Source organism: Oncorhynchus kisutch, linkage group LG3, assembly GCF_002021735.2.
Source record: "Oncorhynchus kisutch isolate 150728-3 linkage group LG3, Okis_V2, whole genome shotgun sequence".
Classification (NCBI taxonomy): Eukaryota; Metazoa; Chordata; class Actinopteri; order Salmoniformes; family Salmonidae; genus Oncorhynchus; species Oncorhynchus kisutch.
Genome location: NC_034176.2, coordinates 8,784,579 through 8,906,474, shown reverse-complemented (window position 1 = coordinate 8,906,474; position 121,896 = coordinate 8,784,579). Strand labels below are relative to the sequence as shown.

Genomic DNA, 121,896 nt, shown 5'->3' with positions numbered 1-121,896 from the left:
TCTTGTTCTTACCCTCTCAAGGGACGCGATTTTACTGGCTGTCACACTCTCCGTACAATCAGCACGAACCCCTCGAGATGTAGCGCTCAACTGTGCATCCCACTTGTAAAGCCATTGTGAATATTTTCCATCATTTGCGCCTTAATTACTGGTATTAATTTAGTGACCCGGCAGGGGTTTAACTATGCCGCGTTCATGTACCAGTCGGAACTACTTAACTTGGAAATGTCAGACTTGCTAACTGGTTGTAGTTATACACGTGCTGCGTTCAAATCAGCAAGTCGGACATTTCCGAGTTTTCTATTTGCGACTAGCACGTGAATGCGGCATTATTCTTGCTGACTTCATAACGGTGTTTCTTCCGGGATCACCGTCATCACTCCGCTACGGAGGTGTCCTTACTGGCAGCTAATTGTTAATCTGTATTTAAACGGACCTAATTTAATACAATTCACGACTGGAGTAGTATTGCACATCTGAAATATGAAAGGAATGAAACCGCACCTCATTCTGTTGCTGCTCTTCGCGTCTTTGCTTTGTGCAGAGACGGCCAGAAGCCGGAAAGATTCCACCAACCAGAATAGTTTCAGAAGGGCGGCTAACGGATTCTACCAAATGTTAAGCAATATTTTTGGAGAGGACAACATCAGAGGTCTTTACAAGGTTAGTAATGATTGATCAGCAAACCAAGTGTTCCTTCCAATTTAAGCTAATGTTATTATATGACAAGAGGTGTCCAAAGAAATGGTGGTAGTAGCTAACGGGCAGGTAGAGAGCTTGCTAACCAAGGGCGCCTAGACATTAAATGCATAAATGGTTGCCATTTTGAAAATAGTCTAGCTAGCAAGATAAGATGGACAAGCCAATAAGTAATATATTTAGAGATCTCATTTTTATGTGGCACGACACATTTTCATGAATATTTATAGATAGAAGCAACTAACGCTTTGAATCCTGACCAGACACAGACTTCATGCACCTGACCTAGCCTCAGAGAGGAATGGGGAATACCTAGTCCGTTGTACAACTGAATGCATCTTCCGCATTTAACCCAACCCCTCTGAATCGGAGCGGTGAGGGGAGCTGCCTTAATCGATATCCACGTGATCGGGAAACGTGGGTTCACTTCCTTGCTCAGGCGCAGAACGACAGATTTTTACCTTGTCAGCTCGGGGATTCGATTCAACAACCTTACGGTTACTGACCCAACGCTGTGTCTCGGTTTCGGCCACTCATCTGCCTTGGCAACATTTCAGTGTTCTCTTGGAATCGCATCTTAAAAAAAATAAAAAAATTAAAGCCTATTTGAGTTGTCCATGTTGAAATTCGAGATGATCTAACTTTATGCATATTCATGAGGCTAGCATAGCGTCTCACTCTCAATTGAATACCGGTGGTTGACGTCACATTTTATATCTATATATCACACACACACTAGTTGACTGGTGGGGGGAGCTGTGTTGAAGCCAGTTGATACTTCCCCCGCTGTTATTTTATTTTGGAATCTATAGAAATGCATTTATTTATGTCTGCATTCGTTTTTGCCTCCTGTATTCTATTTCAGACACCTTTTAATATATACTTTAAAATTACATTATGTTAGCGAGACATAAAAATTAAAAGTTTTGTAAACAATTTCCTTAAAGTATATATATTTTGAGATTATTAATGTTTACTGTCCCCACTCCACCAAAAAAACAAAACTATTTCATACATATAATTTTATTATTGAAACATTTAATTGAAATACTGTAGAATTCATTGGGGAGTGCCAACTGGTGGCTTGAAAGCCTCTCATTGGCCAATACATAGCATCAGCAATTCAGTGTTTATATACATCATTGGTTGAGACACAACATGCTCTTGAATACAGGGTGGGTGTCATTTCAATCATAGACATAGAATGGACCTATCCCTCATCTATCTATGAATTCTATGTCTATGATTGAAATGACACTCACCCTGTATTCAAGAGCATGTTGTGTCTCAACTGATTGTGGGTGCAACAGATAGATAGATAGATAGATAGATAGATAGAATGGACCTATCCCTCATCTATCTATCTATCTATCTATCTATCTATCTATCTATCTATCTATCTATCTATCTATCTATCTATCTATCTATCTATCTATCTATCTATCTATCTATCTATCTATCTATCTATCTATCTATCTATCTATCTATCTATCTATCTATCTATCTATCTATCTATCTATCTATCTATCTATCTATCTATCTATCTATCTATCTATCTATCTATCTATCTATCTATCTATCTATCTATCTATCTATCTATCTATCTATCTATCTATCTATCTATCTATCTATCTATCTATCTATCTATCTATCTATCTATCTATCTATCTATCTATCTATCTATCTATCTATCTATCTATCTATCTATCTATCTATCTATCTATCTATCTATCTATCTATCTATCTATCTATCTATCTATCTATCTATCTATCTATCTATCTATCTATCTATCTATCTATCTATCTATCTATCTATCTATCTATCTATCTATCTATCTATCTATCTATCTATCTATCTATCTATCTATCTATCTATCTATCTATCTATCTATCTATCTATCTATCTATCTATCTATCTATCTATCTATCTATCTATCTATCTATCTATCTATCTATCTATCTATCTATCTATCTATCTATCTATCTATCTATCTATCTATCTATCTATCTATCTATCTATCTATCTATCTATCTATCTATCTATCTATCTATCTATCTATCTATCTATCTATCTATCTATCTATCTATCTATCTATCTATCTATCTATCTATCTATCTATCTATCTATCTATCTGTTGCACCCACAATCAGTTGAGACACAACATGCTCTTGAATACAGGGTGAGTGTCATTTCAATCCATAGAAATATAATTCATAGAATGGACCTATCCCTTTAGACCACTGCAGTTTAACTGGTACACCATTTTAAATTGAACGTACATTTGAACTTGTAATTACTACCACAAAGATGAATGCCGGTCCACCCACCGTCGAATGTCAACTTAAATCTTCGTCTTTTCTGTCATCTATATTTCTATGGATTTGATTGTATAATTTAAAACAGATATGTCCATTCAGGTCAACATTCTCTGATGTGCACACCAACTATCTTTGTGGTATCATTTCAAAGTTTACATTTGAATTTATATTTTCATTTTAGTTCGGGCTGTGAAGATATCAGTATCACAATTTTTTTTCCCATGGATAAAATGAAACCACAAAGCAAAATCTTTGGTCCTTTTATAAACCTGCTGTATGCAAAATAATGTGTGCTATATCTTGGAAATAAATACAATTGAATCTAGATGAAAACATAATGAAACAGCCTAAAGAAGTAAAATTATTTTTGTTTAATTGCCACGACACTATCAAGCATCCTGATTAGAGGTCGCCCGAATAATCGGCAGGGCCGATTTGATTAGGACCGATTTCCAAGTTTTCATAATAATCAGCAATTTTGGACGCCGATTACATTGCACTCCATGAGGAGACTGCGTGGCAGCCTGACCACCTGTTATGCGAGAGCAGCAAGGAGGTGAGGTAAGTTGCTAGCTAGCATTAAACTTACCTTATAAAAACATAATCAATCTGAACATAATCACTAGTTAACTACACATGGTTGATGCTATTACTAGATTAACTAGCTTGTCCTGCGTTGCAAATAATCAATGTGGTGCCTGTTAATTTATCATCGAATCACATCCTACTTCGCCAAACGGATGATGATTTAACACATGTATTCGTGAAAAAAACACTGTCGTTGCACCAATGCACCTAACCATGAACATCAATGCCTTTCTTAAAATCAATACACAAGTATACATTTTTAAACCTGCATATTTAGTTAAAATAAATTCATATTAGCAGGCAATATTAACTAGGTAAATTGTGTCACTTCTCTTGCGTTCTGAGCAAGCAGAGTCAGGGTATATGCAGCAGTTTGGGCCGCTGGCTCGTTGCAAACTGTGTGAAGACCATTTCTTCCTAACAAAGACCGTATTTAATTTGCCAGAATTATACATAATTATGACATTATATTGAAGGTTGTGCAATGTAACAGCAATATTTAGACTTAGGGATGCCACCCGTTCGATAAAATACAGAACGGTTTTACTTATTTCACTAAAAGAATAAACATTTTGTTTTCGAAATGATCGTTTCAGGATTTGACTATATTAATGACCTAAGGCTCATATTTCTGTGTGTTTATTATATTATAATTAAGTCTAGGATTTGATAGAGCAGTCTGAGTGGGCGGTGGTAGGCAGCAGCAGGCTCGTAAGCATTCATTCAAACAGCACTTTCCTGCGTTTGCCAGCAGCTCTTCGCAATGCTTGAAGCACAGGGCTGTTTATGACTTCAAGCCTATCAACTCCCAAGATTAGGCTCGCAATACTATAGTGCCTCTAAGGACATCCAATAGTCAAAGGTATATGAAATACATATGGTATAGAGAGATATAGTCCTATAATTCCTATAATAACTACAACCTAAAACTTCTTACGTGGGAATATTGAAGACTCGTGTTAAAAGGAACCACCAGCTTTCATATGTTCTCATGTTCTGAGCAAGGAACTTAAACATTAGCTTTCTTACATGGCACATATTGCACTTTTACTTTCTTCTCCAACACTGTGTTTTTTCATTATTTAAACCAAATTGAACATGTTTCATTATTTATTTGAGGCTAAATTGATTTTATTGATGTATTATATTAAGTTAAAATAAGTGTTCATTCAGTATTGTTGTAATTGCCATTATTACGAATAAATAAACACAGAAAATCGGCCGATTAATCGGTATCTGCTTTTTTTTTGGTCCTCTAATAATCTGTATCTGTATCTGCGTTGAAAAATCATAATCGGTCAACCTCTAGTCCTTATTTTAGTACATTTATCTGCAAAAACATAATATCCAAAACGACTTACTATCACGCGCGCGTCCATTTTACATATGGATAATCCCAGGAATCGAACCCACTACCCTCTGACATTACAAGCGCCATGCTCTACCAACCGAGCTACAGAGGACCACGTGTCACACCCACCCTGTGTTCAAGAGAATGTTGTGTCTCAAACGATGGGGCGCAACACAGAGACCTTAAATGATATAAAATAGGGCCTTAACTACAACTTGCTAAAGGTAAAAGGTCAAAAGAAAATCTATAAAATTATCCAGAAATATCTTTTTGGGACAACCCTGTTTTTAAACTTTCAAATGATATAAATCTCAACCATTTATATTTTCCAGAGATGAAGACATGGAGGTCTCATGTTATGGTGGGGTATGCAAAATGAGTCAACTTTAAGCACCTCTTCAGTGTTTTGGCATTCAGTTCCAAAAAGTACATTTTACAACGCGCAAATACGTATGGAAGGTTTAGTTCAAATCAAAAGGGGTGCTGTCAGGAAGTGATTGAAGTCAAATGGATTTCCCCAAAATGTCACCTCTTTGTTTACAGTTCTTCTCCAAGACGACGGAACGCTTTGTCCATGGTGTCGACTCTTTCCTGGACACTGTTTGGAAGATGTGGACAGATCTGTTGGATGTGATGGGCATTGATGGTAAGTGGATTTTTATTTAGTGGGTGTGTTCGATGTCGGGACATGTCTGTGATATGTTGTAAATGATGACTGTGCCTGGGAAGTTTGACTATTGTCCTCTGTTATCCATGTACTGTCGCTCATTCTTTCCTCTCTCCCCAGCCTCCAACCTGAGCCACTACTTCAGCCCAACGTCTTTGACAAACTCCCCGGCTCGTGCCCTGCTCCTAGTGGCTGCTGTGTTGGTGGCTTACTGGTTCCTCTCCCTGTTTCTGGGGGGATTCTTCTACCTGCTGCACATCGTATTTGGTCGCTTCTTCTGGCTGGCCCGAGTTACACTGTTTGCCCTCTCTTGCCTGTATATCTTGCAGAAGTTTGAGGGGGACCCCGAGCGGGCTGTGCTCCCTCTCTGCTTCGTAATGGCTGTGTACTTCATGACGGGGCCTGTGGGGGCGTACTGGCGTAGAGGTGGGGGTACTGCCTCTCTGGAGGAGAAGATCAATCACCTGGACACCCAGATCCGCTTGCTCAACATCCGGCTGAGCAGGGTCATCGACAGCCTGGAGCGCGCCGGGGAGAAGTAGAGCTGACCCCACACACCCACCGCTGACAACAGCTGTATCCATAGGGTGGCTGGAGGTTTGGGTGTATAAGGGCAGGGAGATCTAAGCAGATCGATGCTTTCTGTTATGAGAAAGATCTTGTTTTTTAGTGTTTTTTATTTGTATTTTTATCCTGACCTGTTGATATTTTGTTATATTGTTTAACAACTGCTGATGGTTGCTCTTTTTGGAAATTGTGTTCAATGAAAAAATGGGATGGATGTTTGTTTTGGGTATGTGATGGTGTCATAGCGGGACCAGACACAACTGTAAGTATTTCATCCCAGTTAGCTCAGTAGTTAGTAGACCAATGGCAGTTTTACTTATTGCATTTTTTCCGTCCTGACACTGAGATGTATAGTCAAAAATAATGTCACCATTCCATTGTAGCAGTAGGTCATTCCTGGCGTATTTCAGGACCTCTCTTTCTATATAATGGACATACTGTGTGTGTGTGTGTGTGTGTGTGTGTGTGCAAGCGTGTGCGTTTCATGCATGTGAATCATTGGAAAAGCACTGGGAAAAAAGTTAAGACTGGCGAAACCTGGGCAGGCATGAAAATCTCAGGGAGACATTTTTAAAAAAGAATATCAAGAACAATTATGTGAATATACCCCACATCAATATCAACTTAACCCTTTACACTCATGGGAATTGACCTATATGGAATAGGGCTGAATTGGTAGCAATTGAAAGGGAACAGTTTGGAGATTAGGGGAAAATGATTAAGACAAGTTGAGGACACAATAGTTCACAAGACTGAATCCAAACATTACACTGTTGATTTTATGTGCATTTTACATTGACTGTACTTTTCACCCCATTTGTTGATAACGAAATCTGAAAATACTCTGGATACATTCAGTAACATGATGAGAATATTCCTGGATAAAAATGAAAAAAAAGGTATTTTGACCAGGGAAACGGATCATATTTTTGGTGCACATAGAAAAGAGTCATGAGTGTATTCAGGTGTGTGTTCTTCAGCGATATTTTGCTTCACAATAGACAAACAGGCTCATTTTGTTCAAAACAGCCCAGGGTATGACGCCATGTCATCTTGTAACTATACATCAAACAAAGTGATCATAAACGGTGACACTGTATATATTAGTTTTATGATATGGAAATGTGAAGTGCACATTTGGACTCGCAGGTGTTTGGCTTGTATCACATCAGTGGTATTTATTCTAATCCTCAATGTCTCATCTTTGAAAATAAATAGAGTCCTCTTAATTTACAGCATTTCCCTCAGACAACAGAAAAGGCAGAAGTTGCCAAATTAGTGGGAGGGATGGTGACCACTTCTTGTCGCTTGAGGTGCTCAAGTTCAGAACATCTGTCAGTCAAAACCCATACAGAGCTGTGAAGCGCAGAGCCTGAGCTATGATGTCATATATAACATGTTACTGTACAGACACTGAGCTATGATGTCATTTATAGCATGTTACTCTACAGTCACTGAGCTATGATGTCATTTATAACATGTTACTGTAGTCACTGAGCTATGATGTCATTTATAGCATGTTACTCTACAGTCACTGAGCTATGATGTCATTTATAACATGTTACTCTACAGTCACTGAGCTATGATGTCATTTATAGCATGTTACTGTACAGCAACTGAGCTATGATGTCATTTATAGCATGCTACTCTACAGTCACTGAGCTATGATGTCATTTATAGCATGTTACTGTAGTCACTGAGCTATGATGTCATTTATAGCATGTTACTCTACAGCCACTGCGTTCCAATTTAGGCGTTTATCAGTGCCCAAATCTGTCATTTTCAACCCGTATTATAGGTGCGAGTGTAAAGGCCTACTATGTTACAGTGACACTGATTTTGTTGCACAGCCGTGTTTGAATCGTGGCCAGCCATCTGCAGAAGGATGGAAGGTCTACCTTTTATACTCGGGCTCATCATCCACATTGAGATAAGGGTGTTAATGGTAGAAATACCATAATAAAGTATAGTTATAATGGAAGCGTATTAGTAATTCCCATAAAAACATAATTATATTTGCCGTGTGACAAGTCCTCCCTGTTTCAGTGGATGGCACATTATGCATGCCTAGACTATATCTGTATTTGTTGTGAATTTGGATGCACTTTTTGGTCATTCCTGCTTTGCATCATTGTACATCGCAAAGTGTACGTTTTTATAGGGCCATAGTGTGTGATTTCTTAAAAGGGAATTTTATCATTTAACTCTATAATCTACTTTTGTGCTACATTTGATTGTGTTTTCATTAGAATATATATAGTCCCATAGAAGTCCATTTTGTTGGGCGGGTGTTCAGTAAGTGGTTTGGTTTAGTTGGTGCCAGTTCAAATGTTGTCATTGGCTACCATACCATCTCTCCAGCCCCACCCCTCCAGAAGTGAACTTGTCTACACAAATGTAGTTTTGATTATGTACTGTATAGCGTATGTGCTATTCTATAGCAAAATGTTACAATGTTGTATTTGTTAAGTCAGTATTTTAACATTGTAAACGTTGGAAATATTTAAGAATTTAATGAGTATTAAATGTGTATTGATTTGTAAAATAGGTCATCTTGGATCATTTTGTACTGATTCATGTACTGTAGAGACAACCATGTATTTTCCAGCCAACACACATCATGCTGTCATCCATAGGTTCATCACAGCAGAGGGTAGACTTGAGTATTTGCGACAACTGTAAGATGTAGTCTGCTGCTGAGTTGTCATACAAATCCTCAATAATAGAATTCTCAGCATTTGATCTTTATTTCAGGTTTGAGAAAGGACTAGGCCCAATATTGAATGATGGTGTATGAGGTCCCAACTCCTTATACATTCTCTGTCTCTTTCTGTCTCTCTGTCTCTCTCACTGTCTCTTTCTCTCTCTCTCTCTGTCTCTCTCTCTGTCTCTCTCTTTCTCTCTCTTTCTCTCTCTTTCTCTCTCTGCATCTCTCTCTCTGTCTCTCTCTTTTGCTCTCTGTCTCGTGCTCTCTGTCTCTCTTTTGCTCTCTGTCTCGCGCTCTCTGTCTCTCTCTTTTGCTCTCTGTCTCGTGCTCTCTGTCTCTCTCTTTTGCTCTCTGTCTCGTGCTCTCTGTCTATCTCTTTTGCTCTCTGTCTCGTGCTCTCTGTCTCTCTCTTTTGCTCTCTGTCTCTCTCTTTTGCTCTCTGTCTCACGCTCTCTGTCTCTCTCTTTTGCTCTCTGTCTCGCGCTCTGTCTCTCTCTTTTGCTCTCTGTCTCGCGCTCTCTCTCTCTTTTGCTCTCTGTCTCGCGCTCTCTCTCTCTCTTTTGCTCTCTGTCTCGTGCTCTCTGTCTCTCTCTTTTGCTCTCTGTCTCGTGCTCTCTGTCTCTCTCTTTTGCTCTCTGTCTCATGCTCTCTGTCTCTCTCTTTTGCTCTCTGTCTCTCTCTTTTGCTCTCTGTCTCGCGCTCTCTGTCTCTCTCTTTTGCTCTCTGTCTCGCGCTCTCTGTCTCTCTCTTTTGCTCTCTGTCTCGCGCTCTCTCTCTCTCTTTTGCTCTCTCTCTCTCTCTCTCTCTCTCTCTCTCTCTCTCTGTCTCATGCTGTCTGTCTCTCTCTCATGCCTCTTTGGCCTTGACACTGCAGCAGATTTAGTCAGATCTTTATTATCCATCACCTTGATGATGTTGACACAGTAAAATGGCAGCAGAATGTCTAGACTTTATGAAATTTAAATCTCTCACTGAGTAGAGTAATAACTATAAGAGTCAATAAGACCCATATTCATTCCAACTGAACATCCGTTCTTTTCTGTCTATGTAGTCCCCACATGTGCTGTGCCAAAATGAACGTTATTCGTCTTTCTGTTTGAAACACTTAGTCTTATGAAACTTGAGTATATTTCCCTGTAGTTCTTTAGCATTTCCTTATGTGTTCATATCTTGTTTTTCTACCTCCTGTTTTCCTTTGTGGGGATGTTCTTCTACCCTACTGCCTGCTGTTGAACCGTGTCATGTATTGAAAAGTGTTGTGGAAATGAGTCTTCGAGAGGAGTCATTTTGAAGTGAAATTGAGGTCCCAAGATTTGAATAAATCAACTTTATCACCACATTAAGGCTTGACTGTTTGCTTTGCACAAAGTCAAAAACAAAGGCAATTCAATATATAATTTGAGTGACGTGACCACTTCTCTTCACTCTCTTTGTGTTTTGCGTAATGAATGCTGAATAACTAGAAGGGTTTGGTTTCCACACAAGTGTAGCTGATTGTAAAGTACAGACATAAAAAGTAAAGAGACATCTTGCACATCACATCATTGCTCAAAATTGGCAGTGGCTATCTTTCAAGTGATGTAATTGTGATGTGGACACAGGAGTACACTCACTCACTCCCGGCAATTGTGGCCTTGACAATGACCTTAAGGCCACTGTTACAGGAGCCTTTTCCAAACTTTTACTTTGGCTCTCCCTTCGTTCATATTTCAGCCAGTCCCACCAAACCTGCCGTTTTTGGCAGGTGGAACAAGTCTTTCCCAAGCCATGTACAAAGCTCTTTCCCAATTGCTGCACTTCAAGCCAGCTTGTTTGTCTTCTCACTGCATAGGCTGAGTGTACTCCAATGCTTCCCGCAGTTGTGTCAAGTTGGCTGGATGTCCTTTGGGTGGTGGGCCATTCTTGATACACACGGGAAAAACACAGCAGTGTTGCAGTTCTTGACACACTCAAAACGGTGCGCCTGGCACCTACTACCATACCCCATTCAAAGGCACTTAAATTCACCCTCTGAATGGCACACATACAAAATACATGTCTCAAGGCTTAAAAATCCTTCTTTAACCTGTCTCCTCCCCTTCATTTACATTGATGGAAGTGGATTTAACAAGTGACATCAATAAGGGATCATAGCTTTCACCTGGATTCACCTGGTCAGTCTATGTCATGGAAAGAACAGGTGTTCCTAATGTTTTGTCTTACTCAGTGTATCATAAGCATGTTGGTACAGATGGCATTGATGCCCTCAACCTATTTATTCAAATCTATAGGCTAATTAGGCTTGACTTACTTACTCATCAGTGAATCAAGGTCTATTCTTTCATTAGGCTGAGTTGTTCATTCCTGCTTTATTTGTGCTATTATTTAGGATTTCTCATATCCAAGGAATGCTTCCATACACTAATGGTCATGCAAACAGATGGACAGTGGGCTTACATTTTTCTGGCCTCACCAACACGAGTATTAGTGAGTCAAAAACATACCAATTTATGAATTGCTCTCTTAGTGCAATCTGCAATATATAGTGCTCTTGAATGGTCATTTCAATTCATAATCTATACCCATTGCTGAAGAATATAATTTATAAATTCCCAATGAGCTTTACAACGGTCTCAAGTGTCATAAGCAAGCAAATGCCTTTAAAAACAAATCATTTATAGGTTCAATGTAATGGAACTGTCATGTTGATTGAAGTCCTGGACTGTCAGTCCTTGTGTTCATAATTCTGTCAATTTGGCGGAATTCCCCTAAGCTTTGTATCAAACCAAGTGGTGGGGTTGCTGTACGACTGGAAAACAAATGAAGGATTGTGTCTTTAACTGTAACAATTGAGTGATATCTACACATCCTGTTAGAGGAAGCTGGTGATGAGATAACACTTTTCATGTGTATTAACTAGTTCACTCACTCACTGTTAAAAATGGAATAGTATCAAACACTGTATGCTAATATTAACAATCAAGAACATGAGATATGTGCTAAATAAAAGTGTTCAGTGCTACTTTTACTGTAGTCGATGAACAGGGCACGAGTACAGCATCTACTGTACAAGGTGCTGGGATCTTTTATTGTGGGTTTCACAATCTGATATAAACAAAAGTTTGAACTATTTCACAGTTTTTATTACTTGGGTAGAAGGTGGCAATGGATGTTATCTGACCTGCACTGGGCTTTATGTTGCTGGTCCATCAACCTGCTACACAGGTCTCAGTTCTAAGTCCAGGGCGTAGTGCGTTTTCCTCTACTCGTAATCACACCATGACCTGGACCAGAGCTATAATATGGCATGTTGCGTTAGACACACTGATCTACAGGCTCCCTCTCATTGATCTTTCACAACACAAGTTCTCACTCTCTTTTCACTTGCATCATCGCTCCGATCCATAATCAGACTTTGATTTGGCATTCAAGAGTAATGAAAATCCATCCACTCAGCTCTTTTTTTTTTGGTAAGCTGGACTGCTGCTTTAGAAATAATTATCTAGGTGTTTCAAAACTCTTTGCTTTTCAAAACGATTTTCTCTTTCACTGTGAAACAACAAAGCATATTTGTCTACCTCATGCTGCAGCAGTCAGAGTATCAAGAAAAACAGTGAAATTATTTATTGAATGTAAGCATTTGATATAGTTTATTTTCTGAAAATAAACAACTGATCTTCTCTTTCACGGTTCTGGACAGTGAAAGTGACTGAGGAGGGGCATGACATATAGCAATTTGATTGGGAACACCTCTAAAACGCTCTCTAGTTCTGAGAGATGTATTGGTGAATCCCCTCATTCGAGAGCTGTCACTGATCAAGATTGTATATTTCATTGGACATCAGTGCCGCCAGTCAACACGGTCGACCCACTCTTTTGCATACGACGTGTCTCGGCTGATGTGGAGCCAGTTTTTATTCGACCAATCAGGTTGCAGACAAACTGGTGGCGTGCCCCCGCGTGATATTATTCCGCTTGAACGTTCTGACCCCCAAAGATCACAGTCTTTTACATGTATTTTGATCAAACATATTTTGTACCTTGAACATATTATGCAATTGCAACCATTCTACAAAGTTAACAGCGTATTGTCATGATTTTATAGAAAAGTGTGCTTGTTTGTATTTAAAAATAAATTTACCAAAGAAATATTCATAACAATGGACAACACCCGTTTATGCCCCAAGTGCATGTTTTTTTGTGAAAGAGATGAGGCTGAGGTGGGACAGTTTAAACAGGACTTGAACCAAACTCGATGGTCAGGGGTCCGCACAATACCATCTGTGCCAAAAAGGTCCAGACCTATTGGCAGAGGCCTCAGTGCACATGCCACGCATGCATTTTGCTCTCTCAAAAAACAGCCTGCCATTAAAATCCCTTAGGTCAATAATTCTCAGTAGGTCAATAATTCTGATGAGAAACGACAGGTACACCCGTCCCTTGCCACCAGTGATTGAGGGAAAGTACTTTTGTAATGCAATTTACTCGGTTTTTTTTTTACAGTTTGTATGTAATAATCATGCACAATTCGAGGATATTGGTTAGATATCACACTGGTTTAACACTAAATTGATTTATTATGGAAGAAATAGATTGCGTCTTTAAGCGGAAGGATACTTTGTGTTATTGTGACAGCCGCGTCACCTCACGGTGGGAGGGATCTTTACTGGCTTTATCCTTGCAGCTTGTCCGCATGGAATGACAGTCCAATCTGGCCTTCTGTCTCATAGTCATTCTTGGAAGTGTGCTGCCTGTTTTAGCTACAGTAGCTGGCTTGCTATAAAGGACGACAGACTCATTTTTTTTAACGGAGGCGACAACAAAGCAACAACAATGTCAAAAGACACCGAACGTATGAGCGAGAAGATAATGGAGTCGAAGGTATTATGGTACCCAGACTCAAAGAAGAACACACAGATGGACAGATTCAGGACACAGGTGAACAGAGACTTTGGGCTTAATCTAGGTGAGTGACCCGCCGAGGGAGTAGCTTTTCAGACAGGGGACAGTCATGCTAGTCACCTCTAATTTAACGTTATACATTCGGTACCAATCGATTCATTTTTCTAGGGAGAATCAACACACTGCATCATTAGCAAATGTAGCTGTGTGCATATTTTATAATATTGCTATATGCTAGCCTAAGTACTGTAGTTGCCCCACGATGGAGCTGTCATAATTTCCAATCGTTTTTCAACCATACATGTTTTTCCCATAGGGAATTTTAGAAACACTGTTTCGTGTAGGTTTACCGTGGCGTGTTTTGATAACCATGTAAATGTCTCTCGGAGAAGTTGACTTATCAATATATCCTGCTCAGCTGTATTCACTCTCAGATTCGAAAATGCTAATTAGCGTCAAAGTAGGCGGCATACAAAACAACAAATCCCTGCAAGCTATCTTTAGCCGACACCTTTGCTAACAGGTATTGTGTCAATTTAAAACTTGCACAAGACCGCTTTCAGAATTGTCCATTTAAAAAAGACTTTATTAATGACTAATTAGTTAATCCAGAAATTCTGACTTTCGGCTCGATTCGGCACTCGTCCAAAGCATGGCATTTGTAGTTCTTTATGATAGCCACATTAGCAGTTTAACATCTCATTTTGTGGGGGTGTGGTGAATATATTGACGTTACCTTGTCCTAGAGAGATTGACAGTTATCAAAACATCACGCCAGGGTAAAGCCTACCATACCTTATTTTAAGTGTTTTTAAAATCCCCTATGGGGAAAATTGAATAGTGGAAAATCGATTTGAACCATTTCCTTGTATGACCGCTAGGTTTTATGGGTATTATGAAACACACTGTGGTTCTCTATAGTTATTGAACCAAGCATGCCATGACAATGGTATATTCTGAATCAGGGGAGGATGGCGAACAATCAACACTTTTTTTTATTTTTTATTGTGACTTATATTTTTCAGATTTAAATCTGTAAAAATGTTGTTTTGCTTGATTGGTTCAATAGTTATTGACGAGGGAACTGAATATCCAAATATAAAACTAACTTTACCTAGGTGCAAACCAAACCATATACAAAATAGGGTAAACGGTACGTTCCTGTAGTTATTTTTGTCTAAAATGTGTAGCAGCTGGAGGACAAACCTCATGATTGATCTCTCTGATGTCATTCCCCCTTGCAGCCAACTACAATGACCTGTACCAGTGGTCTGTGGAGAGCTACCCTGAGTTCTGGGCTGAGGTGTGGCGTTTCTGTGGGGTAGTAAGCTCCAGGATGTATGAGGAGGTGTGTCTACCCACTGTTTCCTGCTCTCTTATGTACATAACACCTAAATGCCAACCCTAATCTCTATAGTAGTGCACTTCTTTTGACCATGGTCTATAGGGCTCTGACAGCTGTTTGGGACACAGACATTGCCTTTTTCATTGTGCTTTTTCATCCATCTAGTGCAGTAACACCTTCTACAATGTGATTTCTCACAATTTGCGTCATTATGATTAGGTAGAGTTTATAAAGTTCTTTGAGGGGTCCAATCGATTGATCTATTCAGTCAGTTACTTATCGGTACCCTTGTGCTTAGAGCAGAGCAGCATTCCATTGTAGTCGTTATTCCCTTACCCCAGGTTTGAACCATGTAGAACATTAGCCATTTCCCCTCTTCCTCAGGTGGTGGATATCTCCAAGAGGATATCGGACGTCCCAGAGTGGTTCAAAGGAAGCCGCATGAACTATGCTGAGAACCTGCTAAAGCACAAAGACCAGGACAAGGTGGCCCTCTATGCTGCTAGTAAGTACGGCTGAGGCAATTCAGTCAATTTATAAGGCTTTTTCTCCTTCATTTTTATTGGTCAATTTCCAAGATCCCATTCATCTGCAGTTGAGTAAATGTCCTAAATCAGCACCAGCACCCTGTGCTTCCAGACATGTTTTTATACTACAATTATTGTGCTTGAAAAATATATATTTCTAGCTAGTGTGTCAACTATGAAATAAAGGGTCATAATGATATTCTAATGGCCATTATAATTCTAGCTTAATTCCTGCTGGGGCCACGCAGACTGTACATTTCTTTGGATAAAAATGTCTGCTGAATGGCATATCTTACACATATAGATACTTTTCTGAAGCACTGAGATTATTCCAAAGGTCACCTTGCATGTCTTGACAACCCCGTCCAAAATAGTACCTGTAATTGTGCTGTTTTATTTCCCCCAATAAGTTCTCCTAATTCAACATGTTTTTGGCTGACGACGGGTCGATACGGTATGCAGGGCAGTGTGATTTGATTAGGAGCCACAGGGTTTTCAGGCTCCTGCTCGCTCCTTGGGTTTTTAATATCCTGATGGGTATCCTCTTGTTATCATTCGATGCGGTCTCCACCCCACCCACCGCCCACCTCCTGTAAGTTAATTAGGAGAGGAGCGCTATTACTCAGGTGGCAGTGCACTACTGCTTAATGTGTCCTGTATCGGCCCTGTAGGTCAGAGCAGGGTCCTGTATCGGCCCTGTAGGTCAGAGCAGGGTCCTGTATCGGCCCTGTAGGTCAGAGCAGGGTCCTGTATCGGCCCTGTATCTGTTATTACTTGGATAGCTTTGCATACACTAACTATAGCCCTATTCTCTGTAATTTGGTCTGATCAAGCATGGGACTAGTATTACAAGAGAACGTTGGTTATGTATTTATTACCCCAGAATGTCCATTATTCCAGAGGACGATTCAGCCTGGAGTTGTTATTACCAAACTGACCCACTGTAATTCACATTCATTTATTTATTTTTTCATTGAATTGACAGTTATGACTGAAGCCTGGAGATTTGTAATCTAGACATGAAGATATTTCACTATGTCTAGGTGATTAACAGGCAACTCTGATCACTCCAGTTTGGCTCCCAACGTTCTAGAACCATACCAAAACATCCTCGGAATAGTGTCGCCACAATGTCTGGATTGAGGAAGTTTAATCATTAGGATAGTTTAGTGCTCTGCAGTACAAGACTTCCTAAATGGCCCCATGCCTGTAGATGCATTTTAGCTGCTTTGCGATGTATTAACAACAAGGGTTGCGATAAATAGGCGCAATGGTTTTTATACGGACTCATTTGGCGATGTTCAATTCATTGGCGCACAACCTATAAGCACAAGCATTCACTGAAACGCTCTTCATATATTGGCTATACGCAGCACTTTTATTTATTTATTTTTTTACCCCCTTTTTCTCCCCAATTTCGTGGTATCCAATTGTTAGTAGTTACTGTCTTGTCTCGTCTCTACAACTTCCGTACGGGCTCGGGAGAGACTAAGGTCGAAAGCCATGCATCCTCCGAAACACGACCCAACCAAGCCGCACTGCTTCTTAACACAGCGCGCGTCCAACCCGGAAGCCAGCCGCACCAATGTGTCGGAGGAAACACCGTACACCTAGCGACCTGGTCAGCGTGCACTGTGCCCGGCCCGCCACAGGAGTCGCTAGTGCGCGATGAGACGACAAGGATATCCCTACCGGCCAAACCCTCCCTAACCCGGACGACGCTAGGCCGATTGTGCGTCGCCCCATGGACCTCCCCTTTGTGGCCGGCTGCGACAGAGCCTGGGCTTAAACCCAGAGTCTCTGGTGGCACTGCACTTTGTTTTTAAACTCCATTTATCAAATCAACTTACTGTTTTTTTCTTTCTTGCTGAAACTACGATAAACACCTGTCAAACATTTCTCTCAAAACACATGGATGTCGATTCGCACGGGATTTAACTTACGGATGTGCTGATTTGTGGTCATGCACCTAGGTTATGTAATTGTCTCCACCAGAAAATCTAATCCAGTGCGAATAGGGCTTTAGTTTCTGTCTACCTCTCATTTTCTCTCACGGTCTCTCTCTCCCTCCTCTCTCTCTCTCTAAGCCGAGGAAAATGACGAGATCACCAAGGTGACTTTCGGGGAGCTGAGGCGCGATGTGGCGCTGTTCGCCGCCGCCATGAGGAAGATGGGTGTCGGGACAGGCGACAGAGTTGTAGGTGAGTCACCATGTAGCATTACCACCAAACCACTACACTCACAAAGGTCAAGAGGAGAGGCTCTCTGTCTGACGACAGTGTGACAGTCCAGCTAGAAACATGCACACCACACCACAAATCACCCCGACTTTTCGTCAAGTACTAGGCTCTGCATCTGAAATGGCTCCCTACACCGAGTGCACTACTTTTGACCGACCAGGGTCCATAGGGAGAGTCCTACCATAATCTCCCCTTCTCCCTCACTCTGGGCCCCCTGCACGGAGCTTGTCAGACCTTCTCTTCTGCAATTGGTCAAGGAACACCCCAGCCTGCTTCATCCTGACCTGTGATTGGTGCAGATTTTAACCCCCCCCCCCCCCCCCCGCTGGCCTCTGTCTATATAGAGGCCTTTGTTGGCATGGGGTAACTGCAGCAAATTCTAAATGGCCCTATTCATCCATCCCTACTCCCCACCATAGTAGAACGCTGTAATATAACGCAGGCAGTCTAACATGTTTCACCCGACTAGTCCTACTTGAAGAGCTAGTTTACTTTGATTTGATCCAAAGCAATATGTTTTGGTACTTGACTTGAACCCAGTATCCTGGTGTGGCAGCAATATGTTTTGGTATGGGACTCAAACCCAGTGTCCTGGTTTGGCAACAATATGTTTTGGTATGGGACTCAAACCCAGTATCCTGGCGTGGCAGCAATATGTTTTGGTATGGGACTCAAACCCAGTGTCCTGGCGTGGCAGCAATATGTTTTGGCATGGGACTCAAACCCAGTGTCCTGGTTTGGCAGCAATATGTTTTGGCATGGGACTCAAACCCAGTGTCCTGGTTTGGCAACAATATGTTTTGGTATGGGACTCAAACCCAGTGTCCTGGCGTGGCAGCAATATGTTTTGGCATGGGACTCAAACCCAGTATCCTGGCGTGGCAAGCCCCATGCTGTACCAACTGAGGCAGACCGGACCATCTTCCCTCTTCACAAGACACTAGTATTTATTAAAGACGCTGCTTCCTGGAGTAGTACTTTTATTCAGTTAATCTGTGCTGCATACACAAGAATACACACACCCCCACTGGCGTACCGGACGCCCCTGCAAGGCGGGGGGGGGCTCAAGCTCTAGGGGCCTGTCATGCACTTGTCATCGACATACATTTTTTTTTTTTTTTTTTTTTTTAATAAATCATTTTGACACCAACACTCAAAGTCATTCACAAACCTTTTTTTAATTTCCATATGTACCAGAAAACTAAGGGTTTATTTTTTGGGGGGGGCTTCAGGAATGTGACTGATCAAAGTAAAGGGAAATGGGTGAACAAATGCCGTGGTCAAGGCTACGAAGGCGCCAGTGTTCAAAAGCTCATATCAGACCGAGAGCCTAATGGAAGGGAGGTGTGCTTCAAAATAGCCCTTTTACATAGACAAAACGAGAGGGACAACCACTGACCGAGAGCTTTTTAACAGACAGAATTAAGGAAAAAAGAGACGCGCAGAGAAACAGCCAGGAGGACTTCTCAAGTTTACCTTAATTGCAGCATATTTGTGTCGGCTTTTAGCCAGACAACCTGCTGAGTTCAACTATAAATAGAGGACAACTCAAATCATGCAGGGTCAGGTAGGCTACATAGGGGCGGCAGGGTAGCCTAGTGGTTAGAGCGTTGGACTAGTAACCGGAAGGTTGCAAGTTCAAACCCGCGAGCTGACACGGTACAAATCTGTCGTTTTGCCCCAGAACAGGCAGTTAACACACTGTTCCTAGGCAGTCATTGAAAATATGAATTTGTTCTTAACTGACTTGCCTAGTTAAATAAAGGTAAAAAAAAATATAGGACAGTTTATGTATACAGTTGAAGTTGGAAGTTTACATACACCTTAGCCAAATACATTTAAAATCTGTTTTTCACAGTTCCTGACATTTAATCCTAGTAAAAGTTAGGATCACCACTTTATTTTAAGAATGTGAAATGTCAGAATAATAGGACAGAGTGATTTATTTCAGCTTTTATTTATTTCGTCACATTCCCAGTGGGTCAGAAGTTTACGTACTTGCAATTAGTATTTGGTAGCATTGCCTTTAAATTGTTTAACTTGGGTCGAATGTTTCGGGTAGCCTTCCACAAGCTTCCCACAATAAGTTGGGTGAATTTTGGCCCATTCCTCCTGACAGAGCTGGTGTAACTGAGTCAGGTTTGTAGGCCTCCTTGCTCGCACACGCTTTTTCAGGTCTGCCCACACATTTTCTATGGGATTGAGGTCAGGGCTTTGTGATGGCCACTCGAATACCTTGACTATGTTGTCCGTAAGCCATTTTGGAAGTATGCTTGGAGTCATTGTCCATTTGGAAGACCCATTTGCGACCAAGCTTTACTGATGTCTTGATGTTGCTTCAATATAGCCACATCATATTTCGTTCCTCATGATGCCATCTATTTGGTGGAGTGCATCAGTCCCTCGTGCAGCAAAGCAACCCCACAACATGATGCTGCCACCCCTGTGCTTCACGGTTGGGATGGTGTTCTTCGGCCTGCAAGCCTCCCCTTTTCCTCCAACATAACGATGGTCATTATGGCCAAACAGTTCTATTTGTTTCATCAAACCAGAGGACATTTCTCCAAAAAGTACGATCTTTGTCCCCATGTTCAGTTGCAAAACGGAGTCTGGCTTTTTTTTTTATGGCGGTTTTGGAGCAGTGGCTTTTTCCTTGCTGAGTGGCCTTTCATTTTACTGTGGATATAGATACTTTTGTATTACAGCACGCACACAGAGATACACCTGGTATTACAGAACGCACTCATATATCACCAATTAGTGTATGGGCAGTTTCACCACATAACAAGGCAAGATGACCGACATGGGCTAGTCTGCTAGTTCTATGGTAGCTTCAGTAGGAGAGCTGAACAAACCTTTTGAATCACAGGAAAAAGACCAACGACTGACTTATATTATTATTTTTAGAGATGGACTCTCCCTGCTGTTCTGTATTGTCATTTTGGGTTTTCAATTTGTGCATAATAGTCTTCAATCATGTTTTCAAATTGTCCGGTGCAAACCTAAAGATGGCGGAAGCAGAATATCATAACATTCCTCAACCTGTAGGTGTACTGTATCTGCACAGTGTATGGTAAACCATAATTGGTGATATATGTGTGTGTTCTGTAATACTAGGTGTATCTGTGTGTCTACGTGCTGTAATACTAGGTGTATCTCTGTGTGGGTGTGTGCGTGCTGTAATACTAGGTGTATCTCTGTGTGCGTTCTGTAATGCTAGGTGTGTGTGTGTGTGTGTGTGCTACGTGTCCTTGTCCCACTCTGTTTGATAAAGTGTGGACTTCCTTTTCAGTGTGGGGGGAGAGAAATATAACCACTCAGCAGATGAAACCAGTCAAGGTTTATGGCTGCAGTCAAAACACACCTCCATCTATCCTTCTAGAAATGAACCCTTCAGCTGCAGACTGCTGGTTCTCACTGTTCTCTCCTTCATTTAACCTTGTGTGTATTACATAGAAATGTCATTCTAGTTCTGTGGTGTGCTGTTTGACCTATGTCCGTCTATTAATATCACATGTAAACTGCAGATCAATTCATTTGGTAAGAGAAACATGAATACATGTATTGCTGAGTAAGTTTCAGTTAAATGTGTTTCTCTCAGAAGCTTCTGGAAGATGTAAACTCAGCAAAAATTAAAAGAAGAAACGTCCTCTTACTGTCAACTGCGTTTTATTTTCAGCAAACTTAACATGTGTAAATATTTGTATGGACATAACAAGATTGACCAACTGAGACATAAACTGGACAAATTCCACAGACATGTGACTAACAGAAAGGGACACATTATTCCATGAACAAAGAGGCGGGGGGTCAAAAGTAACAGTCAGTATCTTGTGTGGCTGCAATGTACTGCAGTGTATCTCCTCATTGACTGTACCAGATTTGCCAGTTCTTGCTGTGAGATGTTACTCCACTCTTCCACCAAGGCACCTGCAAGTTCCTGGACATTTCTTGGGGGGGAATGGCCCTAGCCCTCACCCTCCGATCCTACAGGTCCCAGATGTGCTAAATGGGATTGAGATCCGGGTTCTTCGCTGGCCAAGGCAGAACACTGACATTACGGTCTTGCAGGAAATCATGCACATAACGAGCAGTATGGCTGGTGGCATTGTCATGCTGGAGGGTCATGTCAGGATGAGCCTGCAGGAAGGGTACCACATGAGGGAGGAGGATGTCTTCTCTGTAACGCACAGCGTTGAGATTGCCTGCATTGACAACAAGCTCCGTCTGATGCTGCGACACACGGACCATGACGGACCCTCCACCTCCAAATTGATCCCGCTCCAAAACCGTGACTCGTCAGTGAAGAGCACTTTTTGCCAGTCCTGTCTGGTCCAGAAATGGTGGGTTTGTGCCCATAGGTGACGTTGTTGCCGGTGATGTCTGGTGAGGACCTTTCCTACAACAGGCCTACAAGCCCTCAGTCCAGCCTCTCTCAGCCTATTGCGGACAGTCTGAGCACTGATGGAGGGATTGTGCGTTCCTGGTGTAACTCAGTCAATTGTTGCCATCCTGTACCTGTCCCGCAGGTGTGATGTTCGGATGTACTGATCCTGTGCAGGTGTTGTTACACGTGGTCTGCCACTGTGAGGATGATCAGCTGTCCGTCCTGTCTCCCTGTTGCGCTGTTTTAGGCATCTCACAGTACAGACATTGCAATGTATTGCCCTGGCCACATCTGCAGTCCTTATGCCTCCTTGCATCATGCCTAAGGCACGTTCACGCAGATGAGCAGGGACCCTGGGCATCTTTCTTTTGGTGTTTTTCAGTAGAAAGGACTCTTAGTGTCCTAAGTTTTCATAACTGTGACCTTAATTGCCTACCGTCTGTAAGCTGTTAGTGTCTTAACGAGCGTTCCACAGGTGCATGTTCAGTCATTGTTTATGGTTCATTGTTCATTAGTTGTTTATAGTTCATTGAACAAGCATGGGAAAGTGTTTAAACCCTTTACAATGATCTGTGAAGTTATTTGGCTTTTTACAAATGATCTTTGAAAGACCAGGGTTCTGAAAAAATGACCAGGCCTATATCTAAACCGTTTGATCAATGCCCCAACCAAGAAATACCTACAACATGCTTTTCTGTTGAAGACCAACCAATCTCTGCTTGACTATCTCCCGGGCCTTCCTCATTGTTCAGACTGATACTGTATCCTCTTAGCACTTCCTTATTACCCGAGGCTCATTAACATGGTTGTACACACAACTGTATCATAGTCAGTTTCTCTCTACCACACTAGTTCCATCTAGTTTGTGAATGGAGGAAGTAGGTTACTCGATATAATTGTGGTGTTGGTTACATATTGTGTTTTTTAAATTTTATTTTTAGGATCACCATAAGCTATTGCTAGCGGCAGCTAGTCTTAATGGAGTCCAGTGTTGTAGGCTACATTAATTGGGCCAGTGGGTCCTGGTCCCGGGGACCCAAAGGGGTGCATAGTTCTTTATTTTTTTCACACCTGATTTCAAATAATCAAAGGGTTGGTGATAAGTTGATTAATGTGTTAGTACGAGGACTAAAATAACAATGAGTTCTTTGCGTCCCAGGAACAGGATTGCGAGAGTCTGACAGCCTATAGGTGTGGCTCTTGCTGTTGAAGGTTTCCACCGAGTGCAAGGTGTGTGTGTGTGTGTGTGTGTGTGTCACAACTCTACAGACAGTCGTGAAGGCTTCTACTTTATATTTTTTATTTTTTTAATTTAAAGCTTGGATTGTGTCCTTTCTCCCTACCCCCTCTGTGTGCCTCTAAACCAGTTAGGGGATTACCTGATCACCAGGATATCAGGTCAGCCCGTTTGCCACACTGACTACCTGGATTAACCTACCTGAGACACACACACGCTCATACCGGTTACCTGATTTATCAGACACTCTTACTGTAAGGCGCTAGGTAAAACTACACGGCACAGTTCATGGAAGTCCATTTTTGTTTTTCAATATATCAGCTATCGGCTAAATCAGTCCTAGTAATGAAGAACCGACAAGTGCAGAACACACAATAGCCAGCGAAAAGTGTGATTTGTGACAGGGTTATGGTTGCAGGCCGATGCTTGACATTGCTGGCATACTTGTTTTGCCACTTAAACAGGCTGCTGTTCACCTAAGTTAGCGTATGCTTCCCAGACAGCATTTTATTTTAGGTTTGTTTTGGTGTTTGGCAGGTGTTTTTTTTGTGGGGCTGTTTGAGCAAAAAAAAAATCCGGAGGCAAGCTGACGTTCGGTAACCGAACGTACTTGTACATTAAACACTTTTTTTTTTTCTCCCCAATTTCGTGATATCCAATTGGTAGTTAGTCTTGTCCCATTGCTGCAAATCCGTACGGACACGGGAGAGGCGAAAGTCGAGAGCTTGCATGCGGCCGGCCCGCCACAGGAGTCGCTAGAGCGCGATGGAACAAGGACATCCCAGCCGGGTCTGTAGTGACGCCTCTTGCACAGTGATGCACTGCCTTAGACCGCTGCTCCACTCGGAAGGCCCGTCGACGCCCCTTTGTCGGTGATTGGTCGACTGTAGGGAATCTTCAATCAAGTCTTTGTTTCTGCAAAAATGTATGTTTATGATGGATTTCTTGAGTTATCTTAGATTGATTTTGACTTTTGAAGAAGTGTTAGTGGGTACGCTGTTGATACGGTGTCTCAAGAGGGACAAATGAGTAATATTGCATTTTTTCCCCCTTTTTTTTCAAGCAGAGGTGTTTTAGGGAGTATGAGAGACACGGACTTGCACTTCACCTAGCCCAGTTCTGCTAGGAGCAAACTGAACCTATGTATGTGGACACCTTCTTTAGGCAGCGTACATATCACTGCTGATACCTGACCCCTGACCTGAGGCAGCACTCAAGCTGCTGGAGCTGTGTAGGACTCAACTAGGGCTTGCGTCCCAAATGGCACCCTATCCCTTACAGAGCGCTGGTCAAAAGTAGTGCACTATATAGGGGAAAGGGGTCCAAAGTAGTGCACTCTAGCTATCTGATTTTCACTCTTAATGGTTTCTTCCGGGGATGACTACCTATTCCTAGAATGAACGCCCCACAGGGTTATACGCTTTATTTTCCTGCTCTCTGTTCCACGACCTGTCCTTTTATCCTGCTCTCTGTTCCACGACCTGTCCTTTTATCCTGCTCTCTGTTCCACGACCTGTCCTTTTATCCTGCTCTCTGTTCCACGACCTGACCTTTTATCCTCCTCTCTGTTCCACGACCTGTCCTTAATCCAGTTCCATATGCTGCTGGTTTCTCTCCACCCTATGAAATTAGATTTGTGTCCTGGTGAGTCACAAGTAACAAGGGAGATGGCGTCCTGACTGAGAGGATTCATGAGTTATCGTAACATTGATCATTTGAATGCCCTCCACAATAAACCATCTCTTTCCTCTCTCCTTTCTCTCCTCTCTCTGTCGCTCTCTCAGGCTATCTACCCAATGGGATCCATGCGGTGGAGGCCATGTTGGCTGCGGCCAGCATCGGGGCCATCTGGTCGTCCACATCTGTGGACTTTGGAGTCAACGTAAGGATGACCTCGACTGCATTCCCCGTCCAGTCCACCACGACGCCCTGTTCCCCGTCCAGTCCACCACGACGCCCTGTTCCCCGTCCAGTCCACCACGACGCCCTGTTCCCCGTCCAGTCCACCACGACGCCCTGTTCCCCGTCCAGTCCACCACGACGCCCTGTTCCCCGTCCAGTCCACCACGACGCCCTGTTCCCCGTCCAGTCCACCACGACGCCCTGTTCCCCGTCCAGCCCACCACGACGCCCTGTTCCCCGTCCAGCCCACCACGACGCCCTGTTCCCCGTCCAGCCCACCACGACGCCCTGTTCCCCGTCCAGCCCACCACGACGCCCTGTTCCCCGTCCAGCCCACCACGACGCCCTGTTCCCCGTCCAGCCCACCACGACGCCCTGTTCCCCGTCCAGCCCACCACGACGCCCTGTTCCCCGTCCAGCCCACCACGACGCCCTGTTCCCCGTCCAGCCCACCACGACGCCCTGTTCCCCGTCCAGCCCACCACGACGCCCTGTTCCCCGTCCAGTCCACCACTTTTGACCACGGGGAAGTGAGGGAGAGGGTATGAGAGGGTCTAGGTCAGCAGTCCTGGTTAATGGGCAGGTGAGGGAGAGGGTATAAGAGGGTCTAGGTCAGCAGTCCTGGTTAATGGGCAGGTGAGGGAGAGGGTATAAGAGGGTCTAGGTCAGCAGTCCTGGTTAATGGGCAGATGAGGGTTTCCTCTAATTTAGGAATAGTAATGACTCCTGGGGGGGAGGGGTGTTAGTTAGCTCTGTTATGGCCCCTAGTTGGATATACAGTACTTTTGGGACTCTCTGTGTGATCTTTTACTGCCCCCTTGTGGCGAAAACAGTATTTCAACACCAAGCAGTGTAGCACATCAGCATCGTCAAAATGCACGTTCGATATGGCTTGTATGTAAAACTAAAGAGAAAGTCTTGTCTATTTGTAGTGTTTCACTGCCGTTTCGGATGATTTGGATCACAGTTCCCTAGCTGACTTGTGTGGAATAGGAATTTCCAGGTGAACAAGGAAGAGCACTTGTTGATAATATCAAGAAGAAATTACTAGTTTGCAAACAGGGAGAACAATATCCCAGACAGGAGCAGAGAATGTCTGGTTGGCCTTCTCTGAGGAGAACATATTTAAATCTTATTTCAAAGTAGGTTAAGCTAGTTTACTTTAAAAAATATATATATATTTAAACTCTTAATGCTTTGTGGAGAACAGTAAAAATGGCCCCAGTCATTATCACATTGGTTGCTGTAGCTTCGTTCACCTCAGGCGATCTACAAACACACAGCCTATTAGCTATATGATTAGCCGCTACCCATTAACTCCGCACCAGGATTAAAAACTATAATTGAATAAGTTCACAGGGATCTGTTTGCAGAAAGTTGTTTTTTAAAAGCATTTTCTTTACAAAACTTTTTTTCTATTTCTACAGCTAATATTTCTGCACATTTTGCCATAGATGATAATATTAACATGGCATAAGCTGAGTGAGAGTGACTAACTAAATCTGTGGGGGCACCCTGGAGGTCAGGGGGCACCCAGTGCCTGGTTTTGAATTTTTCCATGATAGCTGGTCAAATTAGCTGGTCAAATTAGTCTAGCCAAATTAGTCTAGCCAATCTACATTTAAAAAAAATATATATATTTTATATATATATATATATATATATATATATATATATATATATATATATATATATATATATATATATATATATATATATATATATATATATATATATATATATATATATATATATAATTTTTTTTACTAACATGGTCTAATTGGGGTGACTTTTCTTTGAGTGACAGTGGGGAAATACTTATGCACCTTGTGTATTCTAACTGTCAACAGGAAGTTGAAAACCAGACTTATTTCCTCATGTATCTACGGCCCAGTTGGTACTGTATGTATGCTCCGTGCTCTAGAAACCCTTTGACTAATGTCCATACTGAGGACCACATTAAACTCAGTGTTACTGTAGTGTCCATACTGAGGACCACATTAATCTCTGTGTGACTGTAGTGTCCATACTGAGGACCACATTAAACTCAGTGTTACTGTAAAGTCCACATTAGAAACCAGTGTAATCAATGTCATCCTCTGGGGTTCTTTTTTAATTTTACGTTTAACTGTATGAATAGTTTTTCCCAAAAATGTATCCATTGTCTCTGTGCTCTCTCCGTCTCTCTCTGTCTCTGTGCTCTCTCCGTCTCAGGGTGTGTTGGACAGGTTCTCTCAGATCCAGCCAAAACTCATCTTCTCAGTTGCAGCGGTGGTGTACAACGGCAAACAGCACGACCACATGGAGAAACTACACAGTGTGGCCAAAGGTAGTGCAATGCCTTGTTTCTGGGTCCTTTGTGTGGTTTGTTAGTATTGGGGTGTATAATGTCACTACCACGGTCTGTTCATAGGACTGCCCGATCTCCAGAAGGTGGTTGTCATTCCCTACGTACGAAGCAAACAAGACACTGATCTTTCCAGGATCCCTAATAGGTGTGTATTTCTGACTGAGTCAGATTGACCCTTTTATGGGAGCTGGTCAAACGTAGTGCTCTAATATAGGACATAAGGTGCAGTTTGGGACGTACTTTCTGTGTTTCCTCGTTTACCTAATGTGAAGTGTTTGTGGTATGTTAATTTCCTGCAATATAACTAATACTCTTGCAGTCTCTCCCACTTGGGCTAAACATTTATCTGAGTTGTCTTTTTTTAACCTCTTCCTGTTTTTACTCTTTTCCCATGTCTACATCTCTTCTTTTTCTCTCCCTCCCAGTGTGTATTTGGATGACTTTTTGGCCACAGGGAAGGAGGGGGACCAGGCCCCTCAGCTGGAGTTTGAGCAGCTGTCTTTCTCTCACCCCCTGTTTATCATGTACTCCTCTGGGACCACCGGATCCCCCAAGTGTATGGTGCACTCGGCAGGGGTAAGATACAGCTGTCTCTCTGATACCAACGCACGCATATGGCTGCTGGGTCAGACCTCATCTGTACACACTTCTGTCACCCACATCACACTGAACTCCAACAGACATTGGAACACAAAGTAGGATTCCGAAAATAAATAACATTCCAGAAGAAATGCCAAAGCAACTATCCTGCATTGTTGGGTGAATCACCGTGTGACTTTTTAAAACGTTATTATTTCTAAATTAAAACAACATCCTTGCTACAAATTCCATATAGGCCACAACACTGCCCTGGTTTCTTCCACCAGATGGCAGCAACTGTCCATCAGACAAACTTTACCCATTTTTTTTGTTTTTTTGTGTGTTTGTCACATAAAGGCCTGTTTTTATAGAGGTGCATTAATCTGAGCATAAGTGTGATCTATGTTTTATTAGGGATCAGTTCTGTACACAGGGAAATAAACTGTAGACAACACCATTTAAATGGATGGAATAAGGCTGGATTAGATGAATGTGGATGGTGTTATGGCGAGCTGTTTAAAAACACTGGAGTGTACTGTATGTCTAATTCACAATCATTTAGCCTTCAAGGGGGGGAAAAAATTGACATTTCCTGCCCCCCCCCCCACTAAGTTCACTTGTTAGTTCAGACATCCGTGTGTGTTTGAGGGTTTCGACACCACTTTTAGCTTCTCTCGGTCTCCTTCCCTCTGCGTCCTCTTTCCTTGCATTGTACAATTTCCTCTTCGTTCTCTCTCGCTGTCTTTCCCTCCTCTCCACCCCTTCTCCAGATAATTAGATAGTTATGCAGCATTCGACTCTGGTGGTGCCCGCCAGCACAGGCAATTAAACTGGCACTAGAGGCACCTTGTTAGGCTTTGTTAGGAATGCTGTCAAACCCAAACATCGCCCGCTATGGAAACAAGAGAAGAGGCATGGCATCTCTCTCACAAATCAGGCATCTGAGCACGCTCTCCGCATACACTTCTCATCCCGCTCTCCTCATCTTGCAATTACTTACCCCCCCCCCTCCGGCTCCAACGGCCCTGGCACTCACACAGTCACTTAAACGCCAAAAGTCCTTCTGCCAATGCACACTTAGATTAGAGACAGAGGGGTCCCGTTGTGTCAGGGATGTCAACTTTATTTTTTTCTTCCTCAGGCTAGCATAAGGACAATGTAGGAACGTTGAGGGCTGCACTGACATCATTATTAGTTAGCCTATTTTCCCAGACTGGGACATTTAGGCTACACACTGAAAAATATAATTGAAAAAAATATCTAAATTTCCATAATTTGACTAAACGATGCCAACGATCTCTTTGTTTTAAGGAAAGAAAGACTTTGACGTGTTTGTCAAAATATATTGGAATGTTCAGGAAAGGAAAATCAACATGTCGAGACACTCTCAGGCAATCTTGGTTGGATGCACGTGGTACGTTTTATGTAGTAGAAAAGTGAACTAGCGACTTTGGAGAGGTGCCTCTCAGTCCAGGGCCTATACAGAGCTGATCTACTGTAGGGTCAGTTCTGAGAGCGGTGCCTCTAAGTCCAGGGCCTGTAGAGGGCTGATCTACTGTAGGGTCAGTTTAGCCTTTTAGATCATAATGAACCAGATGATATGGACAAGACACCTCATTCTAGATCAGCACTCCTACTGGACCAGGGGTTAGTGCATGGGTTATAAAACTTTTCAAACACGCCCTCCTCTCCTATATAAAGCCTTGACGACAATAAACCTCAGAGGATGATGGTCCAATGTCAGAATGGTTCAGATGATAACTACAGAATGAAGCCAACATCAGCGTGAGCTTTGGTTGCGAATGGTATGAACTTTGAACTCTTATTCACTACAGAAGTGATAACTCCCAGCCGTTGAGTTAGCAACAGCAGCTGCAAATGAGGGTTAGGAAGGAACAGACAAGTATCCCATCTATCACACAACAACGTTACTACAACGTATCCAATTGACCACCAGAGACTTTCTTCAAAGGACAAAGTACTCGGTTTGGCAACACGGCCTTCCATCTACCACCAACCTACTGAAGCGCAGCTCAGAGTAAATATTTATTGCATTTTCCTTTTCCAAATGGGCGGTCATTTAGAATGCATCAGATACTGTATTTACGATAGCACCGCTTCTTCCTTTGTTCCTCAGTCTTCCCGCTCGTTCACTCAAACCCAGACCCTTTTCTTTTGTGTAACAAGCTGTCATATCTGTTCCGCCCGCTAGGGACGTTTTCCTTTATGACGTAATTTGTAATCCAGTTATGATTTAATTATTTGTATGTGTGTTAGGTATTTAGCAAATAAATAATTAAACCCAATTTTGTATTGCTGATTCAACATGTTAGCCAGGGTTCATGCAGATATCTGAAAGTTGTAAATTCTTAGTTGAGACTGAATTAAGATGACGATTAAGATCGACTGCTATTGATGTAAAATATTACTAGGTCTTTAAGAGTTTATTCGGAAGATAACAGCTCTATAAATATTATTTTGGGGTGCCCCGACTCTAGTTAATTACATTTACATGATTAGCTCAATCGGGTAATATTAATTACGGCAAAATTATTTTATAGAATAGCATGTCATATCACTTAATCCGGCATAGCCAAAGACTCAACAGTTGGGATGGTGTTCTTCGGCTTGCAAGCCTCCCCCTTTTCCTCCAAACATAACCATGGTCATTATGGCCAAACGGTTCTATTTTTGTTTCGTCAAACCAGAGGACATTTCTCCAAAAGTACGATCTTTGTCCCCATGTTCAGTTGCAAAATGTAGTCTGGCTTTGTTATGGCAGTTTTGGAGCAGTGGTTTCTTCCTTGCTGAACGGCCTTTCAGGTTATGTCGAAATAGGACTCGTTTTACTGTGGATTTTGATACTTTTGTACCTGTTTCCTCCAGCATCTTCTCAGGGTCCTTTTTTGTTATTCTGGGATTGATTTGCACTTTTCGCACCAACGTACATTCATCTCCAGGAAACAGAACGCGTCTCCTTCCTGAGCGGTATGACAGCTGTGTGGTCCCATGGTGTTTATACTTGCGTACTATTGTTTGTACAGATGAATGTGGTACCTTCAGGCGTTTGGAAATTGCTCCCAAGGATGAACCAGACTTGTGGAGGTCTACAATTTTTTTTTTTTCTTCTGTGGTCTTGGCTGATTTTCTTTTGATTTTCCCATGATGTCAAGCAAAGAGGCACTCAGTTGGAAGGTAGGCCTTGAAATACATCCACAGGTACACCTCCAATTGACTCGAATTATGTCAGTTAGCCTATCAGAAGCTTCTAAAGCCATGACGTAATTTTCTGGACATTTCCAAGCTGTTCAAAGGCACAGTCAACTTCTGACTCACTGGAATTGTGATACAGTGAATTATAAGTGTAATAATCTGTCTGTAAACAATTATTGGAAAAATGACTCTTGTCATGCACAAAGTAGATGTCCTAACCGACTTGCCAAAACTAAAGATTGTTAACAAGAAATTTGTGGAGTGGTTGAAAAACGAGTCTTAATGACTCCAATCTAAGTGTATGTGAACTTCCGACTTCAACTGTAGGTGTCATCTAAAATTGTGTGCGTATTTGGTTGATGCTGGACGGACCGGTTCCGGTCCAGCCACACTAGTCAGATGAAGCTAGCCAGCTGCTTATAACGTTAGCTTGGGGCAACAGGGTTAGGTAGCTGGCAAACTTCTTTAGTTTGTTATTTAGCTTAGGGCTGTCCCTAACTTTAAAAATCTATATATTAATCAACTGACAGTCGTCTGACCAATTGATTGGTTGAAAGAACCATTTTCAAATGTGTATTTTTCCATACAGTGCATTCCTAAAATATTCAGACCCCTTTTTCCACATTTTGTTACGTTACAGCCTTATTCTAAAATATATTTTTTAAAGTCCTCATCAATATATGTCCAATACCCCATAATGACAAAGCGGAAACAGGTTTTTAGAAATGTTTGACTTAACTATTCTGACCCTGAGCTCCGTTGCATCCTGTTTACATTGATCAGATCTTCAGATGTTTATTTAGCTTGATTTCAATCCACCTGTGTTAAATTTAATTGATTGGACATGATTTGGAAAGGCACACAACCATGAGGTCAAAGGAATTGTCCGTAGAGCTCCGAGACAGGATTGTGCCGAGGCACATCCCTACAGTGAAGCATCATGCTGTGGGGATGTTTGACCAGGATCAAGGGTAAGATGAACGAAGCAAAGTACAGAGATCCTTGATGAAAACCTGCTCCAGAGCAATCAGGACCTAACTGTTTGATTAAAATAACTAAGACAAACAAATGACTCGAGGGAGCCAGAGGTCAAGATGACCAGGGGGGGGGGGGGGAATATATATATATCTCTGTCACTCATCATGTTAACTCTGTCTCTCTCCTCCCCTGTAGGGGACGCTTATCCAGCATCTAAAAGAGCACGTTCTCCATGGCAACGTGACCAGCAGTGATGTCATCATCTACTACACCACGGTGAGTCATCTTGTCAGATCAAAACGTCTTCCTGTCGTCGCTAAAACCACAAGTTGACAAAACATCCCATTTATAACCTGATCAAGTCAACACAAAACGTCCCAATGACCCCCCCCCCCCCCCCAAAAAAAAGAGGTATTCGCAACCTGTTTTGCCAGTCCGAATACAGGTTGACAAGTAACTAACCAATCAGACAGTGGTGTTTTTTTTGTTTTTTTTTACTTCAAAGACCACAAACACACAGGATGCTAAAGTTAGAATCCTATTTGTCAAGTGGTTGAAAACCTTTGGGGAAAGGTCAAGACTGATGAAAAGTGCAACCTCGCCGCAATGTAATTGACAGCCACGTACTGACAGAGGTACCAGAGAAATCACAGTGGAATTCATTCCTTACACATAGAAGGGTAGCAACATTTTATTTTTTTACAGAACAGATGCAATCACGTACGTCACACACACATACACCACAAATATGCTCTCTTTTGCATTCCTACCATGGGCCTATGAGGGTGGGATGCAGAGGGAAGCCTGGGTGTTTCCTGACGGTCCCTTCCCCTCTTGTTTCCATCAGACGGGCTGGATGATGTGGAACTGGCTGGTGACGTCGCTGGCCATAGGGGCCTCTGTGGTTCTGTACGACGGCTCACCTCTCATGCCCACACCCAATGTCCTCTGGGACCTTGTGGACCAATTGGGGTGAGTCTAATCTTTACCAACTTCCCTAACTAAATACGTATGTTGGGAAAATAGGGGATACGAGCGAACAATTCTTCTGATGTGCTGTTTTTTTTCCACGGGGAGGTCTGCACCTGGCATTTGTGGCATCTATCACATTATGGAACGAGTTCATCTGGCCCATAGGGCAGAGACGATGAAAAATCCACATAGCAGGGCCTTTCCATTCGCATTATATCAAACATCTCAACACTTCTCCCCCTGAACCAAATCCAGTAGCCGTTCTGAGATCAGGGGAGGAAGGATGACAGTTAAGGATGGCATTACCTAGACCAGTGTTTCCCAACCCAGTCCTCAGGGCCTGCCCGACATTCAACAATATTTAAATGATGTACAAATATTTGTTCTGTTAGTTCTATTCTGCCACAAGCTCACCTGATTCATGATTTAGTTGATTAGATAAATTGGGTGTGGTTGTGCTGAAAAGACCCATAGGGGGAATTGCTCGGGGGGGATGACGTTAGTGCTTACCAACTTACTGCATGTAGCAGCCCACTCAGGTCCCCAGTGTCTGCACCAGTACCCTCTAGGTTGAGCTTCCCCTTCCCCCAATCCTAACTTTAACCATTAGTAGGGAAATGATTCAACTGACCATGATCTGCAATCTAGGGCAAACTTCACCCTGGAGCGAAGAGGGAAGGTGGGCTGTTAGCTGGCAGTTACCGTGGAGACTGACAAGCCTGTAAACCAAATGGGAGGTGTGGTGGGTGACATTTATTTAAACGATGTTGAGAGTGGGATGAAAACAACTTGGATTCCACAAGGCTGCAGGCAAGATTATTTTGGGTTTTATTGATTCATCCTTGGGAATCATTCCTCGTCTAGGTATATGTAATAGTAGTCGCCTGTTGAGACTCCCCTCAGAACACGTGTGTGTGTGTGTGTACACACCTAATCCTGTGTCTTGGATGGGATGAAGCGGCCCCTTGTTTTCTCATTGTGTTCCCACCACTGTTCCCCCTCAAAGGGGGGAAAAAAAAAAAAAAAAACTGTTATAAAAATATCTAGTTGTAGCAGCCACTGGTGTACTGCAGGACGTTCAGGCCTACGCACACCAACCCATTTGATGTACATGCAGCCTGTATGAAACATCCTCACACTCGTAGTTTATACATTATTATACATATCAAATGAGCCCCTAGTCTGCTTTATCTTTAGTGAGGGACCACTAGACTCTGGGGGTTAATCCAGACCTCTTTAGCGAGGGACCACTAGACTCTGGGGGTTAATCCAGACCTCTTTAGCGAGGGACCACTAGACTCTGGGGGTTAATCCAGACCTCTTTAGCGAGGGACCACTAGACTCTGGGGGTTAATCCAGACCTCTTTAGTGAGGGACCACTAGACTCTGGGGGTTAATCCAGACCTCTTTAGCGAGGGACCACTAGACTCTGGGGGTTAATCCAGACCTCTTTAGCGAGGGACCACTAGACTCTGGGGGTTAATCCAGACTTCTTTAGCGAGGGACCACTAGACTCTGGGGGTTAATCCAGACCTCTTTAGCGAGGGACCACTAGACTCTGGGGGTTAATCCAGACCTCTTTAGCGAGGGACCACTAGACTCTGGGGGTTAATCCAGACCTCTTTAGCGAGGGACCACTAGACTCTGGGGGTTAATCCAGACCTCTTTAGCGAGGGACCACTAGACTCTGGGGGTTAATCCAGACCTCTTTAGCGAGGGACCACTAGACTCTGGGGGTTAATCCAGACCTCTTTAGCGAGGGACCACTAGACTCTGGGGTTAATCCAGACCTCTTTAGCGAGGGACCACTAGACTCTGGGGGTTAATCCAGACCTCTTTAGCGAGGGACCACTAGACTCTGGGGGTTAATCCAGACCTCTTTAGCGAGGGACCACTAGACTCTGGGGGTTAATCCAGACCTCTTTAGCGAGGGACCACTAGACTCTGGGGGTTAATCCAGACCTCTTTAGCGAGGGACCACTAGACTCTGGGGGTTAATCCAGACCTCTTTAGCGAGGGACCACTAGACTCTGGGGGTTAATCCAGACCTCTTTAGCGAGGGACCACTAGACTCTGGGGGTTAATCCAGACCTCTTTAGCGAGGGACCACTAGACTCTGGGGTTAATCCAGACCTCTTTAGCGAGGGACCACTAGACTCTGGGGGTTAATCCAGACCTCTTTAGCGAGGGACCACTAGACTCTGGGGGTTAATCCAGACATTTTGGCTGCTCTTCATCCTACCTTCCTCTGTTCTTCCTCTTCTGCATCCATCTATATTCCTCATGTTTTCCTGATTATGGTTGTCCAAAGAGGTATCTCAGACTTTGTGGTCGTCTGAGTGTTGAACACTATCTTGAAATGCTGGAAAGCAGCAGCAACAACAAAAATGAAAAAAATACCCTTTTTTATTTAGGCAGGGTGACTCATTGAGACCAATGTCTATTTTTCAAGGGAGCAAATGGTTAAAAAAATGAACTAGGCCAAGTCTGTTTAGAACACATTCTTATTTACGACGGCCTAGGAACAGTGGGTTAACTGCCTTGTTCAGGGGCAGAAGGACAGATTTTTAACTTGTCAGCTCGGGGATTCGATCTAGCAACCTTTCGGTTACTGGCCCAACGCTCTTTTTTTATGACAAGACCAGCAGCAATTAGGTCCTCTACCAACAATCTGTATTGGTGGCTGGCATGTGAGAGCCACATTTTCCTTGCAGATGAAATCACAACATGTCATCTTTTTTGACTAACCTTATCATCGAGTTACCTTCACGAGCAAAGTTGCTCTCGAGTCGATTCCCAAATGTTAGCTCTCTCGCTCTGTAACTCCCTGTCCTCCCCATCCCGCTTTGTGACCTGTTGGTAGGTTGTTTGGGGATTGTCAGGAAGGTTGTCAATGGGTTCTCTGATACATGGTGCCTGTCTGAGGAATTGAGAGAGCAGGAGGAGACCTCTAGGAGGAGCTCGCACTACATAAATGGCTGATCATTGATTTCCCATGGACAGAGACTGTTCAGCTGTGCAAAAAGATCCCAATGAAGCACTCATTCAGGCAGCCCACTCTAAAAACAATCCCCTTTTTTTAATATCTCTCCCATTGAATGGTGGAAGTAGATGGTAAAACAGGGTCGATACATGCGATTGTCTTCCTCTTGTATTCTACCTGAATGAGAAGAGGAACAGAAGGGCGGGTGCGTGTAGTCGAGGACAAAGGAGAGCGTTGTTCCTCTTCAGCGGAGTCCCTTTGTTTCTCAGTCTGATGGATTTCCCGGGCAAAATTAGCCTGGTTTCTTATTCAACACTGGACAGTGTCCGCGTGGAGCGCACATACCGACCTACACAGAGGACTTGTTGGTCTACAATACCAGGTGCCGTTGGAATGACTGTTTCTGTAATCTCATGGAAACGCGTGCAGCGCTGTAATAAAATACCAGACTAGGCCCTAGTTTTGCAGTGGAGTGAATGCCATACGCCCAGTTAGCCTGCTGCATACAGTGGTTCCCTCTTTTAAAAGTTGAGAGCTTACGCCGCGGGACTTGGAGGTAATTCGTGGTTTAGTACGGTACCCTGCGTCACCATTTCTTTGCTCCAGACCACCACAAGGGGGAGTTAGATCACTGATTTATGATTTTGGGTCCTATTGTGTCTCTGACAATGAATGGGCGACATACACCTAAATAGAAACTGATAATTGTGCATGACTTCAGTATTACTTAGTGTAACAGTTTCAGTAAGGTTTTTATTCTTTAATTTTGTTAGGATTATTTTGGTTTTACTGTAGCCCACTCCTGATCAGTCATGTTGTACAGTGCCTGAGTGGCCCTACGGTCTAAGACACTACATAACAGTGTCTTCCTACAGATGCTGGTTCAATACCATGCTGGCCTTGACCGGGAGACCCATGAGATGACTGTCGATTTTTGGTTTCTCTCCCTCTAAAAACAGAAATAAATAATTCTAAATAACAAACTGGCTTTATTTACAAATTAGTAACAATGTCTCACCCCATGTTCAAAAATGGCCTTTTTTCACTCGTATGTTAGTTGAAAACCAAAAATGTGTATCTTTTAAACAAAGCGATTTATTAATTTAGAATTATATAAAAGCCCGTTGGATATTCTCACAGATCCTGTTATTAGCAGGACAATATATATTGGTCATGGCTCCCAAGTGGCGCACAATGGGATTGCCTTGCAGTTCTCCAGCTGTATCCACTGAAAGTGTTCAAGGCACGGGGGCAGGGGGCACGGGATGGGCCTCAGAGCCGCGCACAGAAGACGTACCTAGCCCATGGGGAAGGACCCCCACCCCGCCACAATAGCAACACTTCAAGGGGCATTGCATTAATAATTGCGCTGACTAAGGAAACGTTCCCTCTGTTCTTAGTGCCAGTCTGCACATTCAAACTAAAACAATATAACTAATAATGGCATCTTTATGCTTTAATAAAATAATGATAAAAATAGTCTTTCAAAATGCAAATGTTAATTTAGTTATGGAACCATAATGAATTACTATGGGAATAAATATCACTTAATTACAGAAATATCCTCCGATCCTCTTTATGTAATTATTGGCGGAGAGTCACGTCATATTTTTCGATATACTGTAGGCCTACCTTAGGTGACACGAGTCTCTCTAGTGTTGAGTAATGTGCTGTTAAAAGTGGTGTAGGTGTTATTTAATTAAAGAGAATATTGAAGTCAGAAGCAATATGATTTATTTAATTAGCAAGTCAGTTAAGAACAAATTATTTACAAATTATTTACAAGGACAGACTTCCTCCCTGTCGGGGAATTGAACCCCGGTCTCCCGCAGGACACTGGATTCTTTAGCTAAATAGACCAGCCTTCACGTTGTCCTCCCAACCTTCACGTTGTACAGTGCCATCTTTTCTGTTCCATCCTAACAGAAACCCAGAGGCTTTCTTTCTATTCCATGGAATAGAAACACCATAAAATGAATCTAATGAATTAAACATAATACTAATATATATCTATATCTAATAATATATATAATAATATATATATATCTCTATCTCACAGACAACCAGTCAAGTCCCCCTCCCCAATTGGGAAATTGAACCCCGGTCTCCCGCGTGCTCGCAATCCCAAGTACAGCCATTATTGAAGCCTACCAAATGCTTTTCAAAGATGCCCTCTGGTGGTCAAACTAGCACTCACTAGCATTAATGGTACCGTAAATAACATTCTGTGGCACCGTTCAAGCTACGCCTCAACTTTTAAAGGAGGAACAACCGTATCATGTCCTAATGAGGTGACGGGTGTATTGTTGGCATATACAGTGCATGGTCTTAAAACAAGTGTAAGCTAGTAATGATATTTAAATACACACAATATAAAAATCCATTGAGTCGTATTGCTTAAGGCAACTATTTGGCCAATATTAAGGGCTCAATATAGTTTGTTCTAATGATGGTTTGTTGTTGAAACATCATGGCTCATAGCTCTCCCAGGGGCATTGATGTGCAGTGAGTGTGCGAAATGCACTCTACAAATTTTAAATATTATTATTGATGTGTACAGCTGGGTGTTTAGTGAAGCGAACAGCGCCATCTAAAGGTTACAGGTGAAAGGTCAGGCCCAAACACAGCTGGCTTTATATCATTATTCTGCCATAAACTACCTTCTTCTGCCCATAAAATATCCAAATAAATGTTGTATAATGTATGGCTGCTTTTATCTAAAATTACTATATACAGCGCCTTCAGGAGGTATTCAGAGCCCTTGACTTTTGCCACATTTTGTTGTTCCTGCCTGATTTTAAAGTAAATTGAATTTGAGATTGTTTTCTCACTGGTCTACACACAATACCTCAATGTCAAAGTGGAATTATGTTTTTTTTAAACAAATTTGATAAGAAATGAAAAGCTGAAATGTCTTAAGTATTCAACCCCTTTTGTTATGGCAAGCCTAAATAAGTTCAGTAAACATTTTTCTTAACAATTCACATAAGTGATTTTAAATTTTATATAATAACTACCCCAGCTCTAAGGTCCACTCTGACATATATTTCTTAATCCATTCCTTACGTATATGTTGTTGATAGTGTTCGATATTACTGCACTGTCGGAGTTAGAAGCATATTGCTATACATCTGCTGAACACGTATGATATTACTGCACTGTCGGAGTTAGAAGCATATTGCTATACATCTGCTGAACACGTATGATATTACTGCACTGTCTGAGTTAGAAGCATATTGCTACACATCTGCTGAACACGTATGATATTACTGCACTGTCGGAGTTAGAAGCATATTGCTACACATCTGCTGAACACGTATGATATTACTGCACTGTCGGAGTTAGAAGCATATTGCTATACATCTGCTGAACACGTATGATATTACTGCACTGTTGGAGTTAGAAGCATATTGCTATACATCTGCTGAACACGTATGATATTACTGCACTGTCGGAGTTAGAAGCATATTGCTACACATCTGCTGAACACGTATGATATTACTGCACTGTCGGAGTTAGAAGCATATTGCTACACATCTGCTGAACACGTATGATATTACTGCACTGTCGGAGTTAGAAGCATATTGCTATACATCTGCTGAACACGTATGATATTACTGCACTGTCGGAGTTAGAAGCATATTGCTATACATCTGCTGAACACGTATGATATTACTGCACTGTCGGAGTTAGAAGCATATTGCTACACATCTGCTGAACACGTATGATATTACTGCACTGTCGGAGTTAGAAGCATATTGCTATACATCTGCTGAACACGTATGATATTACTGCACTGTCGGAGTTAGAAGCATATTGCTACACATCTGCTGAACACGTATGATATTACTGCACTGTCGGAGTTAGAAGCATATTGCTACACATCTGCTGAACACGTATGATATTACTGCACTGTCGGAGTTAGAAGCATATTGCTATACATCTGCTGAACACGTATGATATTACTGCACTGTCGGAGTTAGAAGCATATTGCTACACATCTGCTGAACACGTATGATATTACTGCACTGTCGGAGTTAGAAGCATATTGCTATACATCTGCTGAACACGTATGATATTACTGCACTGTCGGAGTTAGAAGCATATTGCTACACATCTGCTGAACACGTATGATATTACTGCACTGTCGGAGTTAGAAGCATATTGCTACACATCTGCTGAACACGTATGATATTACTGCACTGTCGGAGTTAGAAGCATATTGCTACACATCTGCTGAACACGTATGATATTACTGCACTGTCGGAGTTAGAAGCATATTGCTACACATCTGCTGAACACGTATGATATTACTGCACTGTCGGAGTTAGAAGCATATTGCTACACATCTGCTGAACACGTATGATATTACTGCACTGTCGGAGTTAGAAGCATATTGCTATACATCTGCTGAACACGTATGATATTACTGCACTGTCGGAGTTAGAAGCATATTGCTACACATCTGCTGAACACGTATGATATTACTGCACTGTCGGAGTTAGAAGCATATTGCTACACATCTGCTGAACACGTATGATATTACTGCACTGTCGGAGTTAGAAGCATATTGCTACACATCTGCTGAACACGTATGTGACTTGACTTGTCTTAACTTTGTAACATTTTTATTCTGTCATTATGTGGATGGTTGAGGGGAGAAAAATCTGTTTCATCCATTTTGAATTCAGGCTGTAACATAATAAATTGTGGAATAAGTCAAGAGGTAACTATACTGTTATCATGGATGATCAGTCCTTGCATCCATAGCTCTGTTTGAGTGGTTAAATTTTCCCTCAGCTTTTTACCAAAATAGGGGCAGATATTTTTGGAAAACTAGATTAATCTGATTACAATATTTTTGCTGGAATTGTAACTGATTAGTTAGATGTTTTTGTTATCAGATTACATGTAGTCAGTTACTCCCCAATCCTGTCTGTATGGAGGAACGGTCTAAGATCCTTCACAATGTTTTCCAACTAATAACACATTATAGAAAAAGGCTGTGCCATTATCCTCGCAAGGAGAGGAATTGAAAACGGGTGTCAAATGTTTACCCCAATTTCTTTTTTGTTAATTTATTTTATAATAAACAATGACTTGTTAAACCAGAAACATTAAACAATTATATTAGTATAAGTTAAAATAATCTCAAGCTTTTTTTTCATACAATATAGCTCAGTATTTTATACATTAATTTTTGCTCTTTATCAAAAGTGTCAATCATTTCTGGCCCCTCAATGTGTGAGACTGGCTGGTCTAATGAGGTAGGTAAATTGGGTGGGCTATTTACCGATGGACTATGTACAGCTGCAGTGATCGGTTAGCTGCTCAGACTGGCTGGTCTAATGATACAAATGAACAGTCACATGAGACATTGTAGGAAAAGCATTAAAGGTCCAATGGAGCCATTTTTATCTCAATATCAAATAGTTTCTTGGTAACGATTTAAGTACCTTACTGTATTTGCTATTTCATTAGGATCCCCATTAGCTGTTGCAAAAGCAGCAGCTACTCTTCCTGGGGTCCAACACAGAACATGAAACATGACATAATACAGAACATCATTAGACAAGAACAGCTGAAGGACAGAACTACGTACATTTTGGAAAGTGACAAAAAGGTACACAGCCTACATATCAATACAAACTATCTAGGTCAAATAGGGGCGAGACGTTGTGGTGAGGTGTTGCTTTGTCTGTCTTTTTAAACCAGGTTTGCTGTTCACTTGAGCAATATGAGATGGAATGGAGTTCCATGCAATAATGGCTCGATATAATACTGTAGGCTTTCTTGAATTTGTTCTGGATTTGGGGACTGTGAAAAGTCCGCTGGTGGCGTGTGTGTGTGTGTTATCAGTGCTGTGTGTAAGTTGACTATGCAAACTATTTTGGATTTGCAACACAATGTTTCTTATAAAAAGGAGTGATGCAGTCACTCCACTTAACCAAGAGAGACTGGCATTCATAGTGATTGTTTTCAATTAAAATGGTCAAAAAGGAACAACTTCTCAGCAAAGAGCAATTTCTCAAGCATCAATTTAGCTAGGACTGTCTGGGAGTGGTCTGAGGGGGGAGGGACCACTGAAATGGTGCTGTTATTGACCGAAAGGTTCGGAACTCCTTATTGGTCTATTGACTAATTTACTGTCTGGTGACGTCACCATGGAAGGGGAAAACTGTCCAACCAAAAACAGGCTGACAATTCAGGTGGTGTTTTTCAAACAGCTCTTACACTAAAGGGGTATTTTCATAATTTTCACAGTATTGTTTCAACCTCCATATTGTGGAAGTATAAATGTATGTAAAACACAGAGAAATCAAGTTTTTCACTGCACTGGGCCTTTTTTAAAGCACAGTTCTGATTTTGACGATGTGTGGTTGAAATGAGTAACGAGCTGTCGCTTGTCTTAAGGCCGTTCAACCTTTTCAATGCATGCATCCCTATGGACCCTGGTCTAAAGTAGTGCACTATATAGGGAATAGGGTGCCATTTGGGGGACAACTCGGCTGCTCATTTATTTTATCAGGGCTGTGGTGGGTGGGGCTGTGGTGGGCGGGGCAACACGACAGGGGTGGGACCACGTCACCTCATCCGTACTACGGTATTGCTTTGTCATGAACAGGCCCCATCTGAGCCCCCCCCCCCCCCCCCCCCCCCCCATCGTGTGACCCTCTCACAGCCTTGGTTGGGGGCTTCCATTTACGGGTTATCGATCGCCATCAAGACAGGACAATCACGGTCACCAATCAATGTCTGCTTATTGCTGCGGGTCGTTATGTGGTCCACCTGAACAGAACAAGGACCATTTTATATTATTTTGTGTCTCGACTGTCACAATTGAAACTGTATACATTTTGTTGATTGGTCAGGTGGTTGTCGTCCAGATTGAGGCGTTTTTGTCGATTCAGAGCATTTTATTTACGCATTCAGAAAGTTTTCACTCCCCTGGACTTTTTCTACATTTTGTTGTAACAACCTGAATGTAAAATGGATGACGTTTACATTTTGTCACTGGCCTGGACACTATTCTATAATGTCAGTGGAATCGTGGCTTAGGAAGGGAAACCCAACCACGTGGCGGACACCGTCTGGCTTCCGGACATGTTTAACATGTTGTTCACTGGCTTTGAGGATAATACAGGGTCATCGACGCGGCCCGCTATCAGGGACTGTGGGCTCTCTTTCTCCGTGGCCGACGTGAGTAAGACAGTTTAAGCGTGTTAACCCTCGCAAGGCTGCCGGCCCAGATGGTATCCCTAGCCGCATCCTCAGAGCATGCGCTGACCAGCTGGCTGGTGTGGTTAAAAGATATATTCAATCTCTCACTATCCCAGTCTGTCCCCACATGTTTCAAGATGGCCACCATTGTCCCTGTACCTAAGAAAGCAAAGGTAATTGAACTGACTATCACACTGTAGCACTCACCTCTGTCATCATGAAGTGCTTTGAGAGACTAGTCAAGGATCATATCACCTCCACCCTAGACCCCCTCCAATTTGCTTACCGCCCCAATAGATGCACAGACGATGCAATCGCCACCACACTGCTCTGTCCCATCTGGACAAGAGGAATACCTATGTAAGAATGCTGTTCATTGACTACAGCTCAGCATTCAACACCATAGTACCCTTCAAGCTCGAGACCATGGGTCTGATCCCTGCCCTGTGCAACTGGTACCTGGACTTCCTGATGGGTCGCCCCGTCAGGGTGGTGAAGGTAGGAAAGAACACCTCTTCGCTGATCCTGAACACTGGGGCCCCATAAGGGTGCCCCCTCCTGTACTCCCTTATCACCCATGACTGCGTGGCTGTGTACGCCTCTAACTCAAACATCACATTTTCAGACACAACAGTTGTAGGCTTGATTACCAACAACGATGCGACAGACTACAGGGAGGAGGTGAGGGCTCTGGGAGTGTGGTGCCAGGAAAATAACCTCTCACTCAACAAAACAAAGGAGATGCTCGTGGACTTCAGAAAACCGCAGAGGGAGCACCCTCCTATTCACATCGACGGGACAGTAGTGAAGGTGGAAAGCTTCAAGTTCCTCAGCGTACACATCACTGACAAACTGAAATGGTCCACCCACACAGACAGTGTGGTGAAGAAGGCTAAACAGCGCAACAGGAGGCTGAAGAAATTTGTCTTGGCACCTAAAACTCAGACTTTTACAGATGCACAATTGAGAGCATCTGTCAGGCTGTATCACCGCCTGGTACAGCAACTGCACCGCCCACAACCGCAAAGCTCTCCAGAGGGTGGTGCGGTCTGGGGGAGAACTTCCCACCCTCCTGGACACCTATAGCACTCAATGCCATAGAAAGGCCAAAAAGATAAAGGACATTAATCACTGGAGGCACTGCCTGTTTACCCTGCTATCATCCAGAAGGTGAGATCAGTACAGGTGCATCAAAGATGGGACCAATAGACAGAAGCTGTTTTTCAATCTCAAGGCCATCAGACTGTTAAACAGCCATCACTAGCACATCAGAGGCGGCTGCCTATAGACATAGATTAGGAATCACTGGCCACTTAGAAATGGATCACTAGCCACTTTAATAATGTCTCCGTATCTAGCATTTACTCATCTCATATGTATAAACTGAACTCTATTCTATTCTACGGTATCTTAGTCTCTTTAATTGTGTGTAAATATTGCATCACCCATCTCTTATGTATATAGTGTATTCTATACTATGCCACTCTTAGTCCAATGCCGCACATGTATGTATATATTCTTAATCCATTCCTTACACCCAACATAGACCTAAATCGAAGTATGTTACGAAACTGTTACTTGTTAGATATTACTGCATTGTCGGAACTAGAAGCACAAGCATTTTGCTACACCCGCAATAACATCTGTTAAACACGTGTATGTGGCCAATAACATCTGTTAAACACGTGTATGTGGCCAATAACATCTGTTAAACACGTGTATGTGGCCAATAACATCTGTTAAACATGTGTATGTGGCCAATAACATCTGTTAAACACGTGTATGTGGCCAATAACATCTGTTAAACACGTGTATGTGGCCAATAACATCTGTTAAACACGTGTATGTGGCCAATAACATCTGTTAAACACGTGTATGTGGCCAATAACATCTGTTAAACACGTGTATGTGGCCAATAACATCTGTTAAACACGTGTATGTGGCCAATGAATTTGATTTGATTTTGAGTGTCTTAGCCTTTGTCTTGTTTTTCTCTTCTTTAGCATCACTATTTTTGGGACTGGGGCAAAATGGCTGGCTGTTCTGGAGGAGAGAGATCTAAAGCCTGGTGAGTAGACAGAGACAGAGACCCGCAAGACTAGTGGACCGGTATAGCAACGGTTTTATGTGACTCCGTTGTTAAAGGCACGGCGCTTACAACTCCAGGGTCACGAGTTCCAAACTGCTGCTAAATGACATCCTGTATAGCAGCGCATCTGAACCTACCGTCTCCAGGTAACTGCCAGAATAAAAGAAATGCCCATATAAAGAGTCTTAATAGGGCGTTGGGTCACCACAAGCCAGAACATTGGACTGAGATCTGAGACTGAGCATTATGGCGTATGGCTTATATCATCTTCATGCTAATCAAACCATTCAGTGACCACTCGTGCACTGTGGATGGAGGCATTGTCATCCTATGGTGGCATAGCCACGGTAGTCAAAATAATGGCTTGCCCAGCATTTTTCGACATGACCCTAAGCATGATGGGATGTTAACTGCTTCATTAACTCAGGAACCACACCTGTGTGGATGCACCTGCTTTCAATATACTGTACTTTGTATCCCTCGTTTACTTACAGGCTTCCATTATTTTTGACAGTTACCTGTAGCTCTTAGAGGCCTCAGCCTGAGTGGCCCAGTGGGATGCTTGTTAAAAGCGCTCCTTGTCACCTCCCCAAGTATTCATTCATTTAAAAACCCCTCTCTGCTCTTCAGACGCTGGGTGAGTGCGTTGGAAGAGGAATGATGATGAACTAAATTAGTGGAGAGGGCCATCTCTCCTCCTCCTTCGTTTAAACATGCAGATGGGCTTTAATAGCGGCGATGTATTCTACAGTCGGCTCTAGGGGCTCCACTAGTCCCAACCCACTGTTATAATCACAACCCCATCTTTATTCAGTGTGTGTGTAGGCCTAGTGGCTATCTCAGTGGGGAGTTGGTGTGTTGGCATATGCTCCTGGTGAGTCGCTGATATTTTAGGGGATGGGGGATGCTTCCTGGCCCCTCCGGAGGTCCTGTGCCTGGGTTGACATTTTTGACTGACACCTGGTGGCCTGGTGGGGCGTGGTGACTCCTGTGGTGGGCTCAGATCTGGGAGGTACACCCCTCCCAACCAGCCCAGCGGGGAACACTGGCACATCGCCCAACTTCTGTGTGTATGCCGTCCCCCTCTTGCCCTGTTCATCCCAGACAGTTGTAGTTCTGTGCTGTAGTCTGTTCTGTGCTGTTCTAGATGTCTCTGAGAGATCTGGGCCCATATTCATGAAGCGTCCTAGAGATTTAAAAGGCTCGACTCCCCTCAGTTGAGTACTGGTCTGTCGTCTCATGTCTCTCCTTTCTTTCGTTGCAGCGAACACACACGCGCTGCAGACCCTGCACACCATCCTGTCCACTGGCTCTCCCCTGAAGCCCCAGAGCTATGAGTACGTATACCGCTGCATCAAGAACAACGTGCTGCTGGGCTCCATCTCAGGTGAGACGCACACCACATGGCTTGACACTGTACAACACAAAGCATCTGACGACTCACACTCATATATGTTTTACATTTGACACTGTACGAAACCGAGGGGGAGAGAGTCAAGTGGGGGGGAACAGTGGGAAGGGTGGATTGAGGGTCTTGAACCCCCGGTCTCCTTTGGGGAGTAGTGTGTGTGTGTGTGTGTGTGTGTGTGAGATCATCCTTACCACTAGACGACCGGCTCTGAACAAATCACAGGGTACGCTCGACTCAATACACTGTAATGGCATTATGTTTGCCTGGTAAAGGAACATGCAGCCTTTTTATCTAGAAGATTCTCAGTACTGCCAGACGACTGGTTGCCTGTCCGTTCTTCCCGATTTTAACTGCACCTTTTTAATTGGACGTTGCACCCCATTATAAAAGCGGCAGGTGTGTATCTGAGGTCAGGTGGAGTCCACGACTCAATCATTCACTCCTGAAGGAAACGACACCTTGTGATGTCCCTGTATGTGTGCTGTCTGTGTCACTTTCCCATCGGGGGCGGCGGGCACAAAGGCAGGAGAATTAACACAGTAAGCAATGCCGTTGGGCACGTCTGATTCGCTCAACAGCACTCCTAAAATAACATTATCACTTGAAGCTGCTGCCACTCAAGTCCACCGTGTGCATCTGACAGTGGGAACGACTTCCTGCAAGATTAGTTCTGTCTTAGAAAAAGTTTATTCTCAAGGCAGCCAGGACCCAAAAACTCCAGTCTTCAAGTGGCACATTTTGGCACTCCGGTTGCATTTATACCCATGCAGATCTGTATAACCGACTGGCCTGTTACACACTGTCCGTTTGTCCCGATGCAGACCGACTGGCCTGTTACACACTACCATGTACCCTACCAGTGAGTTAAAGTGTGCAGTTTTTCCTACCACACTTCCATCATCTAAGCCTTGACATTATTGTAAATGAGTGTGGGTGTGCGCCCTGTTCCAGGAGTCTGTCTGCATCCCAAATGACATCATATTCCCTAGATAGTGCACTACTTTAGACCAGGCCCCATAGGATCACATGGCCATAAGGTTCTGTTGGAAAAGTAGTGCACTATGTAGGTAATAGTGGCATTTAGGACACGTGTCATTGGTGGTGGTGGGAGTATTTCTTCAGTAGAGAAAGGTTCAGCTTTCTACAGTGCTTCGTGCTCGCTTGACAGACGGGCTTTCAGAGAAGTCTCTGACACCCTTAGCACCACTCGGCACTTAACATTTACAAGATGGATTTGAGCGACGTTTCGTGGCAGTGGACGCCATGTGTCTTTCATCGAAATGTCAGCTGCCGCAGGCACAAGTGTCTGCTGCCTGAAAGGAACACACACAAACAAAGCAGACTGAGAAATCTTGTGTGACTGAACGCATGGCTGTGTGTTTTTACAATGTGAACGTACGATGCATTCGGAAAGTATTCAGACCCCTTGACTTTTTCCAAATGCTTATTCTAAAATTGAAAAAAAAAAAAAAAATCTTACCCTCATCACACAATACTCAGACCCTTTACTCAGAACTTTTTTGAAGCACCTTTGGCAGCGATTACAGCCTCAAGTCTTCTTGGGTATGATGCTACAAGCTTGGCACACCTCTATTTGGGGAGTTTCTCCCATTTTCTTCTCTGCAGATACTCTCAAGCTCTGTCAGGTTGGATGTGGAATGTTGCGGGCACAGCTATTTTCAGTCACTCCTGCGTTGTCTTGTTTCTGTTCTTAGCGTCTTTGTCCTGTTAGACTGAGGCGAAAGTTCCCTTTCCGAGGTCCAGAGCGCTCTGGAGCAGGTTTTCATCAGGGATCTCTGTACTTTGCTCCGTTCATCTTTCCCTCGATCCTGACTAGTCTCCCAGTCCCTGCCGCTTAGAAACATCCCCACAGCATGATGCTGCCACCACCATGCTTCACCGTAGGGATGGTACCGGTTTCCTCCAGACTTGACGCTTGGCATTCAGGCCAAAGAGTTCAATCTAGGTTTCATCAGACCAGAGAATCTTGTTTCTGGTCAGAGTCCTTTAGATGCCTTTATGCAAACTCCAAGCGGGCTGTCATGTGCCTTTTACTAAGGATTGGGTTCTGTCTGTCCACTCTACCATAAAGGCCTGATTTGGTGGAGTGCTGCAGAGATGGTTGTCATTCTGGAAGGTTCTCCCATTGCCACAGAGGAACTCTGGTGCTCTGCCAAAGTGACCATGGGGTTCTTGAAAACCAGGATGCACCTGAGCTAAATTCTTGCCCCAAGTCCTGGTTAAATACCTACGCTGGTCTGTCTGCACATGTAAACTCGGCAATAAAAGAAACGTCCCTTTTTCAGGATAATAATTTGTAGAAATCTAAATAGATCTTCAATGTAAAGGGTTTATTCACTGTTTCCCATGCTTGAACCATCAACAACTAATGAATATGCACCTGTGGAACGGTCGTTAAGACACTAACAGCTAATGTCACATGAGAGTTATGAAAACTTAGCACACTAAAGAGTCCTTTCTACTGACTCTGAAAAACACCAGAAGAAAGATGCCCAGGGTCCCTCATCTGCGTGAGTGTGCCTTAGGCAAGCTGCAAGGAGGCATGAGGACTGCAGATATGGCCAGGGCAATAAATTGCAATGTCTGTAAGAGAGACGCCTAAGACAGCACTACAGGGAGACGACAGCTGTTCGTCCTTGCAGTGGCAGACCACGTGAAACCTGCACATGATCGTTATATCCGAACATCACACCTGCGGGACAGATACAGGATGGCAGCAACAACTGCCCGAGTTACACCAGGAATGCACAATCCCTCCAATGCTCAGACTGTCAGCAGTAGGCTAAGAGAGGCTGAACTGAGGGTTTGTAGGCCTGTTGTAGGGAAGGTCCTCACCAGACATCACCGGCAACAACGTCGCCTATGGGCACAAATCCACCGTTGCTGGACCAGACAGGACTGGCAAAAATTGCTCGTCACTGACAAGTCGCAGTTTTGTCTCACTAGGGGTGATGGTTAGATTTGCGTTTATCATCGAAAGGAATGAGCGTTACACCGACGCCTGTACTCTGGAGCGGGATCAATTTGGAGGTGGAGGGTCCGTCATGGTCTGGGGCGGTGTGTCACAGCATCATCGGACTGAGCCTGTTGTCATTGCAGGAAATCTCAATGCTGTGCGTTACAGGGAAGACATCCTCCTCCCTCGTGGTACCCTACCTGCAGGCTCATCCTGACATTACCAGCCATACTGCTCGTTCTGTGTGTGATTTCCTGCAAGACAGGAATGTCAGTGTTCTGCCATTGCCAGTGAAGAGCCTGGATCTCAATCCCATTGAGCACTTCTGGGACCTGTTGGGTTGGAGGGCTAGGGCCATTCCCCCCAGAAACTTGCAGGTGCCTTGGTAGAAGAACATCTCAAAGCAAGAACTGGCAAATCTGGTGCAGTCCATGAGGAGGAGCTGCACTGCAGAACTTAATGCAGCTGGTGGCCACACCAGATACGGACTTTTGATTTTGACCCCCACCCCTTTGTTCAGGAACACATTATTCAATTTATGGTAGTCACATGTTTGTGGAATGCAAATGAGCTGAATCCCCAGAAAACATTTCCAATGCATTTCAGCCCTGCCACAAAAGGACCAGCTGACATGTCAGTGATTCTCTCGATAACACTGGTGTGAGTTGATGAGGACAAGGCTGGAGATCACTCTGTCATGCTGATTGAGTTTGAATAACAGACTGGAAGCTTCAAAAGGAGGGTGGTGCTTGGAATCATTGTTCTTCCTCTGTCAACCATGGTTACCTGCAAGGAAACCGGTGCCGTCATTGCTTTGCACAAAAAGGGCTTCACAGGCAAGGATATTGCTGCCAGTAAGATTGCACCTAAATCAACCATTGATCGGATCATCAAGAACTTCAAGGAGAGTGAGTGGTTCAATTGTTGTGAAGAAGGCTTCAGGGCACCCAATAAAGTCCAGCAAGCGCCAGGACCGTCTCCTAAAGTTGATTCGACCGCGGGATCGGGGCAACACCAGTACAGAGCTTGCTCAGGAATGGCAGGTGTGAGTGCATCTGCACGCACAGTGAGGCGAAGACTTTTGGAGGATGGCCTGGTGTCAAGAAGGGCAGCAAAGAAGCCACTTCTCTCTAGGAAAAGCATCAGGGACACACTGATTCTGCAAAAGGTACAGGGATTGGACTGCTGAGGACTGGGGTAAAGTCATTTTCTCTGAATCCCCTTTCCGATTGTTTGGGGCATCCGGAAAAAAGCTCGTCCAGAGAAGACAAGGTGAGCGCTACCATCAGTCCTGTGTCATTCCAACATTAAAGCATCCTGAGACCATTCATGTGTGGGGTTGCTTCTCAGCCAAGGGAGTGGGCTCACTCACAATTTTGCCTAAGAACACAGCCATGAATAAAGAATGGTACCAACACATCCTCTGAGAACAACGTCTCCCAACCATCCAGGAACAGTTTGGTGATGAATAATGCCTTTTCCAGCATGATGGAGCACCTTGCCATAAGGCAACTAAGTGGCTCGGGGAATAAAACATTGATCCATGGCCAGGAAACTCCCCAGACCTTAATCCCATTTAAGAACTTGTGGTCAATCCTCAAGAGGCGGGTTGACAAACAAAAACCGACAAACTCCAAGCACTGCTTATGCAAGAATGGGCTGCCTTCAGTACGTGGCCCAGAAGTTAATTGACAGCATGCCAGGGTGTGGCCCAGAAGTTAATTGACAGCATGCCAGGGCGGATTGCAGGGGTCTGGAAAAGGAAGGGCCAACACTGCAAATATTGACTCTCTGCATCAACTTCATGTAATTGTCGAAAGCTTCAGTATTCCATAGTAACATCTGACAAAAAATATCTAAAGACACTGAAGCAGCAAGCTTTGTGGAAATATTTGTGTCATTCTCAACTTTTGGCTGTGTGTGTGTGTGTGTGTGTCTGTCTTAGCATAGGACAGCAGTGCCTGATTCAGTCAACCTTTTTTAGCAGCCAGGACCACGGGGAAGCCACCCCTACAGGCTGCTGACAGGGGTCTGCCTTACCTTTTTAGCAGCCAGGACCACGGGGAAGCCACCCCTACAGGCTGCTGACAGGGGTCTGCCTTACCTTTTTAGCAGCCAGGACCACGGGGAAGCCACCCCTACAGGCTGCTGACAGGGGTCTGCCTTACCTTTTTAGCAGCCAGGACCACGGGGAAGCCACCCCTACAGGCTGCTGACAGGGGTCTGCCTTACCTTTTTAGCAGCCAGGACCACGGGGAAGCCACCCCTACAGGCTGCTGACAGGGGTCTACCTTACCTTTTTAGCAGCCAGGACCACAGGGAAGCCACCCCTGCAGGCTGCTGACAGGGGTCTACCTATGTGTGCAGTGGTCATGTCCTTCTGCTCCTCCTGTCCCCCTGCTAGCCAGATCCCTGTAGACTTTAACACATTCACGGCTAAGACTGCCAACTCTATACTTCCACCTGACTGCCACATGGCTCCTTCTCTTCTCTACTGCTCCCCCCACGTGTGTGTTGTATTTACGATGATGTTTGTTCTTCAGTGGTTGCCCTTTTCTTGTGGCAACAGGTCACAAATCTTGCTGCTGTGATGGCACACTGGTATTTCACCCAATAGATATGGGAGGTAATCAAAATTGGATTTGTTTTTGAATTCTTTGTTGGACTGTGTAATCTGAGGGAAATATGTCTCTATGGTCATACATTTGGTTAAGAAAGCATGAGGTTCGGAAGTGCAGCTCCGTTTCCCCCAGATGATGTGGACAGTGAGCACACAGCCTGTCTTCTCTTGAGAGCCAGGTCTCAATAGCAAGGCTATGCTCACTGAGTCTGTACATAGTCAAAGATTTCCTTAATTTTGGGTCAGTCACAGTGGTCAGGTATTCTGCCACTGTACTGTCTGTTTATTACCAAATTGCATTCTAGTTTGCTCTTTTTTTTTTGTGTAAATTCTTTCCAATGTGTCAAGTAATTATCTTTTTGTTTTCTCATGATTTGGTTGTGTCTAATTGTGTTGGTGTCCTAGGGCTCTGTGGGGCTTGCTAACAGAGCACCAGCTTGCTTAGGGGACTCTTCTCCAGGTTAGTTTCTCTGTTCATTACTCTTTGTTATGGAAGGTTTGGGAATAGTTTCCTTTTAGGTGTTTGTAGAATTTAACTGCTCTAATCAGGATTTTGACCATTAGTGGGTATTCCCCTTCTGCTCTGCATGCATTATTTGGTGTTTAAGTTGTATACAGAGGATATTTTTTGCAGAATTCTGTATGCTGTCTCTCAATTTAGTGTTTGTCCCATTTTGTGAAATCTTGGTTGGTGAGCGGGACCCCAGACCTCACAACCATAAAGGGCAATGGGCTCTGATTCAAGTATTTTTAGCCAGATCCTAATTGCTATGTTGAATTGTATGTTCCTTTTTGATGGCATAGAATGCCCTTCTTGCCTTGTGTCTCAGATCGTTCACAGCTTTGTGGAAGTTACCTTTGGTGCTGATGTTTAGGCCGAGGTATGTATAGTTTTGTGTGCTCTTGGGCAATGCTGTCTAGATGGAATTTGTATTCGTGGGTCCTGGCAACTGGATATTTTTTGAAACCATTGTTTTTGTCTTACTGAGATTTACTGTCAATGCCCAGGTCTGATAGAATCTGTGCAGAAGATCTAGGTGCTGCTGTAGGCCATCCTTGGTTGGTGACAGAAGCACCAGATCATCAGCAAACAGTATTTTACATTAGATTCTAGTAGGCTGCATCCCTGTCTTATCCACAGCCCTGTGGAAAGAAATTTTAACCGCTTGAGGAGACTTTGCCTTTGTTTTGGTTTGTTTGTCAATTAGGGTGTGCAGGGTGAACACGGTCTGTCGTACGGTAATTTGGTAAAAAGCCAATTTGACATTTGCTCAGTAGATTGTTTTTCGCTGAGGAAATGTACGAGTCTGCTGTTAATGATAATGCAGAGAATTATCCCAAGGTTGCTGTTGACTTGTAGTAATTGTCAAATTTGTCTCTAATTTTTGTGGCTTGGGGTGATCAGTCCTTGGTTCCAAATATTGGGGAAGATGCCAGAGCAGAGGATGATGTTTAAGTATAGAAAATGTGAATTTGTGTTCTCGCTTTCTGTGTTTTCATAGTCTCCATCCTGTTCTCTTCCTTCTTTGTCTCCCACCTCTTGCTGATGCTCTCCTGATCAGATCTGGTTTCTGGTGTCTGTTATTTCTCTGCCCTGGTTTCCTGTGTAGTTTGTGTGTGCGCTCGCTGGGTGCCACTCCTCAATGGGGAGTTTATTTTTGGAACAGAACAAACCCCTCTCTGACTTTAAAGAGCACCAGAGGATGTTCAAAGTTTTCCTCTGCAAAAATTGGAATATTCATAAGAGTAAGAGGTAACCAATAAGGATGTCAGGAATGTGGGGGGTGGGGGGGGAGAACAAAACAATTGTGACTGGCTGCTGTAGTGATACTGAAGTGTGCCTAAACTGAGAGGCAGGCATGGCATTTTCCCCACGGATCCAATTAAGCTCCACTAAAGAGCCAGGCAGAATTTGGGGATGCGAAGAAGTGACTGATAGGTGCAGGGGTGGCTGGATGGATGGATGGATGGAAAGGTGGGAGGAGAGATGAATAGAACATCTGTCAGAAACAGCAGATTTAAGAGGTGGATAGAGAGAGGTATCACCCACAGATAAAGAGGGGGTGGGAATAGCTCCATGTTGGCTCCATGTTGCGTAACTGTACTACTGTAGAATAACAAGCCTGCACCACAACACTATCCCACACCATATCACACTTTACAATACGATGTCCGTCGCACATCACCTTACTGAATTCACTACACCTAACCATGACCGTATTCTCTACGTTGATCACTACACCCCTCATCACTGTCAAACGCTCCCTAAAACACTTCAGCGAGCAGGCCTTTCTAATCGACCTGGCCCGGGATTCCTGGAAGGATATTGACCTCATTCCGCCTGTGGAGGTTACCTGGTTATTCTTTTAATAGTGCCTTCCTCACCATCTTAAATAAGCATGCCCCATTCGAAAAATGTAGAACCAGGAACAGATAGTCCTTGGTTCACTCCAGACCTGATTGCCCTTGACCAGCACAAAAACATCCTGTGGTGTTCTGCTTTAGCATTGAATAGTCCCCGTGATATGCAACCTTTCAGGGAAGTTAGGAACAGATATACACAGGCAGTTAGGAAAGCAAAGGATAGCTTTTTCAAGCAGAAATTTGCATCCTGTAGCATAAACTCTAAAGTTCTGGGACACTAAAGTCCATGGAGAATAAGAGCACCGCCTCCCAGCTGCCCACTGCACTGAGGCTAGGAAACACTGTCACCACTGATAAAGCCACTATAATTGAGAATTTCAATAAGCATTTTTTTCTACAGCTGGCCATGCTTTTTACCTGGCTACCCCTACCCCGATCAACAGCCCTGCACTCCCCACAGCAACTTGCCCAAGCCTCTCCATTTCTCCTTCACCCAAATCCAGATAGCTGATGTTCTGAAAGAGCTGCAAAATCTGGACCCCTAAATATCAGCCGGGCTAGACAATCTGGACCCTCTCTTTCTAAAAATGATCTACCGAAATTGTTGCAACCCCTATTACTAGCCTGTTCAACCTCTCTTTCATATTGTCTGAGATTCCCAAAGATTGGAAAGCTTCCGCAGTCATCCCCCTCTTCAAAGGGGGAGACGCTCTAGACCCAAACTGCTATAGACCTAGATCTATCCTACCCTGCCTTTCTAAGGTCTTTGAAAGCCAAGTCAACAAACAGATTACCGACCATTTCGAATCCCACCGTACCTTCTCCGCTATGCAATCTGGTTTCCGAGCTGGTCATGGGTGCACCTCAGCCACGCTCAAGGTCCTAAACGATATCAGAACTTCCATCAATAAGAGACAATACTGTGCAGCTGTATTCATCGACCTGGCCAAGGCTTTCGTCTCTGTCAATCACCACATGCTTATCGGCAGACTCAACAGCCTTGGTTTCTCAAATGACTGCCTCGCCTGATTCACAAACTACTTCTCTGAGAGTTCAGTGTGTCAAATCGGAGGGCCTGTTGTCCAGACCTCTGGCAGTCTCTATGGGGGTGCCACAGGGTTCAATTCTTGGACTGACTCTTCTCTGTATACATCAATGATGTTTCTCTTGCTGCTGGTGATTCTCTGATCCACCTCTACGTAGACGACACCATTTTGTATACCTCTGGCCCTTCTTTGGACACTGTTAACTAACCTCCGCACGAGCGTCAATGCCATACAACTCTCCTTCCGTGGCCTCCAACTGCTCTTAAATGCAAGTAAAACTAAATGCATGCTCTTCAACGGATCGCTGTCTGCCCGTCCAGCATGACTACTCTGGAAGGTTCTGACTTAGAATATGTGGACAACTGCAAATACCTAGGTGTCTGGTTAGACTTTAAGCTCTCCTTCCAGACTCGCATTAAGCATCTCCAATCCAAAATTAAATCTAGAATCGGCTTCCTATTTTGCAACAAAGCATCCTTCACTCATGCTGCCAAACACACCCTCGTAAAACTGACCATCCTACCGATCCTCGACTTTGGCGACGTCATTTACAAAATAGCCTCCAACACTCTACTCAGCAAACTGGATGTAGTCTATCACAGTGCCATCTGTTTTGTCACCAAAGCCCCATATACTACCCACCACTGCGAGCTGTACGCTCTCGTTGGCTGGCCCTCGCTTCATATTCGTCGCCAAACCCACTGGCTCCAGGTCATCTACAGGTTTCTGCTAGGTAAAGCCCCGCCTTATCTCAGCTCACTGGTCACCATAGCAGCACCCACCCGTAGCACGTGCTCCAGCAGGTATATCTCACTGGTCACCCCCAAAGCCAATTCCTCCTTTGGCCGCCTTTCCTTCCAGTTCTCTGCTGCCAATGACTGGAACGAACTGCAAAAATCACTGAAGCTGGAAACACTTATCTCCCTCCCTAGCTTTAAGCACCAGCTGTCAGAGCAGCTCACTGATAACTGCACCTGTAAATAGCCCATCCAACTACCTCATCCCCATACTGTATTTATTTATATATCTTGCTCGGGCCTATTAATTGCCTTAACTCCCTTATCCTACCTCATTTGCACATACTGTATATAGACTTTTCTACTGTATTATTGACTGTTTGTTTACTCCATGTGTAACTCTGGTGTTGTATTTGTCGAACTGCTTTGCTTTATCTTGGCCAGGTCGCAATTGTAAATGAGAACTTGTTCTCAACTAACCTACCTGAATAAATACAAACGTAACTTATTAGCTACGTTGTTCTTTACACGTAACGTATTAACTACGTTGATCTTCCAACGTGAAATAAATAAAAATATGTTTTTTGTGTAAAGGTGGAACAGATATTGTGTCCTGCTTCATGGGCCAGAACGTGACGGTCCCCGTGTACAGAGGAGAGATTCAGACCCGGAACCTGGGCATGGCTGTGGAGGCCTGGAGCTGTGACGGTGAGTGTCGTTGGTCAAATAAATTCATTCACAGGCCTATTTATTCATTTCAATTCATCGTGCAGATGGTCGGGGGGCTGGAAAGTAATTACCACAAGAATCCCAAATGAATCTAATATTTTAAAACATAATACTTTCAAACCTTCATACATTGGTATGGATCACATACTGTACTATAGGTCTCTATTATGCATGGGAATACATTGGTATGGATCACATACTGTACTATACGTCTCTATGCATGGGAATACATTGGTATGGATCACATACTGTACTATACGTCTCTATGCATGGGAATACATTGGTATGGATCACATACTGTACTATAAGTCTCTATTATGCATGGGAATACATTGGTATGGATCACATACTGTACTATACGTCTCTATTATGCATGGGAATACATTGGTATGGATCACATACTGTACTATACGTCTATTATGCATGGGAATACATTGGTATGGATCACATACTGTACTATAGGTCTCTATTATGCATGGGAATACATTGGTATGGATCACATACTGTACTATACGTCTCTATGCATGGGAATACATTGGTATGGATCACATACTGTACTATACGTCTCTATGCATGGGAATACATTGGTATGGATCACATACTGTACTATACGTCTCTATGCATGGGAATACATTGGTATGGATCACATACTGTACTATACGTCTCTATTATGCATGGGAATACATTGGTATGGATCACATACTGTACTATACGTCTCTATTATGCATGGGAATACATTGGTATGGATCACATACTGTACTATAGGTCTCTATTATGCATGGGAATACATTGGTATGGATCACATACTGTACTATAGGTCTCTATTATGCATGGGAATACATTGGTATGGATCACATACTGTACTATACGTCTCTATTATGCATGGGAATACATTGGTATGGATCACATACTGTACTATACGTCTCTATTATGCATGGGAATACATTGGTATGGATCACATACTGTACTATACGTCTCTATTATGCATGGGAATACATTGGTATGGATCACATACTGTACTATACGTCTCTATTATGCATGGGAATACATTGGTATGGATCACATACTGTACTATACGTCTCTATTATGCATGGGAATACATTGGTATGGATCACATACTGTACTATACGTCTCTATTATGCATGGGAATACATTGGTATGGATCACATACTGTACTATACGTCTCTATTATGCATGGGAATACATTGGTATGGATCACATACTGTACTATACGTCTCTATTATGCATGGGAATACATTGGTATGGATCACATACTGTACTATACGTCTCTATTATGCATGGGAATACATTGGTATGGATCACATACTGTACTATACGTCTCTATTATGCATGGGAATACATTGGTATGGATCACATACTGTACTATACGTCTCTATTATGCATGGGAATACATTGGTATGGATCACATACTGTACTATAGGTCTCTATTATGCATGGGAATACATTGGTATGGATCACATACTGTACTATAGGTCTCTATTATGCATGGGAATACATTGGTATGATCACATACTGTACTATACGTCTCTATTATGCATGGGAATACATTGGTATGGATCACATACTGTACTATACGTCTCTATTATGCATGGGAATACATTGGTATGGATCACATACTGTACTATACGTCTCTATTATGCATGGGAATACATTGGTATGGATCACATACTGTACTATACGTCTCTATTATGCATGGGAATACATTGGTATGGATCACATACTGTACTATACGTCTCTATTATGCATGGGAATACATTGGTATGGATCACATACTGTACTATACGTCTCTATTATGCATGGGAATACATTGGTATGGATCACATACTGTACTATACGTCTCTATTATGCATGGGAATACATTGGTATGGATCACATACTGTACTATACGTCTCTATTATGCATGGGAATACATTGGTATGGATCACATACTGTACTATACGTCTCTATTATGCATGGGAATACATTGGTATGGATCACATACTGTACTATACGTCTCTATTATGCATGGGAATACATTGGAACGGATCACATACTGTACTATACGTCTCTATTATGCATGGGAATACATTGGAACACATTTCCAAAGTTAAAATCACTTGGAGCTGGTTTTTTGAGGGGTTAAATAAATCACCCGTGGGCCACATTTGGCACACAAACCGCCAGTTGGGGATCCCTGCTCTATATGGTAATTCACCTTGTGTCATTTGTAAATGGTATCCCCACTCTAGGATGTGCATGATGACACGTGTTTCCCTCCCTCAGGAAAGCCAGTGTGGGGGGAGAGTGGAGAGCTGGTGTGTCTGAAGCCAATCCCCTGTCAGCCCACCCACTTCTGGAATGACGAGAATGGGAGCAAATACCACAAGGCTTACTTCTCTTCCTTCCCAGGTCAGTCCATTAGAGATGGAGCTTCTTTTCCGGTCAGTCCATTAGAGATGGAGCTTCTTTTCCGGTCAGTCCATTAGAGATGGCGCTTCTTTTCCGGTCAGTCCATTAGAGATGGAGCTTCTTTTCCGGTCAGTCCATTAGAGATGGCGCTTCTTTTCCGGTCAGTCCTGTCCATGTTTAAATGCTAAATTGTAATTATTTCGCCACTGGCTTATTTATTACCTTACCACCCTAATCTTACTACATTTGCACACACTGTGTATAGACTTTTCTATTGTGTTATTGACTACATCTGTTTATTCCATGTGTAACTCTGTCACACTGCTTTGCTTTATCTTGGCCAGGTCACAGTTGTAAATGAGAAGTTGTTTTCAACTAACCTACCTGTTTAAATAAAGGTGAAATAAAAAATTTGAGATGGATAGACAGCTTTTCCTTTCCATAGGAGATGAGCGCTCTAGTACATCTCGATCTTTGCAATGGCTGCTTCTGTGATGACATGTACAGCACCATTTGAGGGCTATTTCCATTGTAAAGGAGTCTGTACATGATCAATATCCGCGTCAGTTTACTAACAGGCCTGCTCCTCTGCAGGTATTTGGGCCCACGGTGACTACTGTAAAATCAACCCAAAGACAGGAGGAGTTGTCATGCTTGGCAGAAGGTGAGTCATCGCGCTTACTAATTACCTCAGGAGACATGAAGCGACTATGCCACCATAGTTTTTGGTTTGGTTACCTTCAACTCATTCTTGTCTCGATCACAGCGATGGAACTTTGAACCCCAACGGAGTGCGTTTTGGGAGCTCGGAGATCTACAACATTGGTGAGCTATGGGTTTTTCTTACCCCCCCTACAATGGTTTGTGGTAACAGCAGTTTAGTCTCATTTAGCTGGTCATCATTGATATGATGGAATGTAAGAGCCCTCGCTCTTCTTTCTCTGGTGTTCTTGTTGTCCTTATGAATACTAACGGGCCTAGGCTACATCCCAAATAGCACCTTGCTTCCTGTGTAGTGCACTACTGTTGACCAGAGGCCTATGGGAATAGGTTGACATTTTGGACGCAACCAATATACCGGTGTCTGCCACTAATCCCGAAGTGTCTGCCACTAATCCCGAAGTGTCTGCCACTAATCCCGAAGTGTCTGCCACTCTGTCAGATATTTTCTAAATGTGTACGCTTTTGTTCTCATCTTCTCTCCAGTGGAGGCCTTTGAGGAAGTGTCCGACAGCCTTTGCGTTCCACAGTACAATGGGGACGGTGAGGAGCGAGTGATCCTGTTCCTGAAGATGACGCCCAACCAGTCCTTCGGCCCGGAGCTGGTACACAAAATTCGCGGAGCCATCCGGAAAGCCCTCTCCGCACGCCACGTACCAGCGCTGTTCCTGGAGACCAGAGACATTCCTGTGAGGACATTCTTCTGTCGTCATTTTCAATGTGTTATGTAGTCACACCCAAAGAGAGCTTTTAAATAAAAAAAAGAACCCTAATGTTGATGGACAGAGTAATGCTAACACATTTCCATACAAATGGACACACACACACACACACACAGGCCCGTAAGTGCTGTTATGCATCCCTGGGGCTGTATTCACAGACTTTCTCAGAGTAGGAGATTTAGGATCAGTTTGGCCTTTTGAGATCACAATGAATAAGATTACATGGACATAAGTGGGAACTGATGCCAGATCAGCACTCCTACTCAGAGAAGCTTGGTACATGTATATGTCCCCTGACCCTTTGTGTTATGCTCTCTCTGTCTGTCCAGTACACCCTCAGTGGGAAGAAGGTGGAGGTGGCTGTGAAGCAGGTGATCGCTGGGAGGGAGGTGACCCAGCGAGGGGCCTTCTCCAACCCGGACTCCCTTGACCTCTACAAGAATCTGCCAGAGCTCCAGAACTTCTGAGAACTTCTACAGTACACATGGAAAAACAAACGAGGAGAGAAAAAAAAAAAGACGGTTTCCCCCAGAAACTCTTGTCCAGTTGCAGAGGAGAGGAGCTGGGTCATTGGGTACAGGCCATTGAATGGTGGCTCTGGTTTCTCTTCCGCCTCTAACTCTACAGTGACCTCCTGACCTCACCTGGCCATCCCATTGGCTCCCTCTGGGTTCAGGACTGACCAAAAAAAAAAAAGAATAAAAAAGGAATCCAGAATAATGCGACGTACGTCCCCCATTGCCCTTTTGGGAATGCCTTTGCTTTGGCTTGTGTACATTTCTAGATATTCCTCTTTTTACGGGACTGGAGATGTGCTTCTCACTGTGCTTGTGGTGTTAACGTCGTGGCCTAACTTATTATGATAAAATGGAGGTGAGTAAGTATGGACCTGCCAATGGGACCCAGGTGTTTTAAAAGAACGTTACCTTTTGGTTTTATTGCTATAAAGGGATGAGGGAGTAGTGGTGTTGAAAGATCATTTTGATCACATTTTAACTTTACTGTTACCTTTTTTTTTTTTTTGTGAACACAGCCAGTCAATCTTCAAAACAGAGTTTTAAAAAATTATAAAATAGCATCCCGTCCTACTTCTTCACCACATTGTAGTCGTGCCCACCTGCTAGTCCCACCCACACAAACGTCGTTAAGTTTGTTGCAAAGAAGAGCGTGGACTCGGTTATTATTACTCTGGCTATTCACCCGTATTTATGGCAGCTCCTCAGTGGGTGGAAGAGAGACACATTTTTCCAAATGACCAATGAAATGGCTGTGACAAATACACAGCAGATTTTAGGCAATTAACAAGCCCCCTAGAGACTTCCTGGTTTTATATTATTATGGCGATCACAGCTGAGCTGGTATTATACTGTATGGGGGTTCCCCCCCCCCATAGAGTAAGGCTTTGTTGTTTAACTCTAAAATAGATTTTTAGACACTACTGAACGCTAGTCATTGGCACTGAGATGTTCCTTGATCTGTTTTTGTTCCTCAATTTTTTCAATTTTTTTTTTTGTTGTGTCGTCAGTTTAGATTAAAACGTGTGTTTTAGATGCATGTCTCCAAACAGCTATACTTATCTCTTGTTGTGGTGAGCCATGAAATCACCTCAGTTAAACAAACACTATTGATGGTGGTGTTGTGCTGTAGTCAGTTGACCAATCACTACACTAATTCTGCATTAAATAGTCAAATCATCTGTTTTCCTTATAAAACTGACCCATCACTGCAGCCATTTCAACCAATCACCACACATTTAGCAGGTTTCAATCAAGCCACGCGTCAACAAACGTTTTTCCCTCGTCAGTGTATATTCACCACAAGTTAGACAACGTCATCGACACTTACTGATATGGACATCGTTCCAAAGTGACCTCGACGGAGACTGAGTTGGGTTTAAGACCCTCGTAAATTGTGTTTTAGGGTGGGGGAGCTTTCATGGTTTTACTACAGGGTTTTATTCTCTGTTTAGGGAATCAACTAAGCACTTAGGTCACAAAACATTAATTCTCTTTGTCTACGTCCCAAATGCCATCCTAAATGCTCTACATTTGACCGGGAGTTGAGAGTGCCATTTGGGACGGAACCCTCCGTCAGATTCACATTCCTGAGAATATTCCATTTTAGTCTTCTTTCATCTGGGTTTCACTTCTGTTGTTGTACCTTCCTCCAAGAAACATATGTCTATTTGAATGTGTTGAATTTCCTCCTAGTCTGTTTTTGATTCATATATTTTAAGGTACAGACTTTTTTTATTTTATTTAGTGTTTTTGCATAAACAATTATATTGGTCCATGTATGATGAATGTGTCATTGACTGTGATACAGTATATGGAGATATATGTAATGTGTTCTTGTACCGTGAACTACTTTGCATTGTCCCTGTAAACAATAAATGGACAAAGCTGCATAAAATGTAACTACTCTTAATTTCATCACCGTTGCATGGGTTACCTAGTGGCGCAGCAGACTTAGGCACTGCTAGAGGCGTCACTACAAACACCCTGGTTTGAATCTAGGCTGTATCATAACTGGCATTGATTGGGAGTCCCATAGGGCTGCGCACGATTGGCAGCATCCGGGTTTGGCTGGGGTAAGGCAGTCATTGTTAATAGTAAATTTGTTCTTAACTGAAGTTTAAATAAAATGTCATGACTGTTTCAAATACTGTTGTCAAACACCACTTTTGGAAAACAATATTGTCTTAGCACCAGAACTGCACAAACCGTATCTAATTCATTCAGGTATCTCAAATGAAACACAGTATTTCAATATGGGGTATCCTTGAATGAGGGATCCTTTTTAAAAATCGTTTTCCTTTTGGAAATTAATGTCATTCGATATGAATTATGACATGCAAATATTCACCGACTACCACAACAAACAGGCACTTTTTATTTTACCTTTTATTTAACTAGGCAATTCGGTTAAGAACAAATTCTTATTTTCAATGACTGCCTAGGAACAGTGGGTTAACTGCCTGTTCAGGGGCAGAACGACAGATTTGTACCTAGTCAGCTCGGGGGTTTGAACTTGCAACCTTCCGGTTACTAGTCCAACGCTCTAACCACTAGGCTACCCTGCCGCCTCTACACTCTAACCACTATGCTACCTCCCGCCTCTACACTCTAACCACTAGGCTACCCTGCCGCCACTTAAAGCACACTTGAGTTGTAGACTGATGCTGGTTCGGTCCCCTTGGCCTAGAAGGTTGAAGTAGGGTGACGTGGCACCAAGAATCAAAGCTGGTTTTTGAAAATGTATTTATAGGGCTCCACATAGCAGAAGGTGAAATATCTTGTAGGATTTATTTTTACAAACAAAATAATTGTTGATTCATCAAAAGGCAAAGGTGACCACTGCTTTACATACTGATGACAATAGAGTCTGTGGAGGAGTGCTGTTACCCCCACAACCCTGTTCCTGCTTCAGTCCTTCATCAGTGTCATATCAGAGGGGGATGAAGCGCAGGAAAAGGCCACGGCTACACAGAGGATCTATATATTGTGTCCAACCCCATGATTTATTGCTGCGACGCGTGATACATTCTTTGTGATGAAAAGATCCGTCAACAATACAACCCCCAGATGCACAACAACCCCCCCCCCCCCCCCCCCCCCCCACAGGTCAGGGATTTCCCTGACTGCAAATCAAGATCCCTCCACCGTCCAATGGATATCATACTAGAGCCATTCTATTGTAAATGAACACACACACACACACACACACACACACACACACACACACACACACACACACACACACAAAATAAAATAGCATTTGGACTGGCTTGTTGAATTGACATGGAAGGACACATTTAAAGAGGCCTCACTTGCTGAGGCAAAAATGTCCTGTATCTTTAACGGATTACGAAACGGTGTTCACTTTGATTCTGATGCAGTCTGTGGATGCAGTCTGTGGATGCAGTCTGTGGATGCAGTCTGTGGATGCAGTCTGTGGATGCAGTCTGTGGATGCAGTCTGTGGATGCAGTCTGTGGATGCAGGCTGTGGATGCAGGCTGTGGATGCAGGCTGCTGGGAGACTGTGGATGCAGGCTGCTGGGAGACTGTGGATGCAGGCTGCTGGGAGACTGTGGATGCAGGCTGCTGGGAGACTGTGGATGCAGGCTGCTGGGAGACTGTGGATGCAGGCTGCTGGGAGACTGTGGATGCAGGCTGCTGGGAGACTGTGGATGCAGGCTGCTGGGAGACTGTGGATGCAGGCTGCTGGGAGACTGTGGATGCAGGCTGCTGGGAGACTGTGCCAGCTCAACATGTCCAGGTTTTCCACAGGAGCAGCCAGGGCTGTGTTCAGTGGGGCCCAATGCATAGAAACACACAATGTAAACCTGCACATACAGACTTGATTACAATACAAACACAGATGCGTGCACACACACACACACAATCATGCACATTCATATATATTAGGAGTATATGCCATAGAATTGGATTATTTTAATAGTTCATTTTCATAGAATTTATTTTAATTTATTTAACCTTTATTTAACAAGGCAAGTCTTAGAATTGACCTAATTATGACACAGCCACTCAATTGTAATGAGGATTTTGGGTGACAGAAATGCAATTACATTCACACACACACACACATTTGTTTTACTATCCTAGTGGGGACCAAACAATTGATTCCCATTGAAGATCCTATTTTCCACCAACACCTAAACCTTAATCCCAAACCTTAATTCTATCCCTAAAAGAGCCCTTTTCTTTGTGGGGACCGGTGAAATGTTCCCACTTGAATATTCTTTGTTTTACTATCTTTGAGAACTTTTGGTCTTCACAAGGATACTAAAACCAAACAAACACCAAGTAACACTTTACTTGAAGGAGGTATAGACAAGCATTGATAACACACCTTCATTCACACGTGTTCAATACCAATGCAAAGAGATTTCTTTTAAATAAAAATCCTCACAGAAACACATCTTTGTTTGGCCATTGTACAACTGGAATGTTTTGGTGTCACAGTACCCAATCCCCTGAAACACCACCACACACACACACACACACACACATCAGACAATACGTTATTACATTATTGAAAGGTATTATGTTATCCTGTGCTATTAGTTTAGGCCTATTCATTCTTACAAGCCTCTGACTCTTTTTACTAGCCACATTTCACATGAGTATCCATGTTGTTTTTTGAAATGTCGTTTGCACAGCGGGATCCGATATCTTCGTTATTTGTTTAAAATTCTAAATCGACAGATTGAGAAACGAGGAGATTCAGATTGCGGTTGGAAAGCCGCCCACAGAGCTCCAACTGAAAGGTGCAGGATGAGTCTCGACAAGGCGATGTCAGTGACAGCACAACCACATCCGGAAATAAATTGGAAGGAATCGTGACGCTCAACCCATCTTGTCTGTGCAATCTCAAATATGATTCATCTACCCCTCTTTCCCTCTCGCTTGTGTGTTTTTTCACTCCTGACAGACACGGTGATCAAAAAGGCAGGATGAACAGGATCGGCTTCAAAAGATCAGGGGATGCTCTCTCCATGTTAATGCTGTCATTTGTAGCAGTAGGACAGGCAAATACACACGTTCCATTTGGAGCTCGGTGCCCTATTGAGAAAGAGAGGAGGCGGGTGTGGGTCACCCACTGGCAGATACGGTGTGTCAAGCTTTCCTATCGCCTCGCCAATATCCCAATCTGATTGAAATGTTAAACGCATGCTCTTCTGTAAATTGCCTGTGCTTAACATGCAATCTCTGTTCTAGGCCTCTGCACAGTGGGAAGTTGTTCATTTTACATTGATGTCTTCTTCTCTGGTATAATGTTGACATGGATGTCTTCTTCTTCTCTGGTATAATGTTACATGGATGTCTTCTTCTTCTCTGGTATAATGTTACATGGATGTCTTCTTCTCTGGTATAATGTTACATGGATGTCTTCTTCTCTGGTATAATGTTGACATGGATGTCTTCTTCTTCTCTGGTATAATGTTACATGGATGTCTTCTTCTCTGGTATAATGTTGACATGGATGTCTTCTTCTTCTCTGGTATAATGTTACATGGATGTCTTCTTCTTCTCTGGTATAATGTTACATGGATGTCTTCTTCTCTGGTATAATGTTGACATGGATGTCTTCTTCTCTGGTATAATGTTACATGGATGTCTTCTTCTCTGGTATAATGTTACATGGATGCCTTCTTCTCTGGTATAATGTTGACATGGATGTCTTCTTCTTCTCTGGTATAATGTTGACATGGATGTCTTCTTCTTCTCTGGTATAATGTTGACATGGATGTCTTCTTCTTCTCTGGTATAATGTTACATGGATGTCTTCTTCTTCTCTGGTATAATGTTACATGGATGTCTTCTTCTCTGGTATAATGTTGACATGGATGTCTTCTTCTTCTCTGGTATAATGTTTAAATGGATATCGAGGGGGAAAAGACTGTAGCAGGAACGAGCAATGCAGATCAGAAGAGGTAGATTGATGTTGATGGTTATTGGCACTATACTATTAATAATGTGTCACCAGGGGCTTGTGTCGTTCTGAATGGAAATTATGGAAATACTCAGTATACTATGGAAATGTTTATGCTGTTTATTACATTATTTCAAATTAAACTTGTTGACTGATGCAGTATAACGGGGCGGCAGGTAGCCTAGTGGTTAGAGCGTTAGGTCACTAACTGAAAGGTTGCTTGGATCAAATCCCCGAACTGACAAGGTAAAAATCTGTTGTTCTGCCCCAGTTAACCCACTGTTCCTAGGCCGACATTAGAGAGAGAGAGAGAGAGAGAGAAATTTATTTTATTACACAAAGGGCCATGACAGTCTCCCCAGCGAATCATCGGTCAGCCTTTTAGCTTATTAAATGAATAAGAAGTAGGGGCGACGGATCTACTACTCTTAGGTTAACCACTGCTGCCTGGGACATAACAGGGAAATAGCATAGTCGTGGGACAAGCCAAGAACACCATCGTGACAAGCTCCAAGAGTGATTGACAAGTTGGGGCTGCTGTGAAAGGTGTCACACTGGCTCCAACCATTACATTCAGCGCCTGACCACTGTTAGTGCCCAGCCAGCCAGCAGGAGCATCTCAGCTGTGAATGTACCCTTTACAAACGAAACAAAGGAGATGTTGAAAGTGGTTTGCAGGCAGCTAACTAGAAATGACGTTTTACATGGGCTTTGATATGGCTAAGAGACTGAAGCAGCCCTGTAAAAGAGAGACCTGGGGTCTCAGTCTGTATGACTGAAGCAGCTCTGTAAAAGAGAGACATGGGGTCTCAGTCTGTATGACTGAAGCAGCTCTGTAAAAGAGAGACATGGGGTCTCAGTCTGTATGACTGAAGCAGCTCTGTAAAAGAGAGACCTAGGGTCTCAGTCTTGAAAGGATGCCACTGATGCCTAGAAGTTGGTGGTGAAGTGAAAGGTGGAATCCACCTAGTTTTTTCTTCTCTTAATAGGTTCAAAAAAGCAATTAAGCCAAACATCTTTATTTTAAAAGCAAAAATGAAGTTGATTCACGAAAAGCAAAGCTAAACAGCTACTTTAAATAATCCAGTTTAATGTTCGCTCTCTGCTAATGTTGCCTTTCTGGCTTTTTATACTGCAGGTTTTTGCTTGTTGGCTAGATGCAGCCATACTGCCCCAATAGTTCTTCATAAGGACGACAGATAGCTTCTTATTTAGCCCATACCTGGAAGACAACAAAGGCACCCAGGTAAGTAGGCCTAAGGAATGGAGTCAACCCGTATTGCTGAAGTATGGCGAAGATCCGCGTTTATAGATTCATATAAAGGCAATGTTTGCGGAGACTGCATTCAAGGTAAATGCTGCCTATGTCAGCTCAATCAATTTGAACTCAGATCTTCTTCAGATTGAATCCAGCCCAACTTTTATATTTTTTACCTTTTTTTTGACAGGAAGTCAAAGCTGAGTCCAAGGTCTCAGGAGCCCTGTTTAGCACAACTATACACATCCAAATACACATCCCAATGTATACATTAATATACACGCTAATACGTACAACTATACACATCGAACTTCACATCCCAATGTATACATTAATATACACGCTAATACGTACAACTATACACATCGAACTTCACATCCCAATGTATACATTAATATACACGCTAATACGTACAACTATACACATCGAACTTCACATCCCAATGTATACATTAATATACACGCTAATACGTACAACTATACACATCGAACTTCACATCCCAATGTATACATTAATATACACGCTAATACGTACAACTATACACATCGAACTTCACATCCCAATGTATACATTAATATACACGCTAATACGTACAACTATACACATCGAACTTCACATCCCAATGTATACATTAATATACACGCTAATACGTACAACTATACACATCGAACTTCACATCCCAATGTATACATTAATATACACGCTAATACGTACAACTATACACATCGAACTTCACATCCCAATGTATACATTAATATACACGCTAATACGTACAACTATACACATCGAACTTCACATCCCAATGTATACATTAATATTCACGCTAATATGCACAACTATACACAAAAAGCTAAACACAATCAGTCTTAAAAAAAAACATTGTTCTTCAGTTAAAAAAGGTCCTCTTAACAGCTGTCTGCCATAAAAGCACCAATTCATCAACTTTTGTTCCACACGTAAGGTGCACGTAAGGTGCAGAAATACAAAAACATAATAGCATCTGTCAAACATGAATATTTCCAAAGCATAGAATGCATTTTTAAATTCTCTTAAACTTTTTAAACATCAATTTTAGATTATTTATTCAAAATAGAAATTCTGAGCATGATAGTTTTACAAAGCAAAATAATTTATAATCCAAAAAGATAACGCATAGTATATCTGCAGCTCTCTGGCTGCTCCCTACTCGGTCATGAGGGGAGAAACGCAAAAATAAATGAAAAAGACAAGGTCATGTCAGACAATGTAAATGAATCTGCTTGAAAGAGTAAAATAAAGAGTTCATCAGGCTCAGTATAGTTAAATGTTTTAATTTAGCTATGCAATGTTTAATTTGAGCCGGATACTATTCACCTCTCAGATTTGGACACCTACTTACCCAGATCCATTACCTGTCGTGGTATGATTTATTAATTAGTTCACTGTTTGCACTGTAGACATTCTAATAAACGCGATCAGAATTACATCAAGTTGCCTCCCAGAAAGACCATCACGTAAAAGCTTAGTGATCTTTCTATGTTGTCATCCTATCCTGCCACACTGATTCCAGACCTGCTCTCTTATTTGTACATAGAGGTTATGGGGAGGGCCAGTGGGGTATGTAACTGATCTTGACACAGGTCTTGGTAGTGGTGGTCAGCTAGTGAAGAGGTCCCTAAATAAATAAATACATCTAAATCAAATGTTATTTGTCACATGCACCGAATATACAGTGCCTTGCGAAAGTATTCGGCCCCCTTGAACTTTGCGACATTTTGCCACATTTCAGGCTTCAAACATATAAAACTGTATTTTTTTGTGAAGAATCAACAACAAATGGGACACAATCATGAAGTGGAACGACATTTATTGGATATTTCAAACTTTTTTTAACAAATCAAAAACTGAAAAATTGGGCGTGAAAAAATTATTCAGCCTCCTTAAGTTAATACTTTGTAGCGCCACCTTTTGCTGCGATTACAGCTGTAAGTCGCTTGGGGTATGTCTCTATCAGTTTTGCACATCGAGAGACTGAATTTTTTTCCCATTCCTCCTTGCAAAACAGCTCGAGCTCAGTGAGGTTGGATGGAGAGCATTTGTGAACAGCAGTTTTCAGTTCTTTCCACAGATTCTCGATTGGATTCAGGTCTGGACTTTGACTTGGCCATTCTAACACCTGGATATGTTTATTTTTGAACCATTCCACTGTAGATTTTGCTTTATGTTTTGGATCATTGTCTTGTTGGAAGACAAATCTCCGTCCCAGTCTCAGGTCTTTTGCAGACTCCATCAGGTTTTCTTCCAGAATGGTCCTGTATTTGGCTCCATCCATCTTCCCATCAATTTTAACCATCTTCCCTGTCCCTGCTGAAGAAAAGCAGGCCCAAACCATGATGCTGCCACCACCATGTTTGACAGTGGGGATGGTGTGTTCAGGGTGATGAGCTGTGTTGCTTTTGCGGCAAACATAACGTTTTGCATTGTTGCCAAAAAGTTCAATTTTGGTTTCATCTGACCAGAGCACCTTCTTCCACATGTTTAATGTGTCCCCAAGTGGCTTGTGGCAAACTTTAAACAACACTTTTTATGGATATCTTTAAGAAATGGCTTTCTTCTTGCCACTCTTCCATAAAGGCCAGATTTGTGCTATATACAACTGATTGTTGTCCTATGGACAGAGTCTCCCACCTCAGCTGTAGATCTCTGCAGTTCATCCAGAGTGATCATGGGCCTCTTGGCTGCATCTCTGATCAGTCTTCTCCTTGTATGAGCTGAAAGTTTAGAGGGACGGCCAGGTCTTGGTAGATTTGCAGTGGTCTGATACTCCTTCCATTTCAATATTATCGCTTGCACAGTGCTCCTTGGGATGTTTAAAGCTTGGGAAATATTTTTGTATCCAAATCATCATTAGTCATTTAGGTCAACATTGGATCATTCAGAGATCCTCACTGAACTTCTGGAGAGAGTTTGCTGCACTGAAAGTAAAGGGGCTGAATAATTTTGCGCGCCCAATTTTTCAGTTTTTGATTTGTTAAAAAAGTTTGAAATATCCAATAAATGTTGTTCCACTTCATGATTCTTCACAAAAAAATACAGTTTTATATCTTTATGTTTGAAGCCTGAAATGTGGCAAAAGGTCGCAAAGTTCAAGGGGGCCGAATACTTTCGCAAGGCACTGTAACAGGTGTAGTAGACCTTACAGTGAAATGCTTACTTACAAACCCTTAAACAACAATGCAGTTTTAAGAAAAATAAGTGTTAAGAAAGTATTTACAAAAATAAACTGAAGTAGAAAAATAAATAAATAAAATACAAAATAATATTAACAAATAATTAAGGAGCAACAATATAATAACAGTAACGAGGCTATATACAGGTAGTACCGGTACAGAGTCAATGTGCGGGGGCACAGGTTAGTCGACGTAATTGAGGTAATATGTACATGTAGGTAGAGGTAAAGTGACTGGATAATAAACAGAGTGTAGCAGCGGCATAAAAATGGTGGGGGGGGGGGTGAAAATAGTCCCGGTATCCATTGCATTAGCTTTTCAGGAGTCTTATGGCTTGGGGGTAAAAACTGTTGAAAAGCCTTTTTGGTCCTAGACTTGGTGCTCCGGTACTGCTTGCCATGCGGTAGTAGAGAGAACAGTCTATGACTGGGGTGGCTGGGGTCTTTGACAATTTTTAGGGCCTTCCTCTGACACCGCCTTGTATAGTGGTCCTGGATAGCAGGAAGCTTGGCCCCAAGCTTCCTGTAGTTCACAATCATCTCCTTTGTCTTGAACACGTTGAGGGAGAGGTTGTTGTCCTGGCACCACACTGCCAGGTCTCTGACCTCCTCTCTATAGGCTGTCTCATCGTTGTCGGTGATCAGGCCTACCACTGTTGTGTCGTCGGCAAACGTAATGATGGTGTTGGATTCATGCTTGGCCACGCAGTCGTGGGTGAACAGGGAGTACAGGAAGGGATTAAGCACGCACCCCTGAGGGGCCCCCATGTTTAGGATCAGCGTGGCAGAACTTGTAGACTTGTTTACGTGCTGAGGTGCAGTTTGATGCTAACCTTACTTTGCTACCTGACAACTTTATGGTTTTTACTTTTTAATTACCGTTTATATTTTTTGTTTTTCCTTCACTCAACTTTTTTCATTCAACTTTTTCACCCAGGACGCTTTATCTGGACATGGTTCGTCAGGACCTCCAACAGCCAAAGCTAAGTAGTAACATTAACATGTTGCCTTCTAATTGCAGTTGCTGTACTCATAATATACAGGAGAACGATCGCCTTATGGCGAGGATAGCTGTGCTGCAAGCCCAGCTTCAGACGCAATCGTTAGGCAAGGGTAATTTCAGTGTAGGAAAGGATGAAACAGCGTCTGTGCCACCAGTAAGTACAGATAGTAGTTTAAATCCCCTCACACAGTCCCCGCAGCCTGACTATTTTCTCATGGCTTCTGGAAGGAAATGCTGTAGGAATGCTCAACCGGTGTCGCTCATTTAGCCAACAGAAACTTTCAACCGGTTCTCCCCATTAAGCAGCGAGTCAGAGACCGAGCCTTCTCTGGTCTCTACTCCTTCCATTACGGGGTCTGAGATGCCGAAGCCTCCCACCATTAGCTCTGACAAATTGAAAATCCTAGTAATTGGCGACTCCATTACCCGCAGTATTAGACTTAAAACGAATCATCCAGTGATCATACACTGTTTACCAGGGGGCAGGGCTACCGACGTTAAGGCTAATCTGAAGATGGTGCCGGCTAAAGCTAAAACTGGCGAGTGTAGGGATATTGTTATCCATGTCGGCACCAACGATATTAGGATGAAACAGTCAGAGGTCACCAAGCGCAACATAGCTTCAACGTGTAAATCAGCTAGAAAGATGTGTCGGCATCGAGTAACTGTCTCTGGCCCCCTCCCAGTTAGGGGGAGTGATGAGCTCTACAGCAGAATCTCACAACTCAATCGCTGGTTGAAAACTGTTTTCCGACCCTCCCAAAAGATAGAATTTGTAGAGAATTGGCCCTCTTTCTGGGACTCACCCATAAACAGGACCAAGCCTGGCCTGTTGAGGAGTGACGGACTCCATCCTAGCTGGAGGGGTGCTCTCATCTTATCTACGGACATAGACAGGTCTCTAACTCCCTTAGCTCCACAATGAGATATGGCTGTTAGCCAGCCTGCCAGCTTAGTGGAGTCTGCCACTAGCACAGTCAGTGTAGTCAGCTCAGCTATCCCCATTGAGACCGTGTCTGTGCCTCGACTAGGTTGGTCAAAACTAAACATGACGGTGTTCACTCTAGCAATGTCACTAGAATAAAGACCTCCTCCATTCCTGCCATTAATGAAAGAGATTGTGATACCTCACATCTCAAAATAGGGCGACTTAATGTTAGATCCCTCACTTCCAAGGCAGTTACAGTCAATGAACTAATCACTGATCATAATCTGGATGTGATTGGCCTGACTGAAACATGGCTTAAGCCTGAAGAAATTACTGTGATAAATGAGGCCTCACCTCCTGGTTACACTAGTGACCATATCCCCCGTGCATCCCGCAAAGGCGGAGGTGTTGCTAACATTTACGAAAGCAAATTTCAATTTACAAAAAAAACCTGACGTTTTCATCTTTTGAGCTTCTAGTCATGAAATCTATGCAGCCTACTCACTTTTTATAGCTACTGTTTACAAGCCTCCTGGGCCATATACAGCGTTCCTCACGGAGTTCCCTGAATTCCTATCGGACCTTATAGTCATGGCGGATAATATTCATTTTTTTAGTGACTTTAATTCCCACATGGAAAAGTCCACAGAACCACTCCAATAGGCTTTCAGAGCCATCATCGACTCAGTAGGTTTTGTCCAACATGTCTCGGGACCTACTCACTGCCACAGTCATACTCTGGACCTAGTTTTGTCCCGTGGAATAAATGTTGTGGATCTTAATGTTTTTCCTCATAATCCTGGACTATTGGACCACCATTTTATTACGTTTGCAATCGCAATAAATAATATGCTCAGACCCCAACCAAGGATCATCAAAAGCCATGCTATAAATTCTCAGACAACACAAAGATTCCTAGATGTCCTTCCAGACTCCCTCTGTCTACCCAAGGAAGTCAGAGAACAAAAATCAGTTAACAACCTAACTGAGGAACTCAATGTAACCTTGCACAATACCCTAGATGCACTTGCACCCCTTAAAACAAAAAATATTTGTCATAAGAAACTAGCTCCCTGGTATACAGAAAATACATGAGCTCTGAAGCTTCCAGAGAATGGGAACAGAAATGGCGCCACACCTAACTGGAGGTCTTCCGACTAGCTTGGAATGACAGTACCGTGCAGTATTGAAGAGCCCTTACTGCTGCTCCATCATCCTATTTTTCCAACTTAATTATTGAAAAGAACAACAATCCAAAATGTATTTTTGATACTGTCGCAAAGCTAACTAAAAAGCAGCATTCCCAAAGAGAGGATGGCTTTCAATTCAGCAGTGATAAATTCATGAACTTCTTTGAGGAAAAGATCATGATCATTAGAAAGCAAATTACAGACTCCTCTTTAAATCTGTATATTCCTCCAAAGCTCAGTTGTCCTGAGTCTGCATAACTCTGCCAGGACCTAGGATAAATGGAGACACTCAAGTTTTTTAATAATATATCTCTTGACACATTGATGAAAATAATCATGTCCTCTAAACCTTCAAGCTGCATACTGGACCCTATTCCAACTAAACTACTGAAAGAGCTGCTTCCTGTGCTTGGCCCTCCTATGTTGAACATAATAAACGTCTCTCTATCCACCGGATGTGTACCAACCTCACTAAAAGTGGAAGTAAGAAAGCCTTTCTTGAAAAAGCCAAACCTTGACCCAGAAAATATAAAAAATGATCAGACTATATTGAATCTACCATTCCGCTCAATTTTTTTGAAAAAGCAACTGACTGCCTTCCTGAAGACAAACAATGTATACGAAACGCTTCAGTTTGGTTTTAGACCCCATCATAGCACTGAGACTGCACTTGTGAAGGTGGTAAATTACCTTTTAATGGCATCAGACCGAGGCTCTGCATCTGTCCTCGTGCTCCTAGACCGTAGAGCTGCTTTTGATTCCATCAATCACCACATTCTTTTGGAGAGATTGGAAACCCAAATTGGTCTACACGGACAAGTTCTGGCCTGGTTTAGATCTTATCTGTCGGAAAGATATCAGTTTGTCTCTGTGGATGGTTTGTCCTCTGACAAATCAACTGTACATTTCGGTGTTCCTCAAGGCTCCATTTTAGGACCACTATTGTTTTCACTATATATTTTATCTCTTGGTGATGTCATTCAGAAACATAATGTTAACTTTCACTCCTATGCGGACGACACACAGCTGTACATTTGGATGAAACATGGTGAAGCCCAAAAATTGCCCTACCTGGAAGCATGTGTTTCAGACACAAGGAAGTGGATGGCGGCACATTTTCTACTTTTAAACTCGGACAAAACAGAGATTCTAGTTCTAGGTCCCAAGAAACAAAGAGATCTTCTGTTGAATCTGACAATTAATCTTGATGGTCATTGATTGAAAGTCAAATGCTATTGCAAAGCTCTTATCATTATTAAATATGTAGTTTAAGTATAACTCTGACTGGTGTGTGAAGTTTAACTCTCCTCATTTGGTAAAGAAGAAATAAGCCACCACAGTGCCCATTGGGCAATACACTCACTCATCATCACATTGTAAGCAAGCTCGTTACAGTGGCTCATTAAGACATGATTGACATTCGGAAATCAGCTGAGCAATTATATTGATGATTGACGTAAATCTGCTAGTCAGCTAGCTAGCTCCATTTCTTTAACTGGTTGTGATTTATCTTTAATGCTCGTATTAAATAATAACCTCATAGTATAACATTCAGAATCTTCTAACTCATGATATATGACTGGCTGGCTAGTGTGGATACTTTAGTATATGGTGGTTATCTAGCGTGTACACCATTCATAGATGCTAACTACTTTAGCACTTATTGATGATAGTATCTTCTTGGATCTTCTTTATCTACGTGGAGTTTAGTTAAGAGTCCCGACGCTTCCTCTAAACATTAACACGCATCGTTTGCGCGAAGGTAAATTACTGCACACCTTTTTTAGGGTTAGGATTGGAAGGAGGGTTTCGGAGAGCTAGCAAGAGTGTAGATTACCTGTGTTGCCACTCCTCTCTGTCTCTCTTGCAGCCAACCAGACCGAATATTGATGCTGATGATGTAGGCCAAATCAAGTGTTAAACAAATGTTATGCTGCTGTGGCAGTACTGTTGATATTTAAACTCTGTAGCAACACACACTCGACCGGTGACCGCATTTCTCAAGCCATGCATGTTTGGATATCAGGCGCTGGCAATCTCTACAGGGCAGACTGGGAAACAGGCCCGCGTGAGCTGCCGTTCTAGGCGGATCAACAGGCGCAACCAACAGATGAGGTAGGGGTGGCGAACTTGACATCATGATGATTCTTGGTCAGTGGGTTCCAAACAACAATGACCAAAAATGTATACAAAAATAATTTTGTGGGAAATTATACCACCACCCAAAAGGGAACATTTGGAGACTGGAAGAGCCCTAACTGTGCACGTGCCTGAATGGACAGTAAGAGTTGATAAGGCTCCGGGCTCTGCGTATTTCAATGCAACAATGTTTTAACTTAATCATCGCCAAACAAACAAATCAATATCTCATGGCATTATAACCGGCATTTAGCTTCCAGGCTGGATCACAACCGGCCGAGATTGGGAGTCCCATAGGGCGGCGCACAATTGGCCCAGTGTCGCCCGGGTTAGGGTTTGGCCGGGGTAGGCCACCATTGTAAATACGAATTTGTTCTTTACTGTCTTGCCTAGTTAAATAAATACAGTGGCTACTGCTAATTTGAACAATGGAATGTGTGAGTCTAATGTGAAATGGAGGAGCACTGTTTGCTTCACAGACCCCAGGGTTCTTTTGAACCAGTGCTTAATTAGACTGTTTGGAAACATATTCACTTTGGACCTCTAAAATAATAGATTTGCCATCTGCCATACCTACTTTTGAGGACTGGGCAGACCAGGAAATACTGTATTTTCTTCTGTCCATTTCTTCAACAGAAACTTACTGGTGTGACTGTGACCTGGATAAAACATGCCCCGAACCGAGTAAAAGGCAGGACATTTATCAATGTCCGAAACTCCTTATAGGAAGTAAGTCACAACCCATCTTACACCTTGGAGTACATACCCATTGCTAAACAAGCGTCAAAACCCAGAGTAAAACATTCTACTCGATAAAAGTATAAATCATTCATAACTCTTCAGTGTAATCAAACTGAGCAGTTGAGCATCAGATTTATTTTCCCAGGACTTTGCTTCATTAACAGATCTTGGTATTGACTGGGAGCGGGAGTGTATCCTTGACCGCGGACACACAATCTCCCTCTGTCACGGCTCTGGGATTATAGGGATAACTCTCATAACTCATATTGACTCAATGTACCTGCTCTGGCTCTCTCTCTCCTGCCCTCCAGCCACATAAAGACAGTCTCTCTCACTCTCTCACATCAGTAATTAAAGTGTATTCGTGACATAGCCACTGGCCAGGCCTTGCTCTTTTGACCAATAACAGATCAGAGTTATCAAGGCAAAAAGGGGCTGACCCCTCTCCTCCCCTCTATCCCTGGGCTGTTACCCCTCTCCTCCCCTCTATCCCTGGGCTGTTACCCCTCTCCTCTATCCCTGGGCTGTTACCCCTCTCCTCTATCCCTGGGCTGTTACCCCTCTCCTCTATCCCTGGGCGGTTACCCCTCTCCTCTATCCCTGGGCTGTTACCCCTCTCCTCCCCTCTATCCCTGGGCTGTTACCCCTCTCCTCCCCTCTATCCCTGGGCTGTTACCCCTCTCCTCCCCTCTATCCCTGGGCTGTTACCCCTCTCCTCCCCTCTATCCCTGGGCTGCTACCCCTCTCCTCCCCTCTATCCCTGGGCTGCTACCCCTCTCCTCCCCTCTATCCCTGGGCTGTTACCGCTCCCCTCTATCCCTGGGCTGGTACCCCTCTACTCCCCACTATCCCTGGGCTGTTACCCCTCTCCTCCCCTCTATCCCTGGGCTGTTACCCCTCTCCTCCCCTCTATCCCTGGGCTGTTACCCCTCTCCTCCCCTCTATCCCTGGGCTGTTACCCCTCTCCTCCCCTCTATCCCTGGGCTGTTACCCCTCTCCTCCCCTCTATCCCTGGGCTGTTACCCCTCTCCTCCCCTCTATCCCTGGGCTGTTACCCCTCTCCTCCCCTCTATCCCTGGGCTGCTACCCCTCTCCTCCCCTCTATCCCTGGGCTGCTACCCCTCTCCTCCCCTCTATCCCTGGGCTGTTACCCCTCTCCTCCCCTCTATCCCTGGGCTGTTACCCCTCTCCTCCCCTCTATCCCTGGGCTGCTACCCCTCTCCTCCCCTCTATCTCTGGGCTGTTACCCCTCTCCTCCCCTCTATCACTGGGCTGTTACCCCTCTCCTCCCCTCTATCCCTGGGCTGTTACCCCTCTCCTCCCCTCTATCCCTGGGCTGCTACTCCTCTCCTCCCCTCTATCCCTGGGCTGTTACCCCTCTCCTCTATCCCTGGGCTGTTACCCCTCTCCTCCCCTCTATCCCTGGGCTGATACCCCTCTCCTCCCCTCTATCCCTGGGCTGATACCCCTCTCCTCCCCTCTATCCCTGGGCTGATACCCCTCTCCTCCCCTCTATCCCTGGGCTGTTACCCCTCTCCTCCCCTCTATCCCTGGGCTGTTACCCCTCTCCTCCCCTCTATCCCTGGGCTGTTACCCCTCTCCTCCCCTCTATCCCTGGGCTGTTACCCCTCTCCTTCCGCTCCATCCCTGGGCTGTTACTCATCTCCTCCCCTCTATACCTGGGCTGTTACCCCTCTATCCCTGGGCTGTTACCCCTCTCCTCCCGCTCCATCCCTGGGCTGTTACCCCTCTCCTCCCCTCTATCCCTGGGATGTTACCCCTCTCCACCCCTCTATCCCTGGGATGTTACCCCTCTCCACCCCTCTATCCCTGGGCTGTTAACCCTCTCCACCCCTCTATCCCTGGGCTGTTACCCCTCTCCTCCCCTCTATCCCTGGGCTGTTACCCCTCTCCTCTCATCTACCTAATATATTTGCTCCTAGCAGTAACCCACAGTGTCCTATTGGCTCCTAGCAGTAACCCACAGTGTCCTATTGGCTCCTAGCAGTAACCCACAGTGTGCTATTGGCTCCTAGCAGTAACCCACAGTGTCCTATTGGCTCCTAGCAGTAACCCAGTGTCCTATTGGCTCCTAGCAGTAACCCACAGTGCTATTGGCTCCTAGCAGTAACCCAGTGTTCTATTGGCTCCTAGCAGTAACCCACAGTGTCCTATTGGCTCCTAGCAGTATCCCACAGTGTCCTATTTGCTCCTAGCAGTAACCCACAGTGTCCTATTGGCTCCTAGCAGTAGCCCACAGTGTTCTATTTAAGCAGTAATGTTGAGGAGGTGTGGTATATCGTCAATATACCACAGCTAAGGGCTGTTCTTAGGCACGATGCAACGCGAAGTGCCTAAGAAACCACCCGGACAACGTGGTGGAAAAGGCACGACAGCGACTCTTCAACAGGATGCTGAAGAAATCATGGCCCATCCCAGAGGGCCCTCACAGTGTTCTACAGGAACACCATTGAGAGCATACTGTCGGGTTGCATCACCGCCTGGTACGGTACCTCCACCACCGAGGACCGCAGTGTGCTACAGAGGATGGTACGGTCAGCCAAACACACCATTGGGTGCACACCGACTGCTTCCCAGGACACCTACAACACCAGGTGTTGCAAGAAGGCCAAGAAGATAATCAGGGACCCCCACTTCCCGGCCGCCACTTCCAATTAACCCCCCCCCCCCCCCCCCCCCCAATGGACATTTACCCTGCCCCCCCTCCCTCCCCAATGGACATTAACCCTGCCCCCCCCTCCTCAATGGACATTAACCCTGCCCCCCCTCCTCAATGGACATTAACCCTGCCCCCCCCCTCCTCAATGGACATTAACCCTGCCCCCCCCCCCCTCCTCAATGGACATTAACCCTGCCCCCCCCCTCCTCCCCAATGGACATTAACCCTGCCCACCCCCCTCCTCAACGGACATTAACCCTGCCTCCCCCCCCCTCAACGGACATTTACCCCCCCCCCCCCCATGGACATTTACCCTGCACCCCCTCCCTCCCCAATGGACATTAACCCTGCCCCCCCCTCCTCAATGGACATTAACCCTGCCCCCCCTCCTCAATGGACATTAACCCTGCCCCCCCCCCCTCCTCAATGGACATTAACCCTGCCCCCCCCCCCCTCCTCAATGGACATTAACCCTGCCCCCCCCCCCTCCCCAATGGACATTAACCCTGCCCACCCCCCTCCTCAACGGACATTAACCCTGCCCCCCCCCCTCCCCAATGGACATTAACCCTGCCTCCCCCCTCCTCAACGGACATTTACCCTGCCTCCCCCCCCTCCTCAATGGACATTAACCCTGCCCCCCCACCCTCCTCAATGGACATTAACCCTGCCCCCCCCCCCCCCCCCTCAATGGACATTAACCCTGCCCCCCCCCCCCCCCCCCCCCCTCAATGGGCATTTACCCTGCCCCCCCCTCCTCAATGGACATTAACCCTGCCCCCCCCCTCCTCCCCAATGGACATTAACCCCTGCCCCCCCCTCCCCAATGGACATTAACCCTGCCCCCCCCTCCTCAACGGACATTAACCCTGCCCCCCCCCCCCCCCTCCCCAACGGACATTAACACTGCCCCCCCCCCCCAACGGACATTAACCCTGCCCCCCCCTCCTCAATGGACATTAACCCTGCCCCCCCCCCCTCCTCCCCAATGGACATTAACCCTGCCCCCCCCCTCCCCAATGGACATTAACCCTGCCCCCCCCTCCTCAACGGACATTAACCCTGCCCCCCCCCCCCCCCTCCCCAACGGACATTAACACTGCTGCCCCCCCCCCCCCAACAGACATTAACCCTGCCCCCCTCCTCAATGGACATTAACCCTGCCCCCCTCCTCAATGGACATTTACCCTGCCCCCCTCCTCAATGGACATTTACCCTGCCCCCCTCCTCAATGGACATTTACCCTGCCCCCCCCCCCACCCCAACGGACATTTACCCTGCCCCCCCACCCCGACGGACATTTACCCTGCCCCCCCCCCCCCCCCCCCCCCAACAGACATTAACCCTGCCCCCCTCCTCAATGGACATTAACCCTGCCCCCCCCCTCCTCAATGGACATTAACCCTGCCCCCCCCCCCCTCCTCAATGGACATTAACCCTGCCCCCCCCCCTCCCCAATGGACATTAACCCTGCCCACCCCCCTCCTCAACGGACACTAACCCTGCCCCCCCCCTCCCCAATGGACATTAACCCTGCCTCCCCCCTCCTCAACGGACATTTACCCTGCCTCCCCCCCCTCCTCAATGGGCATTAACCCTGCCCCCCCACCCTCCTCAATGGACATTAACCCTGCCCCCCCCCCCCCCCCCCCTCAATGGACATTAACCCTGCCCCCCCCCCCCCCCCCCCCTCAATGGACATTTACCCTGCCCCCCCCACCCCAACGGACATTTACCCTGCCCCCCCACCCCGACGGACATTTACCCTGCCCCCCCCACCCCAACGGACATTTACCCTGCCCCCCCCACCCCAACGGACATTTACCCTGCCCCCCCCACCCCAACGGACATTTACCCTGCCCCCCACCCCAACGGACATTTACCCTGCCCCCCCCACCCCAACGGACATTTACCCTGCCCCCCCCACCCCAACGGACATTTACCCTGCCCCCCCCACCCCAACTGACATTTACCCTGCCCCCCCCACCCCAACGGACATTTACCCTGCCCCCCCCACCCCAACGGAAATTTACCCTGCCCCCCCACCCCAACGGACATTTACCCTGCCCCCCCACCCCAACGGACATTTACCCTGCCCCCCCCACCCCAACGGACATTTACCCTGCCCCCCCCACCCCAACGGACATTTACCCTGCCCCCCCCACCCCAACGGACATTTACCCTGCCCCCCCCACCCCAACGGACATTTACCCTGCCCCCCCCCACCCCAACGGACATTTACCCTGCCCCCCCCCACCCCAACGGACATTTACCCTGCCCCCCCCCACCCCAACGGACATTTACCCTGCCCCCCCCCACCCCAACGGACATTTACCCTGCCCCCCCCACCCCAACGGACATTTACCCTGCCCCCCCCACCCCAACGGACATTTACCCTGCCCCCCCCACCCCAACGGACATTTACCCTGCCCCCCCCCACCCCAACGGACATTTACCCTGCCCCCCCCACCCCAACGGACATTTACCCTGCCCCCCCCACCCCAACGGACATTTACCCTGCCCCCCCCACCCCAACGGACATTTACCCTGTCCCCCCCATCCCGACGGACATTTACCCTGCCCCCCCCACCCCAACGGACATTTACCCTGCCCCCCCCACCCCAACGGACATTTACCCTGCCCCCCCCACCCCAACGGACATTTACCCTGCCCCCCCCACCCCAACGGACATTTACCCTGCCCCCCCCATTGTTAGTGTTAAATACATATAAATAATATCTATATATTTTATGTTGTTTGTTATCACAGTTATTGTTTTTAATTCACTTTCACTTGCGTTGTTGGAGCTCGGAGCTTAAGATTTTTCCTGTACCTTAAAACTTCTAATATAATTTAAATGGCATTATAATTTTACAATTATTGTCCAAAAAGTGTTTAGTGCTTGTGTTGTTAATTTGAAAATAAACATTAAAATCTATAACGCAAATCTCCAAACTTTTTTGTTTTGATTTATAGTTTGAAACTGGGCATGGTGCCACACTGACAAAAACTCCCCATAATTGTGAACAGAACAAAATGGTGTGTGTGTGTGTGTGTGTGCACGTCTGTGTGTGTGTGTGTGTGCGTGTGCGTGCTTGTCCCCTGATTATTCCTACCCGGTACCAGTTTACAGGATGATAGAGCCGAAAGGGCCTGGAACCGCCTCAATTGCACACGGGTTAAATTTGGCGCCTAGATTTCAATGTATACCAGAGTATTAAAGGGCCTTTGTTCTCGGGCAAATCCAAAAACCTGCTGTGGATCAAGCGTTCCTTTAATCCTGCCTGGATTACAATGATAAAATGTTCTTTGCAAGTGAATACGCTGACCGTTTGACAATGATTTTATTCCCTCAGGATGATACAAAAAGCGCTGTCTAACATGGGGAAATACAAAACAAATATAGCCTGCATTTTCAGAGGCACCGATTTCTGAAGAAGCCTAGGATGAAACAGAAGACGCAATGACATTCAGGAGGCCTCTCATTCCAACTCCTAAATCTTGATTCCTTACTGAAGGAAAAATGAAAAATAAATGCAGATTTGGCTACTAAAACAGACAGGGACAAAAAAGCAAGAACACAGGACAGTAGCTGACGTATGAAAGAATATGAAAAGGTATGTGCGAGAGTCTCTTCTCACTTTAAGGCCTAGTTCACCCAAATCACAATATTCCATATTGGTCTTCCTTATTCATAAACCATATTTAGATACAGATGGACAGAAATCCATGCTTTTTGGGGTTTACCTGGCTACTGTTGTTGTCAATACACATTTTTTGCGTATTTTTCCAAAAGCCGATATCCCCTAAATTAGCATGTTTTTGAATGAGAACGTACTTCCTATGAGTGGTCTGTAAGAGCATCTAAAATAATAAAGGAAGACTATGGAGCAGGGATCATTTTCCACATGAAGACCTCAGGGAACATTCCAGTACCTCATCTTCACTAATAAGTATATTTACAATTCCTCTCACCTTTAATGCTGATTTCTGTTCCCACCGCCACAACCTAAGGTGTATCAATCAGGCCTCCTCTACCAGGATTATTTTGAAAGCCTTCCGTCCGTCCAAAACGTGCAAGAAACATTTAATTGGCCTGAAAATAGCAGCAGATAAGAGAATCCAAGGCCTAGCCTCCCTCCTTCCCTCCCTCCACTCACTGATGGGATTAATAAGAGGATGTGTTGAGATGTTTGTTGATGGTTCGTAGTTCGCATTCTCCCAGAGCTGCACAAACAAACTGGAAATGGTCAATACAAAAAAACTGACAGCATACATTTCTTACAGCCCAATCGGTTATACTAATGCCTCGATCACACCTACAGCCTCATTACGCAAAGCTACCATTTCTGTCCAGCCCTCTACTCATTCCATTTGTTGCCTACTTTGATAAATCCAATGTATTCACCACACAGAATGCACTGCAGCTGCCTCTGCAAATGCCTTGTACCATGGCAAACACAGCGTTCCACTTGGAAATGAATGTGCTTCTGGTGTTCCATAACACAATGACGCAGTCTGTGTGATCGAGGCATAACAGTAGTTATTACCCCAAATGTTCATGATGCGCAGCCTGATAAGGATGCTATCCATGTGAAAAGGGACATATTCTCTGAACGTGGCAAAAATGCTGATTGGGCCAAAGTAGTGTCTAATCCCTTTAGTCATTGTGAGTTGCATCAGCTAATTACAAAACGACTTTATTATCTATACCCATCCAATTAGCGCATGATGTTACGCTAGCAGAAACCACTTTGTCATGAATTACAACTATTAGTGCTCATGGTCTCTGAAATGTACAAACAGGACTGGTATGTAATCCATGTTTAATCGCTGTTTTAGTCAGCGGGTCGCATTTAAAGCAGAGACTGACGGCATCGCTTCCCATTAGTTTAAACCAGCCTTTTCTCCAGACAGATTCAGCCGGCTAAAGTACCTGGCTCAACTGGTGGCACTCGACTGGCGCAGTGCTTTCATACAGCCTCACAGACTAACCGTCCAAAATGGCTTCCCCTCAGGGTGCCTCTGTAGACCCGGATTATCCAATCCGGTGTCCATCACTGCAAACAAAGCTGACACTGGCACTGAATATTCATGAGAAGCTGTTGAATCTCTGGTCCGCGTCCAAGAATCAGCCACCGTATGCAAGATAAATAAATAAACACATTATCCACTCGCACACAAACAACCTGCCTAAGTGTGCTGTAGGGGGTAGGTAGGGGTGGGGAGAATGGAGGCGGTGGTGGGGCGAAGTGGGGATTGGATAAAGATAAGAATGGGGAGGGGATTGGGGTGTTCGCTGCAAAACGTGCGTTCCAAGTGTGGTGGGCACATTTGGTGCTGTGCGGTGGTTAATGTCCCACAGACGCGCTGGTTTAATGGCTATTAGATGGATTAGTGCCACAATCTGTGACAAGAATACCATTCTACTGTGGACGTGTGCCGGCCGCCCACAAACATGAGCTCCTCAAAAAACTTTGAAAGTCCACTTGCCAAACAGTCTTACTGCTCATGATGACGTATGATTACATGACATGGGTTTGTGTCCCAAATGGCATGCTATTCCCTATACAGTGCACTACTATTGACCAGATCCCTATTAGATCCCTATTTATACTGTATTGTACTACAGTATAAAGGATTCGGGATGCAGTCAAGGTCTCTGCGGTTGTGACTGCTTTGTGTGTAGTCAGAACCTCGGTGGTCACCTAAGACAGGAACCTCGGTGGTCACCTAAGACAGGAACCTCAGTGGTCACCTAAGACAGGAACCTCGGTGGTCAACTAAGACAGGAACCTCGGTGGTCACCTAAGACCGGAACCTCGGTGGTCACCTAAGACAGGAACCTCGGTGGTCACCTAAGACAGGAACCTCGGTGGTCACCTAAGACAGGAACCTCAGTGGTCACCTAAGACAGGAACCTCGGTGGTCACCTAAGACAGGAACCTCGGTGGTCACCTAAGACAGGAACCTCGGAGGTCACCTAAGACAGGAACCTCGGTGGTCACCTAAGACAGGAACCTCGGTGGTCACCTAAGACAGGAACCTCTGTGGTCACCTAAGACAGGAACCTCGGTGGTCAACTAAGACAGGAACCTCGGTGGTCACCTAAGACCGGAACCTCGGTGGTCACCTAAGACAGGAACCTCGGTGGTCACCTAAGACAGGAACCTCGGTGGTCAACTAAGACAGGAACCTCGGTGGTCACCTAAGACAGGAACCTCGTGGTCACCTAAGACAGGAACCTCGGTGGTCACCTAAGACAGGAACCTCGGTGGTCACCTAAGACAGGAACCTCGGTGGTCACCTAAGACAGGAACCTCGGTGGTCACCTAAGACAGGAACCTCGGTGGTCACCTAAGACAGGAACCTCGGTGGTCACCTAAGACAGGAACCTCGGAGGTCACCTAAGACAGGAACCTCGGAGGTCACCTAAGACAGGAACCTCGGTGGTCACCTAAGACAGGAACCTCGGTGGTCACCTAAGACAGGAACCTCGGTGGTCACCTAAGACAGGAACCTCGGTGGTCACCTAAGACAGGAACCTCGGTGGTCACCTAAGACAGGAACCTCGGTGGTCACCTAAGACAGGAACCTCGGTGGTCACCTAAGACAGGGGCTCCCAAACATTTCAGAAATGTTATAAATAACTTTCTAAGGTATCCAATTTTGAAATTGCACCTTGTGCATTCTACTATTACACATTTCAAGAGTAAGTTGAACGCCGGACTGAGTTCCATTAAAAATATTAATTAATTATAAAAAATGTTGGCCACCCCTGTCGATCCCCCCCAGAGGGTGGGAACTACTGGCATAATAGACCCATATATGGTTTGTAAGTATTGTTGCCTAAAATGTTCATCTTTATTGGTTATTCACTGGAGGTATCTAACCAGACAGGACCCAGAGACAGACATGTTCAATACTGTCTATATTCTGATATGTACAAAAAACTAGAACACATCGGCACTGCTGTTTAGGGGCCTTGGCCTTTATACAATGAACAGTTCACAGTCCAACAGTACGTCAAGCTCACCTCAAGCAGCCTGAGAGAGTGGGTTTGGCAGACAATACATTACCCACCCCACCCTTTCACTCACAGGCAGCTGTGGGCTCAGAGCTGGTCCACCCTCATATTAGCAGGCAGCTGTGGGATCAGAGCTGGTCCACCCTCATAGTAGCAGGCAGCTATGGGCTCAGAGCTGGTCCACCCTCATAGTAACAGGCAGCTGTGGGCTCAGAGCTTGTCCACCCTCATAGTAGCAGGCAGCTGTGGGCTCAGACATTGTCCACCCTCATAGTAGCAGGCAGCTGTGGGCTCAGAGCTGGTCCACCCTAATAGTAGCAGGCAGCTGTGGGCTCAGAGCTGGTCCACCCTCATAGTAGCAGGCAGCTGTGGGATCAGAGCTGGTCCACCCTCATAGTAGCAGGCAGCTGTGGGCTCAGAGCTGGTCCACCCTCATAGTAGCAGGCAGCTGTGGGATCAGAGCTGGTCCACCCTCATAGTAGCAGGCAGCTGTGGGCTCAGAGCTGGTCCACCCTCATAGTAGCAGGCAGCTGTGGGATCAGAGCTGGTCCACCCTCATAGTAACAGGCAGCTGTGGGCTCAGAGCTGGTCCACCCTCATAGTAACAGGCAGCTGTGGGCTCAGAGCTGGTCCACCCTCATAGTAGCAGGCAGCTGTGGGCTCAGAGCTGGTCCACCCTCATAGTAGCAGGCAGCTGTGGGCTCAGAGCTGGTCCACCCTCATAGTAACAGGCAGCTGTGGGCTCAGAGCTGGTCCACCCTCATAGAAGCAGGCAGCTGTGGGCTCAGAGCTGGTCCACCCTCATAGAAGCAGGCAGCTGTGGGCTCAGAGCTGGTCCACCCTCATAGAAGCAGGCAGCTGTGGGCTCAGAGCTGGTCCACCCTCATAGTAGCAGGCAGCTGTGGGCTCAGAGCTGGTCCACCCTCATAGAAGCAGGCAGCTGTGGGCTCAGAGCTTGGCTAATGCTGGCTCACCCTCCCCGCTTGCCTTGGCACCCCACACTTTAAAATTACTGCTCAAGTGGGGGGGGACCAGATGGTGAGGTGGCCACGTGGCACTAGGCACCGCCGTGTGTTTGATAAACACACGTTTCCTTTCCCTCTCTTCCCCCTCCTCCTCTAACAAGCCGCCTCTGTCAGCCGAACATCTGGAGCATGGCGTCTCGTTAGCTCTCCTCTTTGACTAGCCGGGACACGAGGCGAAGCCCCTAAAAAGTTCTGCCGATGCCTGACGCCTCGATGAGTGACATACAGTTCTCTGTTCTCGTTTCAGGTCATTAGCGATGTTTAAAAGGTGCCGTTGTTGTCATTAGCATTAGCATAACATTAGCATCAACAAACATTATTCTTTCATTTCATTTCACCTATATATTTAAATATTTCCAATTTAATTTAAAAAATGTGCTACATGTAATCTTTTGGTTCAGCCATAATAAGCATCATCAACTGGGGGAACATATTGGGTGTACACTGATAAGCTGTAGAAATAATATATTGATTTATAAGACTTATAAAATATAATTGTTCATAAGAAAGGCCTGAGATCAAAGTCAATATTCAGACCACTAGGGGTCAATGTTTTTAAATAAGATAGCCAGTATGCCCAGGATCTCAGTGTTTCCTCCTCTCCTTGGTAGAGCAACATGCTCAATACCTGTGTATGTGAGGGAGGAGATGGGATGGTTAGCTTCAACAAAGTGATCTGCTACTGGATAGCCAATGTTCTTACACCTGATTGAGCTGCGTTGTTCAGCCATGCGTTGTTTTAATTGTCTTTTTGTTTGTCCTACATAAGCTTTTCCACATGAACAGGTTATGAGATAGATTACTCCCTTGGTCTTGCATGAGATGATACCCCTAACAGGGATTTATCTACCTGTATGTGGGTGTCTGAAGAAGGATGTTTTTGTAATGCAATTGCACTGTGCGCATAAACCACATTTGTAGTTCCCATTTGGATTGGGTGTCAAGAGTGTCTCAAGTGGGCTCAAGGGGCAGGTCAGATCTCACCAAAATATCTCTAATATTGTGACCACGCTTATAGACCACCAGTGGGGGCTCCTTGAAGAAGTGTGCAATGTTTGTTGTTGTCTGATTGCAGAATATACCAGTGCTTTTTCAGGATTGCTTTCATTTTCTCTGAACACTTGGTGTACTTAGTGCAGAACACTTTTCTTTTCTTCATTGATTTTGTTTTTAGCAATTCCTCTCCTGGTTTTTGAGATATTTTCATCCTTGCAACATTAAGAGTTGTGTCCTTGTTGCCACTCATTTTGAATTAATCTGTAATTTTCTTAGCATTGCTGTCAAAATCTGACTGGTGGCCACAGATTGGTTTAACCCTGCATAACTGGCTACATGCTAGACCATTCCTGAGGGGAAGGAGATGCACACTATCTGCACGTAGCAGGGTATTGGGGTCTGTGGGCTTTGTGTTTAAGTCTGTGTGTAATGCATGTCAAAACCTTCCTTGGCCAAAAGTCCTCAACTGAGTGAAACTATTTTCTTTAGCTGACAGAACGGAGAGATTTTTTATTTTAAATCTCAGGTTTTCAGGGAGACAAATTAAGGTGGTTGTGTTCCTTAATACACACACACACACACACACACACACACACACACACACACACACACACACACACACACACACACACACACACACACACACACACACACACACACACACACACACACACAAAGACTCTCTTCAGAGAATAGCCTAAGAAAGGAGAGTGACACTTGTTTTCCCTGTAGGTTTGCCAAACACGAAGCACCTTTCAGCTGTTATTTCTCGCATAAAGGAGGTAATGAGGGTGCGTATATGCATGAGCCACCTTATGAATATCAGATTGAAGGAGACTACAAGGTATCTCCAGCATCCTGATACCCACCTTTCACAAACAGAAGGTGGAAGAGTGTCAGAGAGAGAGAGAGAGTGTGTATGTATGTGTGGCTGTGTTTATGCAGCTGTGTGTGTGGCTGTGTTTATGCAGCTGTGTGTGTGTGTGTGTGTGTGGGGGTGTAGCTGGGTGTAGCTGTGCAAACAGGGCTGTTTTTTCCATTATTGTGCACACAGTGTCATCTATTCAGCCAATAATTAGCACACAGCAATCTGTCTAAACATTTTGACATTTTCTGAAACACTCGTTTGAGCTCATTTCCACAATAATTTCTCCTCTCCATATTGATTATCTACTTCTTGTTGGCCATCCAATACCAAGAAAAACACTTGGCTTACTGTCAAAGCACTCCAGTTCAGATAGAGCCAGTTGGGGACCTTTCACCAGTGTTTTCATCATACCTGAGTCAGTCGCTGTTACATTTACAAGCCTCACGTATACTCCCCTGACTGTCCCATCTGCTTTGATTGGCTATGTGAACGGTTGCTATGCGTGCTGCTGAAATATGCAGTGCTGAAATTGCAGTTCAGAACATCTAACCATTTCCACTCCAGTCGTTCATACTGCAATGCCAACCAATCTTTCGTCATTTCAACAAAATTGCTTTTGAGAGATAGAATTCTTTATGCCCTAACTTGGCCTTTATAAAAAAAATTGCAGTAGCAGTGCTGATCTAGGATCAGGTCCCCCCCTGTTCATGTAAACTTAATCATTATGATCTAAAAGGCTAAACTGATCTTAGACCAGCACTTCTATACTCTGAGACGCTTTATGAAAACGATATCAGTTATTTGAAATGTAGCCAGATGTAACATCCAGTCACTATCAGGAAAGGCACAGTAATAATTAGTCTCATCAGCAGTGTTGTGAACGGGTCTGTCCGACTCGGTCTGAGACAGTCATATCGGCAGTGTTGTGAACGGGCCTGTCCGACTCGGTCTGAGACAGTCATATCGGCAGTGTTGTGAACGGGCCTGTCCGACTCGGTCTGAGACAGTCATATCAGTAGTGTTGGGAATGGGCCTGTCCGACTCGGTCTGAGACAGTCATATCAGCAGTGTTGTGAACGGGCCTGTCCTTGGGCTCTTTGTCTAAATAGTCTGTCTTACTCTTATCTCCAATCTTTTACTGCACTGATCTGAATGAACTGATGGTGTATTCACTAGGAACCAAACGGAAACAGACAGGCCAGAACTGACCTGGGGTGTATTCACTAGGAACCAAACGGAAACAGACAGGCCAGAACTGACCTGGGGTGTATTCACTAGGAACCAAACAGAAACAGACAGGCCAGAACTGACCTGGGGTGTATTCACTAGGAACCAAACGGAAACAGACAGGCCAGAACTGACCTGGGGTGTATTCACTAGGAACCAAACGGAAACAGACAGGCCAGAACTGACCTGGGGTGTATTCACTAGGAACCAAATGGAAGCAGACAGGCCAGAACTGACCTGGGGTGTATTCACTAGGAACCAAACGGAAGCAGACAGGCCAGAACTGACCTGGGGTGTATTCACTAGGAACCAAATGGAAGCAGACAGGCCAGAACAGAGAGGGACCCACCTACATGTTTTTCTTCTTCGTGTGAATACACCCCAGGTGTTTTTCTTCTTCGTGTGAATACACCCCAGGTGTTTTTCTTCTTCGTGTGAATACACCCCAGGTGTTTTTCTTCTTTGTGTGAATAAATCCCATGTGAAAGACAGACTAATTTAAGAGATTCCATCATAGTGTTTACCTATCTATCAATCAGTGCAGATTAAGGAAAGTGAACAAGGAAAGGAGGGATTTGTAAGATAGAGCCTTCACCTCATTGGCAAGATGCTTCCTAAGTGGTCCTTTCCTGATCAAGAGAAAACTGAGGGATGGGTCTAAGGCTCTGAAAGAAAGGACTGAGGAGGAGAGAGGGCACAATTCTACATTAAATGTTGTCATCTCATTTTCCTCAAACCCTCCCCCAGCCTATCTCTTACTCCTGTGTGTGTGTGTGTGTGTGTGTGTGTGTGTGTGTGTGTGTGTGTGTGTGTGTGTGTGTGTGTGTGTGTGTGTGTGTGTGTGTGTGTGTGCGTGCGTCTATACTTCCCCCGGGGGACATGTGTCTAAGAGCTAACTCAGGATATCACATTGGTATTCTCAGCATGCCCAACAGAACTGTGTTTACGTCAGTGGAAGGTGGTGAAAATAAGACATGAAAACAAGACTTTTCAGAGAGGGGTATAATTGTGTCTCTCTCTTCTATAGACCTCCCCTGTAGAAGCTGGGGAAGGTGCGGATTGTAACCGTTGGCCACAGTTTAGCCCAGCAGCCATTCTGTTTCACCTCCAGTATAACTGTGTCCCAAATTACACCCTATTCCTTGCATAGTGCACTATAAAGGAAATCATTTGAGGCACAGCCATACATAAACAACAGTATACTGTAGGGCATGTGTGGAGAGGATCAGAGAGGATTGCAGTAGAGTTCGGAGAGGATTGCGGTCGAGTTCGGAGAGGATTGCGGTCGATGTTCGGAGAGGATTGCGGTCGAGTTCGGAGAGGATTGCGGTCGAGTTCGGAGAGGATTGCGGTCGAGTTCGGAGAGGATTGCGGTCGAGTTCGGAGAGGATTGCGGTCGAGTTCGGAGAGGATTGCGGTCGAGTTCAGAGACGATTGCGGTCGATGTTCGGACAGGATTGCGGTCGAGTTCGGAGAGGATTGCGGTCGAGTTCAGAGAGGATTGCGGTCGAGTTCGGAGAGGATTGCGGTCGAGTTCGGAGAGGATTGCGGTCGAGTTCAGAGAGGATTGCGGTCGAGTTCAGAGACGATTGCGGTCGATGTTCGGACAGGATTGCGGTCGAGTTCGGAGAGGATTGCGGTCGAGTTCGGAGAGGATTGCGGTCGAGTTCGGAGAGGATTGCGGTCGAGTTCGGAGAGGATTGCGGTCGAGTTCAGAGAGGATTGCGGTCGATGTTCGGACAGGATTGCGGTCGAGTTCGGAGAGGATTGCGGTCGAGTTCGGAGAGGATTGCGGTCGAGTTCGGACAGGATTGCGGTCGAGTTCGGAGAGGATTGCGGTCGAGTTCGGAGAGGATTGCGGTCGAGTTCGGAGAGGATTGCGGTCGAGTTCGGAGAGGATTGCGGTCGAGTTCAGTGGATTTTTAAACCTCAAGTTTGCCACTTTCACTTTGATTCACTGAATGTGAATATTTGATGTGATTTTATTTTATTTGAGTAGTTCCACCATCGGATTGTTAATTTTTCAATTAATTAAGATATATAGGCCTATAGTCTACATTGGGCCCACAAATGAATTGCATTTATTTCAATGTTTTTAATCGAGTAAAACAAATAGTCTGATCATTTACACAAAGAAAAGTGTCTCAGCTCAACTAAATGGTCTTTGGTTCAAATGTATAAACAGCTTCACGAAATGAAATATTAAAGCCACACAATACAGGCTTTCAATCCACCGCAATGATGACTTAAAATGCCGGCATCAAATTGAAAGTACATTAGTCCTATGCTACTGTAGTCGGCGCATAACAGTTTAGCAATGGAAATCTCACCTACTGTACCTACTGGATAATCGACACCAGAGACCATGACTACATGTGTATAGCGCATTCAGGAAAGTATTCAGACACCTTGACTTGTTCATATGTTGTTACATTACAGCCTTATTTTAAAATGGATTCAATTAAACAATTACTCATTAATATACACACAATACCTCGCAATGACAAAGCGAAAACAGGTTTTTAGAAATTTTGGCAAACGTATCATTTTTTTAAAAGTATTAAGACCCTTTGCTATGAGACTCGAAATTGAGCTCAGGTGCATCCTGTTGATCATTGATCATCCTTGAGATGTTTCTACAACTTGACTGGAATCCACCTGTGGTAAATTCAATTGATTGGACATGATTTGGAAAGGTAGACAACTGTCTATATAAGGTCCCACGAAAACCAAGTCTTGAGGTTGAAGGAATTATTCGTAGAGCTCCGAGACAGGATTGTGTCAAGCCACAGATCTGGGGAAGGGTAACAAAAAATGTCTGCAGCATTGAAGGTCCCCAAGAACACAGTGGCCTCCATCATTCTTAAACGGAAGAAGTTTGGAACCACCAAGACTCTTCCTAGAGCTGTCCGCCCGGCCAAACTGAGCAATTGGGGCAGAAGGGCCTTGGTTAGGGAGGTGACCAAGAACCCGATGGTTACTCTGACAGAGCTCCAGAGTTCCTCTGTGAAGATGAGAGAACCTTCTGAAGGACAACCACATCTGCAGCACTCCACCAATCAGGCCTTTATGGGAGAGATGCCAGACGGTAGCCACTCCTCAGTAAAAGGCACATGGTAGCCTATTTGGAGATTGCCAAAAGGCACCTAAAGGCTCTCAGACCATGAGAAACAAGATTTTCTGGTCTGATGAAACCAAGATTGAACTCTTTGGCCTGAATGCCAAGCATCATATCTGGAGAAAACCTGGCCCCATCCCTACGGTGAAGCATGGTGGTGGCAGCATCATGCTGTGGGGATATTTTTCAGCGGGAGGGACTGGGAGACTAGTCAGGATCGAGGGAAAGATGAACGGAGCAAAGTACAGAGAGGTCCTTGATGAAAACCTGCATTAATATGTGTCACATATCAGTTTGCAAACAATGTAAAAAAAAAAAAAAAAAACATTATTAATAAAGCCGCATACAAACATGGTCTCGTTTTGCTTTCTTGAGTAAGGCAAGCCCAAAATGCAGGTGTTTCAGCCTAGCTCAGTGCTTTCTGTGGTGGTGGGGCAGCCAGCGGAATATACCGAGCGTAGGGGTTGGTAATGTTCTCTAGTTGTTCTCTGATTGGCTCAGTGTTCTGTCACTCATGGGGACACTATGTCACCGCCAAGTCTAAGGGTAGAGTTAGACAATTCAAGATCCCTGGGGTGCTGCCATAGTTACATTAGAAGTGCCCATCCAAGAAGTCTCTGTCATTGGCCACAGATAAAATTACGTCAAATCACGTTACATCTACAGCAGCTTTGTTTGGACTGATCATGTCAACATCATACCTTCAAAATGTTAGCTAGCAAGCTAGCATCAACATGAATCAAGTTGAAAATCTACTGGCAAATCCTTTTCAATCCTTGTCATATGAAATTAAATAATGAAGAGAAATCATAGATAAAATGTATCAGTGCTCATCGGCCATTGGACATAAACATTACACAACAAGTTTGAAATCGCAAATTCATCAATGAATGGTCTGAAAGGAATCAGTAGCTTACTGCAAGCACTGTCATCACTAGACTGCTTTTCAGTGGAGTCGGTGTGTGGTCCAAGTCTGTTTTAAAGGGTCTCTTTTCCAAGTTTAAAAGGATAAACATTCATTCAATATTGATCATGCTGTCAATCCAGCATGACTTCTGCCACGCTCAAAACATCTGGAAAATCTCAGACTTCAGTGAGTTCAAGACAACTGGGAAAAAACTAGCTCCGCCTGGGAAAATAGGTTTTGAACGGTCATCCAACTCGGAATTGCAAGTCGGGAACTCGGGCCTCTTTCTAGACCTCCCAGTTCCCAGAGAATGCCAGACTTTGATGACAAAATTTGCCCACGAAGGACTGCCGCGCCACCTCCTTTTCAAGTGAGCACAACAAGGTGAGTCCAAAAATGTCTTGTATGCTGCTGCATAAATAATGTAATATGCCAGGGAGACTGTAGCTAAGACAATAATTGCTATGCTGTAGCTAAGACAATAATACTAAGTGTATGTTGTGTAGTAAACTGATAGTAGCCCATGTGCCTCACCCTAATAATTTGGTCCCTTTTGCCCTCTTAATTTATCCTACAGTTCTGACTTGGTCTACAGGGAGAATACTGTAAGAACGGCCCATGTTTGGAATTCTGTCGCTGAACAAATTATATTGACTATGTCCATATCTTAAATCCAAATTACGGATTGCCTCTTATCTGCTCGCTGTCCCCTTATGCCGTAGTTTGTACATCTCAATTGTCAGTAGAAACCACATTTGTTTAAGCAAGTCAGCTAAATCAGCTGCTTTTTTGTAAAGGCAGTAAAACAGGCTGAATCCACTGTTTCGCTGCCAGACAAGGCTTCGCTGATAGCCAGGTGTAGCAGTGGTAAGACGTTGGGACTCTGCTGTTGGGACAGCTTTATGTAGGCCCTAACAGTTTCTGGGTACTGTTTGTCATCATTATAGTGCAATGAATGTATTGTTTAGTGTTGTGTTGTGTTGTGGCTTTGCTGGCATGCATAAAATAAAACAATTTTTTAAGTTTGCCCCACCAAGATTTACATGCTAAAATCACCACTTGAGTCCACATGCATGGACTTTTGTTTTCTATGCACGTCAAGGGATGCTGTTCACGAGGACCTATTTTTCTGTCTCACGATTCCCGAGTATGAAATGGCACAGGGGATGTTCAATGTGCTGTGTGGCTACATTGACGAAAAACAGATTCCATGAGATCGAATGGTGGGCTTTTTGCACAGATGGTGCTCCATCTATGGCGGTGGTGGTGGAGGTGGAGGTGGTGGAGGTGGAAGCGGTGGAGGTGGAGGTGGTGGAGGTGGAAGCAGTGGAGGTGGTGGTGGAGGTGGTGGAGGCGGTGGAGGTGGAAGCGGTGGAGGTGGTGGAGGTGGAAGTGGTGGTGGAGGTGGTGGAGGTGGAAGCGGTGGAGGTGGTGATGGAAGCGGTGCAGGTGGAGGTGGTGGAGGTGGAAGCTGTGGAGGTGGCGGTGGTGGAGGTGGAAGCGATGGAAGTGGAGGTGGTGGAGGTGGAAGCTGTGGAGATGGCGGTGGTGGAGGTGAAAGCGGTGGAGGTGGAAGCGGTGGAGGTGGTGGAGGTGGAAGCTGTGGAGGTGGTGTAGGTAGTGGAGGTGGAAGTGGTGGCGGAGGTGGAGGTGGTGGAGGTGGAGGTGGAAGCGGTGGAGTTGGAGGTGGTGGAGGTGGAAGCTGTGGAGGTGGAGGTGGAAGCTGTGGAGATGGCGGTGGTGGAGGTGGAAGCGGTGACGGTGGTGGAGGTGGAAGCGGTGGAGGTGGCGGTGGTGGAGGTGGAAGCGGTGGAGGTGGAGGTGGAAGCGGAGGCGGTGGAGGTGGAAGCTGTGGAGGTGGAGGTAGTGGAGGTGGAAGCTGTGGAGGTGGCGGTGGTGGAGATGGAAGCTGTGGAGGTGGTGGAGGTGGAAGCGGTGGAGGTGGAGGTGGTGGAGGTGGAAGCAGTGGAGTTGGAGGTGGTGGAGGTGGAGGTGGAAGCTGTGGAGGTGGAGGTGGAAGCTGTGGAGATGGCGGTGGTGGAGGTGGAAGCGGTGACGGTGGTGGAGGTGGAAGCGGTGGAGGTGGCGGTGGTGGAGGTGGAAGCGGTGGAGGTGGAGGTGGAAGCGGAGGCGGTGGAGGTGGAAGCTGTGGAGGTGGAGGTAGTGGAGGTGGAAGCTGTGGAGGTGGCGGTGGTGGAGGTGGAAGCGATGGAAGTGGAGGTGGTGGAGGTGGAAGCTGTGGAGGTGGCGGTGGTGGAGGTGAAAGCGGTGGAGGTGGTGGAGGTGGAAGTGGTGGCGGAGGTGGAGGTGGTGGAGGTGGAGGTGGAAGCTGTGGAGGTGGAGGTGGAAGCTGTGGAGATGGCGGTGGTGGAGGTGGAAGCGGTGATGGTGGTGGAGGTGGAAGCGGTGGACGTGGCGGTGGTGGAGGTGGAAGCGGTGACGGTGGTGGAGGTGGAAGCGGTGGAGGTGGCGGTGGTGGAGGTGGAAGCGGTGGAGGTGGAGGTGGAAGCGGAGGCGGTGGAGGTGGAAGCTGTGGAGGTGGAGGTAGTGGAGGTGGAAGCTGTGGAGGTGGCGGTGGTGGAGATGGAAGCTGTGGAGGTGGTGGAGGTGGAAGCGGTGGAGGTGGAGGTGGTGGAGGTGGAAGCAGTGGAGTTGGAGGTGGTGGAGGTGGAGGTGGAAGCTGTGGAGGTGGAGGTGGAAGCTGTGGAGATGGCGGTGGTGGAGGTGGAAGCGGTGACGGTGGTGGAGGTGGAAGCGGTGGAGGTGGCGGTGGTGGAGGTGGAAGCGGTGGAGGTGGAGGTGGAAGCGGAGGCGGTGGAGGTGGAAGCTGTGGAGGTGGAGGTAGTGGAGGTGGAAGCTGTGGAGGTGGCGGTGGTGGAGGTGGAAGCGATGGAAGTGGAGGTGGTGGAGGTGGAAGCTGTGGAGGTGGCGGTGGTGGAGGTGAAAGCGGTGGAGGTGGTGGAGGTGGAAGTGGTGGCGGAGGTGGAGGTGGTGGAGGTGGAGGTGGAAGCTGTGGAGGTGGAGGTGGAAGCTGTGGAGATGGCGGTGGTGGAGGTGGAAGCGGTGATGGTGGTGGAGGTGGAAGCGGTGGACGTGGCGGTGGTGGAGGTGGCGGTGGTGGAGGTGGAAGCGGTGGAGGTGGTGGAGGTGGAGGTGGTGGAGGTGGAGGTGGAAGCGGTGGAGGTGGTGGTGGTGGTGGAAGCGGTGGAGGTGGTGGAGGTGGAAGCAGTGGAGGTGGTGGAGGTGGAAGCTGTGGAGATGGCAGTGGAGGTGGTGGAGGTGGTGGTGGTGGAAGCTGTGGTGGAGATGGAAGCGGTGGAGGTGGTGGTGGTGGTGATGGAGGTGGTGGTGGTGGAGGTGGCGGTGGTGGAGGCGGTGGAGGTGGTGATGGAAGCGGTGGAGGTGGAGGTGGTGGAGGTGGAAGCTGTGGAGGTGGAGGTGGTGGAGGTGGAAGCTGTGGAGGTGGAGGTGGTGGAGGTGGAAGCTGTGGAGGTGGCGGTGGTGGAGGTGGAAGCGGTGGAGGTGGAGGTAGAAGCGGTGGAGGTGGAGGTGGTGGAGATGGAAGCGGAGGCGGTGGAGGTGGAAGCTGTGGAGGTGGAGGTGGTGGAGGTGGAAGCTGTGGAGGTGGCGGTGGTGGAGGTGGAAGCGATGGAAGTGGAGGTGGTGGAGGTGGAAGCTGTGGAGGTGGCGGTGGTGGAGGTGAAAGCGGTGGAGGTGGAAGCGGTGGAGGTGGTGGAGGTGGAAGCTGTGGAGGTGGTGTAGGTAGTGGAGGTGGAAGCTGTGGAGGTGGCGGAGATGGAGGTGGAAGCGGTGGAGGTGGAAGCGGTGGAGGTGGTGGAGTTGGTGGAGGTGGAAGCTGTGGAGCTGGCGGTGGTGGAGGTGGAAGCGGTGGAGGTGGAGGTGGTGGAGGTGGAAGCGGTGGAGGTGGAGGTGGTGGAGGTGGTGGAGGTGGAAGCGGTGGAGGTGGAGGTGGTGGAGGTGGTGGAGGTGGAAGTGGTGGAGGTGGTGGAGGTGGAAGCGGTGGAGGTGGAGGTGGTGGAGGTGGAAGTGGTGGAGGTGGTGGAGGTGGAAGCGGTGGAGGGGGTGGAGATGGAGATAGAAGCTGTGGAGGTGGTGGAGGTGGAAGCTGTGGAGGTGGAGGTGGAAGCTGTGGAGGTGGCGGTGGTGGAGGTGGAAGTGGTGGAGGTGGAGGTGGAAGCGGTGGAGGTGGAAGCGGTGGAGGTGGTGGAGGTGGTGGAGGTGGAAGTGGTGGCGGAGGTGGAGGTGGTGGAGGTGGAGGTGGAAGCGGTGGAGGTGGAGGTGGTGGAGGTGGAAGCTGTGGAGGTGGAGGTGGAAGCTGTGGAGATGGCGGTGGTGGAGGTGGAAGCGGTGGAGGTGGCGGTGGTGGCAGTGGTGGTGGAGGTGGAGGTGGAAACTGTGGAGGTGGTGGAGGTGGAGGTGGAAGCGGTGGAGGTGGTGGAGGTGGTGGTGGTGGAGGTGAAAGCGGTGGAGGTGGAAGCGGTGGAGGTGGTGGTGGTGGTGGAAGCGGTGGAGGTGGTGAAGGTGGAAGCGGTGGAGGTGGTGGAAGCGGTGGAGGTGGTGGTGGCGGTGGAGGTTGTGGAGGTGGTGGTGGTGGAAGCGGTGGTGGAGGTGGAAGCGGTGGAGGTGGTGGTGGTGGTGGAGGTGGTGGTGGTGGAGGTGGCGGTGTTGGAGGCGGCGGTGCATCTCGATCTGCGTCAGAGGGTTGGTCCCCAAGGAGACAATCACATGGAAGTGAGTGTAATTAAGTCCCCTCACACACAGTGGGAGCCCATCACAATTAATATTTACCAACGGCCTAATGAATTTCCTCCTTCTCCTCGCAGGTGGGACAGCCACCAATGGCCCCCTGGGTAATTTGCCAACAAATTGGATGTTTGTTTGAATCACTTAGCCGCTGTAGCCGCCGCAGACGCTACATGCAAAATAGAGGAAAGCTATCATTATCATAATTATCCTTGTTGATGGTTATTATTTCTATTTTATGATGTTTGTTTGATCAGTTTTGGGGGAGCGAGCTGTGTTCCTCCTCCCAGATTAATAGGCCGGTCCTCGGGGAAGAGCAACAGGAATACGTTGACCCCTTCATAGCAATATGGCAAACATTGCACTCTCGCCGTCCAAATTCGGAAATAACTTTAATTCTGACTTTTGAAAAGACTCGACAGATTATTGGAAAACTATTTGGGGTTTAGATTTGATGTTACTCAGAATCACTTTGAAAAAAAACTGTAATTTGAGAATTGGTTTTGGGGAGCACATCTCACCTGGTCTAACTGTCTTATTGTGGTCTGCACTGCAGATGGAAGCTATTAGCATTATTAAAGGGATAGTTCACTCAAAAACAATATTTTTATATTTTGGTCAATTTTGTTAATCCCAACATGTTTGCATGTCAGCAGTCAAGTTTTCAAGATAGCACGCTTGCAGTACAGAGAAAAATGGAGGATGTTGCGTTTTGGATACACAACACTAAATATAGTTTTGAGTCAACTATCCCTTTAATGGATAAGGTATGACATCTGCTCAGCATTTCTCATCCATAAGATTGGCACAGTGTTCCCTGAGGGTCAAACCCCAGGAATCAGGAACTGTCTTGGAGTGAGTGTGGCTGCGTCCCAGCTCCCAAACAGTATCCTATTCTCTTCATAGTGCATTGCTTTTGACCAGGGCCCCATAGGGAATAGGGTGCACTACTATTGACCAGGGCCTCATAGGGAATAGGGTGCACTACTATTGACCAGGGCCTCATAGGGAATAGGGTGCACTACTATTGACCAGGGCCCCATAGGGAATAGGGTGCACTATTATTGACCAGGGCCCCATAGGGAATAGGGTGCATTACTATTGACCAGGGCCCCATAGGGAATAGGGTGCACTACTATTGACCAGGGCCCCATAGGGAATAGGGTGCACTACTATTGACCAGGGCCCCATAGGTAATAGGGTGCTATTTAGGAAGCTACCTGAGTGTTTCAGCATAGAAAGAGTTCATTATTTAGTGGACACTATGACAGGTGTCATAAAGGGAAATTATACAGAAGGAAAATAGAAGCAAATTCTTTCCAATATCACTGATCCCATACTAACTCACTCTAGTACTGAACTACAGGCTTTAGCCTGTGCTATAGTTGCTTAAGCCTGGGCTATAGTTGCTTAAGCCTGTGCTATAGTTGCTTACACCTGTGCTATAGTTGCTTTAGCCTGTGCTATAGTTGCTTTAGCCTGTGCTATAGTTGCTTTAGCCGGTGCTATAGTTGCTTAAGCCTGTGCTATAGTTGCTTAAGCCTGTGCTATAGTTGCTTAAGCCTGTGCTATAGTTTCTTAAGCCTGTGCTATAGTTGCTTAAACCTGTGCTATAGTTAGCTGCTTAAGCCTGTGCTATAGTGAGTTGCTTAAGCCTGTGCTGTAGTTAGCTGCTTAAGCCTGTGCTGTCGTTAGTTGATTAAGCCTGTGCTGTTGTTAGCTGCTTAAGCCTGTGCTGTAGTTAGTTGATTAAGCCTGTGCTGTCGTTAGTTGATTAAGCCTGTGCTGTCGTTAGTTGATTAAGCCTGTGCTGTCGTTAGTTGATTAAGCCTGTGCTGTCGTTAGCTGCTTAAGCCTGTGCTGTAGTTAGTTGATTAAGCCTGTGCTGTAGTTAGTTGCTTAAGCCTGTGCTGTCGTTAGTTGATTAAGCCTGTGCTGTCGTTAGTTGATTAAGCCTGTGCTGTAGTTAGCTGCTTAAGCCTGTGCTATAGTTAGTTGCTTAAGCCTGTGCTGTCGTTAGTTGATTAAGCCTGTGCTTTACTTAGTTGATTAAGCCTGTGCTGTAGCTAGTTGATTAAGCCTGTGCTGTAGTTAGTTGCTAACGCAACTATAGCACAGGCTTAATCAACTACAGCACAGGCTTAATCAACCATAGCCAGCCAATCCATAAATTGTCAACACTAGGTCTACAAATATCTCCATTAGGCTATGGTTACATCCAAAATGGCACCTTATTCCCTATATCGTGCATTGTTTGACCAGAGCTCTCAAAAGTAGTGCACTAAAAAGGAAAAAGCATGCCATTTAGGAAGATAGACAAATTTGATTGATGTCTACATCATTAGCAGATGTCTGTATAGCATTGGAGGGAATGAAACCCCACACCACGCACAGGTTTCCTCTCTTGACATTAACCATCAGCCGTATTAGCTTTTTAAATGGCTGCTGTCCATGTTGCTGAGACACGTAGTGCTGAGGAGGAAGTTTACAACGGGCGACATGTCAAACGGTGAAAAAAAAAAGCAGAATGAAAACACAGTGAATGTCACGTTCTGACCATAGTTCTTGTGTGTTTTCCTTGTTTTAGTGTTGGTCAGGACGTGAGCTGGGTGGGCATTTCTATGTTGTGTGTCTAGTTTGTCTGTTTCTGTGTTTGGGCCTGATATGGTTCTCAATCAGAGGCAGGTGTTAGTCATTGTCTCTGATTGGGAACCATATTTAGGTAGCCTGTTTTGTGTCTGTGTTTGTTACACCAGTTGTTTTTCACGGTTTCTTGTTTTTTTGTTGTATATTGTTCTATTTTCATCTTTATTAAAGATGTATCATAATAACCACTCTGCGTTTTGGTCCGCCTCTCCTTCAACAGAAGAATCCCGTTACAGTGAAATTGTTTGCCAAACATTGTGGTTGACATTCAGATCTTCTACAAAATCATATATTGACTGTGGTAGCCAAACAGTAAAAAGACAATAATAGCAAGAAAAACACCACAACAGCATAAATAGTATGCAATGACATGAGACAAGTTTAAAGAGCCCAGGGTTGCAGGTGGTGAACGTAATTTACGTGAGATAGTGTCTCATAGGAGAGACAGAGACACCACATACACGATATATAGAGATGTATTTAAACTTGTCTGGGGCCTCTCTTCCTGACACACACACACACACACACACACACGCACGCACGCACGCACGCACGCACGCACGCACACACACACACACGCACGCACGCACGCACGCACGCACGCACGCACGCACGGCACGCACGCACGCACGCACGCACGCACGCACGCACGCACGCACGCACGCACGCACGCACGCACGCACGCACGCACGCACGCACGCACGCACGCACGCACGCACGCACGCACGCACGCACGCACGCACGCACGCACGCACGCACGCACGCACGCACGCACGCACGCACGCACGCACGCTGGTGCTGCGTTTAAGGGTCTAATGGACTGGAATTCTTCCTCCCCCCGTTCCCTCTGTAATTGATAGTGCACGGAGCCATTATTTCATTTGAAGGGCCTAGTAAACAAACCACCTCGGACAGGTACAATATGGAAATCTTGCCACCGTATCGGAAGCGCCACGAGTTATGGGTGCCGGCGCTGCTATTCTGTTCCATGTAATATACTCCTAACAGATTTAGTCATTAGCTGCAGCTGGGGTCAAGGCCAAATTGACATTAAATGGTTTAAATTAGCCCCACTTGTCCGCATTGATTTATGCGCAGTGGTAAATTGCATCTGTTGAGGAGGGTCTTTTCAATCAAAAGGCTCTTCTCATTAACTGATCTAAGGGGCATCATTACACTGAAGCAGGTCGGAGTTCCCCGCCCAGGGAAATACTACTCTGATCTCAGGGGCATCATTACACTGAAGCAGGTCGGAGTTCCCCGCCCAGGGAAATACTACGCTGATCTCAGGGGCATCATCACACTGAAGCAGGTCGGAGTTCCCCGCCCAGGGAAATACTACTCTGATCTCAGGGGCATCATTACACCGAAGCAGGTCGGAGTTCCCCGCCCAGGGAAATACTACACTGATCTCAGGGGCATCATTACACTGAAGCAGGTCGGAGTTCCCCGCCCAGGGAAATACTACTCTGATCTCAGGGGCATCATTACACCGAAGCAGGTCGGAGTTCCCCGCCCAGGGAAATACTACTCTGATCTCAGGGGCATCATTACACCGAAGCAGGTCGGAGTTCCCCGCCCAGGGAAATACTACACTGATCTCAGGGGCATCATTACACCGAAGCAGGTCGGAGTTCCCCGCCCAGGGAAATACTACACTGATCTCAGGGGCATCATTACACTGAAGCAGGTCGGAGTTCCCCGCCCAGGGAAATACTACACTGATCTCAGGGGCATCATTACACTGAAGCAGGTCGGAGTTCCCCGCCCAGGGAAATACTACACTGATCTCAGGGGCATCATTACACCGAAGCAGGTCGGAGTTCCCCGCCCAGGGAAATACTACACTGATCTCAGGGGCATCATTACACTGAAGCAGGTCGGAGTTCCCCGCCCAGGGAAATACTACGCTGATCTCAGGGGCATCATTACACTGAAGCAGGTCGGAGTTCCCCGCCCAGGGAAATACTACTCTGATCTCAGGGGCATCATTACACTGAAGCAGGTCGGAGTTCCCCGCCCAGGGAAATACTACTCTGATCTCAGGGGCATCATTACACTGAAGCAGGTCGGAGTTCCCCGCCCAGGGAAATACTACACTGATCTCAGGGGCATCATTACACTGAAGCAGGTCGGAGTTCCCCGCCCAGGGAAATACTACTCTGATCTCAGGGGCATCATTACACCGAAGCAGGTCGGAGTTCCCCGCCCAGGGAAATACTACACTGATCTCAGGGGCATCATTACACTGAAGCAGGTCGGAGTTCCCCGCCCAGGGAAATACTACTCTGATCTCAGGGGCATCATTACACCGAAGCAGGTCGGAGTTCCCCGCCCAGGGAAATACTACTCTGATCTCAGGGGCATCATTACACTGAAGCAGGTCGGAGTTCCCCGCCCAGGGAAATACTACGCTGATCTCAGGGGCATCATCACACTGAAGCAGGTCGGAGTTCCCCGCCCAGGGAAATACTACACTGATCTCAGGGGCATCATTACACTGAAGCAGGTCGGAGTTCCCCGCCCAGGGAAATACTACACTGATCTCAGGGGCATCATTACACCGAAGCAGGTCGGAGTTCCCCGCCCAGGGAAATACTACACTGATCTCAGGGGCATCATTACACCGAAGCAGGTCGGAGTTCCCCGCCCAGGGAAATACTACACTGATCTCAGGGGCATCATTACACTGAAGCAGGTCGGAGTTCCCCGCCCAGGGAAATACTACTCTGATTACTTGAAGAATGGCCTGAATGAGGACAGCATGTCTTTGTGTTAAAACAGGCCAAACTCTTTTATTTTTATACATACAATTGTAACTCAAATAGCTAAATGATCCATGGTCTAACCATGTTAAAACAATTCCACATGTCAGTTTATGTTATAGACTTTTAGAGGTTAAAGGAGAGCAGGATCTGTGGATCAGGTGTTTAACTATCCCATGATAGACTCTCCTCTAGTAGGTATAGCCTAGGTGACATGACCCTGTTCTGAATCCAGCCCAAACTCTAGCATAGTGGATTAGCCTCTCCTCTAGTAGGTATAGCCTAGGTGACATGACCCTGTTCTGAATCCAGCCCAAACTCTAGCATAGTGGATTAGCCTCTCCTCTAGTAGGTATAGCCTAGGTGACATGACCCTGTTCTGAATCCAGCCCAAACTCTAGCATAGTGGATTAGCCTCTCCTCTAGTAGGTATAGCCTAGGTGACATGACCCTGTTCTGAATCCAGCCCAAACTCTAGCATAGTGGATTAGCCTCTCCTCTAGTAGGTATAGCCTAGGTGACATGACCCTGTTCTGAATCCAGCCCAAACTCTAGCATAGTGGATTAGCCTCTCCTCTAGTAGGTATAGCCTAGGTGACATGACCCTGTTCTGAATCCAGCCCAAACTCTAGCATAGTGGATTAGCCTCTCCTCTAGTAGGTATAGCCTAGGTGACATGACCCTGTTCTGAATCCAGCCCAAACTCTAGCATAGTGGATTAGCCTCTCCTCTAGTAGGTATAGCCTAGGTGACATGACCCTGTTCTGAATCCAGCCCAAACTCTAGCATAGTGGATTAGCCTCTCCTCTAGTAGGTATAGCCTAGGTGACATGACCCTGTTCTGAATCCAGCCCAAACTCTAGCATAGTGGATTAGCCTCTCCTCTAGTAGGTATAGCCTAGGTGACATGACCCTGTTCTGAATCCAGCCCAAACTCTAGCATAGTGGATTAGCCTCTCCTCTAGTAGGTATAGCCTAGGTGACATGACCCTGTTCTGAATCCAGCCCAAACTCTAGCATAGTGGATTAGCCTCTCCTCTAGTAGGTATAGCCTAGGTGACATGACCCTGTTCTGAATCCAGCCCAAACTCTAGCATAGTGGATTAGCCTCTCCTCTAGTAGGTATAGCCTAGGTGACATGACCCTGTTCTGAATCCAGCCCAAACTCTAGCATAGTGGATTAGCCTCTCCTCTAGTAGGTATAGCCTAGGTGACATGACCCTGTTCTGAATCCAGCCCAAACTCTAGCATAGTGGATTAGCCTCTCCTCTAGTAGGTATAGCCTAGGTGACATGACCCTGTTCTGAATCCAGCCCAAACTCTAGCATAGTGGATTAGCCTCTCCTCTAGTAGGTATAGCCTAGGTGACATGACCCTGTTCTGAATCCAGCCCAAACTCTAGCATAGTGGATTAGCCTCTCCTCTAGTAGGTATAGCCTAGGTGACATGACCCTGTTCTGAATCCAGCCCAAACTCTAGCATAGTGGATTAGCCTCTCCTCTAGTAGGTATAGCCTAGGTGACATGACCCTGTTCTGAATCCAGCCCAAACTCTAGCATAGTGGATTAGCCTCTCCTCTAGTAGGTATAGCCTAGGTGACATGACCCTGTTCTGAATCCAGCCCAAACTCTAGCATAGTGGATTAGCCTCTCCTCTAGTAGGTATAGCCTAGGTGACATGACCCTGTTCTGAATCCAGCCCAAACTCTAGCATAGTGGATTAGCCTCTCCTCTAGTAGGTATAGCCTAGGTGACATGACCCTGTTCTGAATCCAGCCCAAACTCTAGCATAGTGGATTAGCCTCTCCTCTAGTAGGTATAGCCTAGGTGACATGACCCTGTTCTGAATCCAGCCCAAACTCTAGCATAGTGGATTAGCCTCTCCTCTAGTAGGTATAGCCTAGGTGACATGACCCTGTTCTGAATCCAGCCCAAACTCTAGCATAGTGGATTAGCCTCTCCTCTAGTAGGTATAGCCTAGGTGACATGACCCTGTTCTGAATCCAGCCCAAACTCTAGCATAGTGGATTAGCCTCTCCTCTAGTAGGTATAGCCTAGGTGACATGACCCTGTTCTGAATCCAGCCCAAACTCTAGCATAGTGGATTAGCCTCTCCTCTAGTAGGTATAGCCTAGGTGACATGACCCTGTTCTGAATCCAGCCCAAACTCTAGCATAGTGGATTAGCCTCTCCTCTAGTAGGTATAGCCTAGGTGACATGACCCTGTTCTGAATCCAGCCCAAACTCTAGCATAGTGGATTAGCCTCTCCTCTAGTAGGTATAGCCTAGGTGACATGACCCTGTTCTGAATCCAGCCCAAACTCTAGCATAGTGGATTAGCCTCTCCTCTAGTAGGTATAGCCTAGGTGACATGACCCTGTTCTGAATCCAGCCCAAACTCTAGCATAGTGGATTAGCCTCTCCTCTAGTAGGTATAGCCTAGGTGACATGACCCTGTTCTGAATCCAGCCCAAACTCTAGCATAGTGGATTAGCCTCTCCTCTAGTAGGTATAGCCTAGGTGACATGACCCTGTTCTGAATCCAGCCCAAACTCTAGCATAGTGGATTAGCCTCTCCTCTAGTAGGTATAGCCTAGGTGACATGACCCTGTTCTGAATCCAGCCCAAACTCTAGCATAGTGGATTAGCCTCTCCTCTAGTAGGTATAGCCTAGGTGACATGACCCTGTTCTGAATCCAGCCCAAACTCTAGCATAGTGGATTAGCCTCTCCTCTAGTAGGTATAGCCTAGGTGACATGACCCTGTTCTGAATCCAGCCCAAACTCTAGCATAGTGGATTAGCCTCTCCTCTAGTAGGTATAGCCTAGGTGACATGACCCTGTTCTGAATCCAGCCCAAACTCTAGCATAGTGGATTAGTAGCCACGTATGTAAGGTCCTGGGTGTCGTGAGGGTGAAATCAGGCGCAGGAAAGCAGAGTTCAATAAAGTGCTTTTTTTAATGCACACACGGTGAACTACGGTCACCCCACTTACGGGTGCTAAAACCAAATGCCCCAGACACAGGGAAACGAAAACAGTCTAGCACGAACATGTACATCTAATGCAAACACCAGGTTTACAATAATCAATCCCGCACAAAGAACCAGGCGGGGCCGGCTGACTAATAAAGCCTCACTAATTATAACCAACTCAAAACAGGTGTTCTCAATAAACACATAAGGAGAAAATAATCAGTGGCAGCTAGTAGGCCGGCGACGACGACCGCCGAGCGCCACCCGAACGGGAAGGGGAGCTACCTTCGGTCGGGGTCGTGATAACGTATATCTGTACTAGTGAAATTATATAATGGCAAGAAGAGACATTGACATGGCAATTACGGATACACTAGGTGCAATGTATGGGTAATAATTATGAATGACTCCACTAGTATTGAGGCAGTTTGTGTCGGTTTGTAAATGACGGCTGACCGGTCATGTTGACATGTCGTATTTGGTTCGACATGGCCACTCATAATTCTGGAAGCCTGTGTTGTTTTAATTAACCACTAAGACACAACCAGCATCTGTCTGTGTTAAAACACTCATTCATTACAGCAACGTCTGTCTGTGTTAAAACACTCCTTCATTACACCAGCATCTGTCTGTGTTAAAACACTCATTCATTACAGCAACGTCTGTCTGTGTTAAAACACTCATTCATTACACCAGCATCTGTCTGTGTTAAAACACTCCTTCATTACACCAGCATCTGTCTGTGTTAAAACCCTCCTTCACACCAGCATCTGTCTGTGTTAAAACACTCCTTCATTACAGTACAATAAAATTAGGAAGAGACATGATTTCAGCTTTTGTTAACTACCATCCTTCAGCCTCTAGACTTCACATGTTTCTGTTCAGCTGGTGATTTGTTGATTGCATGTTTCTCCCACCTCCAAGTTGAACAATGTCTGCAGGAGGCCATAGTCATTACCCCAACAGCTTATTGAGTTATATCTGCTGGGTGTCAGTCAACCAGTGTTCTGCATTGTATGATGGGCAATGAGCCTACTGTAGTGTAATGAATTAGTCCTCAAAAGCCTGGCTAGGCCTAGAACACACACACACACACACACACACACACACACACACACACACACACACACACACACACACACACACACACACACACACACACACACACACACCCTTGTCAAGTCCGTGGCTGAGCACAACAAGCCTGAGCAGCTCTCTTCACTTCACTTAATTGGATTCTAATGTATTCGACTCGCTCGAGTGAGCATGTGTAGATGGCAACCAGCACATTCCAACTGAGTTGAGCCGAGGAGAAGGAGAGAGAGAGAGAGAGAGAGAGAGGTCATGAGCAGATGAGCTCCTGAATCTTTCAATATTTTTCTACAAAAAGATAGATTTAGAGTTGTGTATATATATATATATATATATATATATATATATATATATATATATATATATATTTAAAGACATATACAGGATACTACCCTCCACAACACAACCTTCCCTCCAGATCAGTGCTCCAAACCTACAACCTGATTTTGGACCAAATGACCGAGAAGGATTCCGGAAGGATTCCGGAAGGATTCCGGAAGGATTCTAACTACAAAGGACAATCCAGCAAAAACTTTCAGACAAACCAACAACTAGAAAAAAGGTATATTCAAACACTTCCAACAGGACTATCAAAGAGAGAGCACAGCAGAAGTAGCTTTCTCTTGGTGATGACTCCCCCACCGTGAGCGAATCTGATCACACCTCTTCAAACTACCCTGCAGACGAGGACAGTCTGAACAGAACCAGGTCCAACAACTGCACTGCTCCTCCATCATTGAGAGAGATACATTCACAGAGCTGGAGAGAGATGGTGGAGCTCGGAAAGCTAGTCCACACACTCTAGTCAGTAGAGACCACCACAACAACAGGACCTGAAGGGCTGAAGGTGGAGATAGAAGGCTTACTGGTAGAGCTGGCCGCACTCCGGTCTGAGGTGAGAGACCTGAAGGAAGAAAGAGAGGGACACACAGCCCAGTTAACAGCACTGCAGGAGGAGATAGAGGAACACACAGCCCAGCTAACAGTACTGCAGGAGGAGAGGAACACACAGCCCAGTTAACAGTACTGCAGGAGGAGAGGAACACACAGCCCAGCTAACAGCACTGCAGGAGGAGAGAGAGGAACACACAGCCCAGCTAACAGTACTGCAGGAGGAGAGGAACACACAGCCCAGCTAACAGCACTGCAGGAGGAGAGGAACACACAGCCCAGCTAACAGCACTGCAGGAGGAGAGGAACACACAGCCCAGCTAACAGCACTGCAGGAGGAGAGAGAGGAACAGACAGCCCAGCTAACAGCACTGCAGGAGGAGAGAGAGGAACACACAGCCCAGCTAACAGTACTGCAGGAGGAGAGAGAGGAACACACAGCCCAGCTAACAGCACTGCAGGAGGAGAGGAACACACAGCCCAGCTAACGGCACTGCAGGAGGAGAGAGAGGAACACACAGCCCAGCTAACAGCACTGCAGGAGGAGAGAGAGGAACACACAGCCCAGCTAACAGCACTGCAGGAGGAGAGAGAGGAACACACAGCCCAGCTAACAGTACTGCAGGAGGAGAGAGAGGAACACACAGCCCAGCTAACAGCACTGCAGGAGGAGAGAGAGGAACACACAGCCCAGCTAACAGTACTGCAGGAGGAGAGAGAGGAACACACAGCCCAGCTAACAGTACTGCAGGAGGATAGGGACACACAGCCCAGCTAACAGCACTGCAGGAGGAGAGGAACACACAGCCCAGCTAACAGTACTGCTGGAGGAGAGAGAGGAACACACAGCCCAGCTAACAGCACTGCAGGAGGAGAGGAACACACAGCCCAGCTAACAGCACTGCAGGAGGAGAGAGAGGAACACACAGCCCAGCTAGCAGCACTGCAGGAGGAGAGGAGCACACAGCCCAGCTAACAGCACTGCTGGAGGAGAGAGAGGAACACACAGCCCAGCTAACAGCACTGCAGGAGGAGAGGAACACACAGCCCAGCTAGCAGCACTGCAGGAGGAGAGAGAGGAACAGACAGCCCAGCTAACAGTACTGCAGGAGGAGAGAAACACATAGCCCAGCTAACAGCACTGCAGGAGGAGAGGAACACACAGCCCAGCTAACAGCACTGCAGGAGGAGAGAGAGGAACAGACAGCCCAGCTAACAGCACTGCAGGAGGAGAGGAGCACACAGCCCAGCTAACAGCACTGCAGGAGGAGAGAGAGGAACACACAGCCCAGCTAACAGCACTGCAGGAGGAGAGAGAGGAACACACAGCCCAGCTAACAGCACTGCAGGAGGAGAGGAGCACACAGCCCAGCTAACAGCACTGCAGGAGGAAGTGAGAAAGCTGAGGTGCGACAATGAAAGATTTATGAGAGAGGTTGCCATCCCACCAGAGAAGCCAACAGAACAGCCCACTTCAGACCCCAACCACGGCCTTAACACCACAACGAGAGAGACGAGGCAGGACCCACCAAGCAGCAGACTCCCCCTCCTGGCAGCCACCCCTGTAACCCCCCCAGATAGCTCTCTACTGACAACACCCCCACAAGGACACTCAAAAGCCAGAGATGTGACTCAAATGGGAAATATGTTGATGAAAATAAACTTTTTCCAAAACACCTAGTGGTGTCCAAACACCCAGTGCGCCCAAGACTTGCTGTCTAAGGACTGACTAAGGTCCATCAGCCTCATTTATTTTGTCCCCAAGATGGCGCAGCAGTCGGACGTGTGTTTTTGTCTGGTCCCTTCCTGTCCCTTGTAAACATCGTTTTTCCTTGTTTGTTTTTTTCATACATATATTTAATATTTTAATATCACTTTCTATCTACGGACTGAATATACTCTCCTGCAACCCGTCTCACCCAATGTGGTACGGATCTGCTATTTTTATACTTCAGAACTCATCAACTCATCAAAAGCTAGCCGGCTACCAGCTAACTGGCTACCAGCTAACTGGCTACTAGTTAGCCACAGCCCGCTAGCTGTCTAAAGTACATCGGACTGTTAGCTTAAGAGGCCCATCGGACAAATTATTTGGCCACTATATCCACCATACGGAGCCCTGTTGATCCGTCGTCTGAACCGTCGCCTGAACCGGAACCCCAACAGATAGCCAGCTAACCAGCTACTAGCTAGTAGTCAGCTATCGGTCATCAGCCACCTCTAGCACGGACAACTTTTGCCAGTCTGCACAGCGCGACTCAAACCAGAACAATTCTGACTTATTTTTCTCCACATCTCTGGATTCCTACCGCAAGCTCTGAACCTTTTTTTTCACCTGGATCACCGCAGCTAGCTGCTATCCGAGTGGCCACTCCTGGCTAACGTCACTTTCCCGAAGCAATAACCAATTAGCCTGGAGCTAGCCTTGCTAGGCCCATCTCCCGGCTAGCCAAAAAGGTCCATCAGCCACTACTTTGGCTACAATACCTCTTTTTGCCAACTGGCTTGGACCCCCGATGACTCATCACGACTGGACCCCCGCTGACTCATCACGACTGGACCCCCGCTGACTCATCACGACTGGACCACCGACGACTCATCACGACTGGACCACAGACGTGATTCGCCTGTTGTTGTTTCTTTCAACTGGCTCCGCCGTCGCTTCGTCCCCTGAAATCCCATCTGCTAGCATGCTAGCCGCGGCCTGCTAGCTGTCCAGAGCACATCGGACTGTTAGCTTAAGAGGTCCACCGGAGAAATTATTTGGCCCCTATACCTATTCTGCCAATTGGCCTGGTTTACCACACGGAGCCCTGCTGATCCGTCTGCCGATGTAATAGCACGAGGGGGCCACAACAGACTTTCTTCCGTCGCGACGTCCCTCCAAGGTCCTTCTGTTAGCTTGCTAGCCCCGGCCCGCAAACTGCCTGAAGCCACTCACTGGACTCCTATGATCACTTGGCTACGCATGCCTCTCGCTAACGTCAATATGCCTTGTCCATTGCTGTTTTGGTTAGTATGGATTGCCTCATTTCACTGTAGCCCTGCTCAATACGCCTTATTTAGCACTTTAGTTCCACCTACCACACATGCAGTGACATCACCTGGTTTAAATTATATTTCTAGGGACAATATCTCTTTCATTGTCACTCTAGGCACAGGTTTACCCTCACTGTATCCACATCCTACCATACTTTTGTATGTACATTATGCCTTGAATCTATTCTACCGTGCCCAGAAATCTGCTCCTTTTACTCTCTGTTCTGAATGCACTAGACGACCAGTTATTTGAGCCTTTAGCCGTACTCTTATCCTACTCCTTCTTTGTTCCTCTGGTGATTAATCCAGGCCCTGCAGTGCCTAGCTCCACTCCCATACCCCAGGCGCTCTCATTTGTGGACTTCTGTAACCGTAAAAGCGTTGGTTTCATGCATGTTAGCCTCCTCCCTAAGTTTATTTTATTCACTGCCCTAGCACACTCTGCCAACCCGGATGTCCTAGCCGTGTTTGAATCCTGGCTCAGGAAGACCACCAAAAACCCTGAAATTTCCATCCCTAACTATAACATTTTCCGACAAGATAGAACTTCCAAAGGGTGTGGTGTTGCAATCTACTGCAGAGATAGCATGCAGAGTTGTCTGTCTTACTATCCAGGTCTGTACCCAAATCATTTGAGCTTCTGCTTTCTAAAATCCACCTTTCCAGAAACAAGTCTCTCACTGTTGCTGCTTGCTATAGACCACCCTCTGCCCCCAGCTGTGCCCTGGACACCATATGTGAACTGATTACCCCCCACCTGTCTTCACAGCTTGTGCTGCTAGGTGACCTAAACTGTGACACACTTAACACACCGGCCATCCTACAATCTAAGCTTGATGCCCTCAATCTCTCACAAATTATCAATGAACCCACCAGGTACAACCCCAAATCCGTAAACACAGGCACCCTCATAGATATCATCCTAACCAACTTGCCCTCCAAATACACCTCTGCTGTTTTAAACTAAGATCTCAGTGATCACTGCCTCATTGCCTGCATCAGTAATGGGTCTGCGGTCAAACAACCACCCCTCATCACTATCAAACGCTCCCTAAAACACATCAGCGAGCAGGCCTTCCAAATCGACCTGGCCCGGGATTCCTGGAAGGATATTGACCACATCCCGTCAGTAGAGGATGCCTGGTCATTCTTTAAAAGTGCCTTCCTCACCATCTTAAATAAGCATGCTCCTTTCAAAAATGTTTGAACCAGGAACCGATATAGCCCTTGGTTCTCTCCAGACCTGACTGCCCTTGACCAGCACTCTGCATTAGCACCGTGATATGCACCATGATATCGTCTGAGATTCCCAAAGATTGGAAAGCTGCCGCGGTCATCCCCCTCTTCAAAGGGGGAGACACTCTAGACCCAAATTGCTATAGACCTAGATCTATCCTACCCTGCCTTTCTAAGGTCTTTGAAAGCCAAGTCATCAAACAGATTACCGACCATTTCGAATCCCACCGTACCTTCTCCGCTATGCAATCTGGTTTCCGAGCTGGTCATGGGTGCACCTCAGCCACGCTCAAGGTCCTAAACGATATCATAACCACCATCGATAAGAGACATTACTGTGCAGTCGTTTTCATCGACCTGGCCAAGGCTTTCGACTCTGTCAATCACCACATTCTTATTGGCAGACTCAACAGCCTTGGTTTCTCAAATGATTGCCTCGCCTGGTTCACCAACTATTTATATGACAGAGTTCAGTGTGTCAAAATGGAGGGCCTGTTGTCCGGACCTCTTGCAGTCTCTATGGGGGTGCCACAGGGTTCAATTCTCGGGTCGACTCTCTTCTCTGTATACATCAATGATGTCACTCTCGCTGCTGGTGATTCTCTGATCCACCTCTATGCAGAAGACACCATTCTGTATACTTCTGTCCCTTCTTTGGTCACTGTGTTAACTAACCTCCAGACAAGCTTCAATGCCATACAACTCTCCTTCTGTGGCCTCCAACTGCTCTTAAATGCATGTAAAATTAAGTGCATGCTCTTCAACCGATCACTGCCCGCACCTGCCTGCCCATCCAGCACCACTACTCTGGACGGTTCTGATTTAGAATATGTGGACAACTACAAATGTCTGGCTAGACTGTAAACTCTCCTTCCAGACTCACATTAAGCATCTCCAATCCAAAATTAAATCTAGAATTGGCTTCCTATTTCCATAGAACAACAGAAACACTACATGGAACGACAACAGGTACCCCCCCCCCAAGAAAATCGAAAGGAAGTTAGTTTTGAAGTGTCTGTCCTATATCTGAGAGATACAAGAAAGATCAGGAAACATTTTCTTATTCTTTTTAAAATTATTATTATTATATATATTTTTTACATGTATTTAACCCCTTATTTTGAAGCTAAACACAGTCTCCATATATACAGTACCAGTCAGAAGTTTGGACACACCTACTCATCCTGGGCATGTGCGCAGCCATGGGTGGGCCTGGGAGGGCATAGGCCCACCCACTGGGGATCCAGATCCAGCCAATCAGAATGAGTTTTTCCCCACAAAAGGGCTTTATTACAGACAGAAATACTCCTCAGCACCACCACTCCCCCTCCTCAGACGACCCCACAGGTGGAGAAGCCGGATGTGGAGGTTCTGGGCTGGCGTGGTTACACGTTGTCTGCAGGTGTGAGGCCGGTCAAATGTGCTGCCAAATTCTCAATGTTGGATGCGGCTTATGGTAGACAAATTAACATTCCATTTTCTGGCAACAGCTCTGTTGGACATTCCTGCAGTCAGCATGCCAATTGTATGCTCCCTCAAAACTTGTGGCATTGTGTTGTGTGACAAAACTGCACATTTTAGATTGGCCTTTTATTGTCCTCAGCACAAGGTGCACCTGTGTAATGACCATGCTGTTTAATCAGCTACTTGATATGCCACACCTGTCAGGTGGATGGATTAGCTTGGCAAAGGAGAAATGCTCACTAACAGGGATGTAAACAAATTTGTGCACAAAATTTCAGAGAAATAAGCTTCTTGCGCATATAGAACATTTTGGGAATCTTTTATTTTGGCTCATGAAACATGGGACCAACACTTTACTTGTTGCGTTTATATTTTTGTTCAGTATAAATAAAAATGAAATAAACATTAAAAATATATTATTTATATTTATTTATATATTTAAACTCTTTATCCTCATCCACAGCTCTGGCATCTTCCCCAATACTTGGAAGCAAGGACTGATCACCCCAAAGACAAATTTGACCCCAATAACTACCGCGGGATATCCGTCAACAGTATTCACATGTATTCACCCTTCACACCCTTATTGAGAAACAAACAAAAGAAAAGTCTTCTCATACTTTGTTGATTTCAAAAAAGTGTGTGATGCAATTTGGCACGAGGGTCTGCTATACAAATAGATGGAAAGTGGTGTTGGGGGACAAACATACGGCATTATAAAGTCCATGTACACAAACAAGTTTGCGGTTAAAATTGGCAAAAAAACACAAATATCTTTCCTCAGGGCCGTGGGGTGAGACAAGAATGCAGCTTGAGCCCCACCCTATTCAACATGTATATGAATGAATTGGCGAGGGCTCTAGAACAGTCTGCAGCACCCGGCCTCACCCTATTCAACATGTATATTAATGAATTGGCGAGGGCTCTAGAACAGTCTGCAGCACCCGGCCTCACCCTATTCAACATGTATATTAATGAATTGGCGAGGGCTCTAGAACAGTCTGCAGCACCCGGCCTCACCCTATTCAACATGTATATTAATGAATTGGCGAGGGCTCTAGAACAGTCTGCAGCACCCGGCCTCACCCTATTCAACATGTATATGAATGAATTGGCGAGGGCTCTAGAACAGTCTGCAGCACCCGGCCTCACCCTATTCAACATGTATATTAATGAATTGGCGAGGGCTCTAGAACAGTCTGCAGCACCCGGCCTCACCCTATTCAACATGTATATTAATGAATTGGCGAGGGCTCTAGAACAGTCTGCAGCACCCGGCCTCACCCTATTCAACATGTATATTAATGAATTGGCGAGGGCTCTAGAACAGTTGCAGCACCCTACTAGAGTCTGGAGTCACATGTTTACTGCTTGCAGATGGTGCTGCTTCTGTCCCCAACCAAGGATGGCCTACAGCAGAACCTAGAACTTCTGCACAGATTCTGTTAGACTTGGGCCCTGACAGTTAATCACAGTAAGACCAAAATAATGGTGTTCCAAGAAAAGGTCCAGTTTCCAGGACAACAACTACAAATTCCACCTAGACACTGTTGCCTCAGAGCACAAAAAAACTATACCTACCTCAGCCTAAACATCAGCACCACAGGTAACTTCCACAAAGCTTTGAATGATCTGAGAGACATGGCAAGAAGGGCCTTCTATGCCATCAAAAGGAACATTACATTTGATCCCAATTAGGATCTGGCTAAAAGTACTTGAATCAGTTATAGAACCCATTGTGAGGTCTGGGGTCCAATTATCAACCAAAAATTCAGAAAATGGGACTAACACCAAATTCAGATTCAAATTGCAGAATTCTGAAAAAACATCTTCCTTGTACAAAGTAAAACACCAAATAATGTAGAGCAGAATTAGAACGACTCCCACTCATAATAAAAATCCAGAAAAGAGCTATTAGATTCTACAACCACCTAAAGGACGTGATTCTCAAACCTTCCATAACAAAGCCATCACCTAAGGAGAGATGAACCTGGAAAAGTGTCCCCTCAGCCAGCTAGTACTGTGACTATGTTTACAAACACAAACAGACCCCAAAGAGCCCCAGGACAGCAACACAATTAGACCCAACCAAATCATGAGAAAACAAAAAGATAATTACTTGACACATTGGAAATATATACTTTTTTAAATTGAGCAAACTGGAATGTTATTTGGCCCTAAACAGAGTGTACACCGTAGCAGAATACCTGACCACTGGGACTGACCCAACATTAAGAAAAGCTTTGACTATGTACAAACTCAGTAAGCATTGCCTTGCTATCAAGAGGCCGCCATAGCCTGTCTTCTCTTGGTCTGCCTATGTGCCCACTGCCCACAAAATGAGGTTGTAAATGAGCTACACTTCCTAACCATAGCCAATAATATAACATCTAAAATGTCTATATTATTTTTAAACTTTTGAGAGTTTAATGTTTACTGTTAATTTCTCATGATTCATTTCCCTTTTTAAAAATAGTCTATTTCACTTGCTTTGCCAATGTAAATATATGTTTTGCGAGAGGGGTACTGTGTGCTTTGACTGAGCAGGCCTATGCTTGTGTCCTGCATGTGTGTACTGTCTGAGTGTTTCTCTCTGCAATTCTATCATTCTGTCTGTCCTTGTAAGATCGAATGGTCCACCTCATTTAAACACAATACAGAATGCCTTCTACTTAAAGACTACACGAGCCTGTGTTGTGAACCCAAATGTGTGCTTTGTTATAAAATAGCCTCCTCCCAGCAAGCACATAATGTTCCCACAACTTAAACAAAAAAAAGAAAATGTTCCCGGAACATTCTGGGGACCAAGAGTTTTTACATTCATCTTGCCTACTGAATATCCGTTTTGTCCCTAAAATAACAGGTTATTGTAGATTCCCTACCCTAAATATCAGGTTATTGTAGATACCCTACCCTAAATATCAGGTTATTGTAGATACCCTACCCTAAATATCAGGTTATTGTAGATACCCTATATATCAGGTTATTGTAGATACCCTAAATATCAGGTTGTTGTAGATACCCTACCCTAAATATCAGGTTATTGTAGATACCCTACCCTAAATATCAGGATATTGTAGATACCCTACCCTAAATATCAGGTTATTGTAGATACCCTACCCTAAATATCAGGTTATTGTAGATACCCTAAATAACAGGTTATTGTAGATACCCTAAATAATAGGTTATTGTAGATACCCTAACCCTAAATATCAGGTTATTGTAGATACCCTAAATAACAGGTTATTGTAGATACCCTAAATAACAGGTTATTGTAGATACCCTAAATATCAGGATATTGTAGATACCCTACCCTAAATATCAAGTTATTGTAGATACCCTAAATATCAGGATATTGTAGATACCCTACCCTAAATATCAAGTTATTGTAGATACCCTACCCTAATATCAGGTTATTGTAGGGGTATCCAAGATGATGGAAGAGAGTAATCTGTGGGCAGTTGGATTGTTGTTAGACCAATACCTTTATTGACTGAAATACAGCACTGTCCATTTGATTTCCATAAACAAATGAACAATTACATAATCAATATTTTGAAAAAAATATTTTCATAAACTATTAAATAATTAACATGCGTTCACTTTTTTTTTGCAATTGATATAGTTAAATGACTAAATGTGTGAGAAATCGATATTAGGCTCTATAGACATGCATAGGCATTAATCTCATCTGAGTGTATGGCTGTGCAGTATGAACCTACAAAATCAGTCAAAACATTATTTTTTACTCGTCAATAAATCTTTCATAACATGATTCAACATGGTCTCAGGGCAATTTGTTTTATTCTGTACATAAATATGTGACACTCCATTTAGTATGATATATTGCGTTACGTCATGTTACATTATGAATGCAATAGCGGTCGTAAAATATCATACGAATCAGAGGACGTACCATATAATACGTTTCAAATCAGAGGACGTACCATATAATACGTTTCAAATCAGAGAACGTACCGTGTAATACGTTTCAAATTAGAGGTCGTACCGTGTAATACGTTTCAAATTAGAGGTCGTACCGTGTAATACTTTCCAAATAGAGGACGTACCATATAATACGTTTCAAATCAGAGGACGTACCGTATAATACGTTTCAAATCAGAGGACGTACCGTATAATACGTTTCAAATCAGAGGACGTACCATATAATACGTTTCAAAACAGAGGACGTACAGTATAATACGTATTAAATTAGAGGACGTACCATATAATATGTTTCAAATCAGAGGACGTACAGTATAATACGTATTAAATCAGAGGACGTACAGTATAATACGTATCATTTTCAGATTCAGAGTGTTTAATAGTCACATGTACAGGGTTGCAGGTGTGATTGCAGGGTAGAGTAAACATTTTAGGCTCCAACAGGCAGGACTAGTGAAATAAAATAATGACAATGGTAATAAAAACAATACAAATAGCACTATACACATAACTGTGGCAGTGATTAATAAATTAAATGTCCATTGGGGTGGAGACAGAGTAAAGATTGTTTAGGGGGTGTGGGGGAATGACCATAAGGGGAGAAGTATGACCATTGAGGGGGTGTGGGGGAATGACCATAAGGGGAGAAGCATGACCATTGAGGGGGTGTGGGGGAATGACCATAAGGGGAGAAGCATGACCATTGAGGGGGTGTGGGGGAATGACCATAAGGGGAGAAGCATGACCATTGAGGGGGTGTGGGGGAATGACCA

At 45.1% G+C, this 121,896-nt stretch overlaps 2 protein-coding genes across 2 annotated transcripts; both read left to right on the top strand.

Moving 5' to 3' along the window:
• Positions 1–332: 332 nt before the first annotated feature.
• bri3bp (bri3 binding protein) lies at positions 333–10,237 on the top strand. The gene is made up of 3 exons (XM_020467290.2): positions 333–663; positions 5,501–5,603; positions 5,745–10,237. Exons 1-3 carry the CDS (start codon positions 484–486, stop codon positions 6,164–6,166), a joined length of 705 nt encoding a protein of 234 aa, XP_020322879.1. The 5' UTR covers positions 333–483; the 3' UTR covers positions 6,167–10,237.
• A 3,299-nt stretch (positions 10,238–13,536) lies between these two features.
• Positions 13,537–63,949, top strand: aacs (acetoacetyl-CoA synthetase). Its single transcript, XM_020467303.2, has 18 exons — positions 13,537–13,843; positions 15,024–15,127; positions 15,509–15,629; positions 17,739–17,852; positions 25,300–25,397; positions 27,632–27,746; positions 27,831–27,912; positions 28,193–28,343; positions 32,733–32,813; positions 33,385–33,509; positions 45,717–45,781; positions 47,067–47,189; positions 57,552–57,665; positions 59,970–60,095; positions 60,690–60,759; positions 60,862–60,920; positions 61,302–61,504; positions 61,867–63,949. Exons 1-18 carry the CDS (start codon positions 13,576–13,578, stop codon positions 62,002–62,004), a joined length of 2,157 nt encoding a protein of 718 aa, XP_020322892.1. The 5' UTR covers positions 13,537–13,575; the 3' UTR covers positions 62,005–63,949.
• Positions 63,950–121,896: the final 57,947 nt, after the last annotated feature.

Excerpts from the sequence above, each read along its gene's own strand:
- bri3bp (XM_020467290.2), top strand. The coding sequence starts at position 484 with ATGAAAGGAATGAAACCGCACCTCATTCTGTTGCTGCTCTTCGCGTCT. Across the intron at positions 664-5,500 it reads ACATCAGAGGTCTTTACAAG|TTCTTCTCCAAGACGACGGA; the intron begins GTTAGTAATGAT and ends CTTTGTTTACAG. Across the intron at positions 5,604-5,744 it reads GGATGTGATGGGCATTGATG|CCTCCAACCTGAGCCACTAC; the intron begins GTAAGTGGATTT and ends CTCTCTCCCCAG.
- aacs (XM_020467303.2), top strand. The coding sequence starts at position 13,576 with ATGACAGTCCAATCTGGCCTTCTGTCTCATAGTCATTCTTGGAAGTGT. Across the intron at positions 15,630-17,738 it reads GGTGGCCCTCTATGCTGCTA|CCGAGGAAAATGACGAGATC; the intron begins GTAAGTACGGCT and ends TCTCTCTCTAAG. Across the intron at positions 27,747-27,830 it reads ACTACACAGTGTGGCCAAAG|GACTGCCCGATCTCCAGAAG; the intron begins GTAGTGCAATGC and ends GTCTGTTCATAG.